Genomic DNA, 144,179 nt, shown 5'->3' on the forward strand with positions numbered 1-144,179 from the left:
AAAACCAGTTTCCGATCATTACATTAAAGAATACGATGATATATACATGTATATCGATTACTTTAAACACAACACGTAAGATAAATGACTATTTGGTACTTTAAAAATCTAGAGCGAGGATTCAGGGAGATATATTTATGCGAATAGCGGCATCAAGTGGCCAAATATTAGTATTGCAACGATCTTTAATTCCATTATTTATTAGATTAAATAATAATAATAATAATAATAATCTCTATTTATATATCGCCCTTCTAGACCAGGAGATTACATTGATTTTAAAAGGTGTGACTTGTTTTTATGCAGGAAAATAAAAATACAATTTAAAAGAATAAGGGTTTCATTTTTTTGTGTTGGTGAGTGAGTCTGTATGTGTGTTTTAGTTTTTCTAGTAGGGATTTTTAAAGATGATATGCACAAGATTAAAAGTAAGTAATGAAGAATAAAGATTAAAAACAAAATAATAAAAAGTATGATGTCAGTAACTGTACAGCCTGCTTCCTACCTTCTCATGGAGGTTGGATTTCATTTTTCACCTTCAAAGTCTCTACAGATGGATATTTACAATTATTTAAAATAAAAAAAATTCCAAGTCAATCTGAAAATGCATCTTAAATCTTGTATTTTAAGATGTAGTTTTAGTTCAATACTTTAGAATAACAAAAAACAATAAAAAAAAATTGATTTGCTTTTTTAAATGTGAATATAAATCCCAAGTACCAACAATCAATAATAATTTGATTGTTAAAAACATGTTATTACAAACCCCATGTCCTTCTTGAACTGATCAAAACAATGTATAATCTTAAACGCAAACTATTTCCAGGGTTAGATTCCGTATTGTCTTTTTGAATGAAACCACGGCATCAAGTGGTCAGGTGCAGTATTGCAGCCTCTTGACAAAGTGACAGAGAAAGCGAGATAGAGAGAGGGATAGAGAGAGAGAGAGAGAGAGAGAGAGAGAGAGAGAGAGAGAGAGAGAGAGAGAGAGAGAGGGCGTATCCTGGCTACTTGTCGTCGCTCTTCTTACACATAAAGACGCACCAGAGCGTCATACAACTTCTTACTTTACTCGTTGAATGAAGCACGACAACTGTTGGACTCTCGGGATGATCCGCAACTAAACTGTTCCGTCCCGGGTCAGAACCGATCGGCGGGATGAGGGACCGCCTCGCCGAGCTCACGGCTGTAAGTGACTTTCATTTCTTTATTCAAATATATTCCTTTCTTTAGCTTCCATTTTTTGGAGCACAGAGTAGGACGCCAGCCGAGGAGGACGCGGTCATCTCAGTGGAACGAGATGGCTTCATGGAAGCTTTCTTTAGAAGAGTGGGTGTCACTTTTCAAATGTTGCTGAGTGAACGTTTCATTTCTAATGGACTGACTCGTGCAGGTGGAAGAAGTGAGAGGACTCATTGATAAAATCGCTTATCAAGTGGAGGAAGTGAGGAAGATGCACAGCACTATCCTGTCTGCTCCCCACCCAGACGACAGTACGTTTCTTTTACAAGTAAACCTGAAATTCTGTGTTTTTAATGTATTTACATGAGATTACAAATAAAGTATACGGGTATTTTTTGACCAAGCAAGACTCTTTTAAAACATTAAATTGAGTCTGAAGTACCACCTTCAGGTTACTATGCTTTGACAGTATTTAAAAATATCATATTATCTCATACCATCTAGATTAGTCTGAAGCTGGGTAGATTTTTCAACAGCAACTTTAATATACACCTCTGTCTGCACATGTTGTTCTCTTTCTCAGAGAGGGAGGAACGATCCTAATGATTTCAAGCCACTTTTGTCTACTTTTACAATAATGTGTAAACTTTCCAATTAAATTTTATCATCCTAAATATTAAAATCGTAACCCTAAATACTCAAGAAAGCTAAAAATAAATGTCATTATATACGGGTCGAGGTATTGTTTATGACGGACAAACTCAGTGCTTACAAACCTTCATTAAGTTTGTTAATAGTTAGTTAATTTCAATTTGAAGTGTTTTCATGACATCTGTGTCATCTAATGGTAAGTGCATGTGTCAGATCATGTGACATTGTTTCCGAAATGTTGAAAACTTCTCTGAAGTGTCAACATCCCAATGCAGCTCAGTCAATGTCACATGTTTACAAGACAGATTATCTTCTAGGATTAGATTAATTAATATTTTGTTTTGCTCATTTGATGTTTGTGTTTAAAGGTACCAAGGATCAGCTGGTTGCATTGACCAATGATATCAAAGGAAATGCCAATGTGGTGCGAACAAAACTTAAGAGTAAGTAGAGAGGAGGGGCTACAGATCTGATGTCTGACAGTGTTTCTGCTTCAAAGCAATTGAGCAAAGCATGCCCAAAGATGATGCCCTCACCAGATCTTCAGTTGACGTCAGGATCCAAAAAACACAGGTTTGTTGCAGCTGCGATCACAAGAGAATATTAAAGACCATGGTCTGTATGAATGACACGTTCCTTCCACCGCAGCACACGGTTCTGTCCAGGAAGTTTGTGGACGTCATGACGCAGTACAATGAGACTCAAGTGTCTTTTCGGGAACGAAGCAAAGGAAGGATCCAAAGACAGCTGGAGATCAGTGAGTGACAACTCTCTAGTGATCTCTAACTCCAGTTTCAACAAACATGTATCATGAGAAAATACAAAATAAATGAGAAAAGTTGTTTTTTCCCCTTAAACTTCCACTCAACACTTGTGGATACATTTCAAATATTACCATGATTATAGAGATATTTTGTTTTAATTCAGATAAGTACCAATAATACGTGACCAATCACATCATCATCAAATCTCATCTTATCACATCAAACTAAGTTTACACCTGACCAACTGAGAACCATTAAAATAATCATAAGAAATATATGTATTCTACATTTGATCTTTATAAATAATTATTGTATTTAAAACAAAGTTTACAACTATTAATATTATTCACTACACCAGATCCCTCATCAACTTCAATGATAAAAACAATATCCTGCATTCAATTATTTCTGGCCATCTTTTATCTTACTTTCTTTATAAGACAAAAAACGTAATTTTATATACAATCTAAAATGTGCGTAGGACATAAAAGTTTTGAATCACCACTCTACGTTATCTGTTTGATAACGACTAAGTTTATAAAACGTTTAATTAATTTTTAGTGATTAATCTTCCTGCTCCTAAGAACCTATGTAAGGATATAGAAGGTATACAGTCTTATTCAAATGGGGAGAGAGACAGTGCAAAGGAAACAGACTTGTCTCAGTCCCTACGGCCGACTTTAATGAGAAGCTCCAGTTCTCCACATTGCAGATGAAGGCGCGTGATACTGGAGACGCCCAGTGTGTTTGTGTTGTCAGGGCAACAAGGCGTCTGAGGCCTGTGACTTCGGTACACCTGTGTGTGACACACGCCGAGATATATTTCACATTGAAACCTGAAGTTCTAAATCACCACTTTCACGCTCCCACCGGTCCCTCCACTGTGTCCAGCCGGAGTGTTTTCATGTGTTTTCACGGAGCTCTCTGAGGGACGTCGATGTGTGACATGCAACAAGCAGCTTCCCGAGAGAGTTGTGTACAACAGGAGGGATGGCTGCAGGAAAAGACAGCTTTCTGTTTTTAGAGTTTCTGGCACTTGGAAGCTCTTATTGTTTTTCATGTAATGAGCCTCGAGCTCCTTTTTTCCTCCGACAGATCTATACTTAGTCCCAAGTGCAACACTTGACAATTCTCGACTACTCACTGATGACTCAATGCTGTTGTTTCTTTTTACATTTAATGAAAATATAATATATAAATCCAGCATTCATACAAATTTATAAACCTTTATTTGAAAGAATAAAACACTCATGAGCTAGATAGCACTTTATAATTTTAATAACTTTCTATCAATCTAGTTTCAAGACTCAAAATAGCCACTTGCATGTATAATAAAATTAAATAATTTTGTAGTTAATAATGACTTTAAAGAGCTTTAAGTGTCAACCTTGTCAGGGTTATTACAAATAAAGCACCTCTGTTTATTCACAAAATGATTTCAAAATATAAAACCTTGTTTCATTTGTAATGAAATAAGACAGTGTTTCCACTTGACTTATATCTCTGTATGCCCACGACTTAAGTCTCTTACTAAAGCTTGTAGTAAGTTGCTATACATTACATGGGCCATGCAAGTGGTTCTTAATGTAGATTAATGTTAATGTTAATGTTGATGTTGTTACCCCCTAAGATATCAGTGTTTAAGATACCACAAGGAACAGAGCATATTATTGACAACACCTATACCTGGTAAATACACATTTTGCTTCGCTCGTGACCTTGTTTGCTAAAAGATCTTTGTCCTTTGTATGATTGCGTTTGACACCTCCACCATTTATGAATATAGGCAATCAAATCTTGATTTATAAAGCTCTATAAATGCATTATCATTTCTAATGCTCATAATAAATTCTCCACATAGACAGGGTTTTAAAACATTTGTTCAGAATATAAACAAATAGTCTGCAAAACACATTTTAAATAAGAACCACAATTACAACTGTAACAACTAGTTAATGCCAATAATTTAATTAAAATACAGTTTTAGTTTGATATCGCACACAATCTTCTTTAAGTATATACAACTTTAAACTCTATACACGGCAAAATGATTAGCAATATCCACACCTAAGTCCTGAAAGCACAAGGAAAATAGATAACAAAATAACAGTAAAAACAAGTTAATTCCCATTGTAAAAAATGTCTTATGATACTGTGTTGTAAAGTTCGATGGTAAATTAATTCCCCTCAGAGTAAATGCAAGGTGATAAGCTTGGTCATCCGGAAAAGGTTCAAATTAGAACCAACTGAAAAGAGGCTTGTTGAGGTAGCCTGGGTCTTGAGAGGTGTTTTGTTGAGACGTTTCAGGTTTGTCCAACTGGAAGACTGCCTGAGGCAAGGAACACTCGAGAGGTTATGTCTCTTGATTGTCGTGGGATCACCAAAGGACAAAAACTTATTCATCTTCAGATTTTCTCAATAAATCATTTCTGTCAGTTATATAGTTTATGGAGACAAACATAGGTTTGAATACATAACATAAGTGTGAATAATAATTTGTGTATTCTCTGAAGTTAGGGCTCTTTTTACACCAATATCTTTCAGATACATACAAATAACACTGTCTTGTTCTTATAGCTGGACGAGTGACCTCGATTGAAGAACTTGAAGACATGTTGGAGAGTGGAAACCCATCCATCTTTGCCTCTGATGTAAGCGCTCACCAACACTGCCACCTGCTGGTAGATGTTGCTAAATTAATACATATTTTTTCCGGTAGATCATTTCAGATTCCCAGATAACACGTCAAGCCCTAAACGAGATTGAATCTCGAAATCAGGACATCATTCGTCTGGAGACGAGCATCAGAGAGCTTCATGCCATGTTCATGGACATGGCAATGTTGGTGGAGACTCAGGTAACCTTGATCTCGCTTAATGTATTGAAGGATCGTCAACCCTAAACTAATATGTGCGGTCACGCCGTTCAACTGTCAACGATAAACAGGGAGACATGGTCAACAACATCGAGAAGAATGTATCAAGTGCTGTTGAGTTCATCACTAAGGCAAAAGAAGAAACCAAAAAAGCAGTGAGATACCAGAAAAAGTCTCGAAGGGTCAGTTGTTAATAAATAAATCATCCACAATCTCTGTCCGTTGAATGACGCTGACCTTTAAAGACTTTTTCTTTCTTCTGACAGAAAGGCATTATCGTTGCTTTTGCTGTGCTGATCTTGATCGCCGTCATTGCGTTAATTGTCGGCCTGTCTGTTGGACTAACCAAACCTCCGAAATGAGCAGCTGTGATCACTGACTCAGGTAACAACAACAACCTGCACTCATTTACTGTCAACTTTTATTGACATCAACTTCAAGGTTTTTATGGTTCAGTTTCTTTCCGCTAGTTAAGGATGAAAGCTTTTTAAAAACACTTTTTAAAGTGTTAAAAAAGTTACATTTTTGATCAGAATAGGTCTTAACCGTACTGCCTTCAGGCAAGTTCACCACATTATTCTCAACCTTGTTTACTTCTACTTCAGGACAATAAACAAAATAAAATAAAGAAAACCCTGGGGCTCCGAGAAAGAAAACCTGTCTAGATTGTTTCTCTCTGTTGATTTGTGGAATGCCTCTTTACTCATAAAAGGATAGAGGATTCTGTGTAGAGGGAAGTCTTGAATATGGCTTAGAATGAACCTTAGTTGGCTCCTAGCAAGAATCAGAAGCAACAGAAGTTTCTATCCCTGGCTGAAGGGAGATCATCTCTACGTTGTAGAGTCCAAGTATCTTGGGGGTTTGGGTAGTGAAGGTTAAATAGTAAAACTGAACAATACATCAGTCTTTCTATATCTATATCGTATTAGTCGTTTATGCTGAGGAAAGAGTTGAGCCAAAAGGTGAAGCTTTCAATTTATTGGCAAGTTTATTTACCATCTCTCATCTATCACAATACATGTGTGACGATACGATATATTGCGATATATTGTGATAAATTGCGATACTGTAGGAACAAAAATACATTGTTTCTTTAAAACAACACTTTTTTACATGCTTTTACCACAAATAAATGAGCTGAAAGTGCTTGTAGGAAAGTGCTTCACTAAATATTGAACAAACATGTAAACTTATATTAACAAAAAACAATGAAGTGCATTAACAGTCCTAAACAACCTGGCGCAACATGCAATATCCAGCATCAATGTTTAATTTTTTTTAACTTTAAACTACATTTTAAAGCCAAAATGAGTCCAAACATCAGCTTTAAAAGCTGAGGTTATATATTTAACCTTTGAAACAACAATTTACTTTAAAGTTATTCATTTCATAAAAGTAGAACCACTGCTCCTCCACATCAATAGACAGTTACTCGGGTGGTTTCATAGAGTGCTTCCTCCATATCCAACTAGCAACAAGATTACAAAGATAGAAAAATATGACAGGTTGGAGAGACTCTCCCATTTAGCCTCGGTATTGTCGGTATTGTTCTGATGAAAAGAAAGTCTGGGCTTCTTTGCTTCGGCTAATACCCCGAAGGTTCTACCTTGGTTAAGGTGTATATTACCATACAGGAAAGCTAATGTTCTGGCAACCAACTGCCATTAGTAAGGTTTAGGCAGAGGGAAAAAAAAATAGAGAAAATCTTTTTTCTCAGAATAAAAATTGCAATTATTGTCTCATTATTATGTCTTCTACCTTCCACAGGAGCTTCTTCACACCATGTGTGCGATTGCTTCTGTCTTCAGTTCTCTCATCATAGTAGCCATTGAGTGATGGATTGTTCCTCTCAGGATCCGACAGACAACGGCTTTATAATAAGACTGTCATTCAGTGTCCGGCAGCATCACAGATAGATCTCCTGACCGCGGCGAGGAGTGATCCACTCTCCTTTAAACATCAGAGCTCATGATACAGCGCTCAAGAGCAATATATATTGCTGTGATAAACTCCTCTGTCAGCTATGATCCTCCGTCACCGATGTGATGTAACCAGCTCTGACACATCACTCCAGTGCTCCACGTCCAGTCCCACTTCCTCTGTCTGTAGCAAAATGTGTCAAGAATATTTGAACTGTACTTTAACAAATGTATAATTTAGTGGATCAAATATTTATGTGTAATTCTATATTTTTGGATTACTTTGTTCATATTCTGTACATACAAAATGAAGTGTGCTGAATACAAGAGAAAAGTTAAATAAATGTTTTAATATATTAGTAATTTGAATGATGCTTGCTAAGAAACTCCGGTTTCCTCCCACAGTCCAAAAACATCCATAAATGGCTCTATATTGTCTGTTTATGTGCCTTGTGACTGGTAATCTGTAGTATATTGTATATTGATGAAGCTTCATGTAGCAGTCCACTAGATGTCACTCTCTGCTCCAGTATCCATCGGTTTTGAACAACATTAACGAAACTTCTCATCATTTTGAATACTGAGGGCGCCACCTACTGAGCTACTAAAGATTTCTGCTCCATGAAGCTTCATCAGACATTACTACTACTATCACTACTGTTCAGAGCCTCCCTTGTTTCTTACCCCAAGTAGCTGGGAGGGGATATGTGAAAGAGAATGGATGAAAGGATGGATTTGAAATTCAGAGTCAACTCGATTTTATATCATATTGTGAGTTGTGTTTTATAGTGTCCGTGGTTGATTAAAGGCTTGTAATAAAAATATAAACTGCGTTTTATTTTAGCTCAATTTCTCTTTTTTATCTTAACAAACTAGACAGGGATCACTTTCTAACAAGCTTTTCAGTCAACGAGACGTTCAAAGTTTAATTATCAAGCAGTTTAAAAAAATGTCAATGTATATGCTTTTTAATGACATACTTTAAAGAAGTTTATACCAGCAGTACTGGGTGAATTGTGGGATTAAAGTGAATTTTCTGGCTTTCTGCCTCAATCAGTGTAAATGCTTGGTTGATGTTCATAATACTAGATGTCAACCTGATATGTCTTAATTGAGGTTTGAGCAACAATTAAATCTGTCATTCATAACCAATGAAAAAATAAGAAGATCCAAGTTTTTATTAACTTATTTTTATTAGCTACCTTTTTTAATTGTTTAGTTTTTTGTTTTATTTTTGATTTGTCATTTTAAGCTCAAAATCAACTTCTTAAAATAATAAAATACCAAACTCATGTAGTTAAAACTTAATAAAGTTATAGGTGTATTTTCAATAATGTACTTTTGTGTAACTAAAAAACCCTAAACAAATAATAATAAAATGTTTGTTTATTTGATAACATTCTTTTTTTTTTACATTTTGAAATTATATACGAAAAAAATAATGGCAGACTGATTTTAATTTGGTCCAAACCTCTCATCTGCTCATCCTTCAGGAAAATGGCAGACATTTCATCCATCTGTCTTATTATCTGATGTAAGCTCAGTCTCAGAGCAACATTTGAATTAAGACTTGCACTATATTTCAGTTTTTTTCTTCTGTTTTGTAACAGGAGGAAAGACAGAGATTTAAGACTGACAACTCTCCATGTGTTTCTGTATAAGCAGGGGGTAAAATGAACTGCCTTCTTAAAACATGGTGTTCCGGATAGAATATATTTATATGGTCAAATGTAAAAGAGCTTTTACAGTACGCCAAAATTTAATTTTTAAAGGGATTTGTGTGCATTTCCGGCGGCAGCTGTGCAGTCTTTGCTGTCTGTGTCCGCCGACAATAATCCAACATCCTCTATTATGTAACTCTGCTGAATACGGATATTTATAATCTGTATGTGCTGTGTGGAGTTATGACATCATCAGGCACAGCTGACCATGACAAGCGTTTGGGGAAGCATGCACACCAATCTATCATGGTAGGTTCTGGAAAAGAACATCATCAGTGAGATCTTGAGGACTCGTGCGTCTTGTGCTTACTTCCTAGGGGACGATGGGCTGCCAGAAGAATTGCAAGGTGCAGAAACTCCTGAAACACAGTCAGAGGGATGTGATCTGGAATCAAAGGCAGAGATTAGCTCCTCAGAGTAAGAGTCGGATGAGAGCCACAGATAAGGTCAGCCTGTTTTCCATCTTGGTGTTAACCAGCTTTCGATGAATAAGGCTTCGGTCCGGACGATGACAGGATCCGTACTTGTTGATGCCTGCGGACTCATCCTGCCCTCATCTCCACTCTCACTTAAAAAAAAAAACCCCAGATGCAGCCGGGTCCGTTTTTGTCGTCATGATTCTCTTTAAACAACAGTAATGGAATTGTCGGATGTCTCGTTGAAAATGGATTGGGTTGTTACTCACATCTGTGGCTGCCTGCTCGCCCCTCAGCAGGATTATCTTCAAAACTACCATGACAAATTTGATGAAAAAAGGGGGCAGTGCAGCATGGACCAGGATATTACAGTTTTGTTTTGAGTATATATATATATTTTAGCTGGTGACCACTGTGTCAAGTTTTCCAAGAGCTTATCTATTATGTAACATGTCAGTTTAAAAAAAAAGTATAAAACGTGGGGGATTCTACAGAGGAGATTGTTGTCACACCTGCTGCATTATGGGATATAACGATTGAACTGTTATTAGCTGTGCATAGTGGGAATGTGTTGCATTGTGTTTGCTGCTCATGTGTGCAAATATCAAGGCTTCAGTAATAAAATGAACCAATTTTTTGAAGGAATTAATTAATATGTCTGGTCACTTTTAAATCATGACTTTTTGAAGAGAAGATCATCCATCCTCACTGTAACATTTGCCACTGTAGCATGAACACGAAAATAGCTAAACAAGAGCAACACGGTATCCATGCACTTCTATGTAAGAATTATTATTAATTTAAAGAATTTTAATATCACTCAAAACACAGCGCAAAATCAATTGCGATTAGATGCAGAACACAGAATGAGTAACACAAGTCAACAGCTCACATAAAACAGTATAAACAAAATAATTAAATGAGAAAAACTATAAAAACAAACAAATCCAGTAACTAAACCAATAAAAAATAGTTGAAAAAAAAAGATAGGAACCAATAGTGTCGAGCAAAAACTGGAACGTTGTGATGTCTGTTAAAACCAGTGTGAAATTGAGAGGCTGTACATGAGCATCCTTGGGGTTGGAGTTGTCATAGTTTAATCTTCAGCAAGCTCTTTCAGATTGATTACTTTTGACTGCTATAAAAGAGATGCAGCGACATCTCTCTCTCCCCCTCTCCCCGAGCTGTACATCACTGTCAATGACCCAAATATTGCTCCTGACCAGGTAGTATGAGATCTGAATATTGTGTTTGTTTTGGGGTTGGTCCAGACAAAGTTATGTAGTGAAGAACACCGTTATAATAACTACAGAGATACTGCTATACAAGTTAGAACTGTTAAAAATAATACAAATCATTCAAATAAAGAAAATAATTGTTATGTAGTGGTGCTTTTAAAAAAAAGAAAAAAAAAGCCTCATTGCAGTTTTATTGTATTGTCTTTTGTCCTCATTGAAATTGATTTTTTTTTTTGTTATTGATTACTTATTCTTCAAGTTTCAAAGTTTGACATAAAATCAGTAATTTTTAGCGACTTGACAACAGTGTTCATTTTATACCAATTTTCTAGTGATTTATGAATCTAATATGAATATCTTTAAGTGTCATTGCTGCGAGTCAAGAACGAGGCTAGAATATTTGACTCCTATTATGAGAGTGGGTGTCGTCCTCTAAGTGGGTCATCCGTCTTGCTCGCTTAAGGCCCTCTATGAACCGGTATTTTCGCCCAGTGAGCCTCTACAATTGAATTTAAGTTTAGTATGAACAAGTCATAATTTGCATTAACAGTCTTATGACACTTTAGCTTTGTTTACATGTATTCATAATCCAAAAACTGTCAAATATGTGAATCTCTATTCACACCTCCAACCTACCTCACTCTGCTTAGTCAATGCCTTGAAGCGCGTCCTCTCCTTTCTGACGTCCTCTGACAGCTGTCTGAACAGGTTTGGTTCTTTAAGAAGATCTTCTGAGAAGTTGACGCCAGCTGATTACTTATTCATAGAATAGAGAGTATTCTCAAGAAACTGTGACTTTATATTTTAGATGGATGTTACCAATTAGGAGTGTGCAACTTTCAACAATCGAGAAATAGAACTTCTACCCTTAATACCTACTGGAGGTTGTGATGGTTTTGACTTGACTTGGACCCAAGTGCAGATGCAAACCACACAAACAGACAAACATGGAAAGAATCAAAAAGGGTTTATAATCACAATGGTTTATAAAAAACAAAGTCTAAGAAAAGAACAACATTCAAGGGGACTGAAAAAACAAGAGAGCTGTTATTAAAAAAAAGTACGTTGGATAAAACAACAAAAAGCAGGCTCAGAAACAAGGAGAACAAAAATACCAAGAACAAAAAAAAAAAGTGATCACAGCGAGAACTTAGAACGTACATACCAGGGAGTGACGACTATAATCTGGCGCCTGTTGCTGCAGGAGAGGTGGCTTTAAGCTCTGCTGGCGAGGTGGTGATTGCATGACGAGCTGCAGCTGCTGTTAGAGCAACAGGCGCCATGGAACTCAGGAAGGACAAACAAACAGGTTTCAAAATAAAATCAGACATGACATAGGTGTCGTTTTCCTAGCCATACTTAGCTTTATGTTGGGCGTCCAAATGTTAAGTCAAAATAAAAAAAAAATGTTCTTCTTGAAGGACAAACTATTTTTTCTCCATTACCTCTACATTCAAATGTGCTCTTGGTTATGCCCTGGTGCTTCATATTGGTGTGTACCAACTGAAAGCTCTTGATCTGTGCTTTTCTTAAAGATAGCAAAGGGATATAGGGAAACATGAAAAAGGACATGTTTGGATACGGTGTTAAAAAAACCCCAGAGTGGTGCATAGTAACAATACTCAAGGTTACTGTCAGAACTCGGGGCAGGAAACCCAAATGCAGAGGCAGGAAACTGGAATGATGAACAAACTGATTTATTAACAAAAAGGCTATCAAAAAGAGCAGGCAAAATATATGAATATATACCAGACTTACACAAAAACACGTACCACAGAAGACAAAGGACAAAGGAGGGTTTTTACCAAAAGCAAAAGCTTGGATTGGATTCTCATTATTAAACATGGCTCATCTTATAACATATATTTTTAAGAAAGAGGTGTCTCAATATAAACAAACAAATGTGTATATTTTCTACAAATAAATATTTATGTTGTTAAAAATATAATTCTTCAGTGTAAAATAAGTGGTTTAAGAAACATCCCTGGTTACTCAAGTGTTTAATTATTGGATACGTTTTAATATAAAACTTCGGAATCTCAAGTGGTCCGTTAGTATCTCTGCTGTGCTTGGACGACCACAAGTATGAGATGTGGGTTGGTTTTACAAAGTGCTTCCCCATGGACCAGAAGTGCTCTAAACAGAGAGTAAGCAGCTACTGTTGTTGCTAGGCATCTGTGCTTAGGAAAGCATATCTGTTTTGGGTCCTGCATCTCAAGCGTTCCCACAACAGAGTGCACTACTGCTTCCAGCCACAGGGGGCGGCCTCATCTCACACACACACGCCCAGCTGCTTTACTCCACATCTCCCTACAGTGGCCCAAATAATCCGCTTTAATACCCTGCTGGGCTTGGTCGCCTGATCTGTGATTGGACGGTCATGGTGCCGCTATTGTCGGTGGTGACCAGCCAAGTGACGAAGGGTTTCGTCAAGATTAACCTCCCTCGGAAGCGTAATAATCGTTGGAATTAATGGAATAATAATCTTGAACTAAACAATAAGCGGGGACGGACAGGGATGCTTGAGAACCTCACATGACCTTGCCAGCTTCAATAATTACTGCTCACCAGTGGCCGTGGATTATTGACAGTATCATGTGTGAGGATAAAACAGAGCAATTGTGATGGAGAGGGGGGGAAAAATCCTGATGAGGGAGTGATGCTGCGCACTGCACTGCCTCTGCACCCTCTATGTGACTAACGGTGTGAGAGAGAGGCAGAGAGAGAGAGGGAGAGAGGGAGATGGAGAGGGAGAAAGGGGGCGTGTTGATGTTTGTGCTCTGCTGCACAGCCATGGTAGTGTGAGCTGAATGATGCTTGCTGCCTGTCTCCCTCTCTCACGGTGCTGCCTGCCTTTTTGCTGCCGTCCACTGATGAACCATTTTATGCTGCTGAGCTGAAATAAGCGTCGCCCGCTGCAGATGGATTTGCCCTTCACAACATTAGGGACAACTCATTTTCATCTTAAGCCTCAAGGTACTGTACCCTCCACTGTCTTGCTGTCAAAACCATGTTTTTTTTTCCTGAGCGTGTTGTCCTGCCTCTGCTGCAGAATCTCGTGCTGCTCCAGGGAGAGCCTTCCTAATCTATTTACAGTCCAGTCAGCTTCCCTCTGCCTCCTTCCACACACATGAAGCTCCTTAGAATAATCTGCATGTCTCAAATGATGCATGAGGCTTCTTTTTTTTTTTCCCCCCCCTCGCTGCAAGGTCTGACAGCAGAAGTAGAGCCAGAGGACGTTGTACATGACATGCAGAGTCGGTGATTTTTGTTGGGGACACTGTAAGATGTTTTCGAGCGAGGCTGGGGTCTGGCCGGTCGATGATTGATCCAGCTATATTTCCCGTGACAGCGTCGAGGATTTGTCTACTCTTGCAGATGTGTCATCAAGGTTAACGAAGTTGTATTAATGAATGTGGGAAATGGGCTGTAGTCGGTGGGATTTGGGGCGACCCCCGGCGTGGATCATGGTTTTTTAACATAGACAAATGGTGTCCTTGAGTGTTTGCACGACTCACAGTTTGACACCCAGGGTCTCGACTATAATGGATGTGTGGAGAGGAAGAGTGTTGTGGATGTTGTAGGGAGAACACCGAGCAGCTTCCACTCCCCAGAAGAAAAAATTCATAACTCATCAATACTTTTATCATGTGTTTGCTGGTGAATCCAGGTAGGAACGCCTCCCTACCGCCTCCCAAGGTCACTCATTTGAAGAGCTTCTATAATTAGGACTGTCAGTCTTGACCCGTATGAGGGATTTAAGAGAGTACTCCGATGACACACTTTCATTCATGCGCCAGCATCTCCACTGCCACCTTGACAGGTAGACACTGCCATTCATCTCTCAGAGGTTGTCCCGGAGCATCACGTCTCTTCCTCCAGCGTTCACTTTTCTATTATTTAATAGAAGAACGGGCGAGGATTGGTGTTGTGGACGCACAGCGATTATAAAATGATGAACTCCTGCATTGACTAGTTGGGAAGTCATGGTGATTTACTGGCCTGGAGAAATACACATCTGTATGTAGTCAACACAAGAAGATTCATCTTAAACTTTAACACTTTACGGATGTTGCATGCTAGTCGGGATTTTTGGTTTGAATTTTGTACCAGGGTTTGAAGCAACTTCAAACACTAACTGAATGTTGTGATATATTTATTTTGTTTAAATGACAGCTACATTGCATACTGTGACTTTAAGAAGAGGTGAAAATTAAAATGTGATTTTCTTTTCTTTCGTTATAAGGACAAAATAAGTACATTTCACCAACAAAAAAAAGCACAATATATCTTTATTGTCTATTTGAACATAAAAGGTAAAAAAATATATATAATTTCTTATTTTTTTTATTTTATTTTTAGGGACAAAATAAAAGGGGTTGTTCTAAAGTAAATAACTTAAATCAATGGTAATAAATCAATCAATACATACAGTATTTCAGCATATGTATTATTTAATCAGTTTTATTTTGCTGTCTGACTAATAAACACAGCGACCAGCTACAAGATGCTGTAGACATAAATTAAATAGTCGTTTAGCATGATTTTACACACCAAAAAATGCTATATATAAAAAAAAATGGTTCAAAGTACTGTAAACTCAACAGACGAAAAGAGTAGTTTTACATTCAGCAAAACGAAACCACAAAAACCACGAGGACACTTGGAACGTACACATAAACACAAATACTATGATCGGGTCAATAGAAAGCAGACGTTATATTTAAGAAATTGAAACCAAGGACACCAGTTTCTCCCGACATTAGCTGCTTCCTGCCAGGAAACACAAGAGGAAATAAAATAACGAAAAAGTCTCAGACAGGTTTAATTGCCGTCTCCGAACAAACAGTGGCACTAGAAACGTTCTTGTAACTCCTGACCTCCGTCCGGCTGTCACCGCTTTGATGCGACGTTGCTGCTGTCCCTTTGATTGACAGGTGACATGGGGCAACAGTGTTGGCACTGTGACTACAACATGCTCTTCAAGTAGCCTGTGAGTAATCTATAAAAGGTGCTGTTTAAGGAGCAGGTGCAGGTTAATGCACCGCTGGGATCTGGCCCACTTCCAGACACCTAACTATCAGAAGACCTCTGGTGCAAATCTCCCTCGCAGAGAGATTTTGTCATTTTCTCTACTCACGTTGAGTTGGAAACAAGTTTAGATTTTATGGTTTATATTTTGCATGATGCCACTGTAACCGCAGAATCATGAAAATCACCATGATGAATAGTACGAACAAATGTATTATTTTGCCAAGACAGAATTATAACAATAACCATCTTATTATTGTGCTTAGTAGTAATTCAAATAAAATGAATCTCTTTTTTTTGCTTTATCTTCTTACAAACACTGATCAACTTAATGCTATTTGACCCACCGACGGTGTGCGTTTTGGGAAAACTATTACAAAGTCATTATTATTTTTTTTTTGTACCGCTTATTTCCTTAAAGGGTGGAGAGGGCTGGAGCCTATCCCAGCAAGTTAGGGCGGGATGCGGTGGACACCCTGAACAGGTCGTGTGTCACATAACTACAGACAATAACAAATACTAATACCTACAAACACCTTGCACCTCAGCACTATTTTCAGTATTCCATTTCTTTAAAAAAAAAAAAAAATCATACTTTTTTAGCATTTGAAATTATTTTATAGCAATGAGCTCAATGGGGCAGCAGCATTCATGAACTCACATGTATGCATTTATCAGATGTGATTGTGAATGATGACAACTTTTACCTATCCACACACACACACGGATGGGAGTAGGCTGCAACGCAGTGCACTAGCTCACTAACTGCAGCAACCAGGGTTAAGTGTCTTGCTCAGGGACACATCAACACAATCTTATCTGAGGCTAGGATTTAACCCCTCAACTTCTGTGACCAAAAGCCATAACCACTTTACTGTAAGAGCTATGATGTTGTTCACCACACACATTACTGTAGGATTCTACTGGTTCACATTAAGATCGCCACTATTGTTAACAAACAGTGTTACAAATATAAATAAAAGCATCTTATTTTGATTATTCAAGCTTGTCTATTTGTTTTGAATGCTAACTATTAAGTTTTCAAACATTTTTTTTAAATATGGCGCTTCTCTTTTTCCATTAATGTAAATTTTATAACATGGAAACGGCAGTGTCATCAGACACAAGCAAATTAATGCTACAACTTTTGTTACTACTAATCAAAAATCTGGACAAGGAAACATTCCTGGTAGTATGTAGGAAGAACAGCTTTTGTAGAAAAGTTCGGAGACGAAGAAGGAAGATATATGCAGAGGAAAAATGGGAAATATGTTGGTAGAAGAATGTTAGAAATGGAGGTACCGGGTAAAGAGAAAGAGAAGGTAAGCCAATCAGATTGTGGATGTGAAAAATCAGACGTGGAAAGAAAAGGTTGATGGTCTATGAAGGATGGTCCAGCTAGGTTAAAGTTCCCTGATAGGTATGGCCAAAGTGCAGGTTCAGTAATGATGGCGCGTCAATAGGTGGATTTAAAAGGACATCAAACAATCCATCAGCGGGAGATAAGAGCATGTGAGGCTGGAACCGGGGTTGAGCTGGTGAGCACGCCGGCCCAGGGAAGGATGTCGTGGAGTAGCACTGCTCAGCATGTCCCAGGTTACTGAGGCGAGGCTGTAGTAACAGCTGGAACGGCGCTGCTCCTGGCGCCTGGATTTGGCCTGGATAAAGCACGTGACCCAGCCACAGTGTGAGGCATTAGTGATATGAACAGCAGGGTCCACAGCCGCTCTTACGTAACATCATCTTCCTTGGGAAATTTCTGCACAGCCAAACTCGTGACAGCGGTGGAAAAATGCATTATCATTGTCATTGTCATTAGCTGCATCATCTGGTTGTTCTGGCGTGGCACGATAATGTGAGCATGGGTTCACTGGCCTGACTCTGCTGTTGCCTCGATTCCATGAGATCATAGGTTTATGTGTGCGCTTTATAAGCCTCAGTTGGAAAATCCTCTACTCGTGAGCACTTGTGTTTGATCACGTGTTCTCACCTTCCTGTGTGTGTGTGATTATTGAACTTATATTATGAACTATTGAACTAACAAGTTAATGTATCTGCTTAAAGCTCAATTCTGTTCACACTATGAAGGAAATAACTCAAAACACAAAATACACCTTATATGTAATCACAATTCATTTCAATTCGATTTTAAAATTGGTTTCACACCAACATTTTTTCCATTTTTCTTTTCACACGAAGAAACTGTTACCATTTAGATAGAAGCTAGTTAAAGCCACCACCCTTGCTGTGTAATCCTTAAGCAATAGCGAACCCCTATTTGTCTTAACTGAAATTCTCTGTTGGGAGATACTAAGATGTTACAGTAAAGTCACAAAACAATTACCATCTTAGCAAGCAATAAACACTGAGATATTAAAACACAAATAGAAAGAATAAACAGATAAAGAATAAGGTTATTCAACTCATGTGCAAACAGAGTTTGAATCGAAAAAGGAAACATGAGAAGTTCATCAGAAATATTCTTGAACAAGCAACTGTTCAATCCTGGTCTTGTTCATGGCTACTTGGAGCGCCTCTGTGATGACTCACAAACTGAGGCTTGCAGTTAGATATAAAGTCTTTTACAGGTTTTGCTTTAACTCCTAGTGTGACAATTAACAATAATAACTGCTTTTGACTGAGCTCCTATTTTCAATTAGGGCAAGAAAAAGGTAAACTTTTTGATGTTTTGATTTTTGCTTCCACCCGTTGCACAGAAGATCTTACTATAGAAAAACTCCCAACATTCTAAAAGACTATTAATGCGTAAGTCTTAAGCGCTTGATGATGTATAGTATACTAAGCTGAAATTCTAGTTATTGCGCTGATGATAATATTCCAGGGTTGAGTCAGTACTTGGGCGACTTAGGTCAGTCTGTCAAACTGAGCCTGAGAAACCTGGGTGTTTTATTTGACAAAGACATGTCTCTAGTTCAACTCTGCAGAAAACTGACCAGAAACATTTCCTTAAACTGAGAGAAATCTCTAAACTTAGGAAAATGATGTCACAACATGATCTGGAGTTTATAATCCATGCGTTTGTTTCTTCTCGTTTAGACTATTGTAACAGTTTATTTTCGTGTCTGAACAAGAAGGATCTGTCTCGCCAGCATTTGATACAAAACTCTGCAGCGAGAATTCTGCCCCGCTCTAGTAGGAGAACTCGGATTTCCCTGATCCTTAAATCTCTTCACCGGCTGTCAGTTTCTTTCAAGATCAATTTTAAAATTCTGGTTCCTCCTTTGAGAGCTATTCATGGTCAGGCTCCTCCTTACATCAGTGATCTGATCCAGCCTTACACCCCAGCTCAGGCTCTGAGGTCTGTGGATCAGAATCAGTTCCTCGCACATGCTTCAGGACCAGAGGAGAGAAATCCTTCCAGGCTGTTGCTCCAAAGCTTTGGAAAGATCTTCCTCTCCCTCTGTGTTTGATGGATCTACTGACTCCTTCAAGAAACATCTCAAAACAATCTTAATTGTGCAGGCTTTTCCCTGATTTTCTGGGACTCACAATCCGATCCAGTAGAGCAGGTCCCCCCAACGATTTTAGCAACAATCACTGGTTTAATGTTGGCATTATTTTCATGAACAAAAACATTAAAAATACACCTCCCCTCGCTGAATCAGCAGGAGCTCTGGGCTTGTTCCGTCCCAGATCGACCCATATCAAGCTTGTGTTTTAATCATTTTCAAAAGTTCTCTTCTGTTATTGTCTTTACTTATCTGTTTGAACTGCGTACGTGCACGTTCTGGTTACACCTCGGCTGCTAAATTAAATCTAAGTAGACATAATGGGTTAGCTGTTGTCAGGTCAGAATAATTTTGAATTAGAAGACGGCGAGGGACTTCCTGCTGACTGTGCTAGAGGTCAGAAGAGAGTAGCCGGTAATCACCTCAGGGATCTGGATGCATTCATAATTGATCGTTCCTAGAGTAGATCAGGACTCTCCACTCAGTAAGATGGACAACTCAGATTTGGAAGGTATTAGACACCAGATTAGATACATCACTGGTTTTGGTTTATTTGTCTTCAATAGAGAAATCATCAGTTTCAGTGGATCATTATCATCTTTATTTGAGGTAATTTGGATGTTTCTATCAAAGGTTTTACTCGCTATCATTAAACATAATGGATGAACCCAACTTTGTAAAGACCTGATCACATTTTATGTTCACACAAAAAAGAAAACAAATTGATGATTCATTAATAGTAATTGACCACATTAGACGAGTCTTTGATGCCCAATGTGTTGGCCTCACAGTTAGTCCTTCTAGCGCTCATCTTTGTGTCATTCACCACTTCAGAGGCTAATTGCTCACTCTTTGATATCACATTACAAGCGGAGCAAATGTGGACAATGAAAGTTGGTTCAGGGCAGTCACGCTGTCTCGCACCACTTTGAATGTTGACGATTACTGGACTGCTAATTGCCTTCGGAGTTAATGCGGTGTGTTTGTGTGAGGGTGAGATTGATTCTAATGCCCCCATCAAGGAAAATTTCACAGCAAATTATTGAGGAGGCAAAGAAATGTGTGACGGCAGTCAAGCTTTTTTTAATAAGTTGAACTCTTTATTCTTTGCCCTCTTACGAGACCTTAGTTCGTGCAGCCACTTGACACAGTGCTGACCTCAGAGTGGACAAGGTTGCAATGTAATTGCATGAAGGTGAATTGAATTAACCTGGTCTACTTATTATACCAGCTCGGATCATAATGTGATCCGAGCTGGTATAAAACACATAACACACATAACACACATAATCCACAACCTACAAATGTGAATTTGGGATGCTGTGTCCCGTGATGGTAACCAGACAGAAAAGAACGACAGATTTTGGTGGTTTTGTTCACGTTTGGCTTAATTTTTAGTGAAAAGGAAGATTTTATCTAAATGTATTTTATCAGGGCTACAAACTAGCTACATAATAAAAATGACAAGAATAGCTTAGACAATGTCTTTAACAACAGGAACACATTCAAAGCAGATATTTACTTTTCACATTAAAAAAAAAAAAAGTTTTCCAAGCTTTGGCACCATTTCAATGTTTTGGATAAAATAAACCCATCTGTACTTAATGCTGATTTTACTTCTCGCTGGGCTCATGTTAATGACTTGTTATTGAAGAGTTCAGAGAAGACCATTTTCATTGTTTAAAGTACGTTTTTCAATAGGTGAACATGGAAGGTGTGATTACAAATGATAGACGGACGTTACTTATTCAGTCTGATCAACAGCTTAATATTTATTTTTGATAGGCCTTTTCAAGTGGCCACATTGAAAGTGACCACTTGGCTTTTCAGATTTTGATGTAGCTTTGAGAGGGCACCTCAACCTCCAATTATACCATAGCAAAACTAGAAAAGAAGAATAAAAGAAAAAAAGAGGCAGCTTTTCTATCCTATGAAAGAGAAACGCCAGGATAAAAGCATATTCTTATTTCTCAGAGCTTCATAACTTTTATTTTCCATGAAGGATGGATTTAAAAATGAAATAGCATAGTCTGCAAAAAATGTTTTATCACCAGCTAGTATCACTTTGGAAGAAATCTAGTCACCATCCAGGATGTTGAAGATCACAGTGTTAACAGTTTTCAAAGCTCTGGTGATCTTTGATTAAATCTAGGGAATCTCAAATAAAATCCAATTTTGTCACCTCTATCACTTGATACATTTTATTTTTGGGGGGTCAAGTCTTGAATGGAAATTGTGCACGAAGAGCTACTTTTTAGAATCCATGCAAGTGGATGTAATACCATCAAAACTTTCCCGAATCCAGATGTTCCATCCAGATGTTTCTAGAACACCACTGACATTTTTGACTTGAATTATTCTGCATTATTATTACAAAAACATGTTTTACTTTAAGGGGATACATATTTGTCATCATTTCAAAACTGCCGCATAGATTCGAGGATGATTTGTGCTCAGAAGTCAACTGTCTAAAGCTCTACTTTCATCCAGTGACATGATATATTGTTTGTCCGGGATTCAAATGTCAGCGAGCTTCAAAGACAAATGGCATCATCACATATCCGCCCTCTCTTGAGCACCGGTCGCAGGTCCAGGTGAATTAAAGGTCTACGGGGTTTAGGGGCGAGGCAGCGGAGATGAACCCAGATAGTGTTTGTGCTAAAAGAGGTTGTGGCGCCGCTTCCTGCCTCAAGAAACAAATGCTAATTGCCCATTGGCCCCAGGTTGGAGATGTGCAGCTGGGGACGGGCGAGTTAAAAATAGCCCGGCTCGCTCGGCCGGCACACATCGCTGTGGCATTAGTATTCACAGTAAAACATGGACAAAAAGGTCAGTTCCTGGTCGTGGTCAAAGATCTTAAGGCAGGTTACAAATCAGAGCCATCCAAGGATGAAAGAACCACTGGCTTCACCTTCGGCGTCTCAAGCGTGAATCGCGCTAGCAAACCTTCCTGTTTGTGAGCACATGCGGGTTAAAATGTCAGAGCCGGCGGGTCATATCACCCCTCTTGTTTTGTCTGCAGCACAGCGACATCCATGTTTGCTCTTTGAAGCGTTTACCTCCATGCAGTGACGCTGCTCCGTGCTTGAGTCGAGTTACAGCTCCTGGTCCACGACACAAAAGCGGCATCTGGTTCCACCTGACGAGAGTAATGAATAATTGAAGAGACACATTATTATTTCCAGTCACTTCCCATAGCTTGGATACAGAACATATTTTTAGTTTATGATCAGAGCTTTGGTAAATCATTAAAAGGAATTTAGTTTGTAATGCTGTCTAGTCTTGGTTCACTTAAAAGATCAGTGTCTGAGGGAAGTGTGGTGACTTGCTGCTCCCTAAAACAAACTGGTGTTAGCACATAATAGGTAAGGTTAGGTTAGGTAGAACTTTATTGATCCCTCAGGAGCTCTCCTTTGGGAAAAATGCTATAACATCAACACAAATGAACAACATTTTATAAGCTGTATTGGAGATATTAACACGTTTTTTTCAATATATGATTTTATCCAATAATAACCAGAGTATATAGCCATAGTTATACACACTAACAGTCATACCAGTCGCATATTTTAAATAGTTTCCCCCAACTATTTTCAGGTACTTTCACCAATGAAAATCCATTGAGGGTTTACCAGAAATTATCTCTCCCACTTTTGAAACATGCGTGAGATAGAAACATCACCTGCAGCAGATGAAGAGCTGAAGAGATGGCATCATATTAAGAGAATAAAAAAAACACAACATTTTTTGTGGTAACATTGTGTATATAAAGATTCACTGCCTAGTGAAATTTGTAGAAATACCACTCAAGAAACTCAACCTTCTAGAGTGAAGTATTTGTACCCCTGTCATAACTGAGCCTAACAGCCTGTATGTCGCAGGTGCACTTTCAGCCAATTATCCTCACTCAATCACTCATATTCCATGCCCAGGAAAGCATGATTGGCTGGAAACATGTCACATGAGAATAGATGCCTTCAGAGTTCACTAAACTGTTGCAGGCTCAGAACAAAGTTGAGCTCAGAGAAATGTATCAAATGTTGCCTTTTGAAGGATTATGTAACATACACAGGGCTAAGTAATTGAACTAATACAGTAGTTTAGCACACCAGGACACACTGATGCGATCATACAGTGAGTGTGCTTTCTACGATCACCCTGTTTTCTTTCATTTTATTTAAAAAAAAGTAAAATAAATGAAATATACAATGTTGTAAATTATTAAAAAACATTTTTTTTATATACAATCAAATGAGGACTCAAGCTTGTTTTATAATGTTATTTTATTGATTTATTTAAGATTCCCCATCATATTCAATTCTACATTTGTCCCTAGATTCTGTTGGCTTGATAGCCCCGTATAACAAGGTATATGATGTGACCACGATGTGTTTTATTTCCCCTCCAATGCTCTAGTCTAATTAGAAAATAGTTGTTAGAGATAAAAGTTCAGACAAAGTGAAAAATGGGTTGCTTAAGATAAACATTTGGGCCAAGGCCTAACACAACATTTTTTTTTTATTATGATTGTATTTGTAGCAGATGTTGCACTAGTTATTAAGTGTTATTGCAATTATTCTCAGTTGTATAAAACACTCACTTTTATATTGTCTCTCAACACAATATATATTTAAATTATTTTGATTTAAATGTATTGATATCGTGATTATATTATCATTTGCCCATGATAATGAAAAAGGAAAAATAAAAAGTTGGTATCAATCTCTTGACCAGAAAATTCCGATGTCTGGTTTTTCAAATCGTGTTTGGATCAATTCAAGTGATTTTAAAGTGTGTTAAAAGTAGGTCACATTTCTGTCTTTAATGCTATCAAAGTGTAACGCGACAAAAATGTCTTTAGAATTCACTTCGGGCCAGCAGACAGATTTCGGGATGCGAGTGAAGTTGCCAAGAACTGTTGAAGCTTCTGGTTATGATCTCAAATCTCCATAGAAGTTTTTAATATTCCTGGAAGTAAACTGCAAGTGTTCCACAGTAAAATGCTACCTGAAATAATGCAGATGTTTTGTGTGTGTCCTCACAGCTAAGAAATGAGGTCTATCCGGTGCAGCTTCCCGGCCTGCAATGTTTGGACAGCTATCATCTTCTAGAGAACAGCAGTGAAGCGCTCAGTCTCCACCCGGAGGATCTGAACCACCAAAGGCAGAAGCAGAAGCTACTGGTGAGTTCCGTGTGTGAAACGGAGATGAAGGCTTGTTGTTGCTGGATGCCACATGAGTCATTAGGAACATTTGAGGACTCCGGTTGAGAGATATGCCTTCAGCGTTTGGCCAGCTTTCTTCTTCTTCTGTTCTGGACTGCGCTTGTGAATTGAGGCATGGACATGTAGCAGTTGATTTGATTTGGAAGAGACATGAGATTAGAAATGCTTTGCACTATTTAGTTGGAGATGTTGTTTAGATTCCTGGAGCAAAATACCATGTTCTCGGACGTCGTGTAAAATGTCTTTCTGGATTCTCAGCTCTAAAGTCGAGTGCATGATCGCAGCCTCCCTCATTGATTGTTATTTAAGAGCCGTTATTGCGCTCTCTATTGACCGGGGAAACCCAGCAGCCATGTTGTTGAAATGTCATGGCCGGTGAGCAGCGGGTCTCCAGAACGAACGAGTCTTTGTCTTCCTCAGGCTTCCTCCGGGCTGAAATCTCAGCGAGGAGGCTGCTTGTAATTCCCCGGCTTCCCCTGACGTCTGTGGTTCAATATGAATGAGCCGCATCGATCAGACCTCAGTGTGTAGCTCACGTAGAGGGGATGGTTGTTGTAGAGCTCAAAGCAGGAACTTGGATGTTTAGGAGGAGAAGAGCTAAAGGGTGAGTCTGGAATTTCTTCAAATATTTGTTATGGGAAGATTAAAAATTAAAAACTCCTGAGTCATCATCGTCGTTTTCTCTCATGTTTTTACGACGTAGCTTTGCTCGGCTGTTTAACCAAAAAATACGATTTCCATCGCCACGTCTTTCTCTCCAACATATTCCCATGGATTAGCTGTCAGAGCCGTCTTTCCTCACCCTCTGGCCTTCTCATGTCAGAGCTGTAATCTATAGGCGTGTGAGGTGAGCACAAGGACCATCGTCGGAGGGGTGTGTGATCTTTATTTTTAAATCCGCTCCTGCTTCTGAAAGGAATACTTGTTAATTAGTGTGACAACATTTCTGAAGGGCTTTGCTGCCTCCACTGTCAAGTGCTAGATATCATTTCAGCATCTTCAGCTGGAGATCAACTCGCACAACTGATTTGTCATCTGGGAGAAGATTTGTGAAGACTTGTTCCCCCCTGAACAGTTTAAAAGAGATTTTAATTGGCAAGTCTTCATAGAGGGAAAGGTCTGTACGGAAGTTTCTTACGAACTTTTCGAGAGGTAATAGCTACATGTAAGTACACTAACTATACATGAGTGTGTAGATTATATATTTTTTAATAGTAACAAAAGACTTACCCTTAAGGGTCTCAGATCTGCTTGTAATATATTCAAAATCATACATTAGGTTTTGGGTTAGGGTTAGTGCTAAGGTTGGGGTTAAAGTGAGGGTTATGATTGGGATATGGGTTAAGGGTAGGATTAGGTTTAAGGTTAGTGCTAGAGTTAGGGTTAGAGTTAGGGTTAGGGTTAGTGTAAGATTAAGTTAGGTTTGGTTTAGTTATGTTAGGTTCAGTAAGGGTTGGGCTAGAGTTAGGGTTAGAATCAGGGTCAGGGTTAAAGAAAGACTTTTCTTGAAATGAATCTCGCTTAACCTTCTTTACACCTCGGCTGATGAGACCTACATTTTGGAGGTCCAAAATTGAAAATATTTTTAAAGTGGACTGGAATAGTACTCAGGAAATCATTGAATCCAGTCGTCTACTAAAACCTCGGTTTTGATCGCAAATTAGCTGATCCAATTAAATCCTTAATTTCTGACTACAAGTGGACTTTCAGCTGTAAATTGACTTATATTAGTGAAATAAAATGTCAGGAAAAACATAAAAAGGCCATTTCTTTAACAAGAGAGTTTTGTGTTTGGGGGATTTGACGACATCTCCCAAATGCGAGATGTGGTCATAAAACAGATGGAAACCACAACAAAAGTGTGGGTCCCGGGTTTGATTAAAAACACTAAAGATCCCCATAGGGCCGACCCCGGAAGAGAGATCAAAAAATGGTGAGCAGAGAAAAACATACTTTTTATTGTTTCTTCTTTTTCAAATTTGTGAGTACAGGAAATATTATGAAAGCAGCCTTTTAGGTTGGTTTAGCCAAAATACAGTACATAAATGAAAAAGTTATCGAATATTTAATTACTGGACACAAGCAGGTTTAGAATAGAATAGAAAAGCTTTATTCATTCATATCAGGTTTCTCATAATGGAAGTTCCTTGATGATTTATAAATAGAAAAAACTTTTAACAATAGCCAACACTGAACATTGATGAGGTAGCGTGATACATTTTCTTAATTTTTAAAGTTTGAAAGATTGAATTCTATTTCAATTTACCATTTCATAAGTAGATCTGAGCCCATTCATAAATTTATAAAAGCAGAAATTTCCTTCAGGGGTCTAGGGGTTTCAAAATGGAGACAAGTTGTTGGAGGTCACAATTGGAATGACTAGCTGGTCAGATTTTGGTCACCAGGTCTTGGGTGTAAGTAATTTAAATTGGAGTTGTTATTTTTTGCTGAGCGCTCTCCTCATCAGCCGAAATGGTTGCAGCATCTTCATGACAGAAGATGACGCTCCGATGCTTCTGTCAGTCTCAGTGAGATTGATTTGAAGTCCTTCACTGGACAGAAGAGTACACCGAGAACTCTTGGACATAAACAAGCTGATCCAGGGTTAGGGATCGATTTCAAAGATTCAAGATGTGCTGGCCGCCGAGTGTGAGCTGATAAGTGGGCGACAAAATACTCGAAAGTTTAAACACAAACCAATGTTATCATAGCAGTTTTCTATCATCTGATCTATGTGCTATTTTGAAACGATGCTTCTTACGTCAAAGATTGTTGGTGTTTATCTTTCACTCATGGTTGTTATTAGCAGTGTCTCGGTCTCTGCGTCAGCCATCGTCAGTCTCATGTTTATCTGGACAGTTTGATGGAATGATTCATCAGATGCGGCGCAGATCAACGATAATCATGAATAGACATCTGCCCCCCCAAAAAATCTCGCATTTTTAAAAAAGACCAATTGCGTCAATGCAATGTCTGCGTCACTGACCAGTCCGTTTCACCCACGCCTTGTTTTATTTTAGACTTCTGCGAAGATGGTGGTAGGAGCTATTTTTAGATAAATGACGGGCGCATAAAGATGTAATGACACATTAAACAGCTCGTCATTAACTTCAATTCACCCCTCAGCTCTTGTTTGCCTTTGATCAGTGAAACACACATCGTGGCTCTGACAGTAACATTTGAGTTATTTGCTTTTCGCTCACAAGCTTCTTAAGTCTGTGTGGCTCTAGCCTTGTGGGAGGCCCCTGTGCTGGGGGCCCACCCCATGTTTACATCACTTGGAATGAAATTAGAGCCGCATGGCGCCCACACTACAGGCCTCCACTGATCCTCTAATTCAATTACCCCCCCTTATTAACGCTCAGTTGCTGCTGGCTGTCCCAGGAACACTCTGTGCTGCTCCTGCGAAACCACTCGCTCGTCAGCTTTTTCTGCATCTTCACTGGTCCAACTGCTTATCTGTCACTGTCTCGCATGGGCAGGGGTCACTCGAGTTCATGTCTCATGTCTCTGTCTGTCTTGATCACTCATTTATGTAAGCATTTATAGATGTTTACCTTATAATCCAGTTCAAACATGCAGGGCAGGTTTAATCATTTCCCTAATCCAGACCCTAAACTCATCCACCGTAACATCACAAAACCTGATTCATTATTTACCTCAGATGAGATTAAATTGGCTGCTTACTGATACGAGACTGTGAATAATCTCTGCGACATAATCTACATTATTAGCTTGCGAAAGAGGATTTTCGTAATTAACTGAAAGCTTTCGGCATCAGTGATTTGTTTTTTATTTATTTACATGTTTAATACTTTGCACATGCCTTGAAAAAAAATGATACGATTTTAATAATAATAATACAATATTAATTTATTTATAATGTATACTTTAGTGTTTACATTTATATAAAATTAGCAGTTTTTTACAAGATGTTTTTGTATTTTTAAATAATTTACTTATTTGTAATAAACCAGACCTTACGATAAATGAAAACATAACATGGCTGTTAAATGAATTAAAGATTAGATAAACGGCATATTTCACTGTATTGTATGTTGACTTTACCAGATCTACGTCTGCATTTATTTTTATTTTTTTTAAACATCAACGACAATTAGAAATACATTCTACTAATATTCGGTTCTTATTGACATATATAGTGAAACATTTGGGCTCTAATGGTAACTCATTCCATCTAATCTGTCCATTGCAACTCTAATAAATGATATCAATATTAACTTAAGATCACTTTTAATCATACTCTAGCAATTAACACTACTGTGTATTCATTTAACCTAAAATACCCATTTTTATGTTAGTAACCTCTTAAATTGACAGCTGAAATAAATATACATTTTAAATGGTAAATAATGCTGTTTGGATGTGCATGTAATTAAAACAAAAAAAAATCAACAATCATCAAAAAAACAAATAACATTATTAAGATGTTATCTGCACAAGCAAAAATATATATTTCACAAATGTACACAAACAACAATAGCATTAGTGATTTTATGATAATTATTTATTATTACTTTCTTTAACGGTGGCAAATTGAATGTTACAGCAATTCAAAATGTAATTATGTCGGAAAAGAAAATACGTCTTTTTTAATACAACCAACGTGGACCTTCTTGTTTATTTATTTACTCTTCCTAATTTCCCTTTAAAAAAAAAAATGTAAACATTCAAACCCTTTTTTAATTATACAACCAAATGTTATTCTTTGCCTTTTTTATTGTAATTTCTACGGCTAAAATACATTTTAGAGCATTAGTACTAATGGTAGTAGTGATTAAAAACAAAATAAATAAAAAATTGACAATACAGAATAAATAAATATGAAATACAGATTTCCAAATGAAACATAATATGTTTGTAACTAATTCTAAAATGTATTTTATTTTTGTAAACTATCACAGGGGGAGTAGGATTCTTATTAGAACGATGAAGTGTCTCAGGACCATGTTTGGACATTCATGTCATTCTATTCATACATCTATTCTCTTCCTGAAGAAAATTTGTGATTAGTTTAAAGTCAGCGAAGAAAAGCATGAAGGCAAACGAACTGTTTCACTACAACGTGAGACGTTGTTCAAAGACAAACTTAACAAAAGCTATAATTGAAAAATTCTCAAAGTTCATTCTTTCTCGGGCACATTTCAAAGCTGCATCACTGTCAAGTTTCTCCAGTCTTCTGTCCCGGCTTAGAGCTTATTAAAATCTCCATCTGCTTCTGACTCCCTCTGCAGCCACGCAGGATCAATGTGCCCTTTTAATAATGTAACCGGTTTTAACAAGATCATAAAGCCTTCATCCAAATTTCATAAAGCCTGTTAGCGAAGCGACAAGTGCTCGTGGAGACTGGGATCGCTGTGGAATTTTGGAAATGTTTTCAGAGTGACGCTGCTTAAACCTGACGGTGCATCTTGTTGCTTTGTCACCACCGTAGTTCTGAAATAGAGTCGGACCACGAGGGGGGGTATTTAGAGTAGCCTTCTGGTAACTGATAGTGCCTCTCAGAACACTCCCCTTCTCCTCTGCCTCATCTATAATGTACATTTACTTAGAGCTAAACCCTGAAAACATCGTCTTTCCAGGCACCGCTTGTTTCTTGACCACGTAATTGGCTTTTATAATCCATTTATGTCTGATGAGCTCACTATTTTTACACCCTTCCACACGGAGTCGTGGAAACCTTGTAACACATGTATTGTTGTGGGAGGGATGTGACCTTCAGAGGGAGATTAAAATGTTGCATTGATTTCTGACCAACGACTGGTATTTATAGACTGGATCTGTGAATGAATATTGTTTTTTTTTTCTTGAGAAGAAAATATGCCTGTGTGTAGAGGAAACATGTGTTTGTAACCTCAGTTCAGATAGATGTTAATAAAGATATTTCCATTATAGGGTGGCTGATTACAAAAGCGTGTCAATGTCAGTTCCTTGGCAACATTCCCATTAGCACATTATACAGAACCTATTACTGTACAATACAAATGTCAAATTGAACTGCTCCTTTGATTTGAATGATTTTTTCAAATCCTCTTGGTGATAGTTATTCCATCAGGTTCATGGCTTTACAAATACAACCTACTGTGTAACATCCAAAGATGGATATTCTTTACTTCTTTTCGGTACTACAGCCAAAATGGTACTTTTGAAACTGTAACAGTGCTTGTGTCGCAGAATGGACGCAGAAAATGTCCCAAAATCGAATCTTAAATTCCTAAAATGTTGAATAATTTCATTTTAAAATAGACAAATACATACTTTTTCACAGTTATTTTCCTTCTTCAATAATTTGTGAGTAACATTCTAAAACTAAAGATGGTGTTATATAATATATATAAAATGGTTGTTTCCCATAGTCTCCTGTAGTTCTTGTAATCAAAACGGTAAAGAAAAATAAAAGTTGGAACCGCGTCAAATAATCTCATCTATTATTTTTTAATCCTGAAAGTTCAGAACTCGTTTGAAATAGAAAGTGAAAACCAAAGCAGCATATCTTCATGCCGTCGTTCATGTGTTCGCAAAAATAATTTTGTAATACCATCTACTTAGTAGATTCAATATTTTTGTTTTTTGAATATAATAATACCTCAAGCTACTAATTAAGAAAACTGTCCTTAATCTTCCTGGATAAATAAATAATTACAAGAAGGAACAGAAAAATGGCTCGACTCCGATGTCATCCTGCAAACAGCAAAGAGTTTGTTTTTTTGGCAGTAAACGAGATTATGATTAAAAAGTTTTCTATCTTCTTCTGGAAATCCTCCTGTCCTTTGTTCCATCTTCAGAGATTTATTCGAAGTTAAACCCCAGCACCCACCAAATATGCATGTTCGAAATATGTCGATACTTCTCATAGGCTCACTGTCAGGTAATTAATTGAACTCTGACTTATAAATCTAAAAACTGAGATACATGCTTTCTACAATAAGTGGTGTTATAGAACAAGGAAAACAAAAGAAAGACTCTTTCAAGGCATGTGTCAAACTCATGGCAGGTGGTTTGTTCAAATTCAAAGAAGATTATTGCTTATATTATGAGCTACAAAGATGACAGTCGTTAAGACCACATAAAGAACGGAGACTATGTATGTCAACAATTATACAGACTTCCACCAACTGTAAAAGTGAGGTCGATGTGAAGTTGATACTCCATGTTAAAGACGGTTTGGCAAATGTAAAACGTGTTCGGCCCGCGAACAACAGCGGTAAAAGATTTTGGCCCCGTGTGTGATTGAGTTTCCCAGCCCTGATCTAAGACGACCCTGGCAGAAGCGCAGATCTCAGCAAGAACAAGGAGACGATGGCCGTGATAAACTGCCTCTTCTGTTCTGCCGGACACCAACGCGAGCCAGGCTAGTGCTGAGGAGGGAGTTGAAGAAAGGTTTGACAAGACAGGGAGCTGGAGAAAATTAAATTATATTCTAGCATGAAATAAACACATTATTCAATGAAGACGATGTTGAAAACGACAGAAGAGGGTTAATAACAAACAATAAAAACGCTCCAGAGAATTAACAGGTTTTCACACCTGGTGACTTATGCAATGTCAGGAACCTTTTTTCAAGCAACTTGTGTTTGGACTCCATAGTTCCTCGAGTCTCGACGAACTTCCAGAATGATTCTCTGCTGGACCAATTTTGGCATTTCCAAACTCCTCCCTTATGATACAATCTGGAAGTTCGGCCAAATCAAGGTCCACCCTTGTTTACTGTTGTCATGGTTATAATGATTCTATGTTCAACTAATAATGGTCTTTCACTCCCTTTAGGTTGAGATTAATAATCTCCTGATTTTAAATCTTGTTGAGGCATCAAGATTTAGATGTTATTGATACATTGGCAGAGAGAATTTGCACAATATATAGTTAAAGTAAGATCTTTCAGGGACCTCCCTTAAAATAAGTGGTTTATAAAATTGAGATAAATCAAGCGGAAAACATATCTTTCAGAACATTTCATCTGTAAGTACATGGATAGATTTCCAAAATATCTGAAGATTACACAAACGTATGTTGTGTGATCGGATTAGTGTAATTAATGTAATTGATTGTCTGAAAATTAGGGTCAGTATAATAAAGCCACGTTGCATAGTCATCTCGGGGGGTTGTCAGTGTCCCCAACTTTAAGCTTTACACACACACACACACACACACACACACACACATATATATATATATATATATATATATTCAATAAAGTTCTACCTAGCCTAATATACGTTTTATTCTTCATTTAATTTAAAAAGTGGTTGTCCCTCTAAAATAAACTGAAAGAAAATGCTATATTATTATTAGCATAATAAATACATATGTAAATACTAACTTTAATATTCTTACTCATGTGTTTTGATTTAGTTTCTCCTTGTTTTGCCCTCTTGATAATTTTAATTGACAATTTCATTTATACCTTTGTTAACAAAGTCACAGCTACTCAGTATGAATTAAGGAAAACCTCTCGCACATACAGTGTAAATCTGTTTTTGAACTGCAACACAAGCCACAGAAACTTGAGACAAAAAGGTTTCCTCAAACTAGAGTGAAACCCAACGATCCCACTGCTAACTACTCCTCCGAGCTGCCCTTATTTTTCATCATTCCATCTGTTTACAACTCATTTTTGGCAGGAACAGAGACGCGGTTATGACAGTCGCCAACTCAATTCATCGCTTAAATTCTAAATATTTCAGATCCACTAAATGCTTGACCTCATACTTAGCTTTATTTCACGGTATACCATAAAAACAAACACTTTAATAGTATTCATTTGTCATCCTTGTGACTGTCCAGTTTCTTTCTTATCTTGAAGCATCACTAGAGACAATTTAAAAGACGCACACCGTTACAAAATCGACTACATTCAACATCACAAACTCATGTCACTGATTCTGAAAGAATAATCACTGAAGTCTTTACACAACAGGGACACAAAATGTAATGAATAACAAGATACTTCTGTTTAAATCTCTTCTGAATTATCTCACTGTTTTGTTATGGAGGTGTTAAGAAGCCCCCCAGAAATAACCAACCACCCCCCAAAAAACATGAAAATAAAAATCTATTTTAATTCTGGTGGTCTCGCTCTCTCACTAAAATGCATGTTTGTGGAACAGATAAGCAGATTTGAGAGCCAGATTAGAATTATTGTCTGTGTTAATGCCGGCTCTGCGTCCGTGTGGAGGCCAGAGACGGTGGTAACCAAGTAGTGTTGCTGCTCCTCCATAGATCAGTGGTGAGGCAGGATTTCTCCGAGCTTTTCGCCCGACTTGTAACTCCCACCGCTCTCCTGAGGCTGCATCTGAGTAGATGCTCGGAGATAAACAGGAGGGGAAAGTGGTCCCGACATGGCGACTCTGGATGACTCACACTGCTGACATGGCTTTTTTTTTTTTTTGACCAGCATATTCACAACAATGTTAAGTGGGCGATTTGCTCGCTCCCACCCCTGAGTTATGTTGTGTGTGTGTGTGTGTGCTCTGAGAAAGAGTTGCGAAGAAAAACAATCTTTCACTGTACATTTGATCAGATCATCTTTGACTAAAATCTAAAGCTCTCAGCTTAGACAAATACGAGCGTCTCTATCTGTGTTTCTAAATACACTTTGTGAAAACCTCTACTGGGGAAAACCTAAAAAAATAGCCTTAAAGGTCCTTCTTTTCCGGATGTCTCTTAATTCCCCGTGTCAAAGCAAGTGCAGCCGGAGTCAGTGATGGTGCGTTATTGGGCGACGGGAGCTTTAGCCGCGCACAGTAATTTAATCAGCAGGGCTTGGATAGCATCGTGGACTTGAGCTGAACTTTTGGCTCATGTTGCAGTTATGCGGCGGTTTCAGGGTTTCTGTCAACAGACCTCCATCTGTCTTGCTCCAGTGTGGGCCGACTGACTGAGAGTAAGAAGTGCGGCTCGCCGTCCTCGTGGAGATGAGGGAGCTAGTCTTTAAGTCTTGCACCGTCGCTGTTTGGGAAAAGGTAAGATGCATTTGTATTTGTGGGACGACGATTGCTGCGTTTTGACGTGCAGAAGTCAGTTTTTCTTAAGTATTTATTCATGTATGTTCTACAACTTATACCAGGGGTGGATGATGAAATATCCTTATATATACTGTGACTTTTATACTGGGTTGTCGAGGCAAACGAAGGAATTAACAAATAAATAATTGATTTTAATGAGGGAAACTGAAACTACATACATAAAAAATACATAAATAAATAGATACAATAACATCCTCAAATTTGCCTTAATTTGATTGCATATATTTTCAAGATTTCTAACGAATACAATTTTTTTTTAATTTTAAAAGAACTATGAAAAAGAATGAACCATTACAAAACTATTAAGATTTTACAAGTTATATGTAGAGCTGAACTTGTAATAAAATTGTTATCATAAACACTTTTAAATGGTCAGTTTCATAGAATTGTTTCGAGCTGCATGCGATGGAGTCAAATGATATGATGATGAGATGAGGACACACAGAGACAGAGGCATCAGGAATCAGACGAGGTCGACAAGACTATAAAGGAGAGTGTGTGGGAGGAAATATGAGGGTCAACGAACTGTTGATGAGAGAGAGAGAGAGAGAGAGAGACAGAGAGAGAGAAAAAGAGAGGAGTGAGTTTATAGAGGGGGGAGAAAAGTGGAAACAGGTGGGAGAGTAATTAGTGGAGTCTGGTATTACATGTGGGTCATTCCACGAAGCCTGTTTGTATCTTTTTCACAAGCCGTTGTGTCTAAAATCCATCAGTGTCATTTCAATTATTAATCCCGCAATTTCAAGTATTTCTAACAAGAAAATGACATTTTCCTTGTTCATACTGTTATTATCATGCAAAATGCTCAATTTCTAAAACAGATTTTTATATTCTTTAAGTTACATTATAAACAACCATCACTCAAACCCTCACAGGAGCCAAGATCTCAAGCAGATATTGTCTGTTTAATAGGGAGAAAAAGCAGTTTAGAAAAATGCTGTTCAATAGTGATTTAGATTTTATTTATTTTTTGTAAATCCCCAATTAAATAAAATGCTATAATGTTTTGAAATAAATGAAGGCATCACATCTATAGAAACGTGCATTTTGTCCGCCACAAAAACACTAATATAATAATAATAATATGGATTTAAGCCTGATGTATACCAGATGATAACAAATAAATAACATTTTGTCTCAGGTGAAGAGACAGTCAGTTTAAAACAGGAAAGACAAGTAACATAAGTCTCAACATCTAAAAGAAAACTGCATTTAAGTTGTTTGTGTTTTCGTCTAACTCGTGTTGACACTGAGCTAACATACAGCGACAAAAACTTCTTAAAAGCAAACACAAAAATGAACAAAACAGAACTCAATGTGAAACAATGACTCAGCAAACATAGCTGTTTCAATATGAAAAACGCAATCTTAAATTTTAAAACCTGATGTTGTGTAAATGTTTCATCCATAGAAATAATAAGCTTTCCAAACAGTTCAGCCAAAATACAAAATGCTAATCAATAATGTATTGAAAAACATTTGATCAAATTTGGAATAACTCATTAAACATTTTCTGAAATAAAAGGTCAGAATTCCTTTCTCTTCTAGATGTGTTCAATTTCTGAAATCCGTAGAAAAAAATGACAAAGTGTGTTTAACTTTTGTTATTAGAACGGATACTTAGTAGAACTTTTGACTGAGCCGTCATCGTTCAATAACAGAATTTTGGTCTGTGGCCAGAATTCTTGAAATATTCAAGGAATATCTAATTTATAGGACGACTTAGTGTCATCATTTCAGATTTGATGTTATAGTTAACTTCTTAAATCTGTATATAAATAACACGCTAAATATATTTAAAAATAATTATTGAAAAATGAAAAGCTAAATATATAAGTGAAATAAATATATATATTCTTCAATTTGTGTATCAATAATGAATCAACCATAGAAACTTTCATATTTTGTCATTCAAACCTTCAGTAACGGGAGCGAGACGGCTTTGAAATAGAAAACCTCTCATTACTATTCAACTTAATCCTGAGCTCAGGACACGTCGAATCGACCGGCGTTGCTCATAAACAATATATATCTCCGCGGTTGCATCACAGACTACGTTTCGCTAAATGGATGCAACCTTTCCATTATTCCATTGTGCTCGGAGAAAGTGTGCACGTTGTTTTCCCGCTGCATCGCCGAAAGGGTTCCACTTAAAGGATACCTCTCTCTCTCTCTCTCTTCCTCTTCTTCTCTCTGCACCGATGACTCACACTTCAACACACCCTGCAGAAATCTCCTCTCATGCACCAGAGGAAGGAAGATCGCGAGGGAACCTGGTTTCTCCGTCATGTGCCGACACACACGTGCACCAGTTCATGCATCTGCTCACAGAAAATACCCGAGCTCATCAGTATTCCCTCCAGTTGAAACGGCAGCCTGAGCGTTGCTTTGCATTCACACCGGCAACCCCCACCAGTATTGCATCTGCATTCCCCTCATGCATGCGGGGAGAGATCACCGACATCAACGGTTTGTACCAAAGAGTCAAACATGTGGCGGCCATCGATAGTTTGGGCAAAAGAAGCTGCGTTTCTGTAGACTTCCCGCACGATGGTGAGCCATACGCCGCTCTCCACCGAGCATGCTAACGCCGTGTGACATTTGCAGTGATGCTTCAGTCCGGTCGGCACGTGCTGCCGAAGCCGTAGGTCCGCCGCCTTTGGGCTTTTTTCGCTTCTCCGGAAATAGAAAAAAGAGGCGAGTGGCCCATGCGTGATTAATGTCCATATATGTGCGGCGGGAATACACAACAGGCCTGTCTGTTGCCCTGCTCGCTCGCACGCTCCCACAGGCTGGTCATTACATAAGAGATCTACAGATTTGCTCTTGCTGATTCTTAATTGCTCGAGTCCGTTTATCAAATGTGTTCGCCACTCGGGGGGCGAGTGCAACACTTGAGTGTCAGGCGAGTTCAAAGTCAAGAGAGAAAGCTTTTATTGACGACGCCCGCCGGGTCATCTTTGTCCTCGGAGGAAGTGCTTCATCTGGATTTGACTGGCATGCTCTTTTTTTTTTTTTTATATTCTTAAAAAAAATGAGCTATTTTTAGTGCTCTGAGTCAAAACACAGCTGTCTCATCCTATGTACACTGAAATAACCCCTCACCCCGGAAGGCTTCAGCGGTCTCTTTGGCTACATGTGCCGGGGTTGTGATGCTGCACACGACAGACAGACCCATTATGCAATCACATGCATCAGCCGTGGGGGCCGAAGAGCCGAAATAACGGCACGTTCTCGAATTTCCATCCCATTTCTATTCAATATTTTGAATGTTAGGAGGAACACAAACAACACACTTTTAAAAAAAAGGCTGGCATGGTTTGTCTTCTCTGTTGAAAGCACAAACAAATCTAATATAATATGATGGTGGGAACCTTATTTTACCTCTTTCTGTTATATATTTAAAAAATAAACAGTCTTTTTATTTTACATCTCTATAGTTCTTTTCTTCTCTTTGTCTACATTCATCCACCCGTAACATCTACACATTTTCTCCACAAATACACAAAAATACAAAAGAAAATGTTGGTTTTATTCTACATTTTGTTTCAATTTTATATAAAATTGTATATTCCTGTATACTGACCTTTACCATGTTTCATTATATAATTTGTCACTTTAAATTATATTTTTCCACAAATAACACATTGAATTAATGCCTCTCTTATTTCCATGATCATCCATATAATGGTTCTTCTTATTTACAATGTCATTTCACCATTTTACATTAAAAAGAACCAGTAGAATATATTTTTATTATTATTTAATTATATACAGATGTATCAAGCACATCACAATCTTGACGTTAAACTGTTAATTAATCTTTCAAAATGTCAAGATCATTTTTTTATTGTATTTTCTTTCTGCTCAAATGTGGATATTTATAAATACAAATATTTTCATTTGTATCTCTTAAGTGTACATTTTTCAATACACTAGAACAGTTTTTTTTGTGTATTTTCTTTTTAACACTTGTGTTATCTCTGGGTCAAAATGAATGACAACACAAGGGATACCTCAAACACATTGGTTTTTGGGCCTTCATTTTTTTTCCCCAATCCAGTCCCTGATGAAGAAAACATTCCATAATAGCAGAAGTAAGTTAATTAAAATAAAATGAAGCTTATCTTAGATTCAACTAGTGATGGAAGGTCAAGTGAACGGTGCATGTGAACATGATGTAAAACACACCTGGTGCATGTTGGTTTATTCATTATGATGAACGTCGCCTCAGCTAATACCTCAGTAGGAGGCTCACAGTGATCGGCTTCACCTTTTCAAGTAATTAATATGTAATTCAAACTGAATGGAGCAGTTAACTGAAGGAAGACAGTTGCTTGAGTTAGCTTTTATACAATTTAATGTAAAGGTCGAAGCTACATTTTCACTTGTTGAAGCGACATATTTTTTTCATTTAAAGATACTTAATTGATGGAAACCCTTCTAATGCAATATTTCACATTATAACATGTTTGTGGATGCTGATTTATTTTCTCTTTTTATTAAAGTACAAAATAAGGATTTCACCACAAGTTGACTTAGGGCAAAGTGTGTATTGGTGTTGACAAGCGGTGTGGTTCTCTGTGTGTGTGCTGAAGTGTGAAGGCAGGTCAGAGGAGGCCAGCCGAAGAGGAGAGGATGATCTGTCCTTTGTTGTCAGTGAACTTACTGCACGCTGAGCCGCCAGCAGAAGCCGAATCGCTGCTCAGACCGGACAGTCGGCAAAACTCCCCTAATTGATCTGCAGTACTTGCACAGAGCGTCTGACAGATTTACCAGACTCTGTACGTGCACGGCCTCCTGAATCCGCCGCCGTCCGAGAGTGAAGTGCAGACTGCACACCGCTAACCTATTCCAGTAATAACCACTTGACATGCACGTAATCCCTGAAGAGTTTGGATCCTCACTGAAGATGTTCGCAAAAAGTTAAGGAACTTTTCTACATGTAGGCCAAAGCTGACTGGATAACATTGTCTGGATTGAAAGTTATTTGATTTCACGTGCATTCTGAGGTAGAAAGTTAGAGTTTTCTGAAAATAAACCTACTGTATAAATCAGATATTGGTAAAGTGCGGTCCGTGGGCCATATGTGGCCCTCAAGATGTGAGTAAAGTATTGTTTTTTTAACCCTATTGTATTATTATTATTATTATTATTATCTTATATACATTAAACTAGATATAATTTCCCAAATTTGATTGTTTTAGTACTTTTCCCATTTTCCCTCCATGTATTTTTTGTCTGTATACTGGTCACTCAAAAATATTTTTGAAATAATATTAAAAACATGTTAAGTTTTTATGTACAATTTTTTTGATATAAATGTATGATAGTGACTCCTAATTTTATTATATACGATAAATACTTTTCTGGTCTTTTTTACTTTACATATATTTTTTAAATGTTTTATTTTTAGTTTTGGCTTGAACATTTACTGAATATAATCTGACCCTGAGAAGATAAAATTGCTTTTGATTTTTAAAGGTCTCCAGTTACTTTGGAATTGGTGGTTTCTTTTACTAATTTTATTTTTAAACTTATTTACTTTCTGCTCAAATGTGGATTTTTATAAATACAAATGCTGTCGTTGCTGTATCTGTCAAGGTTAAACAAATTCAATACACAAGTACAACTCCAGCTCTTGTTTGGTCCTTATGAATCCTGGCGTCGAAATGAACAGCACAAGAAGCAGAGAGTCTGATGACTGGCGGGTCGAAGTGCTGTTTAGATACTGTTTATTCTCCTCACTCAGTGCAGGAGTGACACCCTGACAGCCCTCCTCTGATCCCTGGATGAGGATGTATCGGCAGCCGAGCTTATGCAGACGCAACCGCCGCAGATATGATTTACTCCTGCCGCTTGTTTGTATGCTAATGCTGAACTCGCTGTCTGTTACCATGTCTTAAAGGCGACAGACACTTCATATCCATCCGTGTGACAAGGACACCTGTGATCAACTGCTCCATCACAATCAACGTTTCATTCTGTGGAATAACAAACGCTGGATTGATTGCAAACCTTGACGGTTCCACATTTGAATCCCTCATTTCCCTTTTTTTTTTTTTTTTTAAATGCAAAGACAACTGGTGACATTAGGTTTACTGCTGCTCTTTCACAACAATGTAGCAATTTGAATGTGACAGCTTTCATCAGTTACATTCGAGTGCGCTTTTCTTGATCCTGGAGGCTTCAGCCTCTCGAGTCCTTCGTCCTGGTTTGTAAGTGAGAGATGGTCGCGGTGACAATTGCTATCAAAGCCTGTGCAATTTACACGTTTTTCATTTCTTTATCTTGTAAACCAAAGTGACAACTTGTTTTTGTTTGACATATTTTTGATCAACTCCTTTACTCTACAATGAAAATACTGCAGTGTTACTGATAAAATCAGCTAAAGTAAGAAAAGCACTTAGATAGTACATACCTCTGCCAAGGAGTTACTCCGACATGAATATATAAAATCAGCATACAATATTCTTAATAAAACTACTTCCATTAGTCAAGAATTGTGTGGAAAGTACTTTAGTCCTGCACCAGAAAACAAACTTGAGAGAAGGTCGTAATGACGGAGCCACCAACCAATCACATTCCTTCTGCCAAACCTTTTATTTAAGTCTCTGCTGTAAATCAGAATCGGAGACTTGTATTGCCAGTATTGTAAACAAAACGTAGGGTTTTTTTGTGGTATATACTGTATTTGTATGTAAAAACTGTAGGTGTGTTAGCAGCGCGACAAGTCATCAAGATGAAGAACAACCTTCAAAATCTACCTAGAGCCAGATGGAACTACACAACATTATAATCTAATCAGCAGAACTTGAAATCTAAAACATGTGCGACGGTCAATACACACTCTCAGAACACAGATAAAAATTTCATGAACTACTTTATTTCCAACATGTATAAAAAAGGGGAATAAAAGACAAATAAAAAAAGGTAAATAAAACTTAAAAGTGTAGTTTAGAGAAGGCGTATGAAGAAAAATACTTTACATTTCTTCTTTGATTATTTTTCAGTTTGTGGCAAATTGACAAATACAACTACACAGATATCCATAAAAATAAATATATAAGCACCAATAGCAAAAAATATACAATTATACATATCTATCACGTTCTATGTTATCCATGTCATACAAATATATGATTTAGAAACACACGTGGTGGTCAACACATGCTTACAAAAAAAACTTGATCACAAAGCAAATAACAAGTAGGAATAAGGATAAAAGCTAAAATATGTGTGGTGGCAGGAAACTAGTAACCTGTTATCCAGTTGTCAGAGATCAAAGCAGATCTGATGAGGAGGTTCTTGACCCGTTGCCCACGACAGCCACCATCATTTGGAGCTCTGAGCTGTGGGCAGCAGGTCATCTGTTGCTATGGTGGTCAGTAATTGACTGACGATTGGCGCCAGATTCCTGTCGGGTTAAGGGCTTCCTCCTCGTCCCCTCCTGGGCGCCACCTGTCTCCCATTAACAGACACAATACCTCGACCCAGTCCACCATGTTGAGTCCCTCCAAGTCTGTGTCCCTCTATGAGGAGAAGCTTCATGATAATCAAATTCACACACAGATTTTTTCTTTTATTTTCTTGCCATCTTGCTGCAGTCACACGATGGTAGACCTCCCCCCCCCGATACTCCCCTCGCTCGGAATTAAGTAGCCATTAATGGACACCTCTGCTGGGCCGCTCTGACAGCAGCTCTTGGCAAGCATAGGAAATCAGGCTAAAGGGAACCAGGTCAAAGTCTGGCACAGAGGATGAAGCCTGTATAAGCAACGAACAGCTATTAGAAGTGTTCACTGACAGTATTTTCATTAGATCATTCACAAATGAATCCCAACCAAAATTCATCCTCTTCTCCTTGTTAATATGATCCATGTGCACTTTACACTTCAAAAAGAAATCCAAGTCGAAAATGTGTCTTAAATATTTAATCAAATAAAATTATCTAAAGAGCTTCATCATTACGACTATAATCTCTAATCTCTCTCTTAATAAGATAATGTCTCCAGCTTTTACAGTGCATAAGGATCTAAGGATATTTTCATAAAAGATGTCAGTTTCTGTAGTGTTTGAACCGGAATTAAAATTAATAGTACATTTAATCAGAAAAAAGAAAATTCAGTGGACAATTCAAAACTTGTATTAATTTATTCATTTCATTTTGAATAAGGATGTTATAACTGTCAAAAATGTTTCACAGAAATATGCAAACAACCCAAACTAAATCTGGTTATAAAACACTGCGTAACAAATATGTTTTTAGAGAGATACATCCAAGTTTCCAAGTTTGTGTCGAGTCAGAACATTTGTTGAATCATTTATGGTCTCAATACTTAATCCTTGTGACACCTGCGTGATCCTGTGGCAACAGTTATGTCAGGTCTTCCATTTGCGTTTGTAAAAAGGCTAGTGTTTTGATTCCCCGACACTGTCACACAAACAGAAAACCATGACTCTACACGTCCAAACCTAGGATTATTGAAACACGATGCGTGTGAAAATGAGTGTGATGGAGATTTTTCTTTATCAATAATACAGTACAGAAGCCGATTAGTCTCTAATCTGAATTACACACCAATTATCTCATTAGTTCAGCAAAATAGAGCAATTTAAAGTATGTGAGTATCATCTGTTATTTTGTTATCGTTTGATTTAGAGAAAATCAATAGAGCATGATACATATTTCAATAGAGAATTTGTCTTTGTTCTTTCACCACGTGTATCTTCAATGAATTACAATTGTATCTATGGAGCTACTGCTGTTTTTTCGGACTATGAGACACGTGGGATTTTAATGCACAATATCAAAGAACAGGTCTATTTTCATACATAAGGCAAACCAGATTATAAAGCGCATTAAGATAAACTGATTTATAGCCTTAAATAATCTGCTTTGTAATCATTTAACTGCCCATTTTTTTTATATACATAAACCATAATAGTATGTTGGTATAAAGTACCTATTACGCATTACTCTGTGAGGCTCCAGAATACAGAGCCTCTCGATGCAGCTTTGTAGCTCAGCAAAGTCGCACTTTCTGAGCGCCATGTACCATATAAAATCAGTCCGACTTCAGTAAGTACAACCGAAAAAAGAATAATGCGGGGCTCCGGATTACAAGACCCACTGTCGACTTTCAAGAAAATTGAAGGATTTTAAGTGCGCCCTGTTGTCCGGAAAAATACAGTACTGCACACACAAAAAAAGAACCAAGACAATCCATATCAGCAACAAGGAGCTAATTCTATACGATTTATAAAACACAATTTAACAGATCAAACTAATTTTGTCGACTCACCTTTAATTTTTCACATTTCCTGCACGTTTTATTGAAATTGAATTGAGTCATTTTGACAGACAGCATGATATAAACTATTTTGTAACCTTATTCACACTAAGGTAGTAAGGAAGAAAATAAAAAATAAAAGCGAACAGACCAATATACATCAAACCCAATTAGTGCAAGTTTAAGTCCTCAATTCCTACAGCTCTAGAGCCCCTGGAAAGGGCTATAGTCCTGAGCGTATGGATAGAGAGAAGAGAAGAGCTCAGTTTAGTTTTAGTCCTCAGAAATAATGTGCAATGCCACATGGATCTCAGGCCTCAACCCCAGGTTGGGTTCGAAAACGGGTCCATCTTGCTGTCAGGATGCAGCAGTAGTCCAGTTTACCTAGTAAACGAGTACTGTGTTGTTGGTCTTTGAGGATTCCTGGATGTTTTGGCAGATCAAACTTATTTGTGAGCAGCTGTCAAAAGGAAGCTGGGAAGCAAGAATGGACTGAAGAGCGGATCTGTGCGAGCGATACCACTCCGCCCTACAGAGCCGAGAAGCATATGTCTGCGACGCTGGCTCGTGATCAAAGCAGTGGGCGAGAAACATCAGCTGGTGCTCCCCCCCTCCCCTTCTGTTCCCTCTTTACCTCCTACAGTCTTCTCTCCTCCGTGTGGGATGGAAGGTGGTGAAATGAGTCCGGGTCGGCAGTGAAGAACTAGCTGAAGATTTATCGTTTTCGTTACGGCGAGAGCGTCTTTGGAGACCAATCTCATCAATGTAAACATGTTATTGTTCGGGTCCAGCAGGTGGTAGTTTAGGAGAAGGAACGCTTCCGTCCTCCTTTGATGACATAAGCGCTTCATAAATTGTGGCTGGAGCAACTTCAGCCTCATCAACACACTTATCTTTCTTCTCCGGCGTTTGAAAGGTCACCGAGTGCGACTGTGATAACACTGGATCAGAACAAATAGGACAGCATGTAATATTTTGTGTCCTGATCAGCTTATCTGGTTCGGGTCCAAGCTCGCAGAGAAACAAGCAGCCGGGATGGTTGTGCATTAATTCGATCATGGAAGGTTTGAGAGATTCTTCTGCTCTCCTGGCGACTGACGGAGGGAGGCACAGATGTCAGAGCACATCTGGAGAGTCAGATTCTGCCAAAGCAATGCAGTGAAAGATGGTGGTGCCCCCCGGCTTGTTTGCCAGAGCCACTTTGGTTGTTTGCCTGAATTCCTGATGAGGAACATTTGCAGGAAAATGTTCAACAATAGAATTAGCATAACAAATAAGAAAACATCCGTTTGCGACAACTGTACCACACTAACATGTTTACTGTTGAGATTCTTCCACAGAAGAAGTGGTAATCCAGTTGTCATTGGAGTCAGTCGATGACATTTTGATGAATACCGATCTAAGTTCTCAATCGATCCAACAATTCTGTGCCTAAGATTTTGTCTTTATTCAACATGATTCAGACAGTCTGTATGTGCCACAGTGACATATGTGATAGTGAGGATGGATTTGTTTTAGAAGGCTATACGTTCACCAGAGGTCCCAAATATTATGAAATACTTCAACTTTTGTTAAAGTCTATGCAGTTTACCTCTGTATTGTGGCAGGTCCAAGTCAGTCAACATCACAGCTGCAAACCATGTTGCATGCAATCTCCCATTCAAGCACAACAACATAAAAACAACATTCCTCTCATTCTTAGTGTTTAAATGCAATGGTTATCCTCTAATAAAAACAAAAAACATGTAATGTATTTAAAACAGATTTTAAAAACACAACTAAAGTTGAATTAATGTTATAAAACATCCACATTTTTTTCAGCACCCAAATTCTTAAACCACTTTTATCGATCTCAACAGAGTCACATCTCCAATGTACAAATACGTTTTTTACCTCAGTCATCCATCAGAGATTAGGAATAGGAAATCAATCTAGGTAGATGGGTAGTCTGACACCACAGTGCCTTAATAGATATAGAGTTAACTTAGAGTCTACTTAGTTTTTAAACTTGCTCTACTCTCGGAATACTGAACCAATTCTTTTTGCACCATTTCCATTGTACGGTGTGTCGATTGTTTACCAAACCAGATAGTCTCTTGTTGTGTTAGTTAAATTTCTGTTATTGGTCACATGACACTTAATTGCTTTCCAGGGTGGGTCGTCAAAACAAAATAACGATGTAAAGAGTTTACTGAAAATAATAGCTAGAGATTTACTACATCGTTACAGAAACTATAAAAAAAATAACATAAAAACATTCATTGTTGCTTTAATCAATTAAGAACATTATTGTCTTTGTTCTGATTCATAACTTCTTCCCATCATGAGCATTCATGTTTTTAAGTAGCGATGGGCTGAAGAAGCTTCATGAAGCAGTACCATGCTGTTTGGAGTCAGTAGGTGGCGCCATCAGTTTAAAAATGTGATGTTTCATTAGAACAGTTGGTCCTGCACTATTTTACTTTGTTTTTAACGTTTTTTTGTTAACATCTTAAATCTTCTTTCATGCACCATTATATCTAAGCTATTGGTTGATGTTCTTCCTCTTGTCTATGAATCCGAGAAGATAGACGTGACAAAACACATTTGTCTTCAGAGAGTCGTGAAATTATAATCCAGCAAGGCTTGTTCCAGAGCGGTGCTGCTGTTGACAGGTGAGAAATTTCAAGTGAAAGTCTGAGTTAAACCTGCAGGGAAGATAATGTTTCACAAGGATCGCCTTTTGTTTATAGGCGTTTACCGCCCTGACATGAGAGATGGACTTAACTGCGTGAACTTAATGAACGTCTGTAGCAGCTCAGCCAGGAAAATTCCACTGGGAACGAGTGAGTCTGCCTCTGTGAGTGGGCAGTCGGTGCTTCCCGTGTTTGCAACAGCAATCATCAGATGCTCTCCGTGGACCTTCAGTCAGCGTTGTACTTTCAGCTGATAACAAACCGAAAACACCCCACATGATACCAGATGAACAGCACCAGGACGCTCCGTCTGTTGCAGCCTTATGACTCATTGATCTCATTATTAAAGTAAGAGTCTCCATTGACATGCCGGTGTTTGTGTAGAGGGTTTATCAGATTGCTTTCTGATCTCCTGAGACTCCTATACCTCAATCTGCTTACAAATTAGCCTTCTGAAATAGTATTAACATTTCTGAACCTGCTTTTGTTCATCGTCGTCTTGCTCTGTCACAATCACTTACTCTGTGGCAGTTCTAACACCTATATTTATCTCCATGCTGTCGTATTTTATTTTGTTAGACTGAAGCAGCGGCCCAGAGCATTTAAACAACAGGATTTCATATCCCCTCGTCCAGTCATTTTCTACTGAAGACAATTTAAAGAAGGGATCATAACCTTTTTCACACGAAGGACTGGTTTAATGTTCTATATTTCCACAGGCTGACCTCTAGATCAAAAAATAAGAAATTAAATAACAAGACTGATGAATAAACTAACCTAAGGTGAATAAAAACTACATCCATGAATCAGCAGCATGAGCTCAAGGATTGTTTCTCAATGACAATATGGCCACATATAGTGTTCATCTATTAGGCATTATCACTAGTCTACAAGTTTATTTGTGAGTTAACTTGATCGAAACAAACGTCTTGACTTGTCATGATTGACATGCTAATTCTACATGGGAGAAAATCTCTGAAAATAAAACACCTTTCAGAAAGTAATAATCATTACAACAGAAATTAAGAATATCATGAACTGCATTTCTTTCTTTCTGTGCTGCTCGGTAAAAAATGCCACATGGAGCAGTACAGAGCCTGATGCTTGGGGACATTAGAGTTCTCAATTTATCTCCATGTTTTTGACTCTAAGCCATAGGGCCTGAGGTAAACCCACACAAACACAGATGCCATGCATGTCGATGAAGCTGTAATGGTTTAGCTAGCAAGATGATCCAGAAGCGGAGGATAAAAAGTTACCAGGCAGAGGTTTAAAGGAGACAGTTTAATAATCACAAAAAAAAAGAACGCAACACACAAAACCTCCAACCAAGGGAGCGTCTAAGGTTCAGAGTCTAAATCTCCATCTTTACGAGTCCACTTAAAAACAATAAGTCGCAAATCTTTCATGATCGAATTAATGCTTGGGGGAATGCCTTCCTTGTCCTGGATCTTGGACAAGGAAGGCAAGATCCACTATTAAGACACAAAAAGGAAGAAAATTAAAACCAGAACTGACCAAAGAAACACAAAGAGCTGACAGGTAAAAAAAGAGTCCGGAAGTTAGCTTCCAAGATGCAACGTTGGTTCACTAGACAAACTACAGAGATGTTTACCGATGGTCCAGGGAAAACTCAGGTCAGGAACAGAGTCTTTATGCAGCACCTTTGATTGGCCTGATAGTCAACAGCCGTGGATCTTGCTAGGCACCTCGCTTACCGACTGTCAAGAGAGCAACGAAAACACAGGAAACCCAGGAAAAGACAGTACAGTAAAAGCCCCAGGAAGGGGAACGTGACACAAGCTTTATGAAGTCATTGTGTCATATTTTTCAAGCGCTATAGGTGGCGCCCTCAATTTAAAAATGTAATTGAACATCTATTGAATACAATAGATTATAGAACAAAAAACACTATAACGTCTTTGTACGTTGTCAATATTTTATAATATAATTTTTATCCATAAAAAAAAAAAATCTATTCACGTCACTTTGAATGTTCAAAACTAATTTACGCACCAGACCTTTTACTAGTCAGTTCTGTAATAGCAACAGCCTTATCGATTTAATTTTCATTGTCCAGTGAGGACCAAAGACTCGTGTCGGGAGAACCTTTAATGAAAATGTATAACACATCATTTTGAAAAGGCTAATTAATTAAGAATGGGTCCACATGAGGCTTGAATCTAACACCTCCATGCAGACGACTCTCTGTGACCATGATGAAATACGCTCAGTCCGGCTCTTAATTAGACCCTGTCGTGTCTCACCACTGATAGTCTTGTGATCTGAGTTGTTGGGGAAACTTTGTAACAGTAACAGGACAGGCGGCTTCCCCACTCCCCCGCTCCTCTTCTCCCTTTCATCCCTTGTTTTGTTGAATATGCATGCTGTGCAATGATGGGGAAATAATCTTTGCCCATGAGGAGAAAAAAAAAAACTGCAGACGTTTCAACTCCGAGGGCCTTTAAATCCAATCAGCAGATATCTGATGGAAATTTCAAATATTGACACAACTTGCTTCAGCAGAAAAAAAACAGTTTCACCAAAGGACTAGCAAAATGAACAACTGTGTCACCAGTTTCCCGTTGTTCTTCTTTTATCTTTTAAGAAAATTGGGAGTTGCGTTATAAAAACTTCTAATGCGGTTTAGTGTTCTTGATGGTTTCAACCTCAAGAGAACAGGATTAAACAGCAAATTGTGTCCCCAAAATGACCCACTGATCCTTTTTGATGTTCATTTTTTATGAAATTTCTAATTTTAGATTATTAAAACATAGCTGAAGAAACACCCACAGGGTTTTCTCTGCTATTTTAGTAAATATTTAGAGGAACAAGTGGTGTATTTCAACACATGATGTTTTCACTGACCAAAAGAGATCATCATTTAGCCACTTGGCATCTTCGCCAAGTGTGCATTCCCCAGTGTAAAACACAAAAATGACCAGCTCGCGTGGTTGTTCTCAGCCACATTGAACTGCACAATCCAGACGCATCATGGGAATAAATTCCTCCATGCGGGCTCCTGTGAATCCAGCTCATTTGAAAAGGCAGAGAGAGTTACATAACCTATCACAGCTTAAGTATGTGAGCGGAGGCACAGATGCTGCCACTCTGGTAATACTCCACTTGTCTGCAGACTGCGAGTGTTTGACTGTGTGTGTAACATGGAGACTGACTGCTGAGTGACAGAATTACAGGGAAAACAACGATAATTCTGATGGGTAACACAAGAACAATAATTCATGCATCCATTCCCCAAAAACACATTTGCTAGAATAAAAACATCTTTGCTTGATAATAAAAAAAAGTAGGTTAGCATCATATGTCAACAATGAACGCAAATTATTAATGAATTATTAAACAATTATTAATGAATAGTCTCACCTTTAATTGTCTTTTTTCTGTGAGCTAAAGGCACACATATGACATTGCTTGACTGTATTAAGGCTTTATCAAACAAAAATATAAAAATAACATTTAAAAAATGTAATGTGCAATTGAATATTATTGTAACACAACGTTTTTTTTTTTACATTATCATTTACATAGATGTGTATTTGGGTTGTAAAGGGTAAAGATTAAATGCAACAAGGAATCAATGACTCTTTTCGCAGCCATATTTGATCAAATTTTGTGAGACGTTGGGTAATTCTAGTGCTTATCATGTTGGTGTATCTGGGAAGAACTGTCCATGGTGCTGAAGTGGTGAACACCTGTGGTAATGGATGGGTGTTTCATTTACTGAAACATTTACTGGGGTGCCTGAGATTTTCATTTTAAATATTGCTTTTTAGTTAAAGTAAAAAAAATAGAAAATAAAACTAGACAGATGGTCAGTATCTTTTAAATACCAATGGAATTATATTTAAGCTTTTCTGCTCCAACTTGAAATATTCTGAATTTTAAATTAGTTTTTACCACCTTAAACTTAATTATTTCCCACCGAATGAATGCATCCTTTGGTGACGCCATTATGTATAAGAAATATCTACTACTGTAGCTTAATATAATAATAAAGTATATTGACATTAAATATAAAAAAAAAAAAATCAATCTCATCCATCAACAATGATAAGTCTGGTTTTAAATTCAGAAAACAGTAAACAACATAGTGAGTAAGTAAGCAAACATTATTTGTAAAGCACCTTTCTAAACCAGTCAGTAGACTCCAAACAGAGGGGGGGGAAGATCGTTTCAAAGCTTAGGAGCAAGGTGCGTGGAACCATCAGTAAAATCCGATCCACAGACCTAAGAGCCCGAGCTGGGGTGTAAGGCTGGATCAGATCACTGATGTAAGGAGGAGTCTGACCATGAATAGATCTGAGAGTAAGAACCTGAAATTTAAAATTGATCCTGAAAGAAACTGGCAGCCAGTGAAGAGTTTTAAGGATCAGGGAAATGTGAGTTATTCTACTAGAGCGGGTCAGAATTCTACAGATGTTGTATTAACTGCAGGAGAGACCGCTCCTTGTTAAGACACATAAATAAACTGTTACAATAGTCTAAACGAGAAGACACAAACGCATGGATTATAAGGTCCAGTTTGTGTTGTGACATAATTTTCCTAAGTAAAGATCTAACATAGGCACACGTAGACTGGTACCGGCCACTGCAGACCAGAGCTACGCTCAAACTCTCTCTAAACACACATACTGTAAATACTTCCATTGAACAAGATCAATAAGTGAACGTGAATATTTCCACATCTTAACTTAAAAAAGCACATAATTCCCCCCTGGAGATGACAGTGAGGGGGAAACATGGAGTCCTATGGATCACCGTGGAGCCCCCTTGTAGCGCATGCATCTGCATTAGTGCTACACAGGCAGAAATGCTAAATCCAGCCGAAGGGGATGGACTTCCTCATCTGTCTTCATCTGCTGTGCAGTAAACGCCTCTTCACTTACACAAGAGCTCATTACTCACAATGGCAGCCATTTGAATCTTTTATCAGAGAGATTTTTAATTGGACATCGGTGAATGTTGATTCAAACAAATTGGCCCGGAAACCTGTTTGTGCGAATGTATGAGTGAAATATTCATCTTGTAGCGCACAAAGTCTGCTTTGCAAAACTGTGTACCGATAGCAGCCTACATGGGAGACGTAAGCAAGCTGTCTGCGGAGGCAGTGTGATTCATTCCAGCAGGCAACATTCATGTCACCATAGTGGTGGACTCGACACTCTGATTTTCATTTGGTAAATGTCACATTAATATATATATATATATATATATATATATATATATATTATTAATATTATTACAACTCAAAATATACATTATCATTTTTAAGAATAAATGTAAAACACTCGGAAAATGAAGGGTTTATGTGAAGGACTCAATAGCAAGTCTCAGTCAAGGACCTTCAGCTGCTTAAAAGGCTCAAAGGATCCATCGAGACTGGCGATAAAAGTTCCTGACTCTGATTTTGAAGAGAAAAAGTGACTGAAGGAGAGGCAAAGTCCTAAATAAGCAAAGTTTTAAGAATAAAACAAGAATTAAATCAAATAAGAAATCTAGATTAATACTCTACATCTTGTCTGAACCAATATCTTAAAGTCAACACTTAAAGATTGAGATAATATAGGAAAAAAAAAAAGTGTATTTACAGCTATGCACTTAGTTATCCAAAAAATTGTGTGTAACAGATAATTTAGACCTAAAATGCAGTAATCCAATAATATTGGAGTCCAATAATTGGAGTTCTGTCTCCAGAGGCAAGAAACTTTACTAAGGCAGGCAGGACGCCTCCTAAGAATAAAAACATACGTGATAATCAAAATTAACACACAGGAAAAAAGTAGGTGAATGTTGAAGTATGATGAAGGGATTCAAAGAGAACACAAAAATAGTATTTTATTTTATTTTTGTTAATCTTTACAAAAGCTTATGCAACAGATTTTGTTATTTAACTCAAAGATTTGGACGGTTTAGGTCAGTTTAACAGAACAAATGCTCATAATTCAATGGGTTTTTTACAGGCTTCCTGAATTAATGATTTTGGAAAGTCTTCTACTTCTTCTGTACAGTCTCGTCAAATTTATGTTATATTTATGGCATTGCATGATTCTTTTTTTTTTCATTATCAGAATCAGAAACTTTTGAGTGTAAATAAGATGTTTGTGGTGGCAGTACACATTTAGACATATTCAACATGTTGAGGTTGATTTTCCTTTTCTACCGAGTGCAATAATCTGATTTTTCTATCTTTGTATTCGCCTTCATAACAATCCATCTTATGAAAAACATGATTTTAAATTGAAATTCCAGCTGAATGTTACAGTCCTGTCAACATGTAGCTTCATGAAAAAAGCATGCTGGTGACATCACAGCGTGTCCTCGAGCAAGAACCGAGATAAACAACTCACTGTGTGACATCGAGCACATTAGCTTGGCTACCGCTCAAGAGAGCCTTTTTATTTATCTTTTTTATTAAAGCTTGCTCACCCATTGACCTCAAAGTGGTGAATAGATTAAATAAGAAAGGCCAGAGAGTTGGATTACCAGCTGTGACCCTTCCGCAGCGTTTCAATCTGCCAAGTAGGGAAGATCGAGTCTACGACCATCTCTCTTATTACGTGTCCAAGAGTGATCCTTCTGTGCAGCGACTGTCCAAGCATGTGAATATGCAACACATACAGACCGTGACACTGGTCCAGTCACTTCGTATTCACTCATCATTTGATCACTTGTGCAACAACGACAGAGCATTTTGTGAACTGATGCTGTTGATTTAAGTGTTGTAGCAGCTACACAAAATATGTCGCTTCAAGGTGTCGTCTATGTGAAAGGAAGCGTAAATGCTCAATGAAACATGATTGAACTCTTAAAGACACCACAGCTCAAGGACGCGTTTGCCAGCTACGATCTCTAATGCGACTGATTCATCCACTTAATCACTGCGATAGTGAAACAAATGAAACAATCCTATTGGTCGAGCTGTGACTGACACCCCATAAACACCCCAATTTGTGTCTTTTCTGCATCGATACAAGTCGTTGGACGTATTCCAATTGTTTTGTAATGGAAGTCGTACATTTCAAGCTAGTTATGAACTAAATTCAGCTGCTTCATACACAGTTTCTCTTCCCTTTCTTTAATAAAAATATCTCTTTTCATCAACAAGATCTTCGAGGAAGCCTCCATTTATCACAAACTCTAACAGCCATCATGTCTTCTCTCTTCCCAGGAGAGTGAGATCAGCTCTCGAAGGAAGGAGTGTGAAGCACTTGAGGCGGAGGTTAAGAAGAAGAACCAAACATGCCAGACTTTGGTAAGTACCGCAAAAAATAACCGTTGGCCTTGAAGTGAAAGAAAGGTGAAAAAAAAAGAAAGAAGGAAATTGATTCACACCTGATGATATCACCGCCCTCCTCGATATCATCACACACCCACATCCCCGGAGAAAATGAGTGACATTTCCCTGGTAATGATTGTTCTGTTCTCCACTGGTGATGAGTGAAATTGAAAAATGAGGTGCATTAAAGGCAGGTTGCAGGGTTTCATTTCATATATTTCAGAGGAAAGGAAAAGGCTTGACGTGCCTAATGAAATATGCATCACAAAGTGCTAGGGACGTGCTGCAGCTCATTAATTGATTTGTGTTTAAATAATAATAAAATAGATCTATTGCTGAGGGGACTGTGACATTGTTTGGTTTAATTTCACCCACAAACTGTCTGGTACTCGGCTGCAACTTGTATTAAAGGTTAAACCCACAGATTCAACACCTTTATTTTGAGCGAAACCATAGACTGTATAAAATATGGAGGTACTATCTGAACCATCACTAGTCTGTTAAGGAACCAGGGTTCAGAATCCAAACCGCGATCATGGCCATTTTGGAATTGTAGTGTTCCGCTTTCAATGACTAGTGGTGAGTTCTGCTGGGCTAATTAATAAAACCACGCCTATTTAGCTCCAGCTATACACCCCCCGAAAATACTTATTCAGGAAAACTAAATACAAATATAATCAGAGGGAAACCCCCTTAAAGCGTGTACTGATAATGAATCAGTGTTTAGTGTCAAGTTCTTCTCCTTATTCGACATCCAAAGGACACGAAGACAACTCAAATTTCTGACTCAATCACTTTATTCTTTTGTTCTATGTTCCTTGGCTCACTCAGTGAATGAGGTTGTTAACCTTTAAAACATAGACATTTTTTTTTAGCACAAACCTATTTATACCTAAATCAAGTTATTGCTGCAATTTGTTCCCCAATCCACCAGCAGCTAAACATAAACATATCAACTACTGCCTTAAACAGAGTGAAAGATAAGACTGAACAAAATACTTCACTGACCTTTGGCGTCTTTGGAGTGAATCTGAGTGAACTTACTCTGTCTTTTCTCTAAAGATTTTCTTTTCTGAAAGTCTGCATGTGTCCCAGCTCTGCAGGTGCTCCCAATCAATGACACCGACTGATTGGGCGACAGGCAGCCATTTTGCTTTTGCTGTAGAAGTCTGGGAATTGTAGTTTGAGACCTGTGCTGTGTCTCAAATCGCATACTACTCTTAGTATACTAGAAGTTAGTATGAATCAGTTTAGTGTACGTACTAACTAGTAGGCAAATTCTCCACAGATAGTATGTCTCAAATCAAACACTGCTGCTACACACTAACCGGAAATCACATGACAGCTTCTTCTTCTACTTCTATTTAATGATGTTTCAACCAGCTGTTGGAACGCTATCGCCGACGCCTGCTAGCAGCACGTTTTGCAAGTTTGGAAAAAGAAATAAAGAAAAAATATGAGAATCGAAATAATCAAACAATAAACAATTTCCCAAAGGAGACCTCCTGAGGGATCAATAAAGTTTTACCTTACCTTACCTTACCTTAATCGTGAGATATTTAAGCTGGTATCAGCAGCGAAGACGTGTTTATCCTCCTACTGCTGCGGAAAATGCACCTGTAAGTATATGCATATATATGCATTTATATATGACGTAACTTCCGTTTAAAACGTCATTTAGATGGAGGCCGTTTAGGGTGGTTAGTGTCCATCGAACCATGCTCAGTTTAGTGGGCGTGTTAGTACGCCAATTTAGTGTGCATGCCGCACTAAATTTCGCATACTAAGAATTGAGACGCACTTACGCACTAAAAATACTAACTTTTAGTACGCTAGTATGCGATTTGAGAAACAGCATCGTTCTCAGGTTCAACTCAACATTTAGTATGGTTGAGTATTGGCAAGAATCTGGCGATATGTATCACGATTCATGTTTGACCATATGATGTATTGAAAACAAAATGAGTCCAAACATCAGCTTTAAAAGCAGCTGGAGCCTGGTGTATCCTTTCTTTCTCAGTCATCGCTGCCATTTAGCCGTTTTTGTTGAATATTGCAAGCTAGTGGCAAGAATTTTAATTTCAGCAAACAAATTAATATATGCTCTGAATATCTGCGTGTTAATTGTAAAAAAAAAACATCAACTGATTGTCTTTTGAACACATATTATTGAAATATAAACCATAAAATATCTTTGAATACAGTGCTATTAAATATATATAGTACACGGTATAAAAATGCCTCAAAATATATATTAATATTTCCTCACACCCCTAGTTTTTAGGATCCAATTTATTATTATATTATATTATATTATATTTATAGTATATTAAGTATATTTTAGGTATTAAGTATATTTATATACTACAAATCAGTTTTTAGTCTGTTTTTTGTTTGGGTTTAAATTCTGGACTTTCTGCAGCTATTCTTAAGATGACACTCGATGAGTGCCATTTTTTTGCACTTCCTGCTTAACTTTTTATTAATGTTTAAGTCTGCTCTACTATTTCAGTCCAGGAACTTTCTACATGATGATATTACACGCTGCAAGAAAGAAATCCTATTTGAAAGCTTTTTTATATATGAATGAAACTTCAACTGAATGAGTTGAAGAATGAAGGGCAGTTTGTAAAATGCATAAGAAAATATATCTACAAAAAGAAGATCCTTGTCAATTAGATAATCTTTCAGTCGGTCATTTCCTGGTTCACGTCACCCCAACGGAGTGTTAGCTGGCTACATGTGACGACACTAATTGGTAGAATTTGTTTGACTACAAATGACACACTTGTAACTGTACAATGCAATATAAATCGTTTTATTGACTAGTAGGGATTACCAAATAAAAAGCAAAAATGTTGAAATGTATTGATTGCTTGCAAGTTTTTAAAAAATGACAGGACAAAATTCAGCCGTTCAGCAGTGTCCTCAAATGTAGCCTGAATACATTCCTTGGATGAAAGTCACGTGTCTTTCCTTTAGTTGTCACTTAAGAATTGCCCAGATCGGTACAGTAGGTCGAACCCAAAGTTGTATTTACAGTGGATTTGGCCCCTTTCGGCATAACAGGGACATAACTGAAAAAAGAGAAAAACCCTCATTCGACGAAAACTCTCAATTCCGACGGTATTTACAACCGGAAAGCCACATTATTAAAAGCCAGTGGAAGTGGAACAAAGAGATGTCTGAGTTTATTCTAAGGGATGTTATACTGTTATGCCATCAGTCTTTTGACAGCTGGCGATGTCTGTGCTGAAATGAATTGTGTTGTTTGTGAAGTCAGTCAACGATGAAATAGTAGCCTGAGAAAATGCATTTTGAATAAAAGAGTCTTTCAAATGTTGGTCAAAACACTATTAAAGGCATTTTCATACGTCACTTAGCCGTTTGATTTCTTTGTTTGTTAGTAGAAAAAAAATCCATTAGGACTATTGAGGATTCAGTCCCGGCAGCACTCTCTCGCTCTGTCTCTCTCAGTCAACCCAAATGACAAACTGTGTCTAAATGACATGAATAAATGGTGGTCTGGTTTTACCCCCACAGGAAAGCACATCTTTTTATTTCCCTGCTTCAACGGCTTCTGAAAGCACAGACAAAAACAAGTCCATTGAACCATCGCGAGTCTGCGAGTTGACAGTCGTGTCAATCCCTGTTTGATCTGTGCTGTCTTCCCACTGTTTCTATCCTCCGCTTCTCCCTCAGTCCTTCTCAGCAACGGTTCAAGCAAAAGTATCACGCACTCAGTTTAGTTTAAACTTGTGAATTAACCCTGCAGAAGACATTGGTGTTTTCTCCAAGTTATGTGAGTTAAACTCATGTTTACAAACAGACATGCTCTGACAGAATGTGTGGGTGAGAGGAATCGCAGCCATCTGTCACCTTCAGTGTGGGACTTCTATATTTCTGAAGTCCATAACCATTGAAGCCTTTGCTGAAGATGGTTTAATAAATATTTATTTTAATCTTTTATCCATACTGATGCAACAACATGTCTAGATACAACTGCCCCTGAATTCAGCTTAATATTGCCCTAGAATCAGTTCATGTTTCGAACATACACGTCTACCCTACCTACCTACCTTTGCACCTACCCACCCAACTTCCCACCTACCTACCTACCTACCTACCTACCTACCTACCTACCTACCTACCTACCTACCTACCTACCTACCTACCTACCTACCTACCTACCTACCTACCTACCTACCTACCTACCTACCTACCTACCTACCTACCTACCTACCTACCTACCTACCTACCTACCTACCTACCTACCTACCTACCTACCTACCTACCTACCTACCTACCTACCTTTGCACCTACCCACCCAACTTCCCACCTACCTACCTACCTACCTACCTACCTACCTACCTACCTACCTACCTACCTACCTACCTACCTACCTACCTACCTACCTACCTACCTACCTACCTACCTGCCTACCTACCTACCTACCTACCTACCTACCTACCTACCTACCTACCTACCTACCTACCTACCTACCTACCTACCTACCTACCTACCTACCTACCTACCTACCTACCTACCTACTTACCTACCTACCTAACTATCTACCTTTGCACCTACCCACCCAATTTCCCACCTACCTACCTACCTACCTTTGCACCTACCTACCTACCTACCTATCTACCTACCTACCTACCTACCTACCTACCTACCTACCTACCTACCTACCTACCTACCTACCTACCTACCTACCTACCTACCTACCTACCTACCTACCTACCTACCTACCTACCTACCTACCTACCTACCTACCTACCTACCTACCTACCTACCTACCTACCTACCTACCTACCTACCTACCTACCTACCTTCCTACCTACCTACCTACCTACCTACCTACCTACCTTCCTACCTACCTAACAACTTACCAACCTACCTACCCACCTACCGTCCTACCCACCCACCTACTTACCTACCTACCTACCTACCTATGTACCTACCTACCTACCTACCTACCTACCTACCTACCTACCTACCTACCTACCTACCTACCTACCTACCTACCTACCTACCTACCTACCTACCTACCTACCTACCTACCTACCTACCTGCCTACCTACCTACCTACCTACCTACCTACCCACCACATTCCCTCCCTCCCAACCTCCCTACCTCCCTACCTCCCTACCTACCTTGCTTTGTGACCCTGGTCTGGAAAAGCGCTATAAAAATACAAATTACTTACTTACTTACTACCTACGGAATGTAGTCTCACTGGTCAGTTGCTATTTGATGGATTAGAAAGGTAAAACAAGAAGGCATTCTGTAGGCATAGGTGTAAAATACAACAACAAGAAAATCCTTAACATACCTTTGTCTGTGTAAAAGCACAGTATAAAGTCAATTATACAGTGTTTAACGCAGCATTGTAAAAGGCATTGCACATTAACAAATAGAGCCAAAGCACCTCTGATGATTGTGCTAAGTAATATCAGAGACTGGTAATTATGAATGTGGGCCACAGTAAATCATGCATGAAATTCTCTGCATCAATGGGCTCGCCGGCTCTGTGGAGGAGGAAAGTGTGTCCTCCTACGGGATTGCGATGTTGTAAAACAATCTGTTGAAAGCATTTCAACAGCAACGTTGTTGGTTTTCCAGGCGTGCTCCATTATTTCAAACACCCGTGCTAAAAGAACATTTAAGTAAGCGACAATTTATTCACTGTCAGATGTTTTGGTGCATAAATAGAAACAAACGTGGCTCTGCTTCGGTCTCAGGAGATGCTGTCCTTGTGAGTGAACTAGGGAGGCTGAGCCAGCACACATTAGCTGTGAATTAGAGGATCAATGGACGTGAATAGGAACGTCGATGTTATCTAGACTCTCTACGGGAAGTATTGGAAGAGACACAGTTGACGCAGGATGAAATGCCAATGTGCTTCGAATGTGACAGAAGTCCGTAAAGGCAAAAATAAAAGGCAGTCCTTGGAAGTGTCATTTGTTACACCTTATGGTCGTTTCAAATGAACTTCCAAAGGCTATACAACACTGCAGTTACACTTTTCCGACACAAGGTGGAGCCGTAAACCATGTTTAAAAACCTATGTATTGCTGCTTTAAACATTTTAATTCTCCCTTACGGGGGTCGCGAGGGGGCTGGTGCCTATCCCATTTTCTTTGGGTGAGAGGCAGGGGACACCCTGGACAGGACACCAGTCTGTCATAGGGCACACATAGATGACAGCCATTCACAAACACACTCAAACTTACGGACAATTTCCCCAAGTTCCCAATCCAAACTCTGTATGTTTTTGGACTGTGGGAGGAAACCGGAGTGCCCAGAGTAAACCCAGGCAACATACAAACTCCACACAGATGATGGAATGAAACCGACGAACCAGCCAAACTCTGAGTGATGATACCAACTAGCTTCGTTTTTAGATTTAAATTTTTCATTTTAGACGTCGTAAAGATTCAAGACGAGTACTATGACTTCATTGCACTTTATACTTCCTTCATTCTGAGCCCCCCTTACTAAGTTCAACGAGGGTACAGAGGGGGTCACAACATTGCCATCCATTAGTCACAGTGTTATGTATGATCTCTCTTGGCTACACACTTGATGAACACTTGCATTACATGGTACTTAAGTGCAGGGGAATTGCACATTTCGGGCAACTCTTGGGTTGTCACGCCTCGCCACTGTAAGTGAATGTTATTATGCTCTTGTTCCCTGCAATGAGGGATAATAACCCCTTTGCTCGTTCATCTTTGTGACAAGGAGAGGACCCCTGGTGTGTTGATGTTATATAAAACATTTTAATGATAGATTCAAAAAAGATTCCACCATGAGGCCATTTTTGGGGTATAAGTTATCAATTAAGTGTTTATAAAAGAAGCTCATAGACAGGTCTGAACTGGATTTAAATAACTCCATTGTGAGGTTGCACTAAATGTTCCTAAATATTCTTCACCGTGTCGCTCTGACAGGAGTGCGTTTGCTCTTTTTCCCAGCCTCAGCAGTCAAAGCTGTGAACATAATGGATGGAGCCGAGTCTGTCGCACTAACAACTATGCTCACACTCACAGACAATTTAGAGTCTCCAATTAGCCAGAGTGTGCGTTTTAATCACTCAAGTTTCCCTCAAGAGGCGTTTGACTCTTTTGCTGCATCATATTGCATCACAATAGACGCTTCATTTGTTTTTTGGAAAAGAGGATTTAATTGGGTCCTTATCCTCTTTATATTTTGTTTTTAATCGACTAGACTAGACGTTTAAAACAGGGAAGAAAAAAAAATGGTATGAAACAAAACAAGATAAAATAAGAATATAAAAATATTAGTGATTGGATGATGAGGCTTCATGAAACAGCTAATAGGGTTTCATGATAGTGTCTCTGCTTCATAATTTTTTCTACTAATTAAATGAAACCTGGCATAACCTAAAGTGCCATCTAGTGGCCATACAAAATGCAGACACTGTATCATGATGCCTCGTCAGCTGTTTCATGAAGCCTCAACAACCCATCGCTAATATAAAAATTTGAATAAAAATTAGATCTTAAGACATGTTCCCAAATAGATATAATTTCCCACCTCAGATACAAGTGAGAGGTGATAAATTAATCTTTACAAACCAATTACAACAAAAGAATGATAATTACTTACATTTTGGAGGCAAAAAAATAAAAATGTATTTAATTTTACCTGAATAGGAAATGCCCTTAAATTATTATGACAAATAACAGGTTTGTCATTTGACAGTAGAATTACATAATCATTATCTTCACAATAAAACAAATATAATGTTACTAAATGGTCCATTTAACCTTGAAATTAAAAAAAGTCCTTTTTTCATCACAGATTACAAAAACTCTAAATTTAATAGTTTATTTATCTATTATAGAGTGGTAATATTCAGAGTTCAGTAATGTGACTTAAAGAAACAGTGTCTTTGTAATAGCAGGAAGCTATAATGCATAATGGAACCATTAAAAGATGGGCATATGTTAAGATTTGTATATAAGAATGTATACTTTCTTTTTTATCTATTTAAAATAAGTATAGTATTAAGGGTTTACTTTAATTACCTTTACTTTGTTGCGTGCTTATTCAATGTGAAACTATCTGCTTAAAAGTGTAGAATAATATTTACTTGTACGTTTGGAGAGCAAATATATTTGAATTTTTAATGGTGTTGTTTCTATGGTTTGTGTGAGTAAATAAGCACGTTTGTACATGTTTTCATGTGTTTTGAGGGGAAATCTTTGCGTTTCCAGGTGTTCAACAGAGACTCTTCGGTTGAATAATGCAAAGTCCAAGTTGTGTCCTCTGGTGGGATCTCTATGACATCATTCCCTCTAAACACTGTTTACTTCTGGCCTCTCTTGTCTAGGAGAATGAGCTTCAAGATTTTCTCCAGGAGAACAAGCATCTGAGCCTGCAGTTGTTCAGCAATAGCCACAAGGCGTCTGAGTATGAGAAGGTAAGCGGAGAGACGGTCCGGGTTAAACAGAATTGACCAGATCGTTTTGAGCCTAACAGAGCTGCTAAATAAAGAAGTCTTTCTCCGGAGGAAGAATGGACATTCCAAGGTTTCTTTTTAGAGCGAAAAGAATGAGAATAAAACAGGTTATTAATGTCTTATCGTGTCTGCTGGAAGGTTCTTATTCTAATCTGTAACCGCGTGGATTGGAGCCCCGGCACAGGCCAAGACGGATATTAGCCCTCGCTAACACCTGGATGTTCTGATCCCTATCGGGTTGGAAAGAACCAGAATCAGCACCGCCAGGCACCTCCCTTCATCCATTGTCGCTTATCGACCCGCTTCCGTCGAATTCATTACGGTTTGTTTAGTCTACACACACTCGCTCATTCTGTCTGCATTAGGTCCGGCAGACGCCGCCGCGTCCACGTGGATACCTGCGAGTAGGCGGTTTAGAGCTTTCTGTTTGTGTTCTGCTTTGCTTGTGTTTGATGAAACGGCCTCCTCCAGGAATAATTAGTCACTCTCGGCTGCGCCAAGGAAGGAGCTTCGCCGTGTTTTTCTGCAGCAGGAAGACGTCGCCCTGCTCCTGATATATACGCTGTACTTTCAAATCAAAGCTATTAGGTGGCTCAGTGGAACACTTGCGTGCTTATCCGTGCATCTGTTTGTAGTCGAAGGATTTTACAGTCACGGCTCCATAAATCATGTTAGCATTCATTGTTTATCTTTATCCTGGTCAAATAATGATGCTCCACTTTCAATGTGTGGTATTGAGGCCACGTGTAAAAGGAACTTATTCAGTCGCACAAAGGATATCGGTAACAGTTTTTTAAAGGTCTCATTTGTATCACGCAATACATTAGAATGCAATTATAGGTAGATGAAATGAAGACAGGTTATGATCATTGGTGGACGCTTTAATTGAAGTGTCTTGTAATCCATTTTCGATGTTATATTTTGTTATTTTAAATTACATTATTCTTAGAAATAACTATTATTTGTATTAGATGGATTTAAAGAGATGTTTAGGATGTAATATTTTGTTAAGTGTTATTATATTGCAATGAAAAATAATTGTTGATTTAAAGGTCTTTTTCAGAATTTAATACTTTTTTATTTGTATTTACATTGTTATTGCAACTGTATTCGGTTTATTTGAAGATCTTTCAGAATGTAATATAATGTTTTTTTTAACTTTAACTTTGTATTCAGTTGATTTTCAAAATATTTTCAGAATGTTTGGGATATTTGTATTTACATAATAATTAGAAACAACTGTATTCAGTGTAATTAAACTATAATTACAAAATACTTGATTGGATTTAAGGATCTCTTCAGAATTGTATTATATTGTAATGTTATTTGTAATTACATTGTAATAACATTGTGATAAGACATGGTTCAGTTTCCTTGAAGCTCCTAATATACACCACTTTAAATAATCCATAAATCGTTTTATAAGTTGATATACATGACAATAAACCATCATAACATCTTCTATAAAGTATCATTAATGCATTTTAAAGTCTTCTAAATACATTATTAATGTTATTTTAATGGGAAGAAGAGTTTTGCTTTGTAGAATCAAACTAAGTAAGGTGGAGCTGCAGCAAACAGTAGCTCTCCCATAATGTCGTTTCCCGCTCTGCCGCCACAGGTGAAGTCTGAGTATGCTCAGCTCAAAGATATCCTCGGTTCTGTGACGCAGGAGAGAGATTTAGCCCTGTGGGAGAGGAACCAGCTCCGAGGCAAACTGGAGAACCTAGAGCAGGTGCTCAAGGTGAGAAGCTCCAAGAGATAACCTGACTCTGCTTCCAGGTTGTCTCTCCCAGGTTCACGGAGCAACAACCCGTCTCGCCTCTCAGAGCCGCTCTTTCCTGTCTAACTTCTCCACGTGTCTGTTGCCTTCCAGCGTCGTGAGTTCTGAGCAGCAGCGGCGTCTGAGCTCAGAACCCTCTCCCCTCCTTTTTTTATGCTTAAATCTAACCCGCACCCCGCTCCCCTTTCCCTGCCCAAACTTCTAGAATTTAAGGTATAACATGTCCACATGGATGAAACAAATCAAGTCCAAAACTGAATGTCTTTGTCCACTGTAGCGGCTGTGCTTGGTGTTTCAGAGCGGAATGGTCACATGACTAGTCGAGCACCGTGCATGAGGCAGGAAGAATATGTTTGGCTTTTCTGTTAGAGGAAGGGACAAAGTCACCCCTTTATGATGGTTCTGTCACCCCAGAGTTGAATATCGTGACATTTTCTCAGCATGGAAATATCATTCACTTGACATTCTCGTAGATATTCACGCCAAGTGAGAACAAACGTGGAGGACGTTGCTGTTTGCTTCTCCTTGAGGGCCTTGTATTGTTTGGCTTTGACCTCTTTTTATAAACATTCACAGACATGTGAGTCAAGGAGTTTAGGCTGTGAGCACCGCAGTCACGAGACTTCTGAAAAATGGAAACAGAAAATCAACCCGTTTACCATTACTACTGGAAAAGGCTAATGTCAAGATATTTTGGTCATTGGATTTTTACTCAAGACACACATTAAAACTGTTATTGTTAATTCATGGCATCTTACCTCAAACACTTTTCATTGATCACGTTTCAAACTCAAATTCTATCACAACGACCTGCTTTTATTTTTTAAGTTCCTCACATCTGGTCCAGTTTTTCTGATTCAGTTCCTCCATTCTTTTGATTTTATGATCGTTTTTCTTTTAATTTCGATTCATTTTTGACAAATTAAAAATATGTTTAGTGCGCAGCCAGTAAAGGGACACAAACAAATAAAAGTTTGTTTGTGCACGAGAAATAATTTGCTGTCCACACAAAAGTTTATTTTCTTTGTATCCCTTTAGGGGCTCTGGAGCTTGAGGTAAAAGACCAACAACCATTTAAATATACTGATCCTCTTTGAATCATGACGGACCGATAAAAAAAAATTAATACATTAAAAACGTTAAATTAAAAAATAGTTTTGCCATTTAATTTACATTTCAAGACTTGAATAGGAAACTATCACCTGGATACTATTTGGTTCTAAATCCAGTATGTGTGCAGTTGATTCAGAACTCTGCAGCGAGAATTATGACCGCTCTAGTAGAAGAACTCACATTTCTCCGATCCTTAAAACTCTTCACTGGCTTCCAGTTTCTTTCAGGATCAACTTTAAAATTCTGGTTCTTACTTTCAGATCTATTCATGGTCAGACTCCTCCTTACATCACTGATCTGATCCAGCCTTACACCCCAGCTCAGGCTCTGAGGTCTGTGGATCAGAATCTACTGATGGTTCCTTTACGAACCTCCGAACCAGAGGAGAGAAATCCTTCCAGGCTGTTGCTCCTAAGCTTTGGAATGATCTTCCTCTCTCTTTGTGCTTGATGGATCTACTGACTCCTTTAAGAAACATCTTAAGACGTTTTTATTTGTTCAGGCTTTTCCTTGATTTTCTGGAACTCCTGTTGTGTTATCAGTTTTATCTTGACCTTTAAAGTATATATTTTATTGAATATTGTTTTGATTGTTTAAGCGCTTTGTTTCCCTGGTCTGGAAAAGCGCTATACAAATAAAAATTACTTACTTACTTACTTACTTATGTCTTGTTCCTTTTTAAGCACTTGACATTTAGGATCAATATTAACCAACCAATATTATGTATTCTTTTCTATAACCACATCTAAAACAAATATATACGAATATTGTAAATGGTATGCGGGTTGATCTCTATTTTCTGTTTCGTTTTTTCAAAATAAAAGTCTGTTGGTGATGGTCGTGGTGCACACCGCCCTAGTTTGCTCACCCTTTGAATGTAAATCAAAACCTTGTAATTTCAACCAAAGGAGAACAAAGATATCAAACAGGGGGGAGCAAACCTAACTGCTGACTGGGTTGGTTTGATCACAAGTAACACGTGTTCGTAAGCACTCAATAGTTGGTTCGTAAAAAATCACATGACATGATTTGTTGCACTGCATTTGTTTCTAACTTGTATACATGTCTTTGGGATGTAAGTCCGAGGGTGAATGGGTAACACTTTTAAATAGAGGTCTGATAAATGTGATGCTATATGTGCATAGTATGCTACAACCCTTTTTTTTCACCAGTCAGGATTTAATTCAAAAGATTACATTTTTTGTAGTCTTCTTCTAAGTTTTCTCTTTAAAGAGATATTTAGATTGGATAATTGATAACGTGGAAACATTCGTAACAGAAGGTCATAATTGTATCAAATAAAATAAAATAAGTGTCCTTCATCTGATCATGCTATTTTACAAGATGACTTTTAATTGAAAGTGTTACAGTTCACTGTTGTAACGGATGTATTTGTCATTTTTTGGAGAGTGAATTACTCTCAATTTAGCTTGTAGTTGATGGTCCAAATCTCCACTGACGCTAGCTTTCTCTACCGCCCCCTGCTGCACCTTCCTGTCACTCCAGCATATGCGCGAGGCTGCAGAGCGGAGGCAGCAACTAGAGTTGGAGCATGAGCAGGCCCTGGCTGTTCTCAATGCAAAGCAGCAGGAGATTGACCTTCTTCAGAAGGTAAGAGTCCTCCTCAAACTGAAAACAAGTCCAATCTTCAAGAGTAGAGGTGACACTCAAAGGCTGGCCGCAGCAAATCATTGGGGTTCCCTCCTTCTGAACTCCAAAAGTCATGTGATGGCTGAGAGGCTGACAAAAGCATCCTGGTGTGTACCTCCAGTGTTGCTGTTTGCCAAACCTCATCCTCAGCTGTAGCTCTCAGCCTCTTCTCTCATTAACAGCAGCTCATTACCGCCTTATCTGCCTGCACACACGCTGCATTCTCCCAATTTAATTGCCTGCAAAGTAGCTTTATGAAATTGTAAAGTCCACAGATGCAGGAATATTCATGTGGAACACTTGTTTTTCTCAACAGATGCTCTCAGTTTCTCAGAGAAATCTTGTGCGTCTTCCGCCTATACAGTCAAATGCTGTTGTGTCGCACAATTACTGTAAACTTAATTACGCTGGCGTCTAAAACACATCTTCAGTCGACAGAATATGAATAAACATGCATCCAAACCCAGACTTCTCTGTTGACATCAAACTGAAAGAGAAAGCTTGTTTGGAGATGCTCCACATTTGCTTAATTAGTCAGCGGAAGATACTTTACTCTCAGCTTTAACAGGCAGTATAGATTTAACAAGAGGCAAGTGAGGAAATGAAACGGCAATAAAAAAGTTCAAAGAAATGTCAGTGCTCGTGGAACCCACAAAGGGACATATAAAATACAATAAAAGACTCTTTCATGTGCGCACCAGAAACTTTCACTTACTTTCTATGGTATCTGAAATATTGTGCTTCATTGCGTCAGAAACACACAACATGCCTTTAAAGACACAACCCTGTTGACTGAAGAAAATCTTGATATCCTTTTAAAAAAATCAAAAGATAAACAAACGCCTGTACTGTCATTTTCACATTACAGAATTGAACGGACTAGAAACTTTCTGGTGTGCATGTAAAGGAATTGTAATCGCTAAACAGTAATTGTGTGTGTTTAGGGTTAGGGTTAGGTTTAGGGTTAGGGTTATGTGAGCAACACAAACACCAACATAAGGTATTGGACAAAGGCACGAGACTTCAAGGGAACAGGAAATACAATCTCAAATGTTTGGATGAGTGCTGCCTCATTTATTAAAAACATCTATGGTAGGAATGCACTAAACAATTGAACAAATGATTAGCTAATTAAAGAGATCGGCTCTCATTCTTCAGTTATAGCTGATCCCTGTGACTGAATGGCAACCTTCTTTAATCACATTACAATTGGGCAATATAAAGAAAACAAATCTGAAAATGATGAATAATTAAATGATTGTTGTTAGTTCAACAATATAAATGGATTGTGTTAAAATTGTTCTCTTCTTTTAAGTATTTATAGGATTTTCACATCGTTAACATTTACCTGGAATTATGTTTACTGACAATACTGGAGGACCTTTTTACACTATGATTCCAGATCAGTCCAAAAAACTATTATTTATTAAGTAAATAAATGATTTTATGTTTAAAAAAAAAGAAGTCATTTGGCAGGTTAAAATGTGTCTATAATGAATTTCAGAAATCAATTGACTTGGCATCTGTTTGGGGTTTTTAAGCAAAATATTTCCACTTTCATGAACAGCTTTGAAACTAAAAATAATCCTGTTAATAGTTGTCAAAAGTTCCAAGTATAAATTCGTTTTTTATCTCGGGTAATAATATCAGTTATTTGATGACCGTTGAGCACTCCAAGAGAATGTGCAAATAAACCATTTGTAATTTAGTTTAAAGTCGGCACCTAAAATTGATTGTTCAAGCACTTTGTGACCCTGGTCTAGAGAGGCGCTTTACAAATAACTATCACTTACTGACTTACTAAAATAAGTCTAATGTCAAAGTAATTTGTGTTTTTTTCTTCTTCCAAATGACCCCAAGGTTGTTAAGCCAAGCAGTAAACCAAAGAAATAAATATCTATAACAAAAACTTAAGGTAGATCTGTGATCTTTCATTTTATTTTATTTATTTAAATTAAATATAAAATGGTATCAATGAGTTGAATGGAGTCTTAATAGAGAATGGGCACAAAACTGGCAAAAATAAATAAAATAGAGGAAATGGCTCCAGAGGTAAGTATTATTACACTTATATAACCTCTCAACAGGTCAACAGAGGAAGAAAAAACATCAGACATTTCTGTCAAGTGGAGACACAAAAACAATGAAAGCCAGAAACTTCAAAAAAGAAGCGGGCTGACGAAAGAAACCCTTTTTGGTTCAAGGGTTTTTAAAGATATGTGGATGTGGAAATATATTGGGATGAACACAAATATGTGTAATCAAATTTAATTTCCTGTAATGCCCAGGGAAGTCTCCTTTGATCAATTCCTTTATGTGGATAAAACACATTAAACACGGTGGAAATAGTGTAAGAAAGCCACAGTACTCTGCTGTTAACAGTTCCTGTCATGCTGTAAAATTTGGATTGGTCAATGTGTTGCGTGTGTGTTCAAAGGTGTCAGAAGGATTTGAACAAGTGGTGGCTTTCTTATCAGCTGTTTCCACCCTCAGCACCAAAGAATGGAAAACTGCTTCTTTCATGTTAGTAACCATCCTTCCTTGGTGTTTTCAAAATGACTCTGAACTGAAGCGCTGCACCTGTGTTTCCCAGGCTCAGGTTGAGGCTAAAAAGGAACATGAAGGCGCTGTCCATCTGTTAGAGGTGAGCGTCTGGGCTCTGGGGGAGTGGGCTGTGTTTTATGTGCAGCTGAGAGACTTTCAGTCCTTTTTTTTTCCTGTTCTCTGAGCTGAGATGCTACATACAAGAGTGTCTCTCACGAACACATGAGTAATTGTGCTTTATTTCTTTCTTATATCTCCTTAAATGTATGGCTGTGTGTTTGTGCTTGTACAGAACCACTTGGACAGCATGCAGGTATTTCATTATTGATTTTATTTACGGACTTTCACTCCCAATTTGAGACACATTTCATTACAAAGGAAAGCTGAAGTTACTGCTTATGTATGTGTTTCAATTCGATATTTCATTTGTGTTCAACATATTGTTGATCTGTGACGTTTTCTTGGGTTTGCCCTTTTCTCAGTTTTTCTGTCTAAATAATTATAACTCAACTTTATAACAAGGACTCATAGAAACCAATATCATTTGAGTTGTGTTACCAAAATTAAATACAAAGTCAATAAAAAATATATTGTCAAAAAAGCATAAAAAGTGTACGTATAATTTTATCTTTACAGTTATTATTATGATTTGCAACAATTTAAAGATAACACTCTTCACCAGTATTTTAGTTGAAGAAGACACAGACCAAGTTAAAGATAATTTATCTTAATATCCATTTATAATCCAAACCATGGATTTATTTAAGGCTAAAGCAAAGTTTACCAGCATCGAGAGAATTGAACTTGAGGAACCATTAAAATGCAGAATCCTCCATAAAGCCTCCCCTAATTCAACATATCAGTGGTTCTCAACTAGTCTGGGTTAGGAACCATCAAAAAAAATACCGTGGCCAACTTCAGGAAGTAAATTCAAATTGTGTTAAATACAAAATGCCTCACATATACAATAATATAATAGTTGGCTTACAGTAACTTTGAAAAATGCTATTTTATATTTATCTACTTCTATTCAACCAACATTCAAACCTCATAAGATCACAGGAGATGTCTTTTTGACCCCAAAAATACGCAAAGTAGACAGAAAAAATGGATGTTTTCATCTCTGGCTTTGATCTTTTCACTCTGATTATGAATCTTCTTTAAAGAAAATTGATCACGTGTGTTCTGATGCAAACAAGTTCATTACAATATCACGTTGATGTGGCTCTATTCATCGCATGTTTCACATGTCCAGCATGTAAACGACGTCTCACGTTCATTTATGCACAAGAAAGTGTTTTGTTTGACAGTGTTGTATGCATGACTTGGTTGATGATAATGTGTTAAACGGATGCTAATCCTCATGATCAAGTAAAGATTCAAGTGTATAAAACGGCATGTCTTTATCAGAGTCGACATTCATCTCATTACATTATTATAACAAACCATATTGTGCGCCGACGTTCATTAATCCAAATTTCAGAGTTTTGTCTGTGTCATTTCCTATACTTTCCCTTTTAACCCCTTCCTGCTCTCATCCCTGACCCTCCTTTCCTCGCCGTGGTCAGGCCAAAGTCCGTGAGCTGGAGGAGAAATGTCGGAGTCAGAGCGAACAGTTCAACCTGCTGTCGAAAGAGCTGGAGAAGTTCCGTCTCCAGGCGGGAAAGTTTGACATCCTCAGCACAGAACCTTTGTCGCTGTGTGAATCTCCAGGATCCCCCAACAAATCTCTCTCCCAGCTTCTCAATGGATTGGCGGCCCCCTTAGGAAAAGGTTGGAATGATTTACAAATATTTGTTATCTTACTTATTATTTGACTTGATAGATTTATTGGATGGATGGATGGAGGGAGGGAGGGATTGGTTGGATGGATGGATTGATGGATGGATGGATGGATGGATGGATGAATGGATGGATGGATGGATGGATGGATGGATGGATGGATGGATGGATGGATGGATGGATGGATGGATGGATGGATGGATGGATGGATGGATGGATGGATGGATGGATGGATGGATGGATGGACAGGTGATAGATAGATGATGGATGGATGGATGGATGGATGGATGGATGGATGGATGGATGGATGGATGGATGGATGGATGGATAGATGGATAGATAGATAGATAGATAGATAGATGGATAGATAGATAGATAGATAGATAGATAGATAGATAGATAGATAGATAGATAGATAGATAGATAGATAGATAGATAGATAGATAGATAGATAGATAGATAGATAGATAGATAGATAGATAGATAGATAGATAGATAGATAGATAGATAGATAGATAGATAGAAAAACACAGCACTAGCTACAACAGACTGATAGAAAAGGTGCAACATTTGATACAATAACATAAAAATAATATAATGTAATATAAACCTACATCTTGTTTCTTAAATCTAAAACATAACTATCATGTCTTTAAAAACTAAAAAAAGAGTGAGAAGTTTAAGCTCTCGTCTGAGACTTTCCAAATGAATAATAAATATGCTTCTTTCTTCCACTTTCGTATTGTCGTGGAACCAAGATTTATGTAAATACAGATTTGTTTTTTAATGAATGCAGCTTTTGAAATTATAATATCCCAAATGTTATCTGCACAACCTTCACATGGAACTGTGCCTGGGATGTTTTCACAAGAGCTGCATCCCAGTGCTGGAATAAATAAGTGTGTAAACAAAAACAGCTTCTTCTTTTTTTTTAAAGACGCTTTACATGAGAATAGATCATATTTTCTGCTTTGACTGCTGTGGTTACTGTCGCCGTTTTCCATATTTGATCAAAGCTGAACGTTTTTAGATTATTTTGTTTTACGGAAAACTTAAGAAACATGGAATTACAGGGAGGTGAAGAGGAGAGTGCAGGCGGGGGTGATTGGTTGGAAGATTTTCATTGACGAGGAAGGACAAAAAAAGCCCTGGGAGAACAATAAACACATGGCGTTAAAACAAAATGATTCTGCTGCTTGTATCAGGCTGTGACTGAAGTTGTTTGCTTCACAGGCAATGAGGCTCCGACCAGCAGATCTTTGATATCAGAGTTTATTCGACCGCTCCAGATCAGCGGAGACAAGCCAGATCTTCTCACCGTCAAGCCCACATTCCTCACTCGAGGTCGATCCAGCAGCCCAGCGAGAGCTTTCCTCTCTGAGGTATCTGACAGACTACATTAATACTTGCAAATACTTTTACACCTTTCTAGCAAGTGTTTCTTTCTTTTTTTATTTGGAATGAATGATACTGAATACAAAACACTTTCAGATGGACAAAGAGCTTGGTTCTACTACAAGATCAAAGCTTCGGTTCACTGGAAAGGTTCGACTGTGTATAGCGCGTTACAGGTATGTATGATCGGTTACATGTTAACTCAGGTTAATGAGTCTACATGAAAATAGAAATTTAGAACTCATTAACGGGGGCGGGGGGGAGAAAGTAGATCACAGAACACCTGTCGAGTTTGCTTGAGAGAAGGATCGGAAAGTGCGCTAATACTCTTACAGACCAGGGATTTTTTATTAATAATCAATCTACGTCTAATCTAAAAAAAAGTTGCGTTAAGTAAATGTATTATGGTACATTTCTACAGATTGTTGTTTTAGGTCAGTTGAGTGTAATAAAATATTTAAGATATCATTTTAAAGGCTACAAGTTGGCTCCCCATCCCGACCTAGGTAACCACTGCGCCACCGTTCGCCCACTGTAGCAAATTTCAAATAACTAAAATACTTCGTTTTGGGGCCTTTTTTTGTATACATTTTTAATTTGTGAGCTTTGGAGTTACAGAGCAGTAGTATTATTTGTTGATATTGTATAGTAGTTGATATTGGGCTTTTCACGATAGCAAGATTTCAGTAGTCAATACCAATACCAGTACATTTTTTAATACTTTCAATTTGTGTTGATACCATGGTTAAAAGTACACAACTTTATTAAATTAATAAAACCAGCTATCCATCATTTTACATTTAAAGAGTGGAGCGATATGTTAACATTATTTTCCATATAGAAGCAAAGGAAAAAACACTCAACAACTATTATAAATTCAAACAGTTTTGATCAGCATTCATGTATATTTACAAACCACAACATGTGTGCAAATCATTTATAAACCTTAAAACTATTATACATTCAAATAGTGGGGATGAGCAGCCACATGTGTATACTGCCCCTGTCGGTTACGCCAGAAACAACACATGTATTCGATAATTACGGTACCAAAAAAGCTGGTAAAGTTGTATTTTTGCGCTCTGGTACTGGATTGGTTGCAGAGTATCGGTTCTTGTAAAAACCCTAGATTATATTGATGATGCCAATAATATTTACAGTCTATCAAATATTCCTGGTTGCAACATTTTGTAAATAAGGCTTCTCTTGAACAATCTCAAAGTGTGTAGTATCTTCTTGACAAAGCACAAACCGAGCCACATAAACATCGATACATTTTTTTTCTGAATTAATTTTTGTTAAACACTGTTTATTCTAAACTTTAAAAATGACTATAATTAATAAATTAAAAAAAAGAATCCTCATTATTCGTGTGACTAATCAGATTTTTTCTTATGTTAAACAACCCTACAGATTTTCCAAGTTCTATACTGTATATTATATTTATGAGGCAAAAGTCTTGTTTACTGCAAAAGAAGAGGCAAATAACTTGAACTGAGCAGTTAGTGAAGAAGCTGCTGATTTTATTTGCTTTCCTGCTCGCTGCGTTAGCCTGTGGCCTCAGAATGATTCAGTGTTTCTATCTGTACAGAAAATTACCTGTCAGCACAAAAAATAATTGGAATCCTCCGAGCACAAAATATGTGAGACAGTTCTGGAGCTTTCAACAAACCTCACATTCCTCTCGCTGTCTAATTTATAAAGTGAATGTAATGTGTCCAGCTTTGAGTTTAGTTTTTTTTTAGTTTTATATCTTGTTCTCTTCCGAGTTCAAAATATAGAATAGTGGAAGTAAGTATTCGATTTTTCTTAATGTTTTCGTTTGTAGTTACAACCCGTACGATGGCCCAAATGAGCATCCCGAGGCAGAGCTCCCCCTGGTGGCTGGAAAGTATCTCTATGTTTACGGGACGATGGATGAAGACGGCTTCTATGAAGGTTTGGTCTCTTCCGTCATGGTGAGTCTCAATATTTGACAGAGTGACTCTGTGTCTTAGGAGAGCTGCTGGACGGCCAGCGGGGTCTTGTCCCCTCCAACTTCGTGGACTTTGTCCAGGACGAGGAGAAAAAGAGGGATGCTTTGACGAAGGACTCCACAAGTGCAAATCACAGTAGCCTGGGGACGTCGAGAATTGGACTCAGCAGGGGACTGGGGACCAGTTTGAGCAGCCTGCTGTCCGACACAAAGCTGGACTGTCTGAGCTCCAGCAGGTTGGGCATAGACCTGCTCACGTCGTCCAGCAACGGGACGGGAACTTTGGACGTGAACATTGACGAGGTCGGTGAAGACATCGTGCCTTATCCTCGCCGCATTAACCTGATTAAACAACTGGCCAAGAGCGTGATCATTGGCTGGGACCCTCCGGTCCTCCCGCCCGCGTGGGGCTCCATCAGTGGCTACAATGTCTTGGTGGACAAGGAAGTACGAATGAGCGTCCCCTACGGGGGCAGGACGAAGTCTCTGATTGAAAAGTTGAACCTGCTCACCAATACTTACCGGATATCAGTGCAGAGCATCACGGACCGCGGCCCGTCGGACGAGCTGCGATGCACGATGCTGGTGGGGAAGGACGTGGTGGTGGCACCTTATTACCTGCGCGTGGACAACATCACGCAGGGCTCGGCGGAGCTCTCCTGGATGCCCAGCAACAGCAACTACGGTCACACCATCTTCCTCAACGGGGCCGAGTACGACATGGTCAAGGCGGGAGGCTACAAGTACACGTTCTTGAACCTGAAGCCCATGACAGTTTACAAAGTGAAGGTCACTGCACACCCGCACCAGGTGCCCTGGCAGCTCCTGGGCGACCAGAGGGAGAAGAGGGAGATCTCGGTGGAGTTCTGCACTCAGCCGGCAGGTCAGCCACCAAAACGTAATTAAAACCTTTGATCCTTTGAAGGCATGCACTGCATTATTGACAATCAATGAATGATGGATTCTGTGTTAGTTATTCAGTTTGTAGCAATGCTTTAAAGGGCAACTAATGTGAAAACCCATCTTTTCTGACTCGCTCACGTTCAAATATTGAAATCTTCCTCTCCAAGATGCAGTAAGTCTCTCATCATGACCATGTTTTGAACTTATTACTTTATAAAGTTCTCCCCCGACTGAAATCTCGGCGTACGAGAGGTTACGAGAGCGGAGTCCATTATGACGTAATAATGGGCTTCACTCCACCAGCCAGCTGTAATCAAGCCCGCTTTGTTTATACAACATGTTTCTTAGAGGTGGACACTTCTTAATGGTGATGCGCGGTAACCACCCTTAAAGCTTGACCAATCAGAGCAGAGTGGGTGTGGTTATGGTAAACAAGATTTAATCTCCAGATAAACAGTGTTTTCCGTGGGCGGAGCTTAAACACATTTTCTTATGTAAATATTTCAATGAAAAGAGAGTTTTGTACAAACAGACACATACTGATGAATACAATAGAGGACCGACATCTATTTAAGAGACACTTAAATCAACATGTTATTTCCCTTAAAAAAAAGCTAAGGAAATGAAGATATGTTATCTGCATATATATAAAGGCATAAGATGTGTAAAAAGAATATTGGTATTAATTTGCGATACTTCGATATGTTATCGATTTTGTACACTGATGATTAGATTGAGGTTACTCACCCATAGTAGGCACAAGTCAATCGAAGGTATTACATTAACATCATGCATTTAAGAATAATAATGTTTTGTTTTTTTAATTTCACCACAATGATCATTAAAAGGGAATTCCTTCAATTATTGAATCTTTTTTTCTTATCTTTAATCATTATTTTAGCCTCTAATATTACACTTGATTTAGTTTTTAATTATCTGATGCATTATATATTTTGATACTCTTAAATATAATTGAGATATCTGTCATGCAATATTAAGCTGAATGTTTAATTTTTTAAATAATTATTCCAGTTCATAAAATCTTTTCAATCATGACTAAAGCAGTTATAATTAAACCATTCAATTTAAATTGTTAATTGACATTGAAACAAATGGACTAAAGCTCGCCTCATAGAAAACCCCACTGGCTTTACAGAATGACTTTCTCTATGCTTGAGAGTTGAAAAGTGTTTACTCCAAATAAATATTATACAGGGGAATTTGTGAAGTTTTGTCCATTTTATAATATGTATTTCCTCAAAAATGTGTATGAAAGAAAGTACAATTTGCTTTATTTTGTTTCAAAAACATTTTAAAAATTCAGTAAAATGTAGATTATTAACTGAATAAGACTTGGTGAGCGGATATGCTTTTTAATCCATCTATCTTAAATGAGCTGTTCAAACATGAACTGTAGCAGTGGAGAATGGAAGAAGGACTTTAAGATCCAAACCTCTGAAAATAAATATATATTATTAGTTTTACTAGAATAAATCCAACCCTTCTATATGATATTCAACAGCACAGTCTTCTTGATATTCTGTAATGACGCTATTTAGTCGAGTCCTTACACGGAAATCTATTTATTTACCGAACACACACGGAGCCATTACACTCGCCCGACAGAAGAAAAAGTCATTTTCTCTGCCATTTCGCTTCCCTCTCCAGGATTTATTTGCACAGCTTGATAAGAGACAGAGAAACGCTCGCTGGATTGAGCAGTCAAACAGCTGGAACGGGAGTCATTCAAAAGCAAATGATTGTAAATATTAGACAGAGATTCGGTTTGTTTTGTGCAAACTGGTTTGTTCCAACGCGGTGTCAATGTGGTGCCAGTGTGGAAGAGAGTTTAATCCCTGTGGGGCGGCACAATGCAGTCAGAGTTATAAATAAAAAACGGTTCGTCTTGCAACAGTTCTTTATTATGCAAAGCATTCAGTGAACTGTGAAGCTCATGAGCACGCAGAGGAATTTAAATGCAATTATTATAGTCGGACAATTTCCTGAACTCTAAAAGCTTTACTATTTTGAGCCCTTGCGTGATCATTTACTAGAATCACCATTTTTTTTATTTAATCAAACACGTTTTCATTTCCATAGAAAATATAGCAAACATTTATCAATCAACCAAAACAATGTGTATAACATAATTGTTATACACATTGTTTACACAGCTATAAAAAGACAACATTCCTGTAAAAAAAAATTCTTTCAAATCTTCAAGTATTTTTCTTTTCAGTATTTCAACTGGTTAACAACAACAAAAACGTATTTAAAAAGGGTTAATTTATTTGAGGATTTAAATAACAATTCTGATTGAAATTCAACTTATCCTGGGACTTTTAGACATGGAGTCGGAGTGAGGCCGAGGTTCTACAAAAAATAACAACTAAGAAGTACAACAACCTGCAAGTGGGTCAAAGATTCAGAGAAAATGTAAGAATCCCAAATCGTTTAAAGCCAGTATTGTAAAAACAACAGAGGAATTCCTAGTTATGTTTAAATAAAATAAAATAAAAATATTCTCACATTAAAGTGGGCATATAAAATTATAAATTAAATAAAATAAAACGGGAAAATCAAATAATTAAATAACTGAAATTAGTATTAGAAATTTTAATGAATCCTTTCCAGCCTCATATCCAGTCATTTTATGTGATTATTTTATTATATAATGGATTTATGGATTTTGACAAATATATACATATATATATATATATATATATATATATATATATATATTATTTTTAAACGCTCTATTTAAGCTTTAACAAACAAATTAGACAAATTAACAAATTACAAATAAATGATAATAAATCAGTCACATCAATCAGTTCAGAAAATGCAACACTGATAACATATTCCCAAATCATACTTCAAAACAAGTATAAATCAAATGCGCCGTTTAATATATATTTTGAAACATTTTTGATGCATCCGAGTAGAGCTCAAGAGGATTTTCTTGTAAATGGCCGATACAGTGACTCTGCAAGTGGCTCTTCTTCAGGTGCTGAAGTGACAGCGTCTACTTCAACTCCTTTCAACTTCAAGGACATTTTCCTTTTATTAAAAAACAATCCCTAAAATCCAGTGAAATATTTATTTTAAAAGTCAAGCGCACAAAAGGTGAACGGCAATTTTAAAAGGGGTTTATTAAAAGTATAAAAAGGAGACACAATATATTGTCTTTGAAATGGTTCGGAATTTGAACTCTTGGTGTAGAGAGAGAGAGAAATGACCCTCAAGATATACAACAAACAGGTAGAAATACACCTGTCTGGAGAGAAATTGAAGATGAAGTTACAATTGTGTCAGTTGCTGCAGCAGAGAGAGAGGAAGGGATGAGGAGAGAGGGAAGAATTTGAAGCGGTGTCTCCTGTCGGCGGCTGACAAGCCGAGTTCATTAAAGGATTCTTCTATTGAACATGTTAATTAGCTGTGTCTGAAGGAGTTTCAGTATCAGGTCTGGACGACTGTTGTCAATGAGCGGCGCAGTGTCAGGAGGCTTCGTATCGGGAGCTCAACACTCCTCATTAGTTGTTACTAACAACAACAGTTTCATGCAAATTACAACTCTCAAATCCTACAGAACAGTCAGGGACTGACTTCTGTTTTAATAAAGCATATATTGAGGCGTTGTTTCTACGTTTTTCATGCTCCCTGTGCCATGTTAAGAGCGTGTAATGAATGCATTCCAGCTATATTTGCCGGCTGCTGACAGTCGTAAGTAAGCAAATGTGATTAAGCCGCCATCAGCAGAGATGTATGGATACAAACAGCTGCTCTGCTTATCCACACCATGGATGGAAAGAAAAGAGAAATTGCTGTGTATGTTTATTTAATCTCAGTCAAGTGATTTTTCGTCACCGTCACCTGCGATTATGCCAGAATAAAAATATATAATTCATATTTATTACTGATAATGATTGCATCTAGAACGTGACATTCCCTGTGTTTACTTTGTTCTGCTCAGTGCCCCCTCAAGCCCCCCAGGAGGTCCAGATTCAGTGCAGTCAGACGCCGGGTTTCCTGCAGGTTCGATGGAAACCTCCTCCTCTCACTCCTGCTGGAACCTCCAACGGGGCGTGTGTGATCGGATATGCTGTCTGCACAAAAGGACAAAAGGTACAAGTCAAGGCTCCCAGTGTTGCCAATACACAACATCCTTCATACTTGGGGAAAAATTAATGAACAATTTCAAAATATCAAATGAATTCTTCAGAATATACAGATAAAAAGGGTTAAGAAGTGTTAACTAGTTAACTAACACAACAAACTATAATGACTTTGTTTTTATCACATGGATCTGGATTTTTTATTTCTGTATCAAGTTCTTAGTTGATTTCACTGATTTCCATTGTCCCATTAATTTTCTATCAATTATTATTTGAATACACTCGAGCAATGTGATGCTCTGACTCCATCTTTGCTGCCTACATCAGGTCAGAAATAATACTATAAAACGGACCATTTAGACATTTTTCCAATGGCTATCTATCAATTGCAATACTAGTTAAACTCTAAATATACCTTGTTAAATATATTTGCTTGAAGACCTTTGTTATCCTCAGCTCTTTATTTTATTTGTCCTTTTTATGGGTAGTTTTTTCTAGTGCTTTTATATAATATTTATTTAATAAAATATATATGGTATAGTATAGTATATTATATAATAATACTGTATTGCATTTGAAGTATTATATTTTAAAAAGTTAAATGAAATAGGCAATTATTTCCTTTAGAATCTTCAAATAAAATCAATTAAAAAATCAATTAAATACGATCAAATAAGACTAAAGCTTATTTTAGAACGTCCTCCCATTTGTATTATTCTTTCAAGATTAAATTCTTCATCTGTCCTTTCCTTCTTTTGGATTGACGGCCCCAGAGTACATTTAAACTTCCACCCCTGGTTTAAGATGTTGGTAACTATAAGTGCACTGGTTGGTCTTCCATATGTCTTAGGGCCAGAATTACATTAACCTGATGGTTAGTGAGAGAAGTGCTGCCATCTCCTGGTGAGAGTTAATAATGTTTCTATTGAGGCACTAGAGAGGAAACAGTTGATAATATTACCTGTAATATAAAAAAATATATATATTATATATATTGTGTGAAAATCTATTTAAATTTTCTTTTATTGTACTGTATTTTTTACTCTTCTGTCCACAGATAGCAGAGGTGCTGTACCCCACAGCGGACTATGTCACGGTGGAGATAAACAGGATTCAGTGTCTGGAGGCCAGAGAGATCATCGTGAGGACGTTATCCACACAAGGGGAGTCACAAGACTCACCTGTGGCTGTCATTCCACACGGTCTCTTGGGCTCTCCTCACCTGTCCCGGCGAACTACGGGACCCCCCCACACATTGCCACACACGGGCCCTTCACAAACCCCCTACCCTTCCACGTACCCCCCGAATCATCCTCAACCCCAGGTGCAGCCTCGAGCGCAGGCTCACACGCTGCCCCACGCACAACCCCACACGCAGCCCTTTCCCCAGCCCGCCCCGCACCCGCAGCCCCACTTCCAACGGCAGCCGCCGCCGCCCAAGTCCAAACCGCTCATAAGTGCCAGAGATCCAGAAACCAAAGAGCACGACATGCGGCCGGGTCAACCGTGGGAGCGCTGCCCCTCACCTCTGCCGCCCATGCGTGGAGCCAACCTGGAGCCGCCGCATTTCCAACCCCGGCGGTCGCCCTCTCCTCAGAGAATTCTGCCTCAGCCTCAGGGAGCCCCCATCTCCAACACCATCGCCAAGGCCATGGCCAGGGAAGTTGCCCAGAGAGTGTTCGCTGAGAGCAACAGGGTGAGTCCGACTTTTACACTTGATGGTAGCTACTTTACTTAAAGGGCAACTAATGTAAAAACCCAACTCAATCACATGTTGTAAATCTTCCTCTCCAAGATCTAGTAAGTCCTTCATCTTCGTTTTAAAGTTATTACTTTATAAAGTTCATCCCTGCGTGAAGTCTCGCAGAACGAGAAATTACGAGAACGGGCCTATCGTGACGTAACAACGGGCTTCGTTCCTCCTGCAGCAGCCAAGAACGTTCTGCTTCTGTCTGTATATACACGTCTCTTGGAGGCGGAGACTTCCTGGTTTGATGACGCTACACTGACAAGCCTTGACGTTTGACCAATCACAGCATAGTGGGCGTGGTTATGGGAAACAAGACTTGAGCTTAACCAAAAGAAAGTGTTTTCAGTGGGCGGGGCTTAAGCGCATTTTCTAATGTAAATATCTTTATTAAAAGAGAGTTTTGTGCAAACAGACACATACTGTTGAGTACAATAGAGGTCCAATATCTATTAAAGACACACTTAATTCAACACATTAGATGCCCTTTAAAATGCTAACATTAAGTGGATTGTTTTCATTCAGTTTTGAACTAAGCGCTATATTTACCACCCTAGCTTGTTGATAACAATGTTTTCCTTCTGTAGTGAAATTCACATGCAGGAAAAAAAGGAAGACATCTTGGTGTAAACATCCTGAAACACACAACAAAGGGCTAAAAGATTGTTGCAATTCTCAACAGTAAACTGTAAACCCAATGCTTGCTAGCTTATCTGGTAATTAGCACAGAGAGCTGAAGTTGTTTAGAGGTGAAATTTACAAATAGGAAACGCAATCTTGGTCACAGTAAAACTAATAATATGAATATGGATTCATGCCTGTGGTGTAAATATTATATGTGAATGTATTAAAAAAAATGTTTTGCAAAGCGAAAATGGGTTTGGTCTTAAAGAAACGCCGAATTAACAGACTTAAAAAGTCTCGACTGATTACACTTAGAAGTCCTACGATAGTAGCCACAAGGCTGTTTAGCATCATTGTTTTTTTCTATGATGCCTCTAGCTAAATCATTGGATATCAAATCTCCCTACTGAAAACAATCTAAGTAGATTGTTTAGCTGTTGAGCAACATCTTCTCGGATGTGACGCTTCCCATGCAATGACAAACGCGTCATTCGATGGTATTGTTTTTTTCAGGTGGAGAAAAGAAACATCTTCAGCGAGCGCGGTCATCCTATCAACTCTGATGAAGAGGAGGAAGGGTACGACTCTCCTCATGCACGCAGAGGAGCTTCGGTGGACGAATTCCTCCGAGGATCGGAGCTCGGGAGACATGTATGTGAGATCTGAAGATGAATTGATGACATGTTGGACACCTGAGCTCGCGTCTGAACCGAGTGTTCCTCGTCTCAGCACCACCACCACCACTACAGCCACAGCGAGGAGTACCACACGGAGAGCAGCCGGGGCTCAGACTTATCTGACATCATGGAGGAGGACGAGGAGGATCTCTACTCGGAGATGCAGCTGGAAGAAGGCCGGAGGCGCAGCATCAACTCCCATAACTCCTTGAAGGTATCCACATCACACTTTCTGGATCTGTATGTGGTTAGACGGAGATGCGGGGAGTAGATAAACGGAGGGGGTGGGTCGTATGGGTCCAGCCTTATCTCCCCTGCAGGTCCATGCTTCTCTCTCTCACCCTCAAGCTCTACAACCAGGTCCATTGTGGCTTTGCGTGGCTGAGCGCCCCCTGTGTGCTTTATTAATTTACGCCTGAGGTCTTATTTACAGCAGCATGCAAACACAGGGAGCTCTAAACAAATCTTTTTTGCTAGTCGATGTTAGCGTTTCATTTGTCGATGCACTTGGATGTAAACGAGGGTGATGGCATATAATTGTACATGGGAATCTCATTTAAGTCAGCGCTTAAATGAAAGGTTGTGTTGTTGTTTTGTTGATTTACCGTGTCTGTCAATTGGATTCAGATGTGCATTTACATCTTGTTGTTACTGCTTAGTTGCTTTATGTTGTAACCATCACCATCAGTAGTTTATAATCTTACACCATAATCACCTTCTTGTTATTGTGTTGCTTTCACATTGACTTGTAAGCTTGATGGATTCTTCAGGTTTAGGTACGCCAATTATTGTAGTGAAAATTTGGGTTCTTGATACTAAAAATAGCAGTAACCATATAAGCGCTGTTTTCTTCATCTCATTTCATCCAATTTTCTTTTTGTCATTATCGTGCCCAGTTCTCTGTTGACCTCCATGTGTAAGTTCAGTTTGCTCTCCAGATATCAGACTCCACAGATTCCTGTTCAGAGCATGCCATTCCTTCCTCACCGAATGACTCTGCATGACTTACTGCATTTGCCACAAATAACTAATAATGTCTTTATTTTGTCTTTCCTCCCCATTTATTCTACTCATGCACTGTTTTGTTTCCCGCCTGTTCTAAAACCTTCAAAAAACTGTTCAACTCCCCCCTTCACAAACATCTAACCCGAACATTAAAAAAAAAATCGAACTGAATATCTGATCGTTGAACTGACTCAAGGCGTACTACAAGCGTCAAGATCTTGCTGAGGAAAGGGACTGTTGGGACCTCCAGAGAGAGGTGGTGAAGCACAAGTCGCTGAGAAGCAAACGCCTCCACAGCATCCCGGAGGTGGAGGAGGAGTCGGACAACGTGGACATTATGGGCCAGCATTTGTACTTCGAGGAGAACGGTCAGCCCGGGACGCTACACGCACAACGGAGGATGTATTCGCAGGACAGCCATCTCCCCGCGGGCAGGAGTTCTCGCCACTTGCGGCGGCAGCGCTCCTCGCCTCGCTTCACTGACGCGCGCTACTATTACAACACGGAAGAGCGTAGCTTGGGGCGAACGAACCGCCAGAACACCAAAAGTCCCGACAGCGGTCTAGACTGTGGCAGCGAGGAAGAAGGGTCCCTCGGCAGGGGTCATCGAGGGTACTACAACCCTTACCCCATGCGAGGGCCGGTGCGCATCATCCACTGCGAGGGGCCGGTAGAAAGGCGAGCCCTGGCGATGGGACGCAAACGAACTTTGACCCGCCAGTGCAGCGTGGAGGAAGACTACACTAACATGCCGATGACTTCGGCCACTTCGCTGCACACCGGCGACTTTAGGAACAGTGATGATTTCGGGTCGGGCCAGGAGGCCGGGCTACGAAACTACACAAGTGAGGGTCGGCTGAAAAAGCTGGACAGGGTCTATTACAGTCCTCACAGGGACTCTAGGGTCCAGACTTTGTCCAGGCTCAACCGGGACCACTCACTGGTGTGTGTTTTAGACTTTCTGCAAACTGTAACCATTCTGTTTCCTTGCCGTTGTCTATTTTCTTTACGGCTACCCCCTTTCCTCCCCTTCTTTTTTTCATTTGGCATTCTCCGTTTTCATTTGATCGCAAATTATTAACGTTCGTTACTAGTTATTACTATTATTTGTGTGAAATACTTCTCTTGTACTTTAAATGAAATGTACTTTTTTGTATTTGCTTTTTACCTAAAGGCCATTTAACAAAGTTTTGGCTTCTCTCGTCTTGGAGAAGAAAAGGTTTCTTGTGCAAGGCTTGGGTTTTGGTCATTCGGGTCACGGTATGTGTACGGTCTATGCAAACTGAATTTGCTTGAGGTTCTTCAGTGGGACGAAGTTGGATTTAGCGCTCTCTTAGAGGTTTAATGAGCGAGAAACCTGGAAAGCGTTTGTCCCCACCATCAAGTAAATCACTTTGCTATAGTACTTGGAACTACAGCAGCTTCTTGTCTGGCACGTTCTGTCTCAGCTAGCTTCATGAATTCTTTATCATGTCTTCATTTTTTCTTTTTGAGCGTTGCTGCGTCCTAATTCTTAGTGCATTATCTCATCACTGCTTTAAAGCTCACAGATATTCCATCGTGTCAAGAGCCATGTTCGTCATCACACTTGTGTTATTGCAGGAAAAACATGTCCACTATCATCTCTCCTACAACAGATGAATATGTTCTGATAGATTTGACAAGTTTTTAGTTATAGTTTGTATCTTGACTCCTTGACAGTAAAAATAGAGGATAGGGCTTTAACTGGTAATATTGAGAAAGGAACTGGGGACACGCTTTATACAAATATCAATGCAAAATGCAATTTAAAAACCTTGATTTAAAAAGCAAACTAAAAGTGTAAAGTATGTTTTAAATTATTACACCCTCATGGGCCTCATGGATTACTAAAATAGGATCCTATGTTTGTGTTCTTACCCAGATAATAATCTTTAGATTTAAATCCTGATTTTGTACAATTTAATCAGATAAATTACCAGACCATTAGAGGCTTAAGAAATCATTAGAAGGTTCTTTATATCAATTCATAAATCTATGTTTAACCGCTACGCAGGGTCGCAGGGCAGACAGAGAGACACAACCATATTAACACACACCCACGGATATTTAAATGTAATACATTAACCTCTGTATGTGTTGGACTGGAAGAAATGGTATCCAGAGTAAATTCTCGCAGACACTGGAAGAACAAACATCTCCACACATGCAAATTTCAAACTGGTGTGATTGGCATCACATTCTGGTCCTTGAAAGAAGAAGAAGCTTCTTGACATTCAAATATTGCTTCAACACTGCAAACACTGATTTTTTGAGGCAAAAATATAAATAACTAAATGACTTAAGTTTAAAACTTTAAGATGAAGATTGAAAGAACATTTAAATCTGAGTAACATTAAATAATTCCAAGAAAGCAAAAGTGAAAAAGTTAATATATGACAAAATAAGCATCTGGTTGATTTCTATCACACTCTTTATCCAGTGCAACTTTCTATTTGCGATATATGTATAAATATACTGTATAATTTCTAAATTGAAATTGTTTAGGGTCTTGATGTTAAGAATCGATCACGTCACCAGTGGCAACGATCTTCAATGTGAAGAGCAGCGTTAATCTATCAAGTGTTCTTATGATGAGTGGAGGAAAACCAGCGACAGACACAAGGAGTGTGGTCAGGTGTGATCAGATAAAAGGTGGGAGAAGGACATGCTCTTCAGTCTTGTCTAAAGATTCTTACTGTGCTCACTTCACCAATCACTTCATCATCTCATTGACATGAGCGTCACATGTGGCTTCACTCTCAGTCTTTCTGCATCACGGAGCTGACATGCACAGAACTAAGCAAAGCAACAAATGGTCTTTAGCTAAACCCCTTTCCTAACCCTGGTCCGTGTTGTTGTGTTGGGGGTCGATTTGATTTACTCGTTTGTTGGAGTTACGATCATTTCTTTATGTTTTCGAAACCATCGTTTCGCCTCTCGAAGAACAAATGATTGGACTCATTTGGTCTTGAGGGCGTTTTTTTTTTTGTTGTTGTTTGTCTCTCACTGAAGTTCGCTTCTCTGCTAACTCGCTCTCTGTTTTGTTTCCACTCTCAAGATCATTGGGAACTCGCCGTCACACGGGAATGCCGACCATCTGGATCACTCAGGGAGGAGGCCAGTTCACATTGGCAACCCCCCTCAGCGAAGACCGATCCCATCCATTGGTTAGTGAGGTCATCGTATGAGGAGACGCCTCATCCCTGCAGGGCAACTGATGTTTGTGCTATAAAAACCACCAGTTTCCATCAAGAGCTCAGACCCCCTTTGTGTAGCGTCTAAACTGTAGCAGTGTGGGTTATTAGGACCCCCACCCCCCCTAATGACCTCCCTGTACCGCATTGCTGTTTTACACCCAGCGACTCCAGAGTGACACCTGTCGCACCCCGACCTCACCCTAGGGAGAACTCATGTTCCTACCGTGTCAGCATGATTGAGTCGGCCGTGGGGTTGATCAGAGTGTGTGTGCGGGGGGATCTCTGACTGTAACGTTGTGATTGGTATCTTCTGTAGAGATCACCATGGACAGTAACAGTGAGGGGAGTGAGGGAAACCCCTCGCCCGTCAAGGAGGATGTTTACTATGGCAGTGTAGCTCGGCGCAGGATATGGCGGTCCTCAGAGGATCAATATGGTATGTGGTGCAGCCTCTCTCCCAAATTCTCTTTAAAGACAGCGTCAGTACACGGTCCGGTCAATCTGTGCGACCCTTGAACGCATGCACAACCGCAGGAGCCATGTTTTTATGGCAAACTAGTTACTGCATATTTGTGTCAGTGCACGATCTGGGAAATCAGTCCATTGACACACAAGTTTATTTATATAGCCGAGAATGTGTCTTCTGGTCTCAGCGCAGGAAGAGGAATCATCATTATTTTTTCCATTAAGTTTCCAAGTAGAACCACCGTTTTGCAGGGATAAACATTTTTGTTATGATTCTGGACACAAACTCACAACTGCATAACTGCTAAACAAAAACATTTCCTTTGAATGCCTCCATAGTTATCTTGATGTTAACCACTACAGGTATAGAATGGATTTACCTCTTTCTTAAATTGATGCTTTGAGACTAAGAGACATTACATCATCTGTTGTATGAATAAAGTTTTGTTTTTAATGAATTGACATTCGAACATGGATTAATGGTTTCCCAGATCGTGTTACATTCTTCTTTTTTTTGGCTGAATCTGGTTGCCATGAAAACTTGTTGTGTTCATGGATCACACAGATTTCCCGGATCATCTACTGATTGTTAAAAAAAAAAAAAAATGCGGGTGCTGGATAAAACGCTGCTTTTCTTTAGCTTAAACACAAACGGGCCACTTTTTTTCTTTGCTGGAGAATGACCCCGACCCCCACCTCCTTGTCCCTTCTTGTCTTTCCCTAACTGCAATCCCTTAACCTACCACTGTACCTGTCTATGTCCCACAACTCACCCCCAAAACCCACCCTGTTCTGTTTCTGTCTCACCCCCCCTCCGGGACCTGTTTTTATCTTTATTTTGCATGGCCCTTTACTAAAGAGAGAGACATAACTCGGCTACCATCGGAATCAAACACAACGTAACATTCCACCGGACTGTACCTGAGCTTTGGTTCGGAACGATTACTCCGCCATCGAGTCATTGTTAAATGGGAGCATGGATATCATCCTCTCACTCCCTCACTGTCACTTACATCTGCAAGTACCACAAGGGCATCTGTGCCCACCCTCCCCCCCCCCCCTCCCTGCTGCTCTGGCTTCAGGTGGTTGTTCCCAGCATGACATCACAGCGGACAGCATGTTCTTGAGTCAACCTCTGTGAGAGAAGGCAGTGAAACAGCAATGAATGAGTGTGTTCCCCCCCCACCCCCCCTCGACGTGCACATTGACTGTCCCCCCTTTTACCCGAAACAGCACATTGTTTTGTGACGTTGAGTGACCGACCGTCACACACACCAAGTCAAGATGTGTGAACAAAGAACCCCTGCTGGGCGAAAAAAAAAGATCAGCCAACATTACAAACACAACAAACTTGTTGCACTGATGGCTCTTTTTTCACACATTCATCACAACACCCCTCGCCCCCTGCTGGCTTTAACAGCACCACATTTTCTGCTTTCATTGCCTCTACAGCCAACGTGGCTGTACAAGGCTGGTAGTAGCAGCAGAGGCCTCCTCTGTCTTTCAGACGGCTACGGTGCACGGCGACACGGGCGAGCGCGGCGCTCGCAGGACTACTACGAGGACTCGGAGGCCGAGGAGATGACCCGGGTGTTCGTGGCCCTCTTCGACTACGACCCATTGTCCATGTCTCCGAACCCGGACGCTGCTGACGAAGAGCTGCCTTTCAAGGAGGGGCAGGTTATCAAGGTGCGGGATCTGAACCTTCAACCAGTACAACAATGATGCTCAAGAGTGTTAGCCAAACATGGAGCTCGCTAAGAAAATTTGAAAGTTAATTATAGTGATAGTTCATCCAAAAATTGACTTCACTCATTTTCTACTCACCCTCATGTTGAGTAAGAGTTGGGATTATTTTCAGAGTAATATGTTCCTTTTTAGAGATATAGACGAAACGGTTTGTTCATTTTAATGTAACGACTGGAGCTCAGTTGTCTTCGTCTTCATCTTCGTCCAAAAAGACACTAGAAAAACATCCAAATATATCTGAACTGCTCGTCTGTAAGGTCCAAATATCAAATATAGAATTAGCCTCTCATGTATTCATCCAAGTTCTTACTATTTTTTTTTACATTAAAATGTTACAATTATTCCCATTATGTTTGTTTTATAAAGCTATATAGTTTTTTTTTCATAAATCATGATTTTATCCCTCTTTTTAAAAAGGTTTGAAAGGATCTGTTTAGCTTGATAAACATAACTTTCGTTAATTTTAACTCAAATCCACTCGTCGACTCAGGATAAATATTGTTTTTTCATGTAATGCGTTTGAGAAAAAATAAGTTTATTTTAAAGTTTTTTTCTCTGATTCGTACGTCATCAGGTGTTCGGCTATAAAGACACGGACGGCTTCTACAGAGCAGAGATCCGGGACCGAGTGGGTCTGATACCGTGCAACATGGTTTCTGAAATCCAAACGGAGGACAACAAGATGATGGGCCAACTCCTCCAACAGGGCTTCCTACCGCTCAACACTCCAGTGGAAAAATTAGGTGAAGTTTCTCATCATCACTTTCATTTACTTTTCTTCTTCTATCTACGCCGAGCTGTTCACTAACTTATCATGTCGTTCTACTTTCCACCGAAGTCAACTGTGACCGTTTCAAAGATGGCCGCCCCATAAACCGCAGGTCCAGGAAGTCGAAAAGAGGTTCGTGATTCTCAGCGTTATCTGCTGCTGACAGACGTCCACGTCCCACCGAGGCAATAAACTCTTTTCTGCGTCTTTAAAGAGAGAAACAGGAGGAGTGGACGTCCGCACCCGATGTCAACGCGGAGAATGGTGGCTCTTTATGATTACGACCCCAGAGAGAGTTCCCCAAACGTTGATGTAGAGGTACCTCACTCTGTTGCACTCAGTCTTCAATACAGCGTTGTACGCACCAGCTAGAGGAGCCAGTGGAAATACATCACTTTTATTTGAACTTAAATTGACCTCTTTAGTCAGTTATTCATTTTATTTATTTGTTTTTAAACCCCTTATATAAGGTAGTAATAGAGATTCTGAGATTTTGAAATGAGGTAAGAAACAGTATCAATAACGTCAAAAATATTGTATACTTTTACGTTTCATTACTGTTAATTACATCTTTGTAAAAAATGTATAATTATAACTAACATCTTCATAAAATTATCTATAACGTCTGTGTTAATGTGTTTAACTTCTGTTTATATTTTCACAAAAAAGAAATAATACAAAGCAAACTCTTAGTATAAACAGGGGCGGTGAATGGGATGCAATATGCTTTATTATTATCATTAGTATTATGATTCATATACACAAAGTATTAAATGTTAGGAAATAATGAATGGACAATTAAACAAAAATGTAAATTAATTATACATAAATATAAATAAATAAAAATATTATTTCCAAATTGTGGCTTTTCTTTTCTCACTACTAACTTAAGTAGATCACTAGTAAACAAAACTCTACTAAGTTAATTTGTTCAACGTCTTATAATCTTTAAATTTTCTAAATAACCTATTCTTGCTCCACGGTTCCTACAACATAAGGTAAGTTAATTTTATTCCATTAATACCATTTTAAATGTAATGTAAGACTAACTGAACAATCAACTCAAATAAAAAAAAAAAACAACATAATTTATTGATGCAAGCATGATTTAAATAAATAAAAATCATATTTTTTGCGAATAAAAAAAAAATCTGTAATTGTCATTTTAAATTAAAAAAAACATTTGTTTCAGATGTGAACTTAACATTATATCTTAGTTCAAATATGTTGCTAAATAAATTGAATTTTAAGAGTGGGTATCAGGGCAAATAAAGAACAAGCACAGCTCAATTTACACTAGTTAGCACCTCATGAATGCCTCTCTTTGGAACCCTCTGGATAACCATTAACTGGATGAATGAGAATCTACACAGAAATTAAGTTTTAACACGCTTTGCAAGTTATCCAATAAAATGCTAAAAAAGTCAAGAGCAAAAGTACGATAAAAAATGTGTTCATCAACATATTAATGTGTGTGAGTGTGTGTGTGTCAATGAAACAAAAAAGGGTTAGAGGTGGTACCAGGTGAGGCACACGTGGATATTGTGATCAAGAAAAACCGTTGTAGTGCTGCACTTACTCTCACCTTTCTATCGCACCAACACAGTATGAGGGCAGCAGGCTGAATGAGGAGGTGAGCAGGATACACCAGCGTCAAACACTAGTGTGTGTGTGTGTGTGTGTGTGTGTGTGTTCCCTAACCCTGTGTGTCAGGGAGGAGCTGAGCTATTGTCCACCTCTGTACCTGTGGTCAGCAATACAGCCCCCCCTCCCACACGGCCTGATCCAGCAGATCCCCCCCCCCCCCCCCCACTCTACAGTCCGTCGACCCGTCCTCCACATGTGTTTGGTTCTGGAGATGTTGCTAAGTGTGTTGCAAATCCTGTCTCCAAACTCCCTACAGTTGATGCATTTTCAGCAGCCACTGTCTGTTGAGACTGAGAGGACACATCTGTGTGTGCGTGTGTGAGTGTGAGATGCATCACATTGATTTGGAGAAGGAAGCACAACATTTCACACTCATCACTCCCCAGTAGATTTGATGTCATGGCTGGTGTTTGGACTGGAGCGCTGTGGCGAGGAGCAATTCCCAATTGATCCCCAATATCTCACTTCGTCTTGACAGGCCGAGTTGACTTTCTGCGCGGGAGATGTCGTCATGGTTTTTGGGGAAATAGACGAAGATGGCTTCTATTACGTAAGTTCAGATTGTCTCCTTATTCCATTTGTAGACATTCCTAGAATTAATGATGAATGTTAAATATGCTACGGATACTAATAATTGAAAACCCTAATTGAGAAAATCACTTCAAACAAGGACTTAAACAGAGACTTGTATAGGCCAGTCCAGGGCAGAGAAGACAGCTTTATATAGTGTAGTCATCTTGCACACTTATTGTGTTACGATACATCGTTGCTAAAGTGGAAGAAACAAACAAAAAAATGGAGAGAAACCATATCAACTGCAGTTTAAATGAACTACCGTATTTCCCGCACTATTAGGCGAACCGGATTATAAGGCGCACCTTCAATGAATGGCCTTTTTTAGAAGTGTTTTCTTAAATAGGAGGCAGTCAAAACGTTTGACTGGGGTTGCGTTATACATCCACTAGATAAAGCTGTGCTAAAGGGAATGTCAACAAAACAGTCAAACTTTATTAAGCGTTCTAACAACTCCGTTCACTCCCATGGTGACGACGTTGAAATCATGTTTAAAAGTTTTCAAGCAGCAGCGCGTGAGACTGGTGTTGTGAGCAGACAAATGTTGAGCGAGCAGCAGTGAAGTTGAGCGCGTGTATGACAGCTAGAACGCTTGGAGGTGGCAGTCATTTTACTCCATAGTAGTCTGCCCTGATATGACGTTCCCACTAGATAAAAACAGCACTTTTTTAGTCCTCTGTTCAAAGATGGACATTTTCAACGTCCTCTACGATTCCCTCTGCTGTCCATCTGCTCGTAAAATAACTTGACAAGCGTAACAGTTAAAATACACCGTTTGGATAATGGTGCGTTCTCATTGGCTCAGAAAAGGTTTGCAAACTTTAGATTTCACGTGGTTAATGACTTCACAAGAGATTTGAATCTAGAGTTGGACTGACAATAATTTGTCATGTTCAATTCGTTTTTAAATAGAAGTAACGTTTTTGTTTGTTCTTTTATCAATAAAAATTCCAATAATTATTACTATTATACTACAGATACATTCAGCGTGTACAGACCTTTGCCAAGTCAAGTATTCCCAAAGTATTGGGATTCTTTTTTGTGGTTTATTTTATTTATTTTCCATCACAGAACTTACTTGAACACCACAATAGGCAAACAAAAAAAAATCAAAATTATTCAAGTATTATTTAATGTGTGACAAATCATTCAAACCGTTCCTAAATAGGAATGCAACCGCTGATCACACTTAATGTTGTTGCCCTACTGATTTAATTTGATAAGTATAACTATAAGTGTATTTGCAAGACTCTGTCCCGGGACAAGGATACAATATATTACGATACTGTAGGAACAAAGATATATTTGCAGTATTTTCTGAGTACTTGACTTAGACGTTGCAGAATTCACAAACTGCATGACTTTTGTCGTAATAATTTTTATGCGTTTTAAAAACAAAATATTCCCAAACGTCAGCTTTAAAAGCTGGTGGGCCGACTGTATCCTCTCGACCTCAGTCATCAGCGGGCTCTTGCAGGATTTTATTGGTCCTTAAGCGGCAGAGAACGAATAACGGCCAAAAGTTTAATCCAACAAAACAAAAAACTGTATTTAATCAATAGAGTGCTCTTGAATACTGATATTGTGAAAAGAAATACTGCGATATTCAAGTGATTACTTTTTCTAACACCTCTATGTACGACGCCTCTTGTTCTCCTCAGGGTGAACTAAACGGTCACAAAGGACTCGTTCCATCCAACTTTCTCGAAGAAGTGCCTGACGACGTGGAGGTTTATCTCACTGACTCACCATCTCGATACTCCCAGGACACTCGGATAAAGACCAAAAGGGTACATGCTCCTTTGCAGTACTAGCACTCTGTCCTCCATCCTCAGCTCCCTCCCTCCCTCCCTCTCTCTTCCTTCTCTCGTATTCGTGCCTGTGTGTGTGCGTCTCATTGGTGCAATGGGATCTTCCACTGTAAATATTTACATGTTTCAGATTTATGAAAAGAGAATAAAACTTTAACTCTAATACTTGACAGAACTTTTATTTTTCATGTCAACTGCTGTGAAGGGTGGGGGGTGGCGGCGAGGGGAGGGGCTCAACTGTACAGTAACAAATGAATAAATTGTATTTATCATTCTCAATGAGAGCTAATGGTGGAGGGGAAGGGGCTAGACTTTTTTCCTGTCATGTTTGGAGAAGCAGATGTTTTTTTGCACATGCATATGCAGCAGATGATTTAGGAATCTATTCTGTGTGTCATTTCAAATAGTTTTGATGTACCGAAAAGATGAACGATGTAGCTCCGCATGTTCAATCGTCCAGATGCATGAAGGGATTTTCTTCAAAAAAACCCGAAAAAAAACCCCATCAGTCTAGTGTTAGCCACATTTTTGTATCTACTCCCAATGCCTTGTTTTCTATTTTGCTTTTCTTGTAAAGTACCTTTAGACTCTGTTGCCATCCCAGAGGTTTCGTAAAAAGAAATGTAAGATGTGATGCTATTTTTCTGTTCAATGAAATAATAATGTTGAAATATTCCTAGGCGTCATCTTTGCCATTGTGACTGTGTACAAACTACTGAAATGCCATCACCATGTTTGTTTATTTTCTTTTTCTCACCCGCTTGGCAAAACAGAAGAAGAGTGTTCATTTCACACCTTAACGGCTCTGTTTCCGTCACGTAAGTGAGCAACTGAGGATACCAAGATTACCAACCCCTCGTCTAATGCAGATGACATGGGTCCCCTTAGCTTCTGGTACGCACCACTAACCTGCTCTTCTCTCCTGACGAAACCCTTGTTTCACCCCCAAAGTCTCAGACACTTGCCAATGCATTAGACAAGATGTATGGTATCTTCAGTTGTTTCTCTGAGTGTTGTACCTGACAATGTCCGTCTCCTCAAACGAGTCTCCAACTGTAACTCATGCTACGCTAAAAGGCCTTTATTTTTGCACTGATTTCCCTAAATTTGAACGTCACCAGAATTTGACAATATGTAGAATGTTACATACAATGTAAGTGTAAATAAGTAGGTGCTTACAATTGCATCAATTTACACGTAAATATGAGAATACAAATCAAAACGGAGTTTGTAATACAGCTAGATATAAAATCAATCAAGAATATTACCAGAACGGTCCTTGTCTAGTCCAGGCCACTTTTATTATAGTCAGTTTTTTTACGCTGCCGTCTCTAATGTGCCATTACAGAAGTCAAGGTAACACGCACAATCTTCATTTGCTAGATCGATTACCTTGAACTGAATCATTAAAAAAGATAAGTCAAACAATCTCATTTAATATGGCTTTATTAGTCGTGGGTTGATTCAGTGTCATGGAGTTTGAAAGGCCACTAGATGGCACTGCCAGTATAAAAATGATGCTGTTGCAACACATTTGTAAGTCAGACAAATATAATGCAGAGTGCCATCTAGTGGCCTTTCAAAGTCTTGCTAAGATGAGTAATTTATTTTTTCCACCAACAGAAAGCTTTTCCTAAAGTATTTCAACAGCCATATGAATAAGAAAAACAGAACTCCTCCAAGCAGCTCATTATACACTCATTTAAAAAATAAATGGATCAAAATAATTCATCAAGTTATTGCATTCCAGAACACACTTTCAACAAACTAGTTAACAAATGACCAATACCTGGAATACTATATGATCCGATTCCTCTTGTCCAATTATGAACATTCCCTGAATAATTAAAATCACTGCTAGCATATATATATATATATATATATATATATGTATATATATATACACACACACACACACACATATTACAATAACACCCATCTTCAGCTTATAACCCACAAACACTCCTATACACGTTTGGATTTTGCATATCGTTTCTAAAAACCACCATCTTTCCAAAGTGCATCTTGCTGAAGCCTTTTAGCTCATGATTACAGCGATGGATCTGGTGACTAGTAGTTTCTGCTACAACACTTGTATTGAACATCGACGTAAATGTGACATAAATATGCCCCACCTGTCCCAGAACTGAAACGTATTTGGTGATATGTGAAGATCTCCCCTCTGCCTCTCATAGTCCTTGTGCCAGATGTCATCATGCACATGTTTTTGACTCCCGCTTCAGTTCTGGCGCCGTAGCTCAGCAGTTCTGTGGCAGCTTGGTAGACAGCTCAGAACTAAGTGCATCGTGGATGAGGGACAAGTAGACTTTGGGGACCCAGCGAGGACAGCATTGGGGGACACTACTTTGACTTGTTAACACCTTCAACTGTCCCTTACGGGTCTCCCATTAGGTTCTACTGGATAAATCGCCTCGACCCAGAAGAGCAGCAACTCTCCCAGTGGGTCCACACTCCTCTGGTGGCTCCTCCCACTGTGGGCCGACGTCCCCTTCAGGGCGCCACTGGACTTGTCCTTGAAACACAGAGGCACTCCTCTCCAAGGGGGAAAGACTGTTGACACAACTGGGAATGTGAGGGGAAAAAAAATCCACGGCATCGACTGGGAATACTTTAACTTTACATCTTTGGCTTCAATCCGTTTTACGTGAAAGTGATTCGACCCAAATGTGAAGCAACAGATTGGAGAGGTCATGAGGTTCTAAAAATAGTTAAGTTTCATCTGAATGTCATCACATGAAATGGGAATAAAATAAAAAAACATGCACAGCAATAAAGCTGCTGCTTAAAACGACCAAGCACCTGGAAAAGCTTTACTTTTAGGTAGATTAATCATCTTTAGATCAATTCATTACAATTGAGCACCCCATTCAGAAAGGGAATAAATTCAAAAGGTCAAGTTCGATTAATGCCGACGCCTCATTCTCCCATAAACCCCAGCAGGCAGTCATGAAATGAGCACATACTGAAACCATCCAAGATCTGAACTGAACAATGCAACTTGCCTTATATTAGCACAAAGCTCAGTCAGTTCTGTCATCTGTCCAACTAAACAAAGCCAAGTGTGTGATGTGCAGGGTTTTATTTCCAAGTCTTGTGTCCAGTGTGAAGTATATACTAGAAGTTAAAAGAAGGGAGAACCAAGTATTTCAACATCTGTCACTAAAGTCAGAGAACTAAAGAGCAGGTGAATCACTCGATTTATTTTGCAGTATGTGACGACACAAGACTACCTCTGCAGTCCTAATCTCATACCCCGATCTTGATGGAGCCGTGTGTTCAGTGTCGATGTCAAGTACTGTATTCAACCTATATGAACTATCTACACCTTCAATGTAGAGTGAATGTACCATGAAGTGAAGGCAAATGTATAATCGACGCTGCAGATGTCGTGAGTAAAACTGTCCTCTTTCTCATCACAGCTTTTCCAACTTCTGTTCTCAAAGTCCCATTTTCCTCTTAAACTGCCAAACTGAAGAGAATGTACACCAACACATTCTGCTTGAGTCATTGCTCGGCCAGACAACCTGTGACACCCTGGTGTACGTTCTTCACACTCTAGTTTCTTTTCATTTGAGTAACTTTTTCTACTTTTTCCATGTGTGAAAAAAAAAAGTTGTTTTTAAATGTTTCTACTTGATTTTGAAAAAAGAAAAAGCCTTTTTGTACATTTACAATCGACAGTGCAAGCTTTCTTCTCATGGTGTCTTGAAGAAGTTTTGGATTCAGCAACTGTGTGTGCTCTATGATCAAGATTTATCAGCCTATAGTGATGAAACTATTACTGTGTGGGTGTGCATGTGCAATATTTTCTTAAAACTATATCGAAATAAATTTGAATATTTTTTAACACGTTTCTTTTGTTTTATTGAACAAAACACAAGTGACTGTAGACGTTTTGTCAAAAAAAAATGAACATAAAATGATTTAATTCACTAAACTTTGCTACAACAAAATGTGGCTCATCTGCCAACAACAAACTTTGACACTTGTATCTACCTACAAGCATTAGTTGACCAAATTAAAACAATTCCAGGCCATTATTAACAACAGTATAACTTAGCCATGTGTGATGTGAATGTGATACTTGTATCCACCTACAAGTAAAAAAGCAGGCTGTCCAGGTTGGGGTTGTGCTCCCGGTGAAGGCTCTGACCCACAAGAAAGGCCAGCTTGTGGGCGTACTGGCAGGGAGCAGGCACGGCGATGATTCCCTGTCCACAAGTGGCAAGTTATGTGTGCACATCACCCGTGCTGAGTCAGCAAACATACCTGCCAGTTGTAGTACATGTGGCAGAGCTTGTAGGTGAGTCTCTGCATGTGGTCGGGTCTGAGCCCACTTGTGTCGTACACCACGTTGTAGTGTGTCGGAGACACTGTGCCCTGGCGGACTGCCTGGCTGATTATAAAGAAGTCATACCTAGAGAACAAAAAACAAACTTAACAAAGAATGCATGTGGAACTTTCTTTGTCACAACCAAAAAGAAAACGTACCACTCTGGGCGGGTGACGTCAGAGTCCACGATTGTTCCTGGTGGTGGATTGGACAGGTTTCCATTGATGTGGGCGAACAATCTTGTGTTGATCCTTTTTTTCACCACCACGACACTCAGCTTGGGCCTGAATATGTATCGAAATGTCAAAGGCGACCAACATGCAATAAATAACAATAGCTCGACTAACATGTAGTCCTCTCCCATGGACTTGATGGATTCCAAAATCTGAGCGACTTCATAGTTGACGACACTGTGCAACTGACCGTCGCCGACTCCATCACGATAGATGATGATCCGTGAAGGAAGGCAGTTGTTGAACTTCAGGTAGTCTTTCAGAGCAGCTGACCACAGCAACATTTAAAGAATGACTACATTGTTTCAGTATTGCTCAATCAGTACTGATTCCATCTACATACCAATAGTGTTACTCTTATTTACATGTTTGTTAATGATGCAAATTTTAACTAATTTAGCCATTTCCAAGTAAAAACATTAGATGTTTCATGGCCAAAGTACATCACAATGCACTTGATCAGTTCTAAGCAAAAACAATGTTCACGTTTGACATTGCAGTTTAAAATGAAAAATAATGAACACGTTACTAAGACCTTTACTGACCCTTAAATGGCATCTTCAACCCATCCATGATCTCCTGACCTCTGTGCTGCAGCACACACTTTGAGTACCATCTGGATGGGAACACAAATCGACCATTAGTCAACATAATCACTCGACAAGAATTGACATTAGACATCAAAACCTGCTCATAGAAGGGTTCAGACTTGCCACCAGAGCACCAATTGAACGTTTTTGGGACGAGGTGTCGTGGTAGCAATCGATGCCAACAATCATCAGCTGCTTCAGCTGCAGTAAAGAGTGGATTAAAAATCAAGCAGCCATTATGAACCATAGTTAAAGTTATTCAGTTGTGGCGACTAAAACATGCCCATTTACTTCTTTCCAAAATAATTGTGTAGTTTCCAGCACACGCTTAAAACGACTTGCTGCAGGTTAAATCATTTTTTAGTTGACTCACAGGAATCTCTACGCTCCACAACTCTCCTCCCATCTTGCACGCCATCTGCAGGACAATCTTGGTGGCAACAGTCATGAGAGCTTGAGGTTTGGAGAGCGTGCGAGCCACCACACACTGGCTGGGAGTGGGACAGTCAAGGCACAGGTACTTCTTCACACAATCATACTTGTCCTTCCTGATGCTGCTGAGAACCACCACCACCTGAAAAAGTTAAATAAACGATTCAATTGTCCAATGAAACCAGAACAAGATGCAAGTCTGAAAAATACAGAAGATTATAGATGCATATTAATCATAATTTACCATTTGAGTTTGTGGACCAACATTTTGCTGCAGAGCTTTGAGAAGCATCTCTTGGTGATCATCATATTCAATCCTGTTAAAAAAATAAAAAGCTAATTTGTTTAATTAAAACACATTCACAGTAAGAGGTGTGTGTACTATGTGGTTCTTGCATTGTTGCCCTTTGTAGACGAATCCCAACTGGACCAGAAACTTTGTTGAGTGTCTGCAGAAGGGCCTGAGCTTCATTGAAACTGCGCTTTGAGTAAAACATCAGCCAGTTGTTTAGCGGTGGGCAGCAGATCACAGGAACTCCTCGCATTTCTCTGGACCAATCAGCAGTCCAAGGGTTGAACTCGTACTGTTGGATCAGTTAGTTTTAACAACTGCACAATTTGACATAACATTATCCAGGACCAGCAGAAACACTCCATACCATTCTTGATCCCTGGATGATCTTTTCTCCAGGCAGAACTCTCCCTTTCATTTGAAGGAGTTCCTTATCAAACCGAAGACCCCATTTGTCCAGTTCTGCCTGTGCCTCAGGATTGCTGCAAGATTCAGTTTTATTAGAAATCATATACTCTGGTTCCAAATCTCGAAAAAAAGAGTTTGCCATCACCTTTGAATTGAATTGACAAAGCCATTAAGACGCCCCATTCTCTGCTCTGGGCCAAGTCTGGTGTGCTGACCCAAGTCCTTCATGACATTGAAATCTGCTCGCATCTTGTCAGTCAAGCCTGTACATCATTATAAATGGATTATTCAACGTCACATGCCTATACCACGTTCCAAAATACCTGTGAGGTAGCACAGCTCAGGTATGAGCAGAGCTGGACCAGGAGGAGGAGCACCAGCAGGGGCCCTCTTTACATGGCTTACTAGCAGAACCTGGTTTTGATCCATGATGTCCACATCATAGCGCTATCAAAACAAACATCGAGTCAAATAGAGGGAAATATAACAATAGATTTAGTTTTAACTTACAGACTTATAGTAGTGCATAAATGACATGTCCGCTTCTCCTTTTTTGAATGTGTTTTTTGGAGTTTGATCCCAAGCAATATCATCAACCCTGTAGGTTTTGTTGTTGTACCTAATGATGAATATATTTGTCAGAGTTGTAAATAATATTGGCAAACTATTTTGAAATGTATCAACACTCACTTGGTCAGGACGACAACTCCAATCAGTTCCTTTGCGCAAACATCAGTGAAGTTTGCATTCCCGCATCTTTCCCTCAGACTATACATGAAGTCCAAGACTGTCTCACTACGTAGCACCTTATGGCTAACATCTGTGCACAGCATGATGGATGTCTCATACTCCAGGATGGTTGTGGTGTATCCCGGCCAGATAGTCAGCCTTAGACAAGAAACTATTTTAGTTTAGGGTTCCCAAAGGTCATACAAAAATTCATTTTCATTTAGCGATGCAATAATAATGTATAAACTCGATAGTGCACAACAGCTAGATGAAAAAAAAAAATGTTTCATTTACAAGTTAAATATTGATCAAGACACAGTATATATCCACCTACGTTCCAAAGGCACACTGAACAGAGACGGTATCGTTTCAGTGTGCCAAAAATGTGTTTTCAATAAGCGCTATAGGAGAATGCTAAAAAATTCCAACCAGCTCATTTTCAAAATGTCCGATTTGAAACACTGCACCGGATGGAGAAATTTCAAGTCAAATATTTGGGGGGGAAAAAAAAAAAAGAAAATTAAAAATCACCTGTGCTTTGGAATGCTATTTGCATCCTTTGGGTTGTAGTAATTTCTTCCAATCTGCTGCATCTCAAGAATCCTCAAAATTCTGAAAAAAATAAGCTTATTTAAAATACAGATAATAGCATTTCACTTTTAACTTAAAGGTGAAATTAAGTTCCAAATTTGCTTCATGCATAATACTTGTATTCCAAAAACTAGTTATGCACCGCAGGCATTTGTAGTTATACAAGGTTATACAAGACAGACATTCCTACAAATGCATAAAATACATCCATGTGAATTTTTGGCTACTGATAAAATGAGGTGTTTCGTGTGGATCACTTTCCAGAAAGTAGAAGATATATAGATCAACTTAATGTTTTAGTGTTTCAATGTTGCGATTCCGAGCCAGGATAAATGCCACCGCGCGGGATGAAAAGTATGCAAAAAAGGCCATTATTGCCAAGAATGGCGACTCAAGTAATTTGTTGACGCACCTGAACACACACTGAGGCAATTTAAGTGCATAAATCTGGGTGTTTGACTGCATTAAGAGCAGAAGGCACCGGTCCTTCTCTTGGGATTGAAGTCATGTGAACGTTCTCAAGAAGCCCGATTTTAAGTCTTTCCTAATAACTCAACTTCGTCTGGGAGAACTAACTAAAGCACTATGTCTAGATCTAAACATACGACTGTAAATACTGTAGAGGAAACTTCACACGTACATTTTGTGATCAAGTTAAACAGGTTTGTAAAAAGGATCAAGGTGACGCTTGTGTTGCTTTATCTTATGGGTTTTCTTCAGTAAGTTAGTTAAACAACTTAAATAAACATACTGTTATTCCCATCTTCTGCTTACATATGCCTGATTTGAGGGGAACAGTGAGACACCATGAGATTTAGCAACCAGCCATCTGTGTGAAAGCATCCCCCAGGTCCATTTTTCTACTACTTGGGACACCACAAGCAGGCTTGAGTCCCAAGAAAAAAGACATTGTTCTAAAGAATAACTTAAGTGTAATAAATACAAGATTGTTAGTCCATGTTTTGCACTAGAAATGCATTTTTTCTGCAAGGCTGGATTGGAAATGTACTGATTGACTTTACAATGGGTTGTGGAATTTTTTGTTTTAGAATTGACCTTATGAAATTTGCGTCGTAAAAATTATAATTCAGGAACCGATATCGAAGTTAAGGGATCAGAATTTGTACTGGTTTCTAAAAATCTTTGATCGATACATAAACATACCATAAATTTTGAAAAATGTAATAAGAGAAAGATTGCAGTAGCATCACTGACCTTCTGAATATGATGTTGTAAAACTGAATACAGACAGGCGAAGTAGGTGGGAGCTCGTTTGTCAAGGTTATGGTGACCTCAACCTTTTCTCCAGTCCTGGTCTCACTCTGCAGCTTGGTTTGCTTAGCAATTACAAGCATTTAGACCATAGTCAAAGGCAGAAAAGTACCTTTGGAAAAAAATTTATCAGCATTTGTCATTAACCTTATCTGGAAGGACAACTGGAAGAAAAAGGATCGCTCCATCAAAGCTCCGGGCTGGCCCCAATGTTTCTTCTTGCTGGAAGAGAAGGTGAAATCTGCGACGACGATCCTCAACAGGGGGATCAAAGTCTACATGGTACTGGTAAAGGACCCACTCGGGTCGTGACAAGATCCGGAAAAAATTGGCGGACAATGCAATCTGTGATCCAGAAGCTCCTGAAGAGCCAATTGATAAAAGACTCAAATTAGTTACTAGTGCTTTTTGGAAAATAAACAAATGACAGGACCTTTCTTGGATTCTTTGACATGTTGCATAGTCTGGCGCGTGTTGATTCCAGCATCATTATAGTCCCTTCTTCGCCCACCTCTCTCTCCAAGTGTCACCTGCCGAAATCCAACCGAGATCTGCTGAACAGCTAATGTGTACAAAAGACACCATTAGACTAACGCGATGCAAGTGAACTAGCAAGTCTTGTACAATTGAAGAGACATTTTAATTTGCTTTACAGACTAAAATATGACTTTTTAACCAACGAAAACATTTAAATATTTTTTCCCGAATGTTTTTACTATGTCGATTGCCTGCTACTTAACACCATACTCTAGACCGTAGCTGAAATTAGTATCCTGTATTCAGAATATACATTTCCCATATGGGTCTTCAAAGGAAAAGTGGGTTTAAAACCACTTCACTTGCCTTCTTCAGTGATAGGTCCTGGAGCTCCCTTCTGCCTCCCTCTTCCCACAAGCTCTGCCTCAGCTTGCGAAGGAGGTATTGACGGCTATGTGGATAGAAATTCATATTCATTATTGTTGACAGATTTTTCGTTTTAAATCAACATATCAATTCAAGTCAACATATCGATTTAATGGAAAGTATTTTTAGTTGCAGAGGCTGCAATTTCAATTTAAAAAAATTAAAAAAACACCCACAACAGAAGGAAGCCACGATGACATTACATTTAGGAGGGGGAGGGCAGAAGAATTGTTTGGTAGCAAAGAGCTGTGCACCTCACATAACACAATATAATACAAACCATGTCGCTGATCCAAATCATATCGCCAATATGAACTTTACTTTTGTACTCCCCAGTGCAGCCATAGACATATATACAGACACCGCATTGACTGCCGCTGCCAACGAGAGCGGTGTGTCTACAGGGTGTCCATCTTGTTACAGTGCATTACATCTATAGAGAAATCCTGTGTTTACACTATAAAAGTGATCATAAATCGCTTATTTGTCAAGCTTTTTTCAAACCTCAGACCAGATAGACATTAGAAGGAATATTTTTCTATAAAATGTATAAATACAAATTTTGAATATAATGAATTTGATAGATGAAACAAATACAAATTCTCAACAGATAGTATGTCTCAAATCAAACACTGCCGCTACGAACTAACCGGAAATGACCCGTCAGCTTCTTCTTCTACTTCTATTTAACAATGGTTTCAACCAGCTGTAGGAACTCTATCACAGACACCTGCTGGCAGCACGTTTTGCAAGTTTGGATCAAGAAATAAAGAAAAAATATGAGAATCAAATTATTCGTGAGATATTTAAGCTGGTTTCAGGACTGAAGACGTGTTTATCCTCCTACTGCTGCTGAAAATACACCTGTAAGTATATGAATATATATGACGTAACTTCCGTTTACAAAGTCACTAAGATGGCAGCCGTTTAGGGTAGATAGTGTCCATCGAACCAAACTCAGTTTTCTGGGCATTTTAGAACGCCAATTTAGTGTGCATGGCGCACTAAATTTCGCATACTAAGAATTGAGACGCACTTACGCACTAAAAATACTAACTTTGAGTACGCTAGTATGCGATTTGAGACACAGCCCCAGTCTATCCAGCGTCTATGTATACATGTCTATGAGTGTAGCCTCAATCAGACTCTCTACCTCCGAGAGATGTGTATACAGAAAGGAGCAAAGCCCATTATTACGTATCAATGGGCTCTGTTCTCGTTGCATGAAAGAACTTCATAAAGTCACAGTCTTTAAAACGGAGCATCATCATGATCAGGGACTTCATCATTTAACTCCAACATGAAAACTTGGAAAATGTCAGATTTGTGGCGAGTGTTTTTAATAAATCCACAAATGTAGACATTCTCCATGAACGCTGTCCTTCTCTGAACTTACCCCAGGGGGCGCCGCCTCCTGGCCACGCGCGCGGCCTCTTGATCGTGCACGTGCTCGACCAGTCATGCTAGCTAGTGTTAACTACAAACAGAAAGAAGAAAAACTACATTTACACTCTTTAGTCGTTGTATTCACGTTGAAAACCCAACAGCACACTGAGTCCCCAACATTTTAAACACACAACGGACATAACTTATATACAAGAGTCGGTGAAAACGCAATTATATATTACTAAACATGCATTTTATCGGAGACTACAATCAAGTCAGTCTTACAAACATATTTAATCACTACAAACGTTGACAAAAGGCAAAATAATATTAAATACACTCACTTTTCTAGGTTCACATGCAGTTTAGCACAGGTGTGTTCCGTTAAGTCTAAGCCAAAATCGCGCCATCTGTATTTATACGCCTTTTCACAATTCAGATCAATGCGCACGTACCGTTGGAAAAACACAATCACAAAATTGTTTTATATTATTCTTCACTTTGAATCGCATAGAATGAAGTAGTTAAACTTATTTACGCGTGAAAAACGCTTTTGAACAAACGCATGCGACCGAGAACTAATTTCTGGCGGCGTGATACACTTTGGTGTTGTAGTGCGTTTTTTAATTTACATGCAGCGCTCATTCTCGCCACAGGAGTGCAGCAGAGTACAGATTTATTTTTTCATTTCTTGTTCCCTGCACGTCTTCAGCGGCCACACGTTTATTTAGAAACGAATTGTTAACATAATTCAACACTTGCTGAATAAATTGGGAAAATCATCTTAATTTACTGATCTAAAAAGCTGTTAATGTCGCAGCATCATTGATAAAATACATATTAAGTTATTTATTTAACTTTTATATTTTTATTTAAGTAAAAGTTGTAAATGTTTATTTGAGTCCAGCATAACATTTTAGATATTTATGTTATGAATTGAAAATACATAAATATGAAATGTGTAGATTTATAATACAGTTTAAAGGAATGGACATGTTAAATTTATCTCATTTGACTTTGCTTTGACCTTGATTTACCAACTTGTCTACAGTTAAATATCTATAAGATATTTGTCATTGCAAATGACTGAATGTTGACCTTGTAAGTTTATATTTGAGTATATTTGTACAACAAATGTATCATTCATTTAACAGTTGAATTAATAAAATAATAGTCTATTTTAAGGTAAAATTATAAATAATCATAATGTGAATAATTCAAAATGGCTACAAAAGCATAGTGGTGATTAGGTTACATCAATCAATAATGTATATCTATAGGTATGTGTAAACTATGATGTAGCTTCAGAAAATCTTACTCTTGACTACACCCGTGTATTTTCTGCGTCTTTAAAAGTACAATTCGGGAGAGAAAGAGTGAATTAAGACCTTTGTAAAAGTCTTGCTAATCAAATTCTTTTGAAGTGTTTCTGAGCACAAGCTATTGTTTTTTCTTTCCTCCTCAAACCTCTTCTCCAACTATTTGAAACCAAACTTGGCACCTCAGAGGGCATTCTGAAGAAGATGAGCAGGAGTCTTTCATGTCTCAGATCTTAAGAGTGATTAAAGATTCAGACCTGAGGGACCTGTCTGGGAGGACCTGCTGCAGTCACTCTTACCTGGATGGAAAACACTAAGGGGAGATGAAGAACGGCATGAACATCAATGTTGTCAGGCTTAATTGTCAGAACAAAGTGTTGAGGTAATGCCAAGAGCAACATATGATCTGATACCGTATTAAGCGCAGTAAGTTAACGCTTCACACTTATTAAAACATGTACAATCAAAATGGTGAAAAACGCAAAAAAATAGTTTTAACGGAGAAATATCACACGAGTGCCTGAGTTAATTCTATTTCTGTAATGAAACCAATGAACCAAACCTGTTAGCTGTGTATTGGCAAGAATCTGGCGATACGACCGTATCACGATAAATGTGTGACGATACTATATATTGCAATTTCTTGTAAAAAAAAAAACATCATAAGATAGCAAACATTCAATGAAATTGCATGCTTAACATCAAATGTATCTATCTATCTATCTATCTATCTATCTATCTATCTATCTATCTATCTATCTATCTATCTATCTATCTATCTATCTATCTATCTATCTATCTATCTATCTATCTATCTATCTATCTATCTATCTATCTATCTATCTATCTATCTATCTATCTATCTATCTATCTATCTATCTATCTATCTATCTATCTATCTATCTATCTATCTATCTATCTATCTATCTATCTCTCTCTCTCTCTCTCTCTCTCTCTCTCTCTCTCTCTCTCTCTCTCTCTCTCTCTCTCTCTCTCTCTCTCTCTCTCTCTCTCTCTCTCTCTCTCTCTCTCTCTCTACTGTATCTATCTATCTATCTATCTATCTATCTATCTATCTATCTATCTATCTATCTATCTATCTATCTCTCTCTCTCTCTCTCTCTCTCTCTCTCTCTCTCTCTCTCTCTACTGTATCTATCTATCTATCTATCTATCTATCTATCTATCTATCTATCTATCTATCTATCTATCTATCTATCTATCTATCTATCTATCTATCTATCTACTGTATCTACCTATCTACTGTATCTATCTATCTACTGTATCTATCTATCTCCATCCATCCATCCATCCATCCATCCATCCATCTTTCTATCTATCTGAACATTATTTTTATCATGTGAAAATTATGTACTTCACGTTTTTTGTCATTTAAACATATATAATACGTATAATAAATTAAACATATAATTGATCTATGTTATGCGGACATTATTTATGTCATGTGGATATTATGGATTTCATGTGATGATTTATTTATTTCATGTGAACATTATTTATGTCATGTGAACATTATTTATGTCATGTGAATATTACAGTTTTTCTCAGTCGCTTTGGTGCTTTTCTCACATCCCTATTAACATACAGTGTTTTCCAATGCAAAAAAAAGGTCGGAACTCCAGCTGAGAGCAATTGTTCAGGAGACATTTCCAGGAAAAAATGATAAAGAAAGGTATACAATTTGCTTGACAGAATTTGATAACTAGTTCAACAATTTTGTATGTAAGGACTCAAGCAATGAAATGAAGACTATTAGTTTTATTGGGAACAACTATTCAGCATCCATAAGTATAGTTCATTTTGACTGACATGACATGAGCAAATGACAATGTTATTAAACAGCAGAGAATTGTATGACAGCAACTGATACATGTCCAAAAGCATTTGCAATTTGTTAAGAGGAAGGAGAAATTGCTACTATGATCTGCTCAAATGACTAAATGTTGTGGAGGTTGAACTAATAGTCTGATCTGAGAAAAGCACCAGAGCAACTGAGAAAAACTGTATGTACTTTAAACAATTAATTTAGTTATGTGAATATTATGTACTTCATATTATAATTTATTTATGTAATGTGAACATTATGTAATTCATATGTTAATTTAGTTATGTCATGTGGACATTATTTACGTTATGTAAGTATTATGTACTTTATAAGATAATTTATTTATGTCATGTAAACTTTATTTATGTGAACATTATTTAGTTCATATGTTAATTTAGTTATGTCATGTGGACCTTATTTATGTCATGTGAACATTATGTACTTCATATGATAATTTATTTATGTCATGTTGACTTTATTTATGTCATTTAAAATTGATTTACGTAATGTGAACATTATGAAGTCCATATGATCATTTATTTATTTCAAGTAAACTTTATTTATGTCATGTAAAAATGTGATACTTCATATGATCATTTAGTTATGTCACGTGAACATGATTTATGTCATTTGAAAATTTGATACTTCATATGAGAATTTATTTATGTCATGTGGACATTATTTATTTCATGTGAATATCATATACATATGATAAAGTATTCATGTCATGTGAACCTTATATACTTCATAAGATCATTTATTCGCTTCATGATAAATTATTTATGTCATATGAACGTTATTCATGTCATGTGAACATTATGTAGTACATATGATAATTTAGTTATGTCATGTGAACATGATTTATGTCATTTGAATATTATGTACTTCATATGATAAATTATTTATAAATGTGAACATTATTTATGTCATGTGAATATTAAATATTTCATGTAACAATGTATTTATGTCATGTGAACATTCATTTTGTATTGTAAACATTGTGTACTTCATGTGAGTGTTCATTCATGTCATGTAAACCTTTTTGTATCATGGCAACATTATGTTCTTTATGTGATCATTTGTTCACACCATGTGAGCATTATTCATGTCATGTATTCATGAATAGTATTATTTATCTTTATTTTATTCATGTTATTAATCATTTGATTCTTCAGCAAATTGTATTTACCCTTTTGACCAATCAGTCAATTTATTTTATATTGTATATTGTCCCATGACCTTTGAATTCATTTATTGTTCTCTGGTGTATCCTTGATATGACAAAAAAAAAGAATGAATCCAAGTATTTTTATATGTATTAACTGCTGTTTCATTCACATAGATGACAACAAACCAACTGTCTGTTATTTATAGCCTAAAACTGTCATTGGTGGATTGTGCCAGCGATGTTCCAGCAGATATCAAATGTTTAGATTCTGCAGTTGCTCGGTGAGTTCAATCATTAGTCGGCCAAGGCCGCTTCCTTTTTTCTGCCGGGGTGGTGGAGGAAGAGAGCATGAGAAGAAGGCCCATGCTGACCACACAGAGTCCTGCAGAGGCGTCCCCCATGGAGCGCGCCTCACGAATGATGCCATGTGATCTGTGGAAAGTCAACAAGGGTTGGTCCACAGCTGGGCTGCAGGATAACAGAGAGCAGACACGTAGCAACACCCTCCTGCTGCGAGGAGCTGAAGACTTGCGAATAAACAAATACTGTACCGAGGAGCTTGAACCAGATGTTTTAATGCAGTCAACCAAATCAACACAAACCTCACTCACACTCAGATCTCGCTTTTTTTAGCATCACTCTTTGAACAGAAATAGTTTTCCGTTGATATAGGACGACTGGTTCAAGGTGACTCCTGACCCTTTTAAGAGCTGATGACGAGGAATTCTGCCCTTTCTGTGCATTATAAATAATGTGTCAATCACTTTCGTAGAGAGCACTTTTACCGTGGAAATAATCCAGGCATGTGGCGTGAAGATCCTCGCCCCTGGGTCAACCTGTGTTACTTGGCATTAGACACACAAAACCTTTCCGCCATCACAGTTGCTAGGTAGTTTGCTAACTGGTGCAGAACAGAGCTTAGGACTCTGTCTAAACTTGCAGAGAATCTTGGTTTACAGTCAGACTTATCACTTCACCCCTTTGAAGAACTTACAAGTATGACAGCTGTTAATATGAATCTCAAACATTAGAATTTATTTATATATATATATATATATAAATTAATAAATTATGAGATTTTGATCTTAATATAGATTTTTGTTGTTATATGAATATATATTTGTGACCCTGGTCTAGAAAGGCGCTATATAAATAGAGATTATTATTATTATTATTATATCTAATTTAATCTTTTTTTTTTAAAGATCAACTAATGTGTTGATTTAAGTGTGTCTTAAATAGATCTTGGACCTCTATTGTATCATTAGTATGTGTCTCTCTTTTCATGGAAATATTTACATTAGAAAATGTGCTAACATTTGAATGTTATGTACTTCATATGATAAATTATTTATAAATGTGAAAATGATTTATGTCATGTGAATATTATGTACTTTACGTGATAATTTGTTAATGTCATTTGAACATTATGTACTTTAAATAATAATTTATAAATGTCATGTGAACATTATTTACGTCATGTGAATATTAAATATTTCATGTAACAATGCATTTATGTCATGTGAACATTCGTTTTGTATTGTAAACATTGTGTACTTCATGTGAGTGTTCATTCATATCATGTAAACCTTTTTGTATCATGGCAACATTATGTTCTTTATGTGATCATTTGTTCACACCATGTGAGCATTATTCATGTCATGTATTCATGAATAGTATTATTTATCTTTATTTTATTCATGTTATTAATCATTTGATTCTTCAGCAAATTGTATTTACCCTTTTGACCAATCAGTCAATGTATTGTATATTGTATATTGTCCCATGACCTTTAAATTCATTTATTGTTCTCTGGTGTATTCAAGGGACTCGTTGTGTAAACAAAGTGGGACGAGGAGTGAAGACCATCATTAGTTCACAATGGACTTTGCCGGGATTGTAGTTGCTCTTCAACAAGATACTTCCTTTTCTGCAAATGAAATTTGTAAATGTTTGTTGTTGTAATAAATAAATAGAAATATTGAATACAAAGTATATTACAATTCAGTGATTTATCAAACTAAATAAACTGTTCATGGCTTATACTTTTAATGTCATTCTGAACTTATTCAAGGCATCTGATTGTTTTTTCCGCAACATTTTTCCTTCTTTTTTGCTTTGCCTGGTTTAATAATAGTCTCGGTATATGGCCCTTCAGGAAATACAATTGTATCCCACTGCTTTAATATTTATTGGTTCATTTTGAAGACCAACTTTCCCTTCAACTCTTCTTTCTTTTATTTTGCTGGCTCCAATTATGGTGATGTATCATCACTGGGAAGTCCAGATCAAATACACTGGTACGTCCTGTGCTTTCAAACAGCGCTTGTCTTACACTTTTGGAGATGCATTCAGGTGTCAAGAAGCATATCCATGAGAAAATCCAGCCAACTTCTACTTGGTCAAGTAAAAATGCTCTTACATCCTGCAGGTATGTGGTCATGCAGACGCCACACAAAAGAAAAGCTACAGATTTAATTTCCACAAAGGATTAAGTTGAGATTAGGTTCTGCATCACTGCAACATTATAGGGGTTTGAAGTTAAAACCTCAGCAGATATAGGCGTCTTTGTCCAAAAGGATGGTTGGAACAAAGGTGCAGTGAAGCATCGGCAGCAAAGAACCTAATAAGCACAATGTGGGAATAAAGCAGAGGGGAGTGAGCATCAAAGGAAGCCAGGCACAGCATGATTGGCATTGGTCTGAACTCCCAACATAGGACACTCAGCATGCTCTTCAGCAATCGCCCCCGAAAGACCGGTAACTGGGCAGTAATTAAAACCATCATTCCCACTGCCTCGGTATCTCAATCACCACAGGACCTTCAGCTTTCATCCCTGCTCGTCCAGAAATATCACAACCTCACAACACCCGCTAATATCATCCATCAACACCTAAACATGGTATCGTCTCTGTGTAGCTAGTTAGCATCAGCTCTAAATGTTGCATCTGTAAGGATTGTTACTCCTATTAGGGATGGTCTGAATGATCCAAATGATGTCTGTTCATATGGTCTGAGGTCAAAGTGGACACACGGGCAATGAAGAGACGCAATGTCTCAACAGGAACTTCCTCCAATACCAGACGGTTTCCATGTGAACTGAGAAACTGGCCTGAAACTCCTCACCAGGGAGCCGTCCATGATACCAGCGCCAACATATTAACCTAGAGAATTAAGCGTTTGAGTGAGTCGCGTGTGTGTGGCAATTGTAAGGTACAAATATTCAAGCTACAATATGAAACAATATTAAACCAGTGGTCATAATAAATAATATAAATAGACTTGCTGTCTATTCCTTGGAAGAAAAGTTACGGATGCTTCTATGTCAGTGTCAGAAAACCATTAGGATATGAGGACAGTCTGATACGTTTGAAGCTCCTACTCTATGACTATCAAAGGGAGGATTTGAAGTGGATGACTATCAGTTTCAATGGCCAGCTTTAGTACTTTGGCTGAAGATCTAAAGGAACTCTTCCTTTCAATGTTTAATTCTGTGTTAGCCCTGCCTAAATCATGGAACACATGAGGTCTCTGCTCTTTTTGTGCTTTGAAAAAGTCATAAATATATAGCTGTAGTATTTGAATTTCTTGTTTTATTATTTACAGATTTGTTTACACTACAAACTAAAAAGATGTATTAAATGCCAGCTCACTACAGGTTATGACTTCCAGACAGTCCGGAAATTTTGGTGTGTTTAGTCATGTTGGCTTAAGAAACAAAAACACCATGTTTCGATGGGTCGTTATGAAATCAACTAGTCAAGCATGTCTTTCATAGGTATATTTAGTTGATTTTTTAGTTGAAAACTAAAGAAATCAAACTGGTTTGATTGACACAATATTACTATTTTTAAAAACATATTACACTGCTTAAGCTTGTAATGTGAAAAAAAGAGACTTGAGTTTAAAATAAGACATTTTAAGGGATAATTATATCATATATAATGGGTATTGTAAGTTTAAAATACATTCCTCTGCAAAAGTTTGCTGTAAAAACAAATAAAACTGGAAACATATATGAAAATAAATAAAAAATATTAGGATGTACAGAATTAATTGACATTTTAAACACAACTAAAATCAATATAACTGTATTACTAAAGTAGTTTATACATCAATTATTTCCATAACTGTATTCAAATATTCCAGGGAAGAAATCGAACACGAATCTAGAAAAAGCAGGAAAGTAACAACTTCAGATAAAGAAATATTTTTAGCTATTGTTTTGAACCAAATGAAGAAAAACATTTTTTATTTTAATATTTCACATGTTGAAATTGATTCTATGTATTTCCTGGAATGCACTTATCTTTGCATGTCACTGTAATTAATGGTCTTGTTTCCAGCTCACGTCATGTCGAGTTATACGATGATACACAAAATATACTGTATGTATTATGTGAATTAGCAGTGTGATACCTGGAGTAACTTGTCATGGTTTTTCTTTACATATTCTTTCATTTGTGTAAACTCTGATTACAAAGTATTCTGCCACAAAGGGAACATAAAACTCGAGAAATATTACGTAAACTTATAACTTTACTAAAAGAGTGCTCTGTTGTTCTTGATTATCTTGATCATCATTTTTTTTGTGCTTCACAATTATTTTTTCTTTACACGACAGAGAGTGTTCAATTGTTTTTATGTTTTCCTTTTTGACATTTATTTATTACCCTATCCAAAACCACTGGATACGCCAGCTACTGAACACCATAAAGTGGAACCCAGGGGACAAGTAGCCACACACAGATGAGCACTTAGACACAAGAGACCACAAACATTTAAGAATCATATATTACCCTCATATGTTTTCAGGCTGAGGCAGGAAGGAGTGCCTCTAGGACACCCACACAAGCACCGGGAGAACATAGAATCTCTACAGAGAAATGGTCCATGTGCGATCCTGACCACGCTAGCCCCGAGCTGGAGCCACTGTTCCTCAATGCTGCTCTTCCCTCTCTCCCCGTTTGACGATAAATATCTCGACTCAGCATTAAAAGAGTTGATCCTTCACAAGTGTACCAACGCTTCCTTCCTACACTGTCTTTTCTTTCTCTTCCCTTTGATGTAAAGTTGCAACTTTTCATGAATCAAAACCTGAATATTGTCTTATCAGTGTGTTCCAGACACATTCAAGCAGGAACTGCCACTCCTTCAGTACGTGAACTTATGATATATGTGTTATATAGGAGGAATCCTACCCTTTTTTCTTGGGCTGTGGGAAGCCTCTGATCTTTTCAGTGCCACAGAGCCCGAAGTCTGTTAGCTCCAGACTTGTGTCAACAGACAGTGTCACATTGTTTACGCCAGACGCAAACCATAATAGATGGGTCCACATATTCTCATCGGTACCATTATGAGTCATTTGAAATTAAAAACCCGACCACAAGCTGGGTCTGGGCCAGATTTAGCCAACCGGCTCTCTCGCTCTGTGTTTCTTTGAGAATCCTTTGATGCTGGCGGGGGGCTTTTGCACTTGCACTGATGCTAACGAATGATACTTTAAGCGATTCTTTTTTATCCGCGGAGCTTAATGAAAGATTAATGGGTTTGATATTTTCTCTTGTTTATTATTCAAATTAAAAGCTGTTGTCCTTGAAACACATTTAAAGTTCATTTATTATGACTTTATGATCCTTGGAGTTTTGTATTGTGTCCCCAGCGATAAAGAAAAAGTGTAGAACAGCATGTGTTCCCTGGTAATATGAATAGTTTACTGAGATATTTCTTACCTCTCAGCATCTTTCAAACCGTTTTAGATTGATTGATGACACTTTATTTAATTAAACTATTACTTCGAGTAAGATTCCTTTTAAAAAATATCTAAATATATATATAAATATATACATTTTCTAGACATTATGAAGGCGAAATCCCAGACTTCATCAGATTACCTTTCCTGTTAGAGAGCAGAATTATTCATTTTAGCTGTACATCATGTTAAGTTATAGAAGATAAAATTATACAAATAAACACAGCTACACTATTAGTAAATTGAGGGAAAGAATTGGAACTTTTTCCATAAAATATTAGATTATATATATTATAGCCTGGTTTCTTTTTAATATCTTTATAAAATACAAAAAAACAATCTTAAGATGTTGGTGTAATTTCCTTGGACCGATCTCTCCCTCATATGATCTTGCTCTAAAAAAAACTGGGTGTCCTTTTTTAATAATTTAATTTGTCAACAAATACAAATATCCATGCAAATCACACAACATAGTCAACCAGATGGCTCCAAACAAATAAGACGTTTGGTTTCAATCCAACGTCTAAATCTCAAATAGCCAACAACAAAAACTGACAATATCCAGAATAGGTTTGCAGCCAGACACACTTACCACTTAAATGGAAAAATCAGTCAATTATTAAAATAGAAATCACCCAAAACCCAGTAACAAATCTATCTGACGGAGAAAGAAAATACAAGAATATTCAAATAGTCCAACAGATTAAAATCCTAAAATCAATCAACAGACGAGGGAGTGTCTAGTATAACACTAGGCAATACTGTCAAAAGAGCTGACACCGGTCTGTGGAAAGTCTTGCGTAGATGAGGGCGGGATGATTGGCAGACAAAAGAGGAAGTGTCTTCACAAAATATTATCCTTACAGCGCTACTTACAACAGCTATTATGCGCACTAAATTTCGCATAATAAGAATTTAGACGCACTTATGCACTAAAAATACTAAGTTTAAGTACGCAAGTATGCGATTTGAGACAGAGCTTAAGATACACCAGTCTGTCAGGAGTAACAAAATAATGCCTGGTTATTACAAACAACACTTTTTGGCTCATTTGTTTTGTGTTGCTGGAACTTTCCTTCTTTGGTAACATAAGAACAGCTGCATGTTGTTTTACATTAACTATATTTAGTTTGCTTTTTATCCTGATCTAAAATGCTTGGACGGCAAATAGGTGTTTCAAGTAACTCAAAAGAAATAAGGGATCAAGCATATTGAGCATGGAGGCAAAAAGGAGTTAAAATGAGGCCTCGCTGAGGGGCCTTGGGCTTCAAACTCCTGGTGTGTGATTTATGGCTCACCTGTGTAATTACACTGCCAATCGCAGCAGCCGTCAGGTTCAGACGGGGTGAGGCACAGACATGCCCCACCACCTGAGCACAGCCCCTCGCCAGCTCCCTGTTAAAGTACCGCTGCAATTTTCCCTTCACCCTAATCCCCTTGACATTGGCTCCGGGAACATATTTGCGTGACAAAAAAAAGACGACGCACAACCCTGCCAACCATCAGTCAATTGTTCCCCATTAGCAGACACACCGCGGTTATGATGAAGGTCTATTGAAGGAGGGAATCAAATTAACTTCTGGTGATTGATAAGTTACTGTCGTCTCTTTAGTGAGCATGTGTGGTCGTTTATTATTGATGTCGCAAAAACTTGCTGTATTTTCCTTTTTCTGAGCTTCAACATACATTATTTATTACTTTAATATGAACAAATTAGTGGTTAAATTATGAGATCATTGATTTTTATGTTGAAATACTCTCCAGAATTCAGCCAAATTCTTATCTACCACTCCTCCAAATCATTTTCTATCATCCTCAGGTGTACAATATTGATAAAATTGACCCAGAAATCCTTGGAGGATGTTAATCTGAACCGTTTACAATCTTTTTTTAATGGCATTAAAGTTCAAAAACTCCATTTTTTTTATCTTCTCACGGGAAGATGTTTGAAACTACAAAGTTTTTTGGTTTGGAACAAAATTCTGAATTGACGGTCATGATAGAAAGACCGAAAGAAGTGACGGCTAGCAAGAAGTAGAGAATCCGCTCACATGACTGTGACAAAGAGGTGCTACACTGATTCGCTCACCATGACAACGCTGTGGAAGGGCGGGCGAGGGGGGCGGGGGTGTAAGGCTGGGGGACCCCACTGGCTTTTTGGCCCGGCACAATACAAAGAGGCATGGCTGTCTTAACCCCGCTGACATCACTGTTGTCTGCGGGTCAAATCCCTGAATATCAATGAACTGACTCTGTGCCCCTCGCAGTGATCCTTAAAAAAAAATGTCGGACTCGTATAAGAAGCTCAAGCTGTCCTTTCTGACCCGGTCCAGCCTCTCGCGGCTTTCAGCCCAGAGAGAGAGAGAGAGCACGAGGTTAAACAACGCTTCATCAGCACTAAAGCATATTTGCTTTCAGTTGAAGTTAGTTAATTCCAAGGTCTGTGATCCAGCTTTAATGCCAAAGCAGGAATCCATTATCGGAGCTCTTTATTTGAGTGAAGTGTAAACACCACCCGGTTGATATGCCATACATTCTTGTATTTATATTAACTAAGGTAAAGAAGCATTGATGTGTTAAGAAATACTTTAATATAATGTTTGCTAACTATGAATAAAAATAGCTGAGAAGAAGCACTGGTTATTACAACAATTTGGCTAACGCAACTAGCATTGTTTTGGGAGAAGGTTAACTATACTCTGAACAAAAAGCACAAGTAAACATTGGAGTCCTAGAGATGAACATAATTAGATTATGAGTTTGCGTCTATCAAACCTTAAAAATGCTGCAAAATAACGTTCAAGCTCTGTTATTTTTCTCACATGTTCTTAATACATAAGAAAAAATCTTGGGTTTAGCCACGTCCCCAAAATTAAACACACAGATATGTACTGAACTTAGAACGTTTTCAAAATAATCTAAGTTTATAACTTTTTTTAAACATATTTATTAATGCAAAGAACTTTAAACTAAAGAGATTGAGAGACATTTCAATATTGTTTAGTGCAGATGACCCAGATGCAACACAAGGGATATCACAAACACGCTTCTTTTCTGGCCTTGACCCTGAGATAACACATGGGTTAATGAATCTTTAAATACATATATATATATACACATGCACACAACCTAGTGTAGTCTAAGCTTTTGTTGTTTCTTTTTTCATTAATTAAGATACTACATTTTTAGGTTTTCTTTTCATTTCTCTTCATGTCCATCCACTTTATTGTGTTTTGTGATATAAAGTGTTAACTGTGAGATAAAACTGAGTTGATTTGATAACCTTGAAAGGTCGTTGGGATTTAGCAGTATTTAATGAAATGGTTAGTTTCAAAAATGATGTTCTTTGTTGAAAATGTGCTTAATATAGTTTTGTTTTTAAATGTTTACTGCTTTGTTTTATGAGTAGAACATTCCTCCTTTCACATACGTCCCTTTAAAATATCTACTCAACATTCCTGAGTGAAGAGAGGTCAATGCACCACAGTATGAATCCAGTTGGTCCTGGATGTGCAACGACGTACTTTTACAACCCCTTAAAAAATTCCAGGGAAGTCCGAGGATCTACTTTCCTCTCTGCTGAAGATAAATAATGTAAATGATTGGAAAACATTAAAGCACATTCATCCCTAAACAACTTTTAAATGAATGACTGATGAGAGTGGTTGAACTTGAAAAGACAATTAAAAAATTTCCGACCTGGGATTGAGCTCTTTGTATATTGGCTGACCTACCGTTCAAATTAATTTAATCACACCTTTCCCTGACACAGCAGATCTCACCGGGAACAAAAGCCTCCGACTCAGAGGTGCTGTTTCTCCTCCTTTTGTTTGGGGAACCATTTGATCTACTGAAAATCATTTTAGCCTTTGAGTACACCTGAGTGATTCAAGCAGAAAGAAGGCATATTTCAAAAGCAAGATTAAACAGCGCTGGTTTCAACCGCAGGAGCATTCTGAAGGCAGCACCACCCATCGCTCCAGTTCCCATCTGCATCAAGTCATGTGTTTCCTGCTCGATAGAAGAGTTTGTTGTCTGCAACTCTCTTTTTCCTTTGAAGCTCAGATTAATCTGACGCTTGTTTTTTTTTTGTTGGCAATGAGAGTTCAAATGTTTTCTGTGACCTAGACTGATGATCAAACAGGTAGCTAAATTTAGACCTTCATCTCTCAGCCAACTAGTGATGCTTAGGCTGACACAAAGGGCTACGACATATACATGTGTTCTCTATGAACAGTGAATAAAACATGTGGACACTTCATGCATGTGTGGAACAGAGCGTGATGGAATTCTTCTGTGAATTATGAGAGCTGTCTTCAACACTACAGCGTTCATTTTGAGGCGCTATCTGGCACCACTGTATGTCGAAACTAAATATATTCCAATGTCGAAGTTTCTTAACTGTCATTCTAATTAAAGCCATTCAACAGAAGTTTGTTCATCTGGCTCGTCTTTTATCGCATCTTTCATTCACTAAATCTTTACTGAAATGTTTGAGCCAGCCTTCAAGGTGAGGCAGATAAATATAGCAATATATATACTAAATAATTGCAGAAAAATACTACTTATTATAATGCTGAATCAGAATAGGAGTCATTGGCTTGTTTCTCTCCTATAAGATGATCGGAAAAGTGTGGCCCTGGGGCCACGTGTGATTTCAAAATCTACATCTATAAAGGTCAACTTGGTGCCCTCACAAGTGCTACAGTTCTTCTTGGGTTTAAAATGACCCGATTGAGCTTGATTTTTCTTTTCATAAATAGGCTAATTTTCCTCGTTCATTCCAAGAAAGGTTTCTGTGTCTTAAATATTAAGCAATTTACAGCCTTTTAAAAGTCTTCAAAGGTTTTTGGGCTTCTTTTAGCGAGAGCTGTGGTGTTATTTTTTCGAATGTGTCGCAATGGGCCGAAGCTAGCAGAACAAGTCCATTGGACAACATAATAAAATTACATGGCGTTTGCATTATTCACTTTAGATATACTTTGCAGTTTTGTATCTTGTATATAACTTATATCTTCATTTTAAGACTTTTTCTGTATTGTTTATTCTTTTTATTTATCCTTTTATTTTTTTTAAATTTTATTCATATTATTTGAAGTATTACACAATTTTTTAATGCATACTTATTTGGATTTGATGTATATTATTTCTATGTTTTATAAATATATGAATGAATGGATGGATGGATGGATGGATGGATGGATGGATGGATGGATGGATGGATGGATGGATGGATGGATGGATGGATGGATGGATGGATGGATGGATGGATGGATGGATGGATGGATGGATGGATGGATGGATGGATGGATGGATGGATGGATGGATGGATGGATGGATGGATGGATGGATGGATAGATGAATGGGTAGTTGTTTTTTTCCTCATATTTAATACTTTACAGAGAGTGTTTTGAAATGTCAAAGGGTGAATGTAATATGCCCTTTTTCCAAAATAAAACGTCTTTCAGATTGTTATAATCAATACAAGAGAAGTTATATACGTATGTCATTTGTTTTTTTTGTAAAAATTGCACAAGCTTGTTTGCGCTATAATTCATGCTTGTGTTTTCAATTATTTTTAAAGGAAATGCCGCTTAGCAACATGTAAACAAAGATGGCTCTGCTTCCATCAAGCTGTCTTGCTGCAATCACAGAGTGGACTTTCAAGTGGTCCATTATTTCTCAAAAAGGGGAGATAAGTGGGGCCTGACCCCTCCTCAGCGCAGATTAGCGGCCTCTGCCATCATCCCCATTACTATTATCAGAAGCAGACAATCTGGCCTGCCACCGGGCCGGAGGAAACTGGGAATCGTTCGCCATGCACTAGCTTGATTGCTCAAAAGAACACATGTCCTGGCATCAGATACAGTTTCAAACCCTAGAATAAAGTCATTTATCATCCACTCAACTGCTCTTTGGTACTCCCAAATTGCTTCCAGTCATGTCACAGAAAATAGAGGCCAGGGACGGGACAGCCGACGTCCAGCCTTCAACACATGACGTGTGTTGTGTCAGTTTATTCATGAAGAAAAATAGAAACAAAGGGAATTTGTCATATGAAATAATGGTATAGGTCAATATATTTGAATAAAATCTGGTTTTAGTGTGACTTGTCATCAACGGAATACATCAAATGTATTCAAAGGAGTTAAAAACAGTCTTAACTAAGAATAATTTGAAATGCTAAATCAAATTTACGAAATCTTCACAAAAATGTTTGAACGAGTCTTCTAGGTGAAACAGATACATACAGCGATAATAGTAATACATATAAGTGCATTAAAATACAAGTTACTATTACAGTGAGTCAGCAGATGTCCTTGGCTCCTTTCTCTCCTTCAAAATGATCGGCAAAGTGCTGAGGTCAAAATGTATATCTATGAAGTGCACTTGAGTCAGCTTGGTTACTGACAGGTGCTACAAGGATCGTCGGGCTCTTCTTGGGTTCAACATGACCACCATGAACTGTTCCGGACTAACCCTGATTTTTTTTTTACTGAATAAGTTCCTTTTCCTTGTCTCATTACAAGAAAATGAAAAAGTTACATTAACTTTTGATTCACAGTTTTGCTTTCAATGTTTCCGGTTGGATTAGAATAATCAATGGATAGACTTATTTTATGATACTTTTTGGTGGAACTGCCTTCTCCTACACCAGCTTAAAACTACTTGAAAATCTTTCTTTTAAATATTAATCATCCAGGCAAAGTGAGCAAAATACTACAAGGACAGATCAATCATATTGTTCTCTATATCGTAAAATTAAGCGGCATACTCTGTCAAGTCAAATACTATAATAATATATATCTATATTGAAAATAAAGAGCAAAAACAATTGAGTCTAATTATGGACTGCATTGCATCAACCTCGTTTACTAACACAACTTTTTTTTGTGCGTGTATATATGACCACTGAGGACTTCTGCGTGATGGGTCATTGTCGAAAATGTCTATTTCAAAATACATATTTGGGAATTTACATTTGCATCACATTTGTTTTCAAGAAAGGGGTTCAAATATACCTTCTAACATTGCCAGTATAGTTTGTTTTGTTTTGTTTTCCTAGAATTCCAGGATGTTTTCTCATGTGACAATCGATTGTGTCTTTTTTTCCCTGCCACACTCCCCTCTGCGACATCTTTCTTTGTTAAGTTTGCTGAGAGCGTCTTTGAACCCCAGGCTTTTTTTTTTCTCTCTCAGTGGTGCTCATAATCCCTGCCGGATCCATCACGGTTCCACTCACTTGGTGTGTAGCTGTCTTTTAACTCACCCACCCTCGAGCGTAATCACAATACTTTATTGTGTGTGTATGCCTTCCAATCAAACCGACACAAATAAGTCGAGAACACAGTTTGTAAACAAGCTTATTTTAGAGTTACAATTTCAGACGTCTGTCTACTTGTGCTCTGTTATAGTCTAGTGATCAACATGTTTACTTCAGTACAGCGTGTCTTTTGCTCTAGTTTATTTAATGCATTCTTGCCTTTCAATGGTAACTCAAACAAAGTTTTCTTTTTTTCTTTTTTTGATTTGATGACTATGGACACCAGTATTAGAACATAATCACCAGGTTGAAAGGCTAAACCCATACAAAAAAACAATTAAAACAATAAAAGCAAAAAATCTAAAGCAAACAATAATAAAGGGTACAGAGGAACCCTAAAGGCAAACAGACAATATTAAAAGTAAAACTAGTTAAAATAAAGTAAACAATTACAAAAGCATACAAAAAACTTCAAAGCATATAAAAGACAAAAGCATAGAGGAAAAAAAGACGTTAAAGCATAGAAAAAACCTTATATTATTAATATTTCGTATCACGGTGTGTATTTTCATTGTACATGTCTGCCTGCACAGCAAATCTTTTTCATGTGCACACAATTTTAAAGACAGGGGGCACCGGTGTATCCATATAATGTCCGTTGTTCGAGGTTTTATAATGACACTTTTTACTAATCGAAATACTAATGTGTGCAACAAATCATAATTAAAACTAATATCCCACAAAAAAAATGATGTTGGAATTATTATTATCAAGGCCTGCACTGTGAAATGCCTGTGGTTGACCAGAGATCGTATCTCGGCCGAGAATACTACAATAATAATAATAATAATAATAATAATAACAATAATAATACAATAATGTGTTCATAAAGTAACTGAATTCGGAATCAGAAACTTTTATTGACTTATTCCGTTTTTAAATTACTTATAGTGGTTTGAAATGAAGCAGTTGTCTTTTATTATGACTCACCTGCTTGAGATTTAAAGTTATTTTGGAATCATTGTTGGATATAAGCTATCGCTCCTTCAACAACTCATGCATGTTTTCATTCACGGTTTTGTTTACTCTTTTTGCTTGAACGTTTGAGACTAAATATAAGAGGGAACAGGAAAGACTGGCTTTCAGGGATGATGCTGACACACAAAAGAATAATGAAAGTCGCAGATGTCACCACGCCGACTGATCGTATTTAAGCTAGCTAGTCTTCTGACCAGTTCATGGTTGTGCTGCTTGTATGAAGTGGGCGTGTCTGTTTGCACAGGGTCTCTGTCAGTCACCACTAATCTGCCTGATCTTCACCGCAAAGTCACTTCTCAACATGCAAATAAACATGTTCAGAGCTCATTCCAGCCGAAAGCCGCTATCAAACACTTGTTTGATTAGCCGAGAGGATGTGAGACACTTCACTATGCATTTGAAAGGTCGCCGCGACCCATCAATGACTGTTGATGCCAGGCTTTAGTGTAATTACTCTCACCTTCTCCTGCGGAGAACAACAGACGAGTGTTTATGCTCCTGCTTTAGAACCTCGTCTATAAAGAAGGTTGGAATCAACACTTTTGACTTGCAACACAAATGTGATTTTAAGGTTTAACCTCCACACTAATCTTAACAAACAAAACTGGGAATTATAAACGAAATATCATGTGACTTTTTGTCACAGGAATATAATGAGAATGCTTTGAATAAAATTACAATATTAATAAGAGTTTTAATGAAGAAAAAAGGAACATTTAAGCTTTTAAACAATCAAGTGAAAATACTCAACACTAAAAAAAAACAAAAAAACAAACAAACTAGATAACCCAAATTACCCCCCAAAATAATGACAAGAGACCTGAGTAAGTTGAGGTAAATTATTGGTCTTGGTCAATTGCAGAAAATAGCTGGAATAATGAGAACCCTTATTTAATATGTATTAAATAAAGTATACATTTAATGAAAAAAACATTATTTATATATTCAGGGTTCTTCCGCCCCCTTTCCACTACAATCAATAAACTGAGCTATGATTTTGAAAATCTCCTTTACTTAATATGAAAAATATAAGGTTTAAAATTGAACGCGTTTACATTTTCATGGGGGTCTTTCTTCCCCCCTTTTCCCACTTTCTCTTGACCTCATGAAGTTGTGCTCCCTAATAAAACCTTCACTCGGAGGTCAATAGTCTATTTATAAAAAACATAGAACAGACAGATCTCAGTCAGACTACTTAAGTTACATAGATAAGCTAAAAGACAAATAATTGTGTCAAAAAACAAAACCTATTTTCAAAAATGTATAAGACCTTAGTGCAGTTTTTATCCCGTAAATTTTGCCTAAACATTTTAATGTTATCCACATTAAAAAAAAAAAATATTTTGATCTATTCATGTATATTACGAAGGAACAGGAGAAGTAAAAAAAAATGTAAAGGCAAAACTATTAAAATATGTGTTCAAAAATACAAAACTAATCATGTAAATTCAAAAAGCATTACATGTACATTAGATATATATGTAATAACTGATAAGTAAGCAAGTCAGAGTTTCAGCCAACATTTGACTCCACGCAGCCAGAATGTAAACAGCTGGAAGTGACAGCCAACTGTTTTTTGTGTCTGTGTGTCATGCATTGAGTCTGTCTGTCATGTATGAGTGGAAGTCTTTCCATGCAGACAGGCCCAAACTCGTAAACAGGTGCCGCGGCAGCAGCTGAGGATGAGGACATGGGGCGTCTCCAGAAAGATTGATCAAAGAGAAGCTGCCTCACCCGCCAGTCATCCCCAAAAAACCTGATTTATGGCACCGTGACAGACGACCCGTGACGGCAGCAGGCAAAGTTAATTCTTACAAAGGTTCACAACAAGCAAATAAAAATCACATGGCACAGCGAATGTCTAGATATTTATTTGTATAGAGGCGAAGATCAAAGACGATAATTGGCGGTAATGATTGTTCGCCTCTCTTGCTTAAAATCACTTTGGCACACAGAAAATTCTTTGCAGTTCAGTCGCTCCTCTGAATCCCTCGCACACTGAAGCACAGCATAGATAGGAAAAAAAAGAGTGTTACATTTGGAAGCCCTGACTTGTTTGTGTGCCAGTCATGTTCAATGAAATCATGTACTTATCAAAGGTTTGACGTTGTTTCAACAATACTGATCACAGGCACTTTGTTTTGGAAACTTTTCTTTTGTCCTTTGAGCTATCTGCTGAATTTTCTTGTACAAGTTTTTTTTTTTTCCGTGAGCCTGGCTGACTGACAACCAGAGCAAGTAGGCCTCTTAAGATGTCAAAAAAGACAGAATAATTGACAGTTTTAATTCAATACTGATGCTGTCTGGACATGATTTAAAAATTATATGTGGGGGGAATTTTATCAGAATAACACTATTTTCGTCTGGGGGTCTTTTCCTGGAGGTACAGATCAAAGAGCAAATCTCTCATTAGACATAAACTATAATAATTATTTTTCTCTTAAGTTAAAATTAGGAGAAAAAAATTATGAAAGCCATTTTAATTTAATTTTAATTTAAGTATTGAATATCAGAAAGTAATAATATGTTCTAAACCTGCCGTTGTACCTTTTTTTTTAACCATTTGGTAAACAGTAAGATGGATGGATGGATGGATGGATGGATGGATGGATGGATGGATGGATGGATGGATGGATGGATGGATGGATGGATGGATGGATGGACGGACGGATGGATGGATGGATGGATGGATGGATGGATGGATGGATGGATGGATGGATGGATGGATGGATGGATGGATGGACGGATGGATGGATGGATGGATGGATGGATGGATGGATGGATGGATGGATGGATGGATGGATGGATGGATGGATGGATGGATAGACAGATACAGTATATGGATGGATGGACTGCTATAGGGATGGACAAATCAATGCACAGACTGACGGATTGATTGATATATAGATGAAGCAACAGATAAATGAACTGATAAGGTATATGGTATGATGGACAGATGGATGGACTAATATACAGATGGACTAATGGGTGGACAGATGGATTGACTGATATAGAAATGGACCAGTGGAATGACAGATAAATGAACTGATATATGAATGGACGGCTGGAAATAGAGATTAATAACTGTTATCTAGACTCACAGATTGAAGGACAAATGATGGATGTGGTATTATACGGACAGACAGATGGATGGACTGATAATCAGATGGACGGATGGATGGATAGTTGAATGTGAAATCATACGGATGGACTTGTATACAGATGGACGGATGGATGGATAGTTGGATATGGTATTATACGGACGGACAGATGGATGGACTTGTATACAGAGGGACGGATAGATGGACAGTTGGATGTACATTTATACAGATGGAGAGATCGATGGACGGTATATGGATGGACGGATGGGTGGACTAGTATATGGATAGATGGATGGACAGTTGGATGTAGTCATATACAGACGCACAGATGGCTGTACTATAATACGGATGGACGAATGGCTGGACTGGTATATAGATGGATGGATGGATTCAAAGTTGGATGTACTATTATAGGGACGGAGAGATGGATGGACTGGTATATGGATGGACTGATGGATGGGATGTTGGATGTACTATTATAAACTGACAGACAGAATGATAGACAGACAGACGGGTAGATGTAAATGGAAGAAAACTGAAAGAAGAACTTGTATACATTGGAGGCAGAGAGAAAGTATAAGAATACACACAGAAGTCCATGTTTTCCACACCCCTGTGCCCCCCTGAAAAGACCTTTCTTGCCAGCAATATTTTGCTCTTGCTTTGAGCAGAATTTCTGCCTTTGATGAGAGGAGAAGAAGAAAAGTGAAGCCTGCGCGGCTGAAGAAGCCCTGGAGGGGGGTGCTAACTGTCATTTATATTTACAGCCTTCCCAGGCACCTCGGGGCCTGTAATCCAGGTGGCCTGTGTTGAGGCTGGAAGACACACTCGCACCTTTTTCACAACTTTAGAGTATCAATAGACAGTGACTGACTTTGATTCAGCCACATAGTGTCTGTGAGTCATGTGCTGTGGACTGTTAAAACGGATCGGGTTGACGCTGGGACTTGAATGCCCTCTGGGTGCAGGCCTTACTAGCCTCTCGACAGCAGAGATTTCAAACCCTGCAAACACATTTCAATGCATGAAGCTGGATCCAAAACACATCTTTGTTTCATTTACAGACCATCCAGCTTTTTTTTTCTTCTTCTTTTTCGAAGTGTAGACATAAAAAAATCAAGCCCGCAAACACAAGACACGACTTGTACCTTCCAATTGTTGATGACGTGAGGATCGTTTAGCATTTCAGCGCAGCACACAATATCTTCAGTTTGCTCATGCTTTGGAAAACCTCCTCAGTCAACACGTAACTCCGCCAAATCCAGGCCAGATGTGTCTTTAGAAACGCCACTGTGACTCCGCTGAGCAGAACAGATGACAGATATTTTTTCTATCTCGCCTTCTGATGAGGAAACTTCTTTTCAAAGTCAGAAAGCTTCAAACAGGCTAATCCTGTCCTGAATGAGAGCTTCATTATTGTAAAACCTCTTCATTGATACGCACCGACCGACACGTACAGCAGTCGGCGAGGGAGAGAGAAAGAAAGGAAAATAAAGTTCTTAATCCACGCTCAGAAGTATAGACGGTTATATAAGCCGGTATTCTTGAAGATATATTTTGTTAGTTAGAAAAGAAATCAGCCACAATTTCTACTTTTAATATGCCACAAGTGCTATGTTTGTCTTTTTAATTTTGATTTATTCATTTGAAATAAACACTCACTATTTTTTTTTTAACTTTTATTACCAATACATGCAATCTATTGAGGGCCCTGTTAACACAAATCAAATCAATACACTTTTTAATAGTAACTTTAGAACGAATTACCCACATAAATGCATACATGCATACATTTTATTTTATAGTACACTTTGTTTCTTATATAATTTTCTTTCTCAAAAAGACCTTTACATTTGAGGATTTTTCCTCAATTTTCATAATACATAATACATAATAATGTCACGTTATTTTCTCATATAATAAATCTTTAGATTTTTTATTAGAAAGTAAAAAAATATTACCCTTTATATGTACATACTCCACTAACACATTTTCTTTTTTAAATGTCCCATGTATCATCTCCACGACGACGCATAACAAACCAAGCCAGACTTCATACACTTTTAAAACTAGAACGTTTTTATTAAGGTTTTTTTTTTCTATAAAATCTGTCATTTTAGAAATATATACAAACATTTCCTTGTGCTTTCAAACAGCAAAAAAAAAAACAACAACAGCAAAAAAAAGGCGAAGTAACTTTTCACTGACGAGTGCTCGATTAACTTATGGGTTTTTCTCACAATAGTTTAGAACGTCTGTGAAAACATACATTTCCAGGAAAAAAAAAAGCTTCTCACACTTGTATCTGACCATTTTTGCCTGAACAAGTGTTTTTTTTTGACAGTGAGGAGAAACCTCTATTGCACATTATTCAAGTAGCCCCACGGCGCATCCAAATGGTTCATTCCACTCTGTTTGTCATTGAAACCATGCGTTTCTTAGTCGCACACTATGATAAGTGATTCCAGGGACGGCAACAAAGGCAGCTCTTGTTGCACGAGGCTTGAAGAAACATGTCAAAATGTTGCATTAACTTCGATGCAGTCACACATAAATAAAACACAATTTGTGTCTCATCGCCGTGACGACACAGTTTTACTTAGATAAGAGCTTTTTGAAGGAAGTCACCGGCTCACACGCATGTGGGAGGGGGCCGGGTCGGCTCGTACTTGGTACCGTGTCCTTTGAGGGACGGGTGAGGTTTGATGTAAGGCCGGCTGCTGGTGAACACGCTGGTGGCCTTCCTGCTCGTCCTCTTCTTCAGCTTCCTGCTGAACACGTTCTGCCACGACTGCAGCGTCTTGGAGGTCCAGATCCACATGCCGCTGGTGATGCCCACCACCAGCAGCATGAAGACCTTCACCATAAAGATCTCCACAGCAGGGATGGACGTCTTGATGACGCACTCGTCCGACTCCGGGCCGCCGCCGCCGCCTTCCGAGCACTTCACGTCCCTGGCGAGGATGCGCCAGTAGTCCATGTTCAGCCGCTCGTAGAAGTAGCAGGCGATGACGCAGGTGGCGGGGACGGTGTAGAGCATGGAGAAGACCCCGATGCGGACCATCAGCTTCTCCAGCTTGTCCGTGTTCTCCCCTTCCGTCTTCATGATCTTGCGGATGTGGAAGAGGGCCACGAAGCCCGACAGCAGGAAAGACGTTCCAATGATAAGGTAGCAGGAGAGAGGGATCAGGACGAATCCGGTCAGCGCTTTGACGTCCATGCTGCCCACATAGCAGACCCCGGTCAGCTCGTCGCCGGCCACCTTCCTCATCACCAGGATCATGATGGTCTTCACGGCCGGGATGGCCCACGCCGCCAGATGGAAGTAGCTGCTGTTCGCCTCTATGGCTTCGTGACCCCACTTTTTGCCCGCCGCCAGAAACCAAGTGAGGGTTAAGATAACCCACCAGAGGGAACTCGCCATCCCGAAATAATAGAGGATCAGAAAGACAATGGTGCAGCCGGTGCTCTCCAGGCCCTCCTGGATGATGTACTGTACTCCGTTGTCTCGGTCGCAGGCGATTCGGTCGGCACCCACGAAAAGTCTGATGAGGTAGCCCACAGAGTAGACACAGTAGGACATGGAGAGGAAGATGATGGGCCTCTCCGGGTACTTGAAGCGCTGGGGGTCGATGAGAAAGGTGAGCACGGTGAAGGCACTAGAGATGAAGCAGAGGATGGACCAGACGGCCATCCACACCAGGGAGAACTGCTTGTCCCCCTGACTCCAGTACACGTCCACTTTGGGGTAACACTTGGGAGCGCACGACTCGCTCTTCTCCACAAAGTGGAATTTGCCGGGGTTAGGGCAAGACCGCCTGCTGTTCACGGTCTCCCTGGGCTGCAGGTCCTGACCCCCCAGGGGCCGCTGCGGCCGAAAGTCCGTCGGCTGGGTGGGGGAGACTTTGGGTGGCTCGTCGGAGCCGTTGTTGGGGGCCACCATGCAGAGGTTGTTGGGGTCGTTTTTTATAGGCAGGCGCGAGCAGTCCAAGGACTCCGGCCACGGGAATTTGAACTGCTCCAGGATGGGCGAGCACTTCACCTTGACTTGCTCGCACATGACCCGGCAGGCGGGGATGGGGTTGGACACATGCTCGGTGCACATCGGGGCGTAGAGCGAGCACAGGAAGAACTTGAGGTGAGTGTGGCAGCCGAACTGGATGAGCGTGGCGAACTCCTGCAGCTTGATGGCGGCCTCCTTCTGGTTGTAGTGCCCCATGAGGTTGGGCATCCGGGTCATGTTGTAGCCGATGTCCTTGCACAGGGGGATGGTGATCTGCTGACAGCGGCCCTCCCCGGACCAGTCCGGGTCTATGGAGCTGATGGCTGAGGCGACACAAGTCCACAGAAGCACACAGAACAGTCTCAGGGGAGCGTTTGGACGCATCTTCTTGGGCTTTTAAAAAACAATCTTTATCAGAATAAAATCAAACTCACAGGACTAACTGCTGCAGCACCACATGGTGTACTGGGTTTTATAAATCCACCGATGAAGGGGGGAGTCCCAGTCCATGTTTTCATTAGTTTCAAAACAAGTTTCAAACTTAAAAAAAAAAGAAAAGCTCTTCTTCTATCCGCCCTCGTGCTGCTCGCCGGCGTCGCTCCGGCAACTTGTGCAAAAGTCAGAAAAAGACGCAGTTCCCGCGTAAGTTCGAGCGTCGGATCGGTTCCTAGAAAGGCACCGGAGACGACGATCCGTCAGCAGCGCGTGTCACGTCGACGCTCGAGGTCGTGCTTTAGTGTCCGGGGAAGTGAGTCCGACGATCGCTGGTCGGGATCTGAGCAGCGAGTGTGTTCAGCAGCGGCAGAGTGAAGCAGGTCTGGAGTCTCCAGTCCGGGTCTAACCTGCCAACAGATCCGCCTTCAAAGACTCCTGCTTTGCATAAGAAAGATGACACTGACACGCAGATTATTTCCAAATCGTGCGGAACAGCTTGTTCATTACTGCGTTTTCAAAGGCTCAAAGCAGAATTTCCCTCTCTCTCTCTCCCTCTCTCTCTCTTTCTCTCCCCCCCCCCGTCTCTCTCTCTCTCTCTCTCACCCCCCGCCCCCCAAAAAACGTACACTTTAACAAGCGCATTTTTCCAAAACATTGTTGCGCAATATGGCTCAAGGGGCGCAACAGTTCAATCCAACCAGTGTCACTGTCACTATTATATTTACCACTGGGACAATCCTAACCATTTATTTTTTAGTTGTTGTGGTATTTACTTTCCAATACTACCTTTATATCCTAATCAATGTACTGAAAGTTTTATTTATTTATTATAAGTTATTTATTATATGATCTTTCTTCTAAGTACTTTTTAAATGTTATCTTTTCAATGCTAATGCGATTTTTAAGTTACGTGTTTTTGGACACATTTGTTTTATATATAGTAAAATAAATTACATTACATTATTGTTGTTTTATGCGTAATACACGTTTTTTTGTTATACCTATATTCCCCCCACTAAAATAATAGTTTAAAGCAAAAGTAGTGGAAAAGAAAATAAAGACCACTATACTGCAATAGTTTCCATGTGTTTAATTTTCCTGTTATTCCCATTGTTAAAAGAGGGGATCATTCTTACATTGGGAACAAAAAAAATCAAATTTAGATGTTTAATTTTCGATATCATTTAATAGAGAACAAAAAACATAACATCAAGACCTCGCTACAATTAAAACAAGTTGTCTTTTGTTATTTGATTTGACTTGTTTGGTTAAAAAAATGTATTTAAACACTTTACATTTTATAAATGTTCTTATGCAGTTTATTGTTGCTAAAGTAAATGAAATAGCTGGTCCCCTGTTTTTTCCCTTTAAATATTAATTTACTCTCCAAGTTTAATTAGTTTAATTAGTGTTTTGTATCAGCATATTTTCAACTGAAAGTCAAATAAAATTGTCTCTTCATTTTCCATTTTCTTATGATTCCCCTTATTATTAACCTCTATTTTGAATTAAAGTTAAAAACAGAATGTGTTGCAACATTTTAACTAAATACTAAGGCTAATCTCACATTTCCCAACACTATCTCTAAATACACTGTTTTTTAAAAATAGCATTCATTATTGTGTATATTTATCGATATGTTGCAAATATGAGGAACATTTTCTTGCTGTAATAATTGAAATTTATTTTTTTCAGATTTCATCAGAAAACTTACACATACTTTTTTTTGTGGCGGCAACATTGAATTGTGTATACATAAATGATGACAATCAATTATTATTAAAGATGAATTAAAACAACTGTACATAAGAGGACATATTGAGCATCATATGTTGTTTTCCTTTGTTCAGCTTGACTAAAAAATAGGTTGTGAATTATTTCTTAATGAAACTTTTATGATTCATCATTCTGTACCTCAATAAATAATTTAATCAGAAAGAAAAAACAAAAAGGTGACCTATAGTGCTTAAAATGACAACACTTTATATCCCAATGACAACAATACAGTTTATTATGACTAAAGCCATAAGCACAAATGAGAAATATTCAATATATAAAGACGTTTGTAGTAGATTTTCTAACATGGACTGTTTTCATGTGCAAGTCAGAGTGAAAGAAAACAGTTTCTTTCCTGTCTTTGTCAATGAAGGAAGTAATCCTACAATAAATAGGAAGACTGAATTCCTTCTCAAGTGCTGACTTTTGTTCAGAAGAGTTATACGTAATTAACATTCAGGCATGCAATCTGACAGAACAAACAACTTTTCTTCTCAGGGCTTTATCAAGTTGTGCCACATGGTTTCACACAGATCTACCTTTGTTTCATTTTACACAGTTGTCCACTGATGTTAAAGGCAGTTTCCTGGTGTGACTTGTTGTTAATTCATCAAAGAAGTGGCTTGCTTTAAATTAGGCAACTTTGGATATAAAAACATGTCAAATTATAATTTATTTAAAACAATTCAGTCAATATATTTTACAAGTGCATTTGAATCTTTATGATGAAGGGTTTTAAAAGCATTTATTTTGCTTTAAAATCCAATAAGGAATATAATGCATCTCCACACAAGGCGTGAGAACCTCTTACACAGCAACACCTTGTAGCAGAGAATCAAGATTAACCTGTCACTCTTATGGTATTAATTAAGTAGTCCATGTGATGTTCCTGTGCTGTGGCTTGGAAAAAATAGAAGCTTAATTGAGATATTTTAATTATATTGTGCAACATCTTTCTCACAGCACTCTGTCGGTGCCTCTGCGAAATACAAAAGAAAAACCGCAAATGTCTTCTGTGTCCTTCAGGGTAAATATTTAGCTTTTAATCAGTTTTGCGGAGAAGAAAGTGCTTTGTTTTCCAGATTCTCAGGCGTATCTGTGTGAAGATACAGAGTGAAATGAATATAAAAATGACTATTTGCAAGGCAGAGTGACAAGAAATGTATTATTTATTAAATAAAATTAACTTATCATACCATCTCAATGAAAACTGTTTATCCTTGCACTAATAAAAATCAGCATAAAACACTTATAAATATAATCCATAAATAATACTTTCCTGTTTATAACATACACACAAAATCCAACTTCAATTGTCTTTTAAAATAGGAAACTTAAAGTTACCAATGTCTCTCGTGAGAGAGATCACACTCTAAAATGTTCGTGTTAACCCATAACTGCAGCTAATTATCTTATAGTCTTTCTCTTGTTTCTTAGTAAAACATATTTAAACAGCTATGCATTAATGATGTTTCCCAAGAGCATCATGCTGGCGGCAGGGGAAGACCCCACACCATTGTGACCACTAAGAAAAAAAGGCTAATGGTAACCCTTCATCACCCAGTTAAAGTCCAACTATCATAGAAAACAGCTCTTCCTAAGTACGAGCACAAAACTCAACCCGTCATCCTTTAGAGCATATCCTGGGTTTTATAGTTGTCGCCTTTGTGTGTTTATGTGAAACACTCCAGACACGACTCCCATTTTCTTGTAAAAACCGTTCAGATTTACACTGCCATGGTCTTCATCACACATGACGCAGTGATCACAAGTAAACAGCAAAGCTTTTAGCAGGTTTTTACAGCAGTCGCTGAAATTCTTTTGGACTCGTTTTACCAATGTGTCCGGGCAAGATGAGAAACATGGCACCAGTGTGTCTAAATGGTTTAAGCAGCATATCTTACTTGTGGCATTTCAGCTGTTAGCACTCAGTGTGTGCCGCAGCAGCATGAATGTAGGGTATGAATACATTTGTGGACACAATACCCTCCTCCCATCAAGCACATGTGCGGCTCAGATTTCCCCAATCCAGCTGTTTGAAGAGTCTGAGACTTAAACCGCCCTGATCTCAATCATATAATGACTGTTAGTAAGCTGCCAGACCAAATTCCTGACATGGAACGTTATTTTAGACAGGCACTGTCTTGTGTTGAGGTTTCATAAACAGTGATCACGATCCCATTTGCTATACATGCTCCGATATTAGGAGAGATCTATGAATAAGTGCTTATTAAGACGAGAGAGATGTTACTGACAGACCTTGCTCCTCTACAACCTCTACTACTTACTATATACTTCTACTGTATTTTCCTCATATACGTTTTCTCGCAATGAAAACAAATTAAGACAATAAGACATTTTAAAACCATTTTTCCTTCTGATTTTAAATGTGACATTTCAGGAGATCCCTTAACCTTTTTATTGTTTTTTATTTATAAAGTTTATTTTTGTCAAGGGTTTACATTTTTTTTCTTGCTCAGATTTTTCCTTCCAAAATAACTAAGAACAAGTTGTTTTTAATCAACCTTTAAACTCAAACTAATTCACAGGCAGAACAGTATTTATATTACAATAAGAGTTTATTCTGATTATCAAAGGCTAATACAAAAAATCTAGTGTCCTGGGTTGAAAATGTAAACATTTTAAATGTACTCTATCATCATTGACCCTAAACAAAGCTTGTCGTACTGCATTACGTCGAGGGTTGTTAAGAGTTTAAGGTGGTTTAATTTCTAGTTAAGTGTACAACTAGTCTTGAATAGTTGTTGAAAGCTCTTCTGAACCACATACAATTCCTTGGCAGGCCAGATTTGGTCCCTGATAATGGGTATGGGTACCTTAATCCCCAAGCAAGATAGATGTATACATAGATAGATTACTAGATGTGTAGTTGTATAGATAGATGTATAGAAATAACTATAGATAGATGTATATATAGATATACAGATAGATGTTTATCTACATGTATAGATAGTTGTGTAGAAGTATAGATAGAATTATACATAGATGTATAGATAGATGTATAAATAGATGTATATATAGCTGTGAATATAGATGTAAATAGCTAGATGTATATATACAGTAGATATATATATATATAGACATATTTATAGATGTTTATATAGATGTATTGATCGTTGTGTAAATAGATGTATATATGGATAGATGTATATATATACATGTATAGATAGAAGTATACACAGATGTATAGATGTATATATAGATATATAGATAGATGTATATATAGATGTATAGATAGTTGTGTCGTTGGATGTATAGATAGATGTATAGATGGATGTATTGATAGATATATAGCTAGATGTTTATATAGATGTATAGATAGTTGTGTAGATAGATGTAAATATAGATGTAAAATTGGATGTATTGATAGATGTATATATAGATATATAGATGGATGTATATATAGATGTATAGATAGTTGTGTAGATAGATGTATAGATGGAGGTATACATAGATGTATAGATGGATGTATTGATAGATGTACAGTATATATAGATATATAGAAAGATATATATATAGATGTATAGTTGTGTATATAGATGTAAAATATAGATGTAAAATTGGATGTAGGGATAGATGTAAATATAGATATTTGTATAGGTATATTTACATATAGATGTATAGCTAGATGTATATAGACGGTAGATATATAGATAGACATTTATAGATGTTTATTTAGATGTATAGATCGTTGTGTAAATAGATGTATATTTAGAAAGATGTATAGCTAGATGTATGTCCTTCATCATGTGTACCTCATCAATCAAAGACGTGCACACAGTAACAAAGACTTTGCTAATATGACCCCTGACAAAGACAACAGCTGACTTCCCTGCTCCGTCCCCTCCCTCTCTATTAGACTTTTATTATGCGTCTGATGTGCAGAAGTGGAACAGAGAGATGTGACAGCTTTAATGTGAACAAGAATAATGAAATATCAATGGATTCCCACGGCCGGGGCAGTTCTGCTCTCCATTCACTGATCACCCGCCTGTCAAGGAACAACTCCCGACATCTTCAAGAGCTAATATCTGTCCGTTATATTGTTCGCTTTGGTTCAATAAAACGGACGAGATAAGTCTAAAAAAGAAGACACAGTCCGCCGGGTCGTTGTAATTCACTCCCTCCTGTCTCCGTCTCTTTCATGATCGTCGGGCCGGTCGACGCGATTGGTCTTTGAATCAAACCGACTCACAATTTAGCAGCGGTGCTCGCCGCCGCCAGCTCCCTTTCATGATTCTCCATTCTCCGTCTTCACACGTAAACACACACTTTCCAACGCACAAACTTTATCTCATCTGTGCGCCTGTGTGCAGAAGAAAGGCTGCGTAGCCCCATCTCTGAGAAATCAGCAACTGTGAGATAATTCTGTAACTAATAACGTGGAAAGGGGAGGGAGGAGGGTCGTTTGATGGCTGAAGCTGAAAAGATATTTTATTTTTTTGTGTGTGGGATTTGAGATGTGTGATTCTATGGAGCCGGCTTGCTCCCCTGCTGCTAGGCTCTGGCTCGGAGCTGGCCCCCCTCTGGCTAATGTTATGGAGAATCGGAGGAATTTTATGGCTGTCTTTTCCCTCAGCCCCCTTTTTTCTTTTGTTCCGCCTTTGAAGAATGACTTTAGACATTTTATTTACATATTTAACCATGGATGAAAGAAATGAAGGGTGAGGGACCAGAGCTATTTTTCGGGGTTCACACAGGATTGTTTTTGATCAGCAGAAATGAGCTGAAGCCAATAAGATCTGTTTATTTCGACTGAAATCGGATCAAACGCTGTGATAGTGACATATCAGCAAAAATGACGCCATTTGACGCGAGCTGCTTATCCCGATGCGTCCGGAGCGATCCCCCTGTTTGCTCTAATTGTGGCAGCCGGATGATTTGTACGCCTTTCCGACATGTGAGGTATGCTGCGGGATAGGCGAGGGACGTTTGAGACATGTTTGGCATTGTTGTCGGCACTGAAAGGGCATGTTGATTAAACGTACGGGTGGGGTCGTGCTATAATCTTCTTAACCAAGGCCCTCCTCTTCCCTTTCAGAGGGCACAATGAGAAGAAACAACACACTCAGTTGGAGGTGAGACTACTTGTTCGCATGCCCCGCACATTGTCCGAGGATCCTGTTCTCCCTGCTGATCGCACACATTCAGCGTTTAGCTCAGAGTGATCCTATTTATCAACGTAATCTGCTATTTTCTCTATCATTGTCGTCAACTATTTCTTCAAGTGGTTGAGAAAGATACTTCGCAATCTGTTTGCAATGAAGACAAACATGTTTAAATATGATTAGAAATATCAAAAATCCTACAAAACAAAATGTTTCTATTAACAAGTGTCATTGTGTCGTTTTGTGTTTACTTTCTTCCTAATGTACTGAATAATGGTAAGTGAGTTATCTATGCTAGTTTGGTCCGGTCTGGTCCAGTGGCCATTTGCCCCACAGTATTCATCACAGAATACACAAAAATGTCTAACAAGCAACTTAAAACAAAAAGCACAGACAAGATACTGTCAATCTAAAACAATTCAAAATTGTTGGCTGCTCATTGCGATGCTAATTTAGAAACACATGTTTTTCATTGGAAGAAGAGGAGTCGCCATTTTGTTTTTGGTTAATTCCAGTTGAAGACAAATATGTTTTTTTGTTTAAAACCTAGTGATAACATGGCTTTAGGGATACTGTGGTTTAACCCTTGTGTTATGCCTGGGTCAAGGTTGACCTCCCTGGCTTCCAGAAATACCTATGCAGTGGTAGAGGTCGTTCATCTTGACCCAGAGACAACACGAGGGATACCACAAACACATTTGTTCTCGGGACTTCGGGTCACCTTGACCCAGAGAAAACACATGGGTTAAAGAAAAAGTTTGGATGCAACCGCCCTAATTGGGTCACAGCAGGGGCTGGAGGCAATGATGGCTAGGTGAGAAACTGGAGACACCCTAGACCAAGAGTGTCAAAGCCTTTTGTGAAGAGAGCAACATTTGACGAGGTGAAAACCATTGGGGGCCAAACGTGAACAGTGACATCCTATAAAGGGTAATCTTGCTCAGAAGTTTAAAATATATAGAATTTGGTCTTAATTTAAATAATATTTACAACTTAGTGAATGCTGTCTTTACAGGTCACACTTTTTCAGGTACTTCTAAGCAAGACAGTGCAACTTATCCAACATATCGGCTCAAACTTTAAACTGAAAGCCAAAACCGTGACGACATTCTTTCTGTGAACCCAACAATAGAAGGATTTATCTCAGATATAAATGCTGGTCTTCCTGAATTCAAGCAGGAACCTACAGATGATAGATAAACCTCATGCTGGCATGGGAAGAGGAAAACTCCTTATCTGAAAACAATTTGAATTAAAATGAATAAACTCAATAATAAGTAAATGAATAACCTTTTTGTACATAGTCTGATCCAATTTAAAATGGCTCATAGAGCTTACTCTCAGGCATATATCTCACGGTCGGACCAGTCTGCGACAAATGTCATAGATGTCTTTTATTTCTGGGTGTTTTATTTGTGTTATATTGCTCTTGCTGTTGTTTAAACCGAATTCCCCCTCGCGGGACAAATAAAGGATTTCTGATTCTGATTCTGATGTCATGTCCTGCCTTAAAATCACAGAAAACTATTCATGACACAGGGATCTCATTTTTGAATTGTTTAAAACCCTGTTAACTATTTCAAATTAGGGTTCATATTCAAAGTTAATTAGTGCAAATTGCAAGAAAAAGAGAATAAAGCAGCAATACTAGTTAATTTTGCCCTTTCTTTTATTTATAACATTTAAAAATATATATTGAATTTGATTTTATTATATATTTTATAAGAATATGTTCTTTTTTGTATTTTATTGTCTTTGTTTTGCACCATGTATCTTCCTTTCATTAATGTGTTTTAGACTTTTTAAAAAATAAGAAAAGAGCTTTGCTGAAAATTTTGCTGCTATGATGGGCGCACCTGCCTCTTAACATCGAATGTGCCCTGTATTACACCTTGTGTACCTGAATTGCCTACAACTGCTTAATACAAATATTTTGAATTGAAAAACTATTTTAGGTTCTCTGGTTAATGATTCAGTTAAAATAATATAAAAATGTATTCTACAATTCGAAATACGTAAGTACATAGAGCTCAAAACGGACACAGCGGGCCGCATAAAATCTACCCAAGGACTTCCTTAGACATGCCTGCCCTAGACAGAGATCCGTTAAGACTTAACCAACTTAACTTTCTATATTTGTTGTCAGTGTTTTTTCTGTGCTTCTTAGCTGTATTGGTCTCTCTCTCTCTCTCTCTCAAACACACACACACACACACACACACACACACATACACAAACACTGCCCTGCTGTCTTCTAATGGAGACCGCCTTTGAGCAAACCGCCGACAGCTAGAATCCAAGACCCACCATTCCACGCAATTACAGCTGCATAAAATTTAGTTGTAGAACGTTGTTGTTTGTATTTACATCACAGTCAGATTCAGAAAATATCCTTCTAGATTGCATTCTATAAACTACACTTGAAGAATCCCTGTGAGTTGCATACAAACACTTAATTCCAAATGTCCAAAATCAGTCTAGGTCTGCTCCTGCTGTCAGTGTTGGTCGCCACATCTGCACGACTGGAGCTGGAAAATGGTCAAATGTTTTAATTGGAGTTTTGATTCGGGGGAAACTTCAGTTCATTTCAGCATTGGTCTGCACAGCAGGTCCACTCTGACTCGGCCACAGATGGCAGAACAGCAGAGCCACGCTGTTACTGGGGCGACCGACAAGCCTGCTGTTCTTCACTTTGGCACATTTTGTTTTTGGGGAAATATTATTAAATAAGAAAATCTCCCCCAAAAATACATAAAGAAGGCAAGAAGAAGACAACTGGAAAATCCAGTTATATGTTTGGATCAGATAAATAGATACTGTTATTATAATTCAATATCAAAATATTGTAATTTGCCAACCACAACTATTGACTATAGATTTTTGAATGTGTCTGTGAGAGAGAAATATTTTCTGCCTACATATTATTAATTGAGAAAGCTGTCTTATGCCTCTTACCCTATGTAGCTGGGACTCGTACTAACCCCCTACGACCATTAGGGCATAAATAGACGATCATGATCATGTATGTTTATATAGATTCATTTTAAAAATAGTAATGTTCTTTGTCTGTAGATGTCTGACTAGTTCAAGTATTTAAACATGGCTGTTACGAAAACTAAATTGTACAGATGAGTCTTGCCATTTTTAGTAAGTAAGTAAGTAAATGTAACTGTTAAAGCGCCTTTCTACACCAGGGTCACAAAGCGCTTTAACAATCAAAAACAATACACAGTTAAAATATATACTTTAAAAGGCCAAGACACATAATACAAACACAGGAATTCCAGAAAATCAGGGAAAAGCCTGAACAAATAACAATGTCTTAAGATGTTTCTTGAAGGAGTCAGTAGATCGATCAAATGCAGAGAGAGAGGAAGATCGTTCCAAAGCTTAGGAGCAACAGCCTGGAAGGATTTCTCTCCTCTGGTCCTGAACCGTGTTCAGGAACCATCAGTAGATTCTGATCCAGAGACCTAAGAACCCGAGCTGGGGTGTAAGGCTGGATCAGATCAGTGATGTAAGGAGGAGCCAGAGCATGAATAGCTCTGAAAGTAAGAACCAGAATTTTAAAATTGATCCTGAAAGAAACTGGCAGCCAAGAGTGAAGAGTTTTAAAGATCGGGGAAATGTGAGTTCTCCTACTAGAGCTGGTCAGAATTCTCGCTGCAGAGTTTTGTATTTACTGCAGGCGAGACAGCTCCTTCTTGTTTAGACATGAAAATAAACTGTTACAATATTCTAAACGAGAAGACAACTGAAGGAGGGATCGAGGTCAACTAAGACTTTTAACACAAATACTAGACAAAGCTCAACAGATTTAGACACTTCAAGTGCCGCATTACATGAAAAAAGCTTCTTCACCTTAAGAACTTTAAGAATTGTATTTGTAGATTTTAGCTTAAAATCAAACAAGAAAATAGGGAAAACATTTTAATTTTTAATTCTGTTTAGATGTAAATTTCAAAGTATTTTTAATGATAGATTATTATTGAAACATAATCCTGTATGTATTTTATATATTATATCTACTGATCAATCGTGACGTTTTACTCATTCATGATAAGCTTCCACGTGTTTAAGTTCTGAAGCGAAAAGCAAAACAGTTTCATTCATTATCTTTCATAAGTTTATTTTTCCTTCCAGACTCTGGGTCTGGACTTCAGTCAGAGATGGTTGGACTTTAAGATAAAGGTGCAGAAGGAGTCAAAGGCTCTGGTGAAGGACTATGATGGCAATATTATTACCGCGGGTCCTCGTGGGGGCACTTGAGTGTGAATTGCTAATCAGGAAGGACGTCGCTGGGTCTAATCCCTCTGAGTGGCCGGACTGGAATCAGCGCGTCTGGGGGAGACTCCCCACTGCTTCTGGCTCTAGAGGCGCCATTCAACATCACAGTGCTCCCGTCCCATTCCCACAGTCCCCTCACACTGTGCGGTGCAGCCATGCATGTGCGCGCACACACATGTTCACACACGCACCCACACAAACAACCACACATCCTCCTCGCACCAAATTAGATTAGACCCTTCCCTTTCTCCTCAGGAAGGCGCTGGTCTTTTTTCTGCCCGGTCATTTATCCTCCCCCTTTTGTCTCTGCTTCATAAAAGAGAAACAAACTCTCAAACGACTCCGCGACTAGAATTGGAGACAGTGCATCTCCATCGGACCTGGTATATTATACTAGCATCCCTTTAGCATGTGCGTTTAATGATGGCGAGAACAACCTGTAACGCCACATCAACATTTGTTGAGCGAAACAAAACTCTTGCGACATCGCCCAGAGATATATATATATATTTGTTTCCGTTAACGACTCAATGGCGTATTTAAGGCACGAAATAAGGTTAATGTGAGTGATCTTTTGTCATAAAAAAAAAAATCCTGGCGAAAAGATTGTTCCTCTCGCAGTGGAGCCATCCCGAAAGCAGCAAATTGAGATCAAAGTGAAATTAAAGCTGACTCGTTCAAAGCCAGATAAAAATGTGTGAGCCTGCAGCGATATTTCTTCTATTGATTTCCTCCTTTGCTCCGGCTCCATGGGACTGTGCTGGCTGTGCTGTTCTAAGCAGCGGAATACGAGACGGAGGCTGCTGCGGGGCGAAAGGAAGTGTCTATCGATACAGACAGAAAAACGCTGCCATAATGATCCACCATAGACAGTTTTTTTTCGGTGTCTTCGGAAATCAGCCTTCACTTTGTATTAAGCTGCAAGAAAGACTGGACGGGAGGCGCGAGGAAAGGCATGAGGAGCAACAAGGCACCATTTGTTTTTTTTGGAGCTTCATTTGATGTCAAACAAAAAAAAAACAAGAAAAGAGGTGTGATGTGGAAAGAAACTTGTTTTTGTGTCACCATCCTTTGTATGGGACTTCTCTTTGAGAAACCACATGTGGAGTCGTTTTTCTCCATGAAGTTTATTTATATCTGCAAAAAAATACTGAAAGATTCCTTTAACAGACAATTCTCTGGACATTTTTGATTCCTTTCATGTTCGATAAAAGCACAAAGAATAAGATCAGATCCCAAAACAATGCCGCGCGACGTATAACCGCAAGTTGTCAGCCTGAATGTGACATGTTGTGCTGTGATGACGGTATTACTCGTTTGGAATTGATATATTTAGCAAGAGTTGTGATGTGGTGAGACAAGGTTATTTTAAACTGATACAGAGTGACATTTCTTTAGGAATGGATTCACAGAAAAGTCTCAAAGTTGTCAGAATCACCAAAATATTTCCTTTTTTTTTTTACAATCAAAAATATTGATCTAGCAACTTGGGGTTATTCACGATCAATAAAACTGAATCATCGTTGCTGTAGTTATGGACAACTTCAATATATTCACCAAAATGTTTTTGAGCAATATGCTTCTATCATCCACGTGAAATTGTTATTTTCAGTTGCTACAACAGCAACTTTTTGAAAGCTTGTTTTGGGACTTTTTGAAAATCTGATGACATCATGACTCGCCTATCTCTGACCGACACAGTAATGCCATTGTTGAATCTTTGTCAAAACCATAATAACAGAACCTCTTGTCCATGAAAACTTGTAGTGTCTAATCTTTTTTTTTTCTGAGAGGGCCACTTCTGAAGAAATGAAAGAAACAGGCGGCCAAATATGAGATACATATACATACAGTTTACACAACATTTTGAACTTCTTCATGGTCAGACGTAAAAACTAATTCAGTATTTCATCCTTACTTAAAATACTAAAAACAAAGCTCATTGTCCTTTTAAATAAACTGAACTGAACTGAACTAAACCGTAAGATAACATAACGTATTAAACATTTAAAAGTTAATAATTCCAATAA

At 38.3% G+C, this 144,179-nt stretch overlaps 4 protein-coding genes across 10 annotated transcripts; 2 read left to right on the top strand and 2 right to left on the bottom strand.

Annotated features, from left to right (window-relative positions):
* Positions 1 to 1,048: 1,048 nt before the first annotated feature.
* On the top strand, positions 1,049 to 8,180 carry stx2b (syntaxin 2b). Its single transcript, XM_087805805.1, has 11 exons — positions 1,049 to 1,188; positions 1,255 to 1,329; positions 1,394 to 1,493; positions 2,202 to 2,276; positions 2,333 to 2,406; positions 2,482 to 2,590; positions 5,175 to 5,248; positions 5,317 to 5,454; positions 5,544 to 5,654; positions 5,739 to 5,856; positions 7,240 to 8,180. Exons 1-10 carry the CDS (start codon positions 1,159 to 1,161, stop codon positions 5,832 to 5,834), a joined length of 882 nt encoding a protein of 293 aa, XP_087661931.1. The 5' UTR covers positions 1,049 to 1,158; the 3' UTR covers positions 5,835 to 5,856; positions 7,240 to 8,180.
* Positions 8,181 to 9,130: 950 nt separating this feature from the next.
* On the top strand, positions 9,131 to 97,709 carry rimbp2b (RIMS binding protein 2b). Of its 7 annotated transcripts, XM_087795833.1 has the most exons (30): positions 9,131 to 9,361; positions 9,430 to 9,558; positions 24,312 to 24,449; positions 53,695 to 53,778; positions 62,168 to 62,257; positions 63,918 to 64,040; positions 66,699 to 66,803; positions 69,436 to 69,486; positions 69,679 to 69,699; positions 70,955 to 71,159; positions 72,402 to 72,550; positions 72,660 to 72,739; positions 74,392 to 74,501; positions 74,561 to 75,436; positions 79,415 to 79,566; positions 80,614 to 81,252; positions 82,441 to 82,578; positions 82,657 to 82,818; positions 83,806 to 84,552; positions 86,689 to 86,797; positions 87,144 to 87,263; positions 88,800 to 88,981; positions 89,616 to 89,784; positions 89,880 to 89,942; positions 90,025 to 90,128; positions 91,417 to 91,443; positions 91,936 to 92,007; positions 93,692 to 93,820; positions 94,615 to 94,659; positions 96,254 to 97,709. In XM_087795833.1, the coding sequence occupies exons 1-29, from the start codon at positions 9,296 to 9,298 to the stop codon at positions 94,639 to 94,641; spliced, it is 5,067 nt and encodes a 1,688-aa protein (XP_087651959.1). In that variant the 5' UTR covers positions 9,131 to 9,295; the 3' UTR covers positions 94,642 to 94,659; positions 96,254 to 97,709. The 7 variants fall into 7 exon arrangements, with proteins under 7 accessions (XP_087651959.1, XP_087651966.1, XP_087651974.1 ...); XM_087795840.1 differs by lacking the exon at positions 96,254 to 97,709 and having other exon boundaries at positions 74,561 to 75,421; positions 94,615 to 96,243; XM_087795848.1 differs by lacking the exons at positions 91,417 to 91,443; positions 96,254 to 97,709 and having other exon boundaries at positions 94,615 to 96,243.
* Positions 97,702 to 105,433, bottom strand: piwil1 (piwi-like RNA-mediated gene silencing 1). The gene is made up of 21 exons (XM_087795922.1): positions 105,376 to 105,433; positions 105,042 to 105,122; positions 103,586 to 103,670; positions 103,176 to 103,304; positions 102,890 to 103,104; positions 102,686 to 102,807; positions 101,411 to 101,491; positions 100,841 to 101,038; positions 100,661 to 100,769; positions 100,474 to 100,597; positions 100,296 to 100,413; positions 100,110 to 100,224; positions 99,847 to 100,034; positions 99,695 to 99,767; positions 99,392 to 99,592; positions 99,116 to 99,219; positions 98,974 to 99,044; positions 98,543 to 98,696; positions 98,354 to 98,479; positions 98,132 to 98,279; positions 97,702 to 98,073 (listed from the first exon to the last, which is right to left on the bottom strand). The coding sequence occupies exons 2-21, from the start codon at positions 105,105 to 105,107 to the stop codon at positions 97,957 to 97,959; spliced, it is 2,544 nt and encodes an 847-aa protein (XP_087652048.1). The 5' UTR covers positions 105,108 to 105,122; positions 105,376 to 105,433; the 3' UTR covers positions 97,702 to 97,956.
* Positions 105,434 to 128,577: 23,144 nt separating this feature from the next.
* Positions 128,578 to 131,508, bottom strand: fzd10 (frizzled class receptor 10). Its single transcript, XM_087795782.1, has one exon. The coding sequence runs from the start codon at positions 130,904 to 130,906 to the stop codon at positions 129,152 to 129,154; it is 1,755 nt and encodes a 584-aa protein (XP_087651908.1). The 5' UTR covers positions 130,907 to 131,508; the 3' UTR covers positions 128,578 to 129,151.
* Positions 131,509 to 144,179: the final 12,671 nt, after the last annotated feature.

The sequence above is a fragment of the Callionymus lyra genome, chromosome 1, assembly GCF_982586985.1.
Source record: "Callionymus lyra chromosome 1, fCalLyr1.hap1.1, whole genome shotgun sequence".
Taxonomy (NCBI): domain Eukaryota; kingdom Metazoa; phylum Chordata; class Actinopteri; order Syngnathiformes; family Callionymidae; genus Callionymus; species Callionymus lyra.

Bases quoted from the DNA above. Each gene is read 5' to 3' on its own strand.
- piwil1 (XM_087795922.1), bottom strand. From the start codon at position 105,107: ATGACTGGTCGAGCACGTGCACGATCAAGAGGCCGCGCGCGTGGCCAG. The intron at 103,671-105,041 runs GTAAGTTCAGAG...CTATCCACATAG, and splicing joins AGGAGGCGGCGCCCCCTGGG to CCGTCAATACCTCCTTCGCA. The intron at 98,074-98,131 runs GTATGTTTGCTG...ACTTGTGGACAG, and splicing joins ACATGTACTACAACTGGCAG to GGAATCATCGCCGTGCCTGC.
- stx2b (XM_087805805.1), top strand. From the start codon at position 1,159: ATGAGGGACCGCCTCGCCGAGCTCACGGCT. The intron at 2,591-5,174 runs GTGAGTGACAAC...TTGTTCTTATAG, and splicing joins CCAAAGACAGCTGGAGATCA to CTGGACGAGTGACCTCGATT. The intron at 5,655-5,738 runs GTCAGTTGTTAA...TTCTTCTGACAG, and splicing joins ACCAGAAAAAGTCTCGAAGG to AAAGGCATTATCGTTGCTTT.
- fzd10 (XM_087795782.1), bottom strand. From the start codon at position 130,906: ATGCGTCCAAACGCTCCCCTGAGACTGTTCTGTGTGCTTCTGTGGACT.
- rimbp2b (XM_087795833.1), top strand. From the start codon at position 9,296: ATGACATCATCAGGCACAGCTGACCATGACAAGCGTTTGGGGAAGCAT. The intron at 24,450-53,694 runs GTGAGTTCCGTG...CTCTCTTCCCAG, and splicing joins GGCAGAAGCAGAAGCTACTG to GAGAGTGAGATCAGCTCTCG. The intron at 69,487-69,678 runs GTGAGCGTCTGG...GTGCTTGTACAG, and splicing joins GCGCTGTCCATCTGTTAGAG to AACCACTTGGACAGCATGCA.